At 51.3% G+C, this 130,455-nt stretch overlaps 2 protein-coding genes across 4 annotated transcripts; both read left to right on the top strand.

Moving 5' to 3' along the window:
- The first annotated feature begins 16,195 nt into the window (after positions 1-16,195).
- Positions 16,196-75,885, top strand: Rfx8 (regulatory factor X8). 2 transcript variants are annotated; one of them, XM_021655526.2, is made up of 15 exons: positions 16,196-16,436; positions 18,790-18,913; positions 24,463-24,524; positions 25,608-25,694; positions 42,881-42,941; positions 48,257-48,367; positions 50,113-50,190; positions 51,791-51,904; positions 53,392-53,542; positions 54,398-54,456; positions 55,290-55,446; positions 57,451-57,545; positions 62,818-62,932; positions 69,566-69,885; positions 75,604-75,885. In XM_021655526.2, the coding sequence occupies exons 1-15, from the start codon at positions 16,372-16,374 to the stop codon at positions 75,796-75,798; spliced, it is 1,794 nt and encodes a 597-aa protein (XP_021511201.1). In that variant the 5' UTR covers positions 16,196-16,371; the 3' UTR covers positions 75,799-75,885. The 2 variants fall into 2 exon arrangements, with proteins under 2 accessions (XP_021511201.1, XP_021511202.1); XM_021655527.2 differs by lacking the exon at positions 50,113-50,190.
- A 9,298-nt stretch (positions 75,886-85,183) lies between these two features.
- Positions 85,184-118,198, top strand: Creg2 (cellular repressor of E1A stimulated genes 2). 2 transcript variants are annotated; one of them, XM_060369917.1, is made up of 4 exons: positions 85,184-85,932; positions 88,230-88,399; positions 111,787-111,915; positions 113,239-118,198. In XM_060369917.1, the coding sequence occupies exons 1-4, from the start codon at positions 85,510-85,512 to the stop codon at positions 113,384-113,386; spliced, it is 870 nt and encodes a 289-aa protein (XP_060225900.1). In that variant the 5' UTR covers positions 85,184-85,509; the 3' UTR covers positions 113,387-118,198. The 2 variants fall into 2 exon arrangements, with proteins under 2 accessions (XP_060225900.1, XP_021511203.1); XM_021655528.2 differs by having other exon boundaries at positions 85,192-85,932; positions 111,802-111,915.
- Positions 118,199-130,455: the final 12,257 nt, after the last annotated feature.

Raw genomic sequence — 130,455 nt, 5'->3', positions numbered from 1 at the left:
ATAGGAAAAGAGTTAACAAATATAATCAGCTCACGAAAGAGCGTGTAAGAGCCAAGCGACAGAGCCGGGAGGAATGGCGCACACCTACGGCCCCAGCATGGGAAGCCAGGGGCGGGCCGACAAGGCGAGATGCTATCTGAAACACAGAAGTGAAAGCTGAGCCCCTGGTGAATGGAGTAACAGCTGAGAGGTTACCGGTTAGTGACAGCCAAGGTGTTAAGGCCAAACCCAAACCGCCCGCCGTCAGTGCGATGCTGTGGGTGGGGTGCTCCGAAGCGGGCATCTGTGGTGTGTGGCATAGAAACCAGTGCCTTTCACCGCAGCGATCTGACACGCACTGAAATTTAAACGTGAGGCTGAGAGATGGCTCAGCATCTGTTAGCATCTGTTAGCTCAGTTAGGAACCGTGCTGATCTCCAGAGCCCTGGGTTCTGTTCCCGCGGAGAGTGGCTCACAATCTCCTGTAACTCCAGATCCAGGGCATCCAACTGCTTCCCCTAACCCCCCTGGATGCTTGCACTCACAACCAATACACTCACACAGGCACGTGCACATAAGAATAATAATAAAGAATAAATTAAGAATTTCAACATGCATGCTCCTTAACCCAGCGGCTCCTTTTCCAGGAGGATATCCTAGCGACCCATGCACGGTGTAGCTGGCTCTGACTTTTGTCGGTCACTTCTTGGCTTATTGTTCTGGGGGGTCAGGAGAAGGGGGGCAGGAGGGCCACACACTGCTGCTTTGCTGAGCAGTGACTAGAAGTTGCCTCTAGAGCAGCATCAGGAGGCCCAGCTCTACGGAAGGCAGAACTGACGTGATTGAAATGTCCCCAAACTGAATGGTAAGACACTTCCTCTTTAGAAACCACAGAGGAAAACCTTACCTCAGGGCTGTGCAGGCGATTGAGCAAAGAAGGTCTCAGCCGGCATAGCCTCATTGGGGAGGGCAGGTTCAGAGCGCTCCACCGTCCTAAGAGGTGGAACCGTTACTAACCGACACGTAAGTGTGAAAAGAACTCTCGCTAAAGTAAACAAGCAGCAAGTATTTATGGAAAAATAAAGTGTGTTTCTTAACACTGTCTTTAACACAATGCAGTGTTCAGTTCGAAACTAAGTTAACAAATGAATGTGTAGAGTTATAGTGATTTTTAAAAATATTTCATTTACTTGTTTAGTTAGTGTGCATGTGTGCGCATATGCATGTGTGCATGTGTGTGCGCGAGTGCACTGGATCCCCTGTAATGGAAGTGGAGTTACAGACGGCTGTGAGCTGCCAGGCGTGTGCTAGCAACAAGTGATCTCTCAGTCCATGACTTTTTAGTCTACAACTAAGTTGAGCCCATCAACAGCACAGCTCTGAGTTCGTAAACAGATTCTGCAGATCTAATATGGGGGGGGTGGGGCACCCTGACTCTCAAGGCTGTGCAGTGTGGACTGAGTGTTCCTGGGCTTCCCAGCCTCTGGCACCATCCTTCCTGTGTGTTTACCATTCTGTTGCTCACTACTTATTGCTAGAGGGTGAATGGTGGGTGTGTCCCAGAATTCAGAAGTTAAAGCCTTGATCCCAGTTTCTCGGAATGCGTTTGGAACTGGGGCCTTTCAGAGCTGATCAACTTCAAATCAAGTCACTGGGTGGCCCCTAACCCAGTATGACTGTTGTCCTCATTAAAAAGACCAAATCAGGGCCCAGACAAGTGCAGAAGGACCACGGGGACAGGAGAGGGGCGGGGACGGCGGTCTATAGACCAAGCAAGGGGACCTGCGAAGGCGTCAGCCTTGCCAACCCCCAGATCTCACACTGTGCGAAGCACATTTCTGATGTGTGTTCTGCACGTGGCATTTTATGGCTTCCCTGGAAAACTGATACTCCAAGCCTTTCCTGGCTGATGAAACTTTTCGTGTTTTTGCAGTGTTGAGATGGGCCCATGCTTGCACGTTCTCCAGCCCTTGAATAAATTCTTGACTTCTTTGTCCAAGAGAAGCTTTCCTGGTGTGTTAAATAAGTCGGTGTTGTTTTTACCCTGTGATGGCTGTGGTCTGACATGGCTCGCACCCACACTGACCTGTGTACTTTCAGGGCGGACCATTCGGCATTGGACAGCCGATCTGCGCTCTCCCTGGAGGAGACTCTTTCTCCTGCTGCAGCGTGCCTTAGTTGCCTGGGATTCTCTGTGGAGGCCTTCAGGGATTTCCTCCATCTGATCTGGCGTAGCTATTGGTGTCCGCTTTGCCTGGTTCATGCTTAGGTATTCACGCTGGTGAGACTTCATGGGTTTGGCTTCACGGGAGACGGCATCACACAGCACCCTCCCTGGTCCTCTGGCTCTTAGGTTCACGACCTTTTTGCCCCTCTGCTGAAATATACCCAGAGCCTTAGGTGCCTCATTGTTTTGCAAATGTGTCAGAGCTCCACCACTCTGCATTTCGACGAATTGTGCATTTCTGTAATAGTTCCATCCGCAGCAAAGAGGCGCTTCCTTGGCAAGGGGCGAGGACTGCATTTATCTGAAGGCATAAGGACAAGTGTTAGAATGTAGTCAGGGATTATGTCCCTTCAGGAAAGTGAAGTTTATAGGTTCTCCTCCACTGACTTCACTAGCACTGGGTGATCGGCTAGGTTTCCTGTGATGACTTCCTGAATGTCCAGCCCTGAAACATACATACAAGCAACATTATAGAGACTAAACAGATTGTATTTATGTATTTAGGAGGATATATGTACACACACACGATAGTAAACTATCAGGACAGGACTGCATTGCCTTTATTCCCACTACCTGGTAGGCTGAGGCAGGAGAATCAAGAGTTTAAGGCTAGCCTAATGAGTCCCTACTTCCTCCTCTCAAAAGAGAAAACAAGGAGGGGGTGGCAGAAAAGAAAAACAAAAATGTGACCCAGTGACACACTCTCCCTGCCGCCTTCCGTTTGGCCTTGTGTCTTCTGTACTAATTTCTGAATGGGCTGCTGCTGACCCCTCATTGTCTCAGCAGCTTTTTCTTTGGCTCTAAGGCTCCCAGTGGGCCCTGAGCTAGCCTGCTGCCTGGCCAGTCTTCCTGCAATTCATGCAAGAGTTCTTGATCCCAGGTCAAGCAGACCTGAGAGGTTTCCAGCACTCAGGGCCCAGGCACGGGAAAACTTTCAGATCAAATGAAGCCAGGCCCCAGGGAGTGCCAGGGGAGGTGGAGGCGTGTCCATGCTGAAGAAGCTGTGTGTTATGTCACTGGGGCTCCAGAGGAGCGTGATGTGGAGTGCTCTGTGTTAGAATGTCTCCGTGATGCCAGCAGACTTGACACCTGACGTGAGCCCTCTGCAGCTCACCTGGGACAAATTTCCTCACCACTCACACTAGTCATGCCAAGGCCTCCCACACATGTGCGGAGAAAACCGATGCTCACTCAGACAGCTTACATTTTTCACGTTTCCAAGTATAAAGAACAGGCCCTGTCTCCACAGTGAGAGGGAAGGTAGCCCCTTTTGTTTAGAGATCTAGTGTTAGAAAAACCCAGGGTTGTCTGGGGCCATGCCTGGCCGTGCCTGATCTTTCGTGAAGCTTAGCAGTGCCAGGCTGGTCAGTACTTGGGTGGGAGGGAAAGAAGGATTTGCTTCTTCACAGCAAAGGCGCCAACATGAAGCGCTGAGCCCAATGCAGAAATTTAATGGCATAAGGGCATTTGCAATAACTATGAAATAATTAAATAAATTTAAAGGAAGCCATTAATTAAGATAATTAATTAACAACTGGCAGACACTGACTTGGAGGCTGAGTTCAAGCTGCCTTGGAAAGAGATGAAGGAAAAGGGGAGATAGCAGGACAATAGAAACCCCCCTGGGCAGGGCTTGGGACAGAAGCAGAAAAATGACCACGGTTACTCTCCTTAGTTCCCAAGAGGGAATGAGCAACATGTATGTTTCAAATGCCTGTGTTTGGAAGCTGTGTGAGCTACACGCTCCCTGGGTCAGAGCAACACACCTGTCACTGGTGAGCAGAGGAGGACACGAACTCGGAGCTGAGATTTCCGTCCAGTCAGCTAATGCCTGCCCTGCACAGTGCAGGCCTGCTGTCAGGTCACACCAGCACTCAGCCTCTCGTGAGGGTCACCGGAGGAGCACTGTGTAGGAGAATCTCCCAAGTAACACACTAATAACAGTCACACAGAACTTTCAAACATTTAGTTAATTTTAAATTAGTATGTTGGGGTCTGGCATGTCCGCACGAGTGCACATGCGGGCTGAAGGCTGAGGGCGTCCCTGGAGCTGGAGTTACAGGCAGTTGTGGGCCTTCATGTGCAGGCTGGGAAGTGAACTTGGATTCTTGGGCAAAAGCAGTAAGAGCTGCCAACCACTGAGCCACCTCCACAGCCCCCTGATTACGTAATGTCTTTGAAAAGAAAAAAAAAAATAACAAAATCCCACTTGTTGTGGCCAACAAGCAGCTCCGTAGGTAAAGAAGTTTGCAACCTAAGCCTTGAGACCTGAGTTCGGTCCTCAGAATCCACCTGAAGGTACAAGGAGGGAACTCGTTCAACCAAGTTGTATAACTCTGACCCTAATTCACAATCCACGGCACGTGCATCCCCAACACACACCACGCGCGCGCGCACGCGCGCACACACACACACACACACACACACACACACACTCAAAGTGCAAGAGCACACTCACGTACACCGCGCCATGCATGCACATACAATGATAAAATGTTCAAATACTACAAAATAGAATGATTAGGAAAATAAAGAGGCAAAAAAGTCTAGGAAAGATAAAGATTAGTTCCCCCAAAATATAAGATAATTTTTAAAGAATGGAAAATAAAAGATTAATAAAAAACAATAAATAAGATAAGATAAAAAGATAATTCATTGAGAAATTAATGAAATTAATGTGCATGTGTCAAGAGCTACTGAGGAAAAAAAAGACACAGACTATGACTACAAGAGAGACAAAGCATGTCATTGCAGGTCCTAGGATGACAAGAGAATATCGGCAACAACCTCCTATTTAAAAAACCTCCCAGGAAAGCTCAGTTTGCCAAATTGGTACCAAGGGGAAAAATGAAAAAGAAACTTCACTGATCCTGTAGGTGTTTTATTGTTGGAACCACGATTATAGCCCTTCAGAGAATGCCGGAAGACTTGGGTGATTTCTCCCGAGTGAGTGCCAGTATTGTACACTGTCTCAGAGAGGGTGTCTCCTGTGGCTTCTCACACACAGCTAATCTCCCCTTGCACTAGGCGCTTTTCCTGCTGCTGTGATGAAGTTCCCCAGCAAAGGCAGAGGAGAGGGAAGAAACGTGTGTTTTGGCTCACAGTTTGAGGGGTTCCGTGGGAAAGCCATGGTGGCAGGAGCTCGGAGCAGCTGGTCCTGTGGCCTCTGCAGTCAGGAAGCAGCGAGCTATGAACGCTTGCTCTGTCAGCTTTCTCCTGTTTATTCCGTCCAGGACTCTAGGCTACAGACTGGGCCACCCACATTCCAGTCTCCATTAGCCTGGTCTGCAAAGTCCCCGGCAGGCATGCTCAGACATGTCTGCGGTGATTCTAAATTCTGTCAAGCTGACAGCCTAGATTAACTGTTACATGTCACCTTAAAATGTTACCTTACTGAGGATTCCGTTTCAGCATTCAGATGTGGGTGGGAGAAAAACACGGTCTACAGCAGCAAAAGTTCAAACAAATTTATTAATGGCATGATGAATCAGATCAAGTTGGGCTTATTCCAAAAAATGGCAACTAATATGATTTGCTGTATCTTAGTTACTTTTCCACTGCTGTGATAAATCACCAGAACCAAGACAACTCTATACTAAAGACGTTTATCTGGGTTTACAGTTACAGAGGGCTGAAAGCTCGTCACCGACCCGGTGGGGGGGCATGCTGAGAGCCTGTATCTCCAGCCCCATGCCGGAAGCCAAGAGCTGGGAATGGTGCCAGTCTTTTGAAACCTCAAAGCTCAGCCACACATCCTGAGCTTCCTCTAGCAGTACCACCAGCTAGGGCCCAGGCCCTCAAACGGCAGGGACCTGTGCGGGACGCCTCATTCTACTACCACAAAATGCTGCCCAGTTTAAGTGAGAAACAGCATGGGGTTTTCTCAGTAAATGCAGAGAAATAGTATTCTGTACTGAAAGTCAATAAAAACTAGCACATGAAATGTTTTTTAAATTATATTAAAGCACTACAGAACTGACAAGAGAGTAAGGGATTACCAAGCCAAAATTCTAAGCGGGCAGGTGGAATTCTAACACCATCAAAAATCTGGCCTCCCAGGAGAGCAGATAAAAACCAACACTGGATGTGATCAGAGTGGCCTTGGTCTCACGGGACCCTCCTTTCATAAAGCTAAAATCAACAATGTTTAAGTCAATCCTTAAGTAAACTTCCATCAGAAAGAATTTAAGGAACATTCAGTCAATACCAAGCAAGGAAAGTCAGGCTTTCCCTACAGAGTCGCCCCCAAGAGCGAGCCAACCTCCGTGTGGACTGGCAGGCCGTTACCGTATTTTCTGGGTGGTCTGAAAATTTCACGTTTTGAAGTTAAATGTCATAAAGTCCTAAGACATAAAGGAGACAAGCAGACTCTCTCCAGAAAAAAAAGGCATGCCTTCCGTCTTCTGAGACAGATAAAAATCCCAGAGATGAATCGTCAGGCAGCCGTCCACAGCCCGATCACATTCCTATGGGAGGTACCAGCCGCTGTGCAGCACCGGAGAGATGGGAACTAGAGAAACCCAACTGCCAATGCCCCTGTGTTCATCTCTCTTGACAGAATCTAAGACAATATGTGCTGCAGTTCTAAACACAGCCTAGAAAAGGCATATTTTCAGAAAATAAAGAACAGATTTTTCCTGGCTATCCTCTAACTCCAAACCCTCCCATCTCAGCCTCTTGAGTGCTAGAATTACAGGTGAATGGCTTGTGACACAGCAGACTTGAACAATGACCAAACAGAATGCTTACCATTGAGAAAACAGGAACTGAAAATCTACGTGCTAAACAAAACAAGAGAAGATGTGCGAAAGGAGCTTTAGAGACATGGACGGCAGAAGCCACACTCCACTGTCACTCAGCAACAGCTCACAAAGGACAGCAGAGATGTTTAGAGACAGGCTGAGAGTCCTCACAGCTGACTGGAGACTCCAGGTCCTCACAACTGACTGGAGACTCTAAGCTATAAGGCTGAAGAAATGTAACCATTTCAAACGAGATGGGGCTTAAGAAATGAGCCCCAAGTCCTGCTAATGTGGGACTGAGAGTGATGCAGGCAGACCACAGCATTAGAAGGACGGGGTGGGGGTGTACAACAATGAAAACAGTTACTGTAAACAGATGCCAGGCTTCCGTGGACCATGGGAGACAGAAGATGGAGGAGCGGACATCCGTGTGCTGGAGGCAGCAAACGCCATCCAAGGAGCCTTAAACCAGTGTAAACACTCCTCAAGAAAGTGGGTGAAATAAGACATACTTAGAAACAAAAACTAAGCTTTCCAAGAATGGATTGCCAATTAGGATGTCGAAAGAGTGAGTTTTAGGGAGTAGGAGAGCAATCGTAGATAGAGAAAAAGAGAAACCACAAAGGAAAATAGATGAGACCATAGATTTATCATCAACTCTGGGGCTGGGGAAGGATGGAAATAGATGGGGTCTCAGCCTTGGCAGGTGGAAAGGCAAATGGAATGTTTGTGCGTTTCCACTGTCAGTGAGAGGCTGTTGTACTGATTTACACTTCAAGAGGGTCATGGTTTATGCTGTTGATTTCAGCAATAATTAGTAACAGCAGAGAAGGTTATTACCACCATTCAACCCAAAAACTTTTTCAAACTGAAGTGATAAAAATATTAACTGAATCCAGAAGGAGGTAAGAAAGGAGAGGAAGGTTCTTAAGGCTTTGTTATGAAATCAGGATGGTTAACAGACTGCAGCAGACACATCAGATGGTCCAATAGGCGGGCTTGAGGCTGGGTCCCCAACAGACACTCCTTACTGACTGTTGCAGAGAGAGAGGTGAGGCAGATGTTCATCTCACTGACTGCGGGGTCCCCAGGGGCTCTGGCTTCCTCCTCAACATTTGATGACTTCACAAAGTTTCAAACGCGTGTACTAGCCAGAGAGGTGGTAATTCAGAGTTGCCCTCCAGTGGCCACTCAAAATGGCTCTGTTCCCCCGGGGAGCCTCACAGCCTTCCTTCCTTGACTGGCCTGTGAGTTCTCGGAGCCACGGGATCTTCCACCTCCACCTCAGCGTCTCCCAGCTGCTGGCAAGGATGCTTCTCGGAAAGGAGAGTGGCCTTTGCTGGATCTGAAGTACCCTCATCCTCGGCTGAGACAGCTTTCCAAAGCAAGGGGGTTTGGGGGCCATTGTGTAAGCTTTCCTGTGCTGAGTCCCGAGATAAATCCAGACTTTTGTTTTGTTTTGTTTTTCTTCCTTACAGAGGAAATCAAATGCAGAGGCCTCTGTGCGCCTAGCAGAGCCAACAAAGTCAGGAAATTCAAGTGACAATGTCAGCTCCTGGTTGCTCCAAACAAAAGCACCACTCCCACCCCAAGAAACAGAAGCCATGATGGTACAGCAACACACACACACATACACACATACACACACACACACACACACACACACACACACACACAGCGTGTCTTGAAGAAACACAGCTTCTGGTTCTCCCACCTCTGAATAGAAGACTTGTCTTCTTCAGCCATGCAATAAACACTATTTGGCACATGCAGATATCTGCTAGCACCACGCTAGCCCTTGGCACTGACAAGCAGGACAGGGAAACACAGGTGTGCGCTAGAGTCCAGCCTGGGCGATGCTGTGACTCACGTGAGACACAGGCAAGGAGAAAGGGAGACAGGGAGCCCCTGAAGAGAAGCCATGCCAGGCAGCAAGGGCAGTTCATGCAAAGCAAGCAAGTGTGTAGCCTGAAGCTTCGGGGAAGATGGCAGGGGTGAGTGAGAGGAGGCCAGAGGAGCAAGTGTTCAAATCTGAGCAACTTCAGTGAGAATATTTGGCATTTTGAAGAGGCAAAAACAAACAAACAAACAAAAACAACCGAAACCAAAACAACAATGACAAAAAAGGCCCTAGGATGTGGAATCGAGTCGCTGTCATTACTTTTGGAAAGCTGAGGGTCTAGAGGTGACAGAAATGTGAATGATGGCACAGACTTAGCTACGCTAGAAAGGATGAAATGATACATCTTGTACAAACTGCGTACATGCTCAAGGATCCTGTTTATAAAGCAATGGATGCATCCAGACCCGGGCACGGGCGTGCGAGCCTGTAATCCTCACGCTGACAGGCTAGGGGAGGAGGACCTTGAGTTTGAGGCCAGCCTGTGCTACCTAGTGAGACCCTGTCCAAAAATAAGATAAATAAAATTCCTATGCCATGGGTTAGTAGACATGAAATAGTGAATTTTTCTTTGTTTTGGTGTTAAGGATGGAACCGGGTCACCATGCTAAGCATGCGCCCTGCAGAGGAGCTGGCCACGTGCTGAGCATGCGCCCTGCAGAGGAGCTGGCCACGTGCTGAGCATGTGCCGTGTAGTGGCTCTGCATCCCAGCCGTGGTGTTCTGAGGGACTGTGACAGGGAGGCGGCGACATCACGGAGCGTTCACATTATTTTTGCTCGGATCTTTACCATCCCGCGCCTGGCAATGGTGAGAGATGGAAAGAGGGATGGAGAAGAGGGGGCACCAGAGGGGGCAGGGGGAGACAGGAGAGTGCGCGGAGAACTCGGCCTGCAGAGCCTCTGCAGAGAGCAGGCGTGGAGAGTGAGGAGGGCTGAGGAGCAGGGTCGGGCCTGGCGCCTGGAAGAGAGTGCCCGCCGCAGCCACACAGGGTGAGGGTCTGTGTGGGCCCCGCCTGCCACACAGGAGAGGGCAGATGCAACCCGCACTCTCCCGAAGGCGCCTTCGGTGGCAGCACCCGCCTCGGCCTCCCATCGAGGCTGCCTCCTTTGAGACACGGCCCTCCCCGGTGGGAAAGGGGAAAGAGATAGGACGGATGGTGTGACGCGGCACGTTTTGGTATGATGCGGTAAGGTATGGTGTAGTGTGGTGCGGCACAGTGAGCACAGCACGGCTGGGCGTAAGCACAACACCAGCCGGTAGACAGCAGACAGCGCAGCAGAAGAGAAGTGTCCCCCCCCCCACCGGGTGAGCTCCTGGACCCCACGGCCCCTCTTCCTGCCGCCGCTTGCAGAGCTCCCTCGCTGAGCCTGACTCAGAGAGCCCACTTCCTTTCCTTCCCTCTCCCTTCTCCAACTGAGGAGTCCACTGCCTGCCCTGTGCTTCCTCTTCCCGCTGTCTGACCCCTAGACGCCTCTGTGTGTCTTAAGTTCTTTCACCTGCAGGACCAAGAACCCCAGAGGGACTCCAGATCCCACAGCGGCAGTGGCAGAGCACTGCATGTGCAAAGCATTGGTAAACAAGGCAGCTCTAACCTTGCCTGTCACACGCCCGGCCCAGGGGCCAGAAATGCTTCTGTAGCCAGAGATGCCCCTCCAGGGGGGACGTCCTGGGTTGATTTTCTCCTCCTTAGTTGTGGCAAGTTAGGACAGAAGCAGAGGAGAGTAAGGAGCAGAGAGTAAGGGACAGGACAGTTTTTGTTTGTTTGTTTGTTTGTAATCTTTTTTTGGAGACAGGGTTTCTCTGTGTAGCCCTGGCTGTCCTGTATTCAATTTGTAGACCAGGCTGGCTTCGAACTCATAGAGATCTGCCTGCTTATGTGCACATAAGCAAAGCTGCACATTATTAAGCTGCTAATGTTCACGAGGTAGGATAATGACTGCCCGGAGGCCACACTTCTCGATTACCCATCACGAGCAGTAAGTTTCAAAACCAAGTTTGGGAAAGGCACATTAAGACCAGAGCATGTGTTATGGTTTGAAAGAAAAATGTGCCCCAGGCTATTGGGGGAAAGGTTCCCTTGGGCTCATGTGTTTGAACACTAAGTCCTCTCTGGACGTGCTGTTTGTGGGGTTCATGAGGTTTGGGGGACTGTGCTCTATTTGCTGAAGGCCCCTGAAGGTGATAACCACTTCTGCCTGTAGCCCACACATTCCGAATCCTTTCTACTGATATTTGAGATCAGTTATCTGTTTCCTTCCCCTAAGTGTTCTTACCGTGTTGACTAGATCTGCATGGGTGATGGGCAGTTGTAACTCACAGATGAAGTCACAAAACCCTCGGAGTGGGAGAGACGCAGGAAGAACTGGAGGGAGATGACGGGCGTTCACAGTCACTGTCCTGGGCCGGTTCTGCCTATCTGGATCCCTTCCAAAGCTTGGCCGTCTTCACCAACCCCTGTTCTCCTGGGTGATACTTGCTCTAGGGCATCTACGGCCATACACGTATGACTGGCCATGGCTGGCCCTTGGGCCCGCCTTCTCATCTCAGATAATCCCTGCTCCTTCCGTGGCATCGTGGGATCCCTGTGGTCCTGGGCTCCGTGACTGCTGGCTGTTACCTAACACCGTCTACTCTGGAGGCATGTTGGGGGTAGCCATATTTTTTTCTCTGTGGAAGATGGCAGTTACCATGGCTACCATAAACACACACCCTGCTTCCTACCTTTACTGGGTCTCCCAGCCCCAGCTGTGCACACGAGTTTCCTGGATATCTGGTGTGTGAGCGAATGACAGACACTGGCCCCTGCTCTGCATCCAGGGCCGGTGTGAGAGGACCCCAGAACCTTCCCTTTACAGGAGAAATGGCAGATATTAGAAATTCACCCATCTGAAAGGAAAGCAAGCTTGCTCAAGGGGAGTATCAGGCTGCCAGGAACGCCAAGAAACCAAGTGGTCTTGGTTTCTGCAGGGCAGGAAAGGCGCTGGCCTGGCTGCAGGTGTGGGCATTAATGTGCAGCAGCAGCAGCCCCCTGAAGCAGCACAGTGGCCTCATGTGGGTCCCGCTCCCTGGGCCTCTATTTTCAGCTTCTAGGCCCCCCAAGCCCCTGGGCTGGGGGCGGGACATAGCCTCATCCACAGAGGGGCTTTTCCCAGGCCAACTCCCCTACCCAGGTCCCACCCCAGCCCATTCCAGTTATCCTGAACCCCTTGGGGGAAGGAGGTGTTTTTTGGTTTGTTATTTCCAGGCTTGATCTGCTGCTCCAAAGCCCTCAAGGGCGGGGAAGGGCGGTGGCGTGGGGGGAGGGGCGTGCCGGGGGGGCCCCCCATCGGGAAGCTGCTCGGGGAAGCTGCTCGGGGAAGCTGCCCCTCACTTTAGGGGGGCATACGGGCCACACAGACAGAGCACTCTCTGGTGTCTGGCTTTCCTGGTCTCCCTCTTACCCTGGCTTTCGTGCACAGAGTATTGAGAACTGTGAGCATGATGCGTGGTAGGGCAGGGCAAGCAGAGGCAGGAGGACCAGTGTGTGGACACAGCAAGGAGCGTCGTCAGGAGCCCGGCACAGCTAGAACATGAGACAACTGTTCAAAAAGTTGACCTTGGCAATACAAGTGGAGCACACGAATCCAAACGTCAGAAATCCGAAACGGGCCACAAGCCAGATCTTTCTGAGCCGTGATACAGTGCTGTGGGCGGACACCTTCCACGCAGCAGCGCACACCACTTACAATCAACCCCAGACTGTGTGGATGTGGTGTGTGTGCAGCATAAGCAAAATATAAGTAAATTCCTTGCTTGGACTCAACTCCTGTCCCCACGGTATTCCACTATGTATCTGCAAACGTTCCAGATCTAATAAACAGTCCTGAGGTCAGAAGCTCCTCTGGTCCCACCATTCTCTTGAGAGACTCAGCCTGTGTTTACGTCGTGGGCTGGCTTGGCGGGGTCTTATCGCTGGCAGGTTTATGGAGGCAGGTTTATGAAGCACTTTACTGCAACCATCTGCCGGCATCCGCTGGGATGGATTTGCCTTTGTTTTCCGGCAGAGCTCAGGCAGATGCCCCGGTAAATAATGCTTCCTTCCGGCTTCCTTCTGCCGGGGAATCCCAGTTCCCAAAGGGTAGTTAGCGGGAGCGTCCCAGACCAACAGGAAGCTATCTCGAACACGTGTGGTTTGAAGCTGCTTTAGTAAAATTCATTTCACGGTGGGTGAGGTCAGTGTGGGGAAATGACTCCATGCGAAATGACGGGAGCCAGCAGCTGTGGGCCTGTGGCCCAGAGCGTGGTCTGGATCACAGCAGTGCTGCCTGCAGACCCTCAAAACCTGTAAGATAACGTTCACGCTCATCTGAAGTAACAACTCAGTGTGTGTCCACCCATCCTATTAAGAATTACTTAAAAGAAGAGACCAGGGCTTCCACTTTTTCGGGCAGTGACGATCTGAAAGGGCACCTACCTGCCTCCCTTATTTGACGGATCTCATGCAACACGCTTCCGCCAGCCCCGTGAGGAAAAGGAAGCTGCTTCTCACGTTGCCTGATTTTCTCACAGCCTCCCAGAGAAGTCCCTCATCAGTGTTCTGGAGTTCAGCTACTGCACTCTGATCCGCAATGTGCTCTGCTTTCTGTGACAGATGAGGTCAGATTCTTCCCCGGGTTTCTCCGAAGATAACGCTGTCGGTTACGCCACACGTAGCCAGCTTTCTGTGTGGCCTCAGGGACCAGGACAAAGAACAGAGACCTCAATGACAAGTGGGTATCTCTGTAGTGTCCCAAGTAAGACTCGGTGAAAGCCAGCCACCCACTTGGACAGTCCTAGCTACTTAGGAGACTGAGGCAGAGCTCACTTGAGCCCAGAGGTTCTAGGCCAGCCTGGGCAGCACAGTGAGATCCCATGTGCAGGAGGGGAGATTGTGAGATTTTCAGTGTTCCTCTTGGTTTCAGCTGGGACCACACCCAGAAGGAAAGTGAAGACTAGTGAAAACTGTGATGTGTAGGAATGGCTCTTGTCCTCTCCAGTGTGGGTTTTACTTCGATATAACTTGAATGTCTGTAGCCTGCTGGTTGAAATAGTGTCTTACAGGCCCAGGGGACAGTGCAAGCTGGCTGCTCTCCGCCACGGCCCTTTGTGTAACTGGCTGCTGTGGTGTGAAGGTCTGGCCCAGTGCATTCCCTGTGCTCATTAGCTTTCCTTAAAAACCTGTCACTGGGGCTGGAGAGATGGCTCAGAGGGAAAGAGCAACAGCCAAAGGAGGAAAACGAGGCCCGTTTAGCTGGAAGAGAGGCACTCTGTCGGGGGCGGAATGGCGTTGTGTTCATGAAGACGCGGCCTAACGAACGGGAATTGTATGTGACAGGAACATCCCAGCTTACTGACGACGGCACCAGCAGTCGAGGGAAGATGCTGACCTGGGGTCACGCAGAGGCAGGGCTTTTCTAGAACGGGAGAGTTACAGGCATGGGTCAGGCTGTTCCTTCAGCTCCAAGACCAAGTTTCTGTCATGACAGTGACCGACTCGCCCTGTGAGATGACAGTGGTTTGTAGATCTACCTTTAGTTAGTGCCTGGGTAGCTTCGCGTCCGACCCATAAAATCCACAAATATCCAGCTGGTTAAAAAGGCACGTGCCTTCTGCACATTTAGTCCTTCAAGACGGCATGGGCTGCGGGAAGATCTTCTAAAAACGCCACTGAGTTAGCATGTAACTAATCATAGCGAATCTGTGGCGTGCCTGATCATGTGACTCAGGTGGCGGCTGAACTCAATAGGCCCTTGGGGTGTAGAAAGTGTGAAATGGCCTCATTTCCTGGGCTCTCTAATCAACAGGCCTCAATAGCTTTGGGCTGAAGGCGGTAATGTTTGTGTTTAATAGCATCTACCATCAGCGGTGACAACTGGCAGAAGCCAGTAAGTGTGGGGCCGGGAGCTCCTTGCTGATGATTACGGAGGCAGAGATCCAGTGGTAAGGAGACCTAGGATGACAAGCAGGCACTGGCCTTGGTGCTGCCTGGTCTCTGGGGATGGCAGCCACACTGCCTGAGCGGCAGGCGACTGAGGTGATGATGAAGCAGCTTCTGGGATGGGAGGAGCCGTAGCCTCTGTTTCCCTAAACCAGCAGCTGGAGCCTCCGGCCTCACTGCAGGAAGCCCCGGGACCTGAGCCCTCCAACACAGCCTGTCAGAGGAAGAAGGCTGACTGGAGCCCACAGCCTGCGGAGTCCTTCCCAGCCTCATCTCTGTTTCTCCTCTTGCTGCTAATTCTTCAAGGAGGCTGCCATTTTACCCCCTCCTCCCACTGTTTCTCCCCAGTGAGCTGAGAGCAGCCTGTTCCTTTCCTAAGCATACCCCCGCCCTCTTCTGCTCCAACAGAGGCTCTCTGGAGGCATGAGGGACCATCCCCTCACCCTCTTACCCTGATGGCTTTCCTGTGGACAGTGCTGCCGTGAACTCAGCTTGCTTTCACTTTCTTTGAGTGTGCATCTAGAGATGGATGCTAGCTGATCTCGTGATAATTTCACAGTTAAAGGACCAGCCCTACTGTTCCCATAGCAGCTGCTGCTCTTTACGGCCCCACCAGCAGGAAAGAAGGGTCCTAAACTTTCTCTACATCTTCATCAACATTTGTTCTTTTCTAGTTTTTGAAAACTGTATCGTTGCAGTGATACAGCCTGGGCCTGTATCTCCTTGATGTCTGAAGTCGAGACTCTCTTTATTTTAGGTACTTAAAGGACAGTTGTGTGTCTCTGCAGAAAAGGCCTGTTCAAGTCCGTCACTCGTGTTCAAGCTGAGCTTTGGTGCTGTATCTTTGTGACTGGCGAGATGCCTTTTCATTCAGACGGAGTCATCCTGAGGAGACTTGCAAGCAGTGGGCAGCCAGTGTCCCTGCCCGCGGCTGGGTCCTTGATGTGTGTGTGTAGCTCTAGGTTCAGCCGCCTGTTTCCCCATGAAGGATGCGAGCTCCAGAGGCAGCTGGCCCTCAGTGTCACAGAACAACCACGTGAACTCTCCTGGCTCTGCAGGGCAGAAAAGGCGCTGGCCTGGCTGCAGGTGTGGGGCATTAATGTGCAACAGCAGCCCCCTGAAGCAGCACAGTGGCCTCATGTGGGTCCCGCTCCCTGGGCCTCTATTTTCATCTTCTAGGCCCCCCAAGCCCTCGGGCTGGGGGCGGGGACATAGCCTCATCCACAGAGGGGCTTTTCCCAGGCCAACTCCCCTACCCAGGTCCCACCCCGGCCCAGTCCAGTTATCCTGAACCCCTTGGGGGAAGGAGGTGTTTTTTTGGTTTGTTGTTTCCAGGCTTGATCTGCTGCTCCAAAGCCCGCAAGGGCGGGGGAAGGGCGGCGGCGTGGGGGGAGGGGTGTGCCGGGCGGCATCGGGGAAGCTGCTCGGGTGCAGGGCCTGTGTCTAGCATCCTCCTCCCGGGTGCGCCCCGCGAGTCGAGTCCCCCGCGCGCCCCGCTCTAAAGTAAACACGGCCGAGAGGACCGGTGCCGCCTGCTCTCTGTCCGGCTGCAGCCGGCCCGAGCCATGGCGGAGGCGGTGCCGGTCTCCCCTGCGGGCGGCCGCGGCCTGCACCGGGGCATCATCCAGTGGTGAGCGGCGGGCCGCTGGGGGCCGGAGGCCGGGGAGCCGGAGGGGAGCACCCCGGGCCCGGAGGCCAGGGCTGCGGACGGGAGTCCCCGCCACACGCGGTCCCGTATCCGCACCGGCCGGGTTTTCCACCTGGCTGTTCCCCGTGGGGTCACACTCCCCGGGGGAAGCGATCGGCTGCCCCCGGCGGGGCCTGTCGGTAGGAGTGCTCGAACGCAGGCAGGCGTTGGCCAGGGGAGGAAACGTTATTTTTTTTCCCTCCTGGCGTGAGCTCTAGAATGGATCTGTCCAACTTAAACCAACTTTCAGCTTCAGCGATGCATTCCATGGTGTTTGTGAGATTCATTTCTTGGCTATTTAAATACAGAAAGGGGGAGGGGAGAGTAGAAAGAAAAATACCCTCGGCCCTGGGACTGAACTCAAGGCTTTGCCACTCTTTAAAAATAGGAAAATAATTGAAGTCAGTCTTCAGACCTGACTTTATAAGGTGACTGTTATAGATCAGCCTACATTTTTCTTCTTGTAAGTTTTAAGTCATTTATTTCTCAGGGGAAACTCCTTTTAAAGAGTCACCCGAGTAAGAACTATTAAAAAATGTTTATGATTATAAATTATACTTTCTTCCAAAAGAAAATTTATGATCTTTCTTGTCTTGAATGAGATTAAAAATAATAATAGGTAATCAGACCCCCTTGCATGGCTTCTTAGCAGGAAGACTCGGTTGATGCCTTAAATTAACTACTTCAGCTCGCCCTGCAAATCTGGGTGTTGAACTTTGCCACAGAGAACTGGAAAGAATCACTATAAAACTTTAAATATTTGGGCATCCTCGTAGGTGGCTTGTAGGTGGGCGAGGCAGGTGCCCCAGGTCCGTTTGGCACATAACTGAGGGTGCAAGTCCAGCTCAAGTCCCAAGCCCAGAAGTTCTCATACCCAGAGTTCTCTTCCCCAGGGCCGGGCGGGAGGAACTTGAATTCGCCTAACACTGGCATTCAAAATACTGCCCCAGTGTCTAATATAGAGCCTTGGAAAGGAAGAGATCAGGCTAGCCAGAGGGAGGGACAGCGCTGCCCAAGCAAGAGCTGGATGAAGCCCTTGGAGGCAGCTGAAGAGAGAGGAGGGAGAGGCCACAGCCCTTGTCCTGTGAAGAAGGCCGTATCTGCACACTTCACCCTTTGTTTTCCAGTCAGCAGCCTGTTAGGTGGGACCAAGGCCTATTAGTCAGGCGGAGTCCTGTCTAGGCCAGCAGTACTACTGCCATCTGCACATGACAAATTATCCCTGGGGTGTTGGCTGGTCTAGGGGACTGGAACTGTGAGGTTCCATTTCAGAGACAGGAAGAGACCAGTCAGGCTGGGGAGCATGAGAATGGACACGATACCATGGACACAAACCCTTGGGGCCTGGTGGGGTGGGGCCTGGGCATCCAGCCTCTTCTGGTGGCACGCTAGCAGCCCCTTAGCCATGGTCACCTGTGGCAGTCCCCTGCCTCACACCCTCTCCTCAGAGCGGCATGCAGCAGAGGCCAGGCTTAGCACAGCAGGCGCTCCTTGGAGCTGTGTCTGCAGTGTTCTTACTTCTATTTGCCTTTTGATGGGAGAGATAAAAATGGCAGTCCCTGAAATAATCAGGTTAATAAAGAAAATAATTTTCCCTAAGGAATGGCTCCTCCTGAGGTTTCAGTCCCAGGTCACCTGGCCTCATTGTTTTGGTGTTCTGCAGCAGGATGGCAGGATGGAGCATCATGAAGATTATCTCCGAGAAGTGCTTCTAATGGCAGCCACAAAGCAGAGAGGAGGGGACCCGGGGCCCAATATCTCCACCAAAGGCACACCCTCAGTTAGCAAACTTACTTATACCAGTCCCACCTCCTAAAAGTTCCTCTGCCCCCATCTGGCTCCATAAAGCAGCGACCAGGCTGCTAGCCTGTGGGCCTCCTGGTCCAGTTAAGCCCCGCACCAAACTGCCTGCCTTGGTTCCTTGACTTTCCGCTGTGGTGGTATTTTGCATTTTCCTGGGTAAATAGTCCTCCACTCTGTAGTTACATAGATCTGAGCTGCAGCCTCTGCAGAGGCTCCTCAGACAGTATCTGCCTCTTTTTAGCACGCACCTCTCCTACAATAAAACCCCCAACCTTACCACATTGACAATGGAAAGCCCATAGCCTGTGTTCCCAACACTGGCCCCGGGGCAAAGGGGATGCTTTCGTTCACTGCCCGTGAGCTGTTGCAGTTCAGTGAGGTGATGCAGAGGGTCGTTTGCTTGGACGCACACGTGCACCTGGTCACTAGTTCCGTCAGAATGTCCTTGCCTGGGAAAACTGCCACTGATTTTCTGTCCCCCCTCTCTTTGCAGGCTGGTTGACAATTTCTGCATCTGCGAAGGGTTCAGCGTGCCTCGCTGTCTTATGTATGAGATTTATGTGGAGACCTGTGGGCAGAGCGCCCAGAACCAAGTCAATCCAGCGACATTTGGGAAGGTAAGTACGGCGACTCAACAAGGCTACGTTCACCGAGGCCCACTGTCGAACCTTGGGCGAGATCTCTCTGAGTTATTGCCTCTCTGAGTTACAGGGCTTCAGGATGGAGCTAGGTTAGGCTGAGCACAGACTGATGTAGCTACAGTGTTGCTGATGGCAAAGCCTTCTGGGACTGGCTGCCTCCGGGGAAAGCTTAGTGCATTTGGGTCTAGTGGGGCCTTAGCGGGGAGAGTTGGCTTTGCCCTCCGGAGGCAGCAGTCCACAGGAGGCAACAGCCACAGCCTTCGTTTGTATTAAAAATCTACTTTGCATTTCCACGCTTCACAGTGGTTTTGAGAAAGTTGAAAACCACTTTATGGCAACCCCAACACTCACTGCCCCCCTCCCCCCAAAGAGCTGGGTTTGCTAGGCCCTTACACTTACATAGAACTGCCAAGGCTCTCAGAACACTGCTCTGATCCACTCCGGTACACAGCAGTGGAGGTACCCAACCATCACTGAAGTTGGATTCTAGTTGTCCAGGCTGCCAGGCCTCGGCAGGTGTCATCAGTAGTGTTTCATAGTTAGCAAAGTAAAACGAGGAATTATTCAAACCAAGGGTCCCAGAGACGGCCACAGTGTGAGGCTGGCGGAGCCAACCTCCTGGAGCATGCAGAGTTCTTTTCTCTTGTTGATTCCACCAAAACCAAACCAAACCAAAACACCCTTGAGCACAGAGATAGCGGGTCACCTGGTCTGAGCGGTGCCAAGCATAGGAGCCTATGCGCGTCTTCCTCGGCTGTGGACCTCACACAGGAGCAGGGCGCTCTCGGGGCTCAGGCCTGACGCTAACTGAGGAACAGCACGTTTCTGCAAAGGAGAGGGTGGACAGACTGGTGAACATCACTCCCTCCTGCCCTGGGTCCTCAGCTAGGCCACAGCCTGTGCCACGCGCCCAAGTTCATCTGGAATGACTGGTGCCGAGACTCTAGCTAGCTCAGGCTTGGCGAGCACGGCCCTCGCAGGCCTTGCCCTTCTCCCCTTTTCCCCCCTGGCTTGCTAAAAACGGTTCTATTATAACCTAAAGCTCGCCACCAAGGTCTGTTCCTTTCTTCGGACACTTCCTCCTCCTGAGACTGAATGCACGGTCCAGCTCTCAGAGTCTGGAAGCCCAACATCAAAAGTCCCCTTTGGCTCGAATAATTAACTCGCCCAAACACCTCATCTTCACATGGGGTTCCACTTTACCTTTATAAACTACCGTTTTCCTGTAGGCCACGTCTGTCTCCTCTCTATCTAGAGACAGCCCTTCGTCCCATTCTGAAACAAATACCCCTGCCAGATATCCCTCGGCCTCTCCCCTTCTCCCTTGTGCTCTGTCTCCTGCCTTTGTCCCTTATCCCTGCCCCTGTCTCTCTGGGACAAATATTCTCCTTTGTGCCGAGAACTTGGTCTTGGGGTTCAGAGTTGGACCCATCTCTTACAACTAAGGTGACAAGGAGCCTGCTCCTAGGGTCATAAAGCTGTCAGTTCACACTCCCCGATCTTTGCAAGAGCTCCGATCCCCAGCACCATGCAGAAAGCTGGATGCGGTGGTTGCCTGTGACCCAGCGCTGAGGAGGCAGACGGAGGCTGAGGCCGGCTGGCGAACCTTTGTCACCTAGTCCTGTATGATGCGTTCGTTTGCTCTCTGTGTGATGCCCCACTTGGGTGGTCCTCCGCCATGGTGGGCACGAGAGCCGTTTCCTGAGGTTGCTGCTATAACTGAGCGTGTACCCATGGTCAGTGCATGTGAGGATCTTCTGTTAGGCTCGAACCTGAAGACTGACGAAGGGGAATCTCACTGCGTGGTCGTGAACGTGGGGACCAGACTGCTCTGACTGGCTTCTCCCTACCTCCCACTGCAGTCCTGGGGGTGCTGGGGTGCTTTCCCAAATGCTGAGTTGTTTGGCTCTGTTCTCCCAGCTCAGCCCTCACACCCGAAGCTTCACATCCTCACACCCAAAGCTTCCGTCACTCCTGGCCCGTTCTGTGCTTCTGAAATGTGGTTGAATCTTCTCGAGTGACAGCTGCTCACACAGGAAACGACGGCCACGTGGCTGTGCTCGGGTCACGACTACTCTTGGCTCCTCAAAGGCTACCTTCCTGCCCACCCATTTCATTCTGAGGACTTCGGTTTCTGGATATTCCTCTTAAAGCTGGCTTCACGGATGCAGCCCAGTGCCACCCGCTGCCTCCATGGCGTTCTCCGACTCAGGAGTGCTTTTTCTTTTGTTTGGTTCTTTGTTTTTATTTTCTTTGGGGCTTTTATCTGTCTTATCATTCTCTTAGTTTCACTTTAAATATGTTATCAACAAATATGAGGACTTTTTTTTTCCTCCACGTAAGTGAAAATTAAGCTAGGTCTCCCAAGACTGATTTATAAGCAGTAAATACTCCATTTAAATAAGCAGATTAAAACCAAAGAGGAAAACTACATTAAAGGTCTCTTTATCACTGCGTCTTATGGGGTGACTCAGAAAGGTTTTCCAACCTGCTGGGGATTCCAAGCTGTTATCCTGCAGCCCAAATGCCTGCCATTGCATCACTCAGAATTTTAGGAAATGTCATCAAAGGCTCTGTGGTGCCCTGGGTAGGCTGGCACGGCAGCCTTTTCTTAGCTGCCACGCACGAGTGTTCTCAGGGGAGGGTGTAAATGCAGGAGGGCACAGTCTCAATGGTGTCCTTGGAGGTAGTTCAGTTCTGGAAGAAAATTCTCTTCTGCCTCTTTTTAAGGCGTAGGGTCTGGGGATACATAGCTCAGTGGTAGCGCTTTTGCATTGCATGTGGAGCTCCTGTTTCCAGAAAAGAAAAGAAAAAAAATCTTGTTATGATGTTTCATTCTGCAGAGCTTTCCAAAGGAAAGAAATGAGAGTCCCCAGTGTCTGGCCTCTTCTGTAATTTCGAACTCTTTGTCTTAATGTTTCGATTCGAATCCACTCCCCAAGATGCCAAGGCTCTGACTCTAAGTCTGGTTGGCAAGTTGCCTAAAGAATAGGCCAGTGGCATGGGACCAACTGCTGTGACCGTATCCTGCTTGCCAGAGCTGTGGCTGAATGGACAAGGGAGGGGAAAGGGAAAGGGATATGAGCACAAAGCATGTTTACCGGAGAAGCAGCCAAATATCCCATTCTCACTTCCTCCCTCCGCCCCGGGAGCTGAGTCGGGTCCCAAGGGGCTCCCGCACGGACGATTGCGAGGGATGTGTGGTGTGCCAGCGACATCTTCCCCAGACTGGGGAGTTTCCGGGGGGGGGGGGCTTCCTCGGCTAACACAACATCACCCATGTTTTCCTGCTCAGAACAGGATTGTGTCTCCCCTGTGAGCAGTGTGGAAATGGAAAAGTGTTAAGAAGGGGGAATTGTGAGGCTGCCTGTGGCCTCACTATCAAAGGCCTAGCTCTGTGCGCAGTTCATCTGCACACGTGCATGCACGCTTGTATGAACAGCAGGAGCTGGGATAACCGCAGACCTCATTCTCAGGTCCCTGTGCTCTGCCATGCCCCTCTGCCCTGATGAGCTGCTCAGTGGGCAGCAGGCCTCCGAGGAACCCCTGGATGAGGCAAAGTTATCACCCCAGTCTGCTCGACCACATAAGCTTAATGCTTGAAATGCCCAGCTTCATAGAGAAAGGGGGGTGAGGTGGGGTTTCACTGTGTAGCAGAGACCAGGCTATCCTGGATTTGCTTTGTAGATCAGGCTAGCCTCAAAATCATAGAGATCAGCCTGCCTCTGCCTCATAAGGGCTGGGATTCGTGCTTAAACTCTGGTTTTTCAAGACAAGGTTTCTCTGTGCAGCCTTGGCTGTCCTGGACTGGATTTGTAGACCAGGCTGGCCCAGAACTCCCAGAGATCTTCTTGCCACTGCCTCCCTGAGTGCTGGGATCACAGCTTTCAGGTGGCATGGCGGCCGCTTCTCCTCCTGGTCTGTGACTTGTGGCAAAGCAGTGTGGTTCTTATTTCCTGCCTCATCTTCTCACCTGCTGCCAGGAGTGGGTTAAACCATCTTGGGAGGAATGGGGGAGAGAGGACGGTCAAGGAGGCTGTACTCTTTGGGACCAGCTGGCCCCTTTGGTGGTGGCTTCTTCGGTGCCTGCCTTGCCCTTGGCTTGTTGGTACACTTTCTGGTGGAGCCTCTTCTGGACCTTCTAGGACCACACAGGGCAAGCTTTTGCCCTCCCAACCCCAGTGCTCCCACACATTGCTGACTTCTGGCCTCAGAAGGCCCTTGGCCATTCTTGGCTTGACAGAGCCAGAGCCTTTCTCTCTGCTCAGCCAGCAAGGCCCTCCTTGTCCTACCCACATGAATTCTGGGTTGTCACAAGATGGCACCTGCAGCAGCCTCACAGGACATACTCTGAGTGACTGGAACACCCTTCCACACACCTCACCCCATACTAATGTGTGGGTGAGCTCAACACTTTTTCTTTTCTTTTTTTTTTTTTATAACTAAACGTCCATATTGTAACAAACGGCCACAGTTACCTGCCCCTAGGCTGTGCTGTCAAACAGCTCACTCTTCCATCGTCTGCTCCTTTCTGCTGTATAGACAGGCTAGATAGAGGCCTGTGGATGGTGGTGGCCTGATGGGTAGACAGAAGATAGATAGACGATCGGTACATAGGAAGGTAGACAGACGGCAGACAGATAGGGGTGAAGAAGGACAGTAAGTCAGGAAGAGGAAGGCCATGTCATTTCTCTCAAGTGCTGCTCCAGGGAGCGAACACAAAAAAGGAGGCTGTGGAGAGCCAGGCAGGGCGGAGGGCCGGGAAGAGCCAGAGTGACGTCCCCGGTGGTGCTGTGGCTTCTAAACGTCCCTACCCACAGCGTTTCTGCTTCGAGCGGGCACGAGCCTGGATACAGCACCTGTGGCTAAGCCTGTGCTGAGGCAGCCAGAGTGGGTCCTGCTCTAAGTGTCCCTGCACACAAAGCACATCAGGGGAACCCAGGCCACAGACGACCCTGAATCCAAGTGGATGTCATTCAACAATTCAGCACCATTCATTCACAAAAACCTCCGAGATTAGAAAATGAGGTGGACCATGACAACAGCTATGACACCAGAAAAAGAGGAAAGCAGCAGAAGAATAGCAGCCCACGGGCTAGACCGGAGCAGCTGCTGCTGATCTGACTTCCGGAGAATTGCTGCGATAATGTTGAGGGGAGCAGACCGCAAGGCCTGACACCCTGTGAGATGCCAGCCCTTCAATCCAAAAACATAAATGCTGGGACTTCAATGCTCTGTCTTAGGGCAGTGGATCTCACACCAGCACACACGCAGTGGTTGTGACCCCCGCTGAAAACGCACTCGGGGTCTGAGTCAGCCGGGACACCAGGGTTTATTTAAATGGCGTTTCCCCCTGTGTGATGTATTTTACTTAGCTGATGTGTTCTCCTAGTTTTATTTGCATATATACTCTTTATAATCAGCTATAATACTTTTTATAACTCCTTAGTAAATATAGATGAAGTGAGTTTGCTTTCAGTTTTCAAATTTCCTCCCCCTCCCTCCAATCTGGTTTGTTCCTGCAGCTCGTGCGCCTGGTTTTTCCTGATCTGGGCACCCGGAGGCTGGGCACCCGAGGAAGTGCCAGGTATGGCTAGAACCTCTGCTTTATTAAGTGGTGAAAATGAAGATGTGGACAAGTGAGCATAAATGATAAAGCAGGATAAACTGTGTGTGGCAGATGGCGCCGTGGCTCAGGCCGAGGCCGTGTCTGGGTCATTAGGCAGCACTACCCTCATTTGATGCAAACTCTCGTTAAGATTTGAAGATCATGACATGAAATGCGCCCAGTCATTAAAACGTTTAAATAATTACACACGTAGAATAATGCCAATTGCTTTAATTACTCTTTGAACGGAAACATCTTAAGCATTTGGCCAATTAGCCTATCAGTTATATTCAGGAGGCTGGGGCCGAAGGTGACAGTTTCAACGGGAAAGGAAATTCCAGTGCCATCAAGTGTGTCCTTATCACAGTTGCCACACAATTATCATTGTCATTTGCTGTTTGTTTTAAATCAAGACAGGAAGTCAGGGAGCAGGGACAGAAGCCAATTAGAGAGGAAGGGCCGGCTGCCTGTGAAGAAACTGAAGATGGCGCAGAGTTTGCCAAGCCTAGCCTTGGGCAGTAATTAAACTGAAGTAGCATGGTTGTATTGTTAGCCTGGGCGCATGCTGTAGTCTCCACAGAGGGGCTGGGGGGAGGGGTCTGGCTGTCTGCAGCCTGAGTCCTCAAAGGGGCGAAGGTGGCAGGACAGGAGGCTAGCCCCAGGACATCCCTCTGAGATGAGGAACTTTGATACCCAGAAAGCAGAACAAAGCATCTGACAGCACTTCTGTTGGCTATTCTCAGGAGAATGGTCTGATGGGCTGTGGTGGCTCAGAGGGGTGGTGTGGTCACCTAGCCCGCCTGCTGTCCTCACCGAGGAACGGACTGTGGAATAGGGCCGCGCTGCTGTCCAGGCTCCCAAGCACCGTCCTACGCATTACAGCCAGGGAAAAGCCCCAAATTCAAACTTCCACACATGATATACATATATTGCCATTGTATATGTGTGTTTGCATATGTGTGTATATCTGTCTGTAAGTATGTATGTATGTATGGCATCACAGAAAGTCAAGTGCTGTGACTGAACATATGGACGTGAGTTAAAAGAAACCCTGTTTTTCAGGTACCACTATGATGGCATCTATATCAAGAAAAGTTCCTTTTTCTACTCTCATTACTGCTACCTCCTGGGTAAAAAAAGCTGTCACAGGTTAGTGTCTTCCCTGGGCTCCCTGGGCATGGGACACAGCCTGCTTTCTATGAAAACCATTCCGATTTTACCTGGACCCAGCTAAACTGTGGGCTGCTCTGCCACAAGTCCCTGTGAAGAAGAACACAGGACTTGCGGCCCCTGCACCATGTCAGCCTCCGGCAGTGCTACTGGCCAGAGAAGCCCGTTTCCAGTTGGCTTCCATAGGCAGCTCATTGTAATCACCTTTCCAGTCACCTGAGCCATAGGTCAGGTCTTCCTGGAAATGTCATGACCCTCTGGACTCTGCTGTTCCCTCACAGGGCCGTGCTTTTCTTTAACCTCTTCCCTGTAGAGAATAGTTTTTTTTTTTTTAACTCTACTTTATTTGAGGTTCCTAAAGCCTCTAGCTCCCTTTCAGCCCCCCAACCCTAGGTAGAAGAGAAAGAAGGTTAGAAGGGACAGGGGACATAGACCTCTTTACTTCTTCTGGCTGGGTAGGGTTGTTGGGTTCTTTTGGGGCAACACCAATCCCAATAGTCAGGAAATCCAGCTGTCCAGGTAACCAGGAAACCCCCAAATGCAGCAAGCAAGCAGTCTTCTTCTTTCTTTGAAGGCTTCTCTCCATTCGTCTCTTCCAAGCCACCTCGTTCTCCCTCTGGGATCTTGTGTTTATACCCCTCAGAGTCCTCAGAATTTAAATAACTCCAGCTGGCAAAGACCATGCCCCTGAACGGGGCAGTTATCAGCTGTGGACAAACTAAAGTCCCACACCTGGGATTAGAACAGAAACCTGTTTATGTAACATAGCTGAGTTTTTAAAGAAACCAAGATCCCCAGTAAGTGCAGGCCATCATCTGGTCTGGCCAGGACCCTCTGACCTCCCACCTTTACCACTCCTTCCCTCCGCCAAGATGACCCCTGGGAACCTCACACCCCATGTGGAAACGTCAGACTAGAACCTCCCTGAAAAGTGCCTTCTCTTCTTGACTTCCTATTTGTGATGCTCACGCTAAGCCATGCCTGACTCCACTGGACCCCAAATCCTTGCTTACCTTCCCTATTTGGGGATACTGGCATTTCGCGCCCCCCCCATGTTAGGCCACGCAGAGAGCAGTTAAGTCTCCATCGCTACAGATCAAACCAAGCTGAGGGGACGCAAGCAAACCCAGGCCGTGCCCTTGGCAGGTAGGCCTAGGCATGCACAGGCACAGCTTCTCATGCCCGCCTCCCAAGCAGGCAGCACATGAGTTGCTTGCACAGCACGTAACACTTTCCAGGGTTAAGTGTCTGGAGATGGCCTAGAGCACACACGAGGAGTCAGTGGGGCTCCTTGCAGACACTCCTCTGTATGGGAGGGACCTGAGCCCTGGAGGAAGTCTGGATGGACCCCGTGGATGCTGAGGGACACCTGGGTTCCTGTGGACCTCGTGACCACCTTCTCAGCCTTTCCCTACTCTCTACACAACTGCTAGGCCCAGTTTCCTAAAATTCTGATTTGCTTGCCTCATCCCTTCCCAGAAGCACCTGGAGTAAAAGCTACCCATAAGGCACCACTGGCAGGCTTTGTGCCCTGCTTTGTATTTCTCCATGCTGGCAGCCATGCTGTCAGCCACGCTCACCTTCCTGGGACTGTGGAGCTCGTTTTCGTTCCCATCATCCTGGCCTTCCACAATCCCCTACCTCCTTCCCTGCTGGGGTCCTCCGGAAGCAACCATTCATGTTGACATCCCCCGAGGACAACAGGGGACCATCTCCAACAGTGCAGCTCCAGGGCAGCCTCTTCCCCCGCCCTTCCACATCACCCATGGCCTCTCTACCCAGACAGGCTTTCTGCTCTGTTTGTTAGCTGTCCACTGAGCCTTCACCTGGTGTGAATAGGTGATTGTGTGTCTGAGAAACCCAGGGAAATTTCCGTTTCACTTGTGGCATGATCAGTACCCTGTTCACTCTCAGAGTCATCTGATTTTGATGATAACAAGTTTGTATGAGGGGCCCTCTGTGAGTGTGGCTGCTGAGGCACAAAGGCAGGAGCCTGTCCAGTGGCTGAGACACGGCCCCTTCCCTTTGCTTGCTTAATGGGAGAGCTAAGGGTTGCATTTAATGTGGCACAAGGATAACATGGGTCAGAAATGAACAGGGTTCCCATGGGAAGGAGAACAGACACTCTGACATCAGGCCACGGTGAAATGTTTCAAGAAATAGCAAGTATAGATTTTTCAAAGACAGAAATAAACACAGCCCTGCTGTTGATACCAAGCAAACTCTTCTATGAACAGTGACCGTTATGCCATAGGTACTTTCTATGAAGCCTCCTGTTTGTTGAGTGCCTCTTAAAAATTAGATCTCAAGCTGAAAAGAAAGTTCAGCTTTGGAAAGCAATAGGACTGCTACAGCTCGCCCTCAATTCATTTAATCACTCAACCAACATCTGAGTCCCCACAGAAAATCAAGCCCACTGTCATGTCAGTAGTAAAAATACAGCTATGCCCTCTTCCTCCTACCATGTGGAGTCAGGGAGAAAGGAAATAGAGCAAGACAAGGTGTGGCCCGAAGACAGTAATGGAGTCACAAGCAGGTTCCCGAGGCAGTGTGGTCTGAGTGAAAGTTCAAACAAATGGTTCAGCTGAATTGAATTCTGGGACAGCATTCCAGCAGAGAAAAGAGCCCGTGCGAAGGGCCTGAGCTAGAGAGAACAGCAGCAGAGTCTGAGCACCGAGCTGGGGGGTGTGAAGGGAATGGGAGGGCAGGCCCCCGAGCAGGGAGGGTGGGCATGGAGAAGACAATCAGAAGACGTTTCCAGAACCCCACTGGGATGCTTTCTACTGAAACAGCTCACGTCACCCAGAGGCAGCTCAGCTGTGCGATGCTATGTCACTATACGGACAGAACGACACCAGCCGCCGGCACGTCAGCCGCTCTGCTGCTAAACTGTGTGCTCTTGGGACGCTCGCTCGACTTCTGTGTCCCAGTTTCCTCCTCGGCCGTGGATATCTGCTCGGTGGGGATGTTGTTAGGACCAGATGAGTGCAAGGGAAATGTTTAGGCCACCTGGGAGGCCGAGGGTGCCCTTGATCTCACGTGTTCTGTCCTTGTCCTTTCTTTTCTCATGCCTGCATGTTTCCGTGCTATCATATACGCTCTTTGTCCAGCTTTTCCATAGTTCCACCTCGTTCTCCTGTGTAACTTCTTCCCAGATCCTTGTCAAGGGACTCGTAGCAGCCCAGAGCTTTGTCTAACGGTGCCCCGCTGGACAGTGCATGTCTGTACTCGTCAGTTCTTGCTCCTCATCCAGCTTCTGGTACTTGGTTATGGTGAGGTTCTGTGTGGCCTGGGCATCTGGTATGGTCTGAGGAGACTCCTGATCGTGTTTGAATCATCTGTGTGGGAAATGAGCCCCCCTCCCCGCTGCCCACACTTTAGACTTGTAGGTTCCGACCTGCTTCTGTGAACTGTGGCCCCAATGACGGCTTAACTTCCTGAGTGCTGGCATGCGGCATCTGTGCACGGGTTCTGCAGACTTGGACCTGACTGGGGTGGTTAGAGAATGGGGAAAGACAGATACACAGACAGAAAGATGAGGTGCCTGGTCACAGAAGCTCAGCGTGTTTGTTATAAAGAGCCGGCCGTGGGGGCAGGGATAGTGCTCATGCTGAACAAGGTGGAGTGTCTGGCACACGGCTGGGTCAGGTATGGCACACGGCTGGGTCAGGTATGGCACACGGCTGGGTCAGGTATGGCACACGGCTGGGTCAGGTCTGGCACACGGCTGGGTCAGGTATGGCACACGGCTGGGTCAGGTATGGCACACGGCTGGGTCAGGTATGGCACACGGCTGGGTCAGGTGGACCAGTTGGCTAATCTTGGTAGGCGCAGGCTCTGTGAGGGCGGTCGCGGGGGCGGGAGACTGTGGCGGCTGTTCCTGTGCCCGCACACCTACAGGTGGACAGAGGGAGGCCCTGCCATTCGTCTGGGGTCCCGGACATGTCAGTGCTGATGTCAAGTGCATGTTTGCGCCGGACTTCACTCTCCCAGGGGCTGCTTCCAGTCCCTGCGCTTCATCTTTGCCATGTCCCTGGTCCCTGGTCCCTGCGCTGGCCCCCTCTCTGTGGGCTGTAGCTCCTGAGAAGCCTCTTTATACCCTGTGGAGCAGGGAGACGGGCCTGGGCCCTGCCAGCTCTCCTTGGCCCTGTGGGTGGCAGAACCGTCCCATTTGGTGTCTGAATCAGCCAGGGGGTCACCTCTGGATCGGGGTGGGGCCACAGCCAGCATGGGGAGACTGCTGCTGTGGGCTGCCAGGCCTCCAGCCTCTGTCCCGCTGCTGAGAGCATTCCCTCTCCTCTAGATCTCCTCCCCTGTGGCCTCGCTGTGCTTCGTGGTTCTCTGGTAAATAGGAGAACTTCCCATATCAGCAGCTCTGCAATCCCCAGCCGTCCCCTTCTTTCACAGACCTGGAGCTTTTCCACCATCCATCCAGCGTCTCCAGGTGTTCGGGTGTGTCAGGCAGAAGGGAGGCAGCATGAATCTGTATTTTGTGGAAGCTGTGTCCCCTTATCAGCCCAGGAAGCCACCTCAGACGATTCTAGAAAGCAGGCTGCCTCCAGCTTGCAAACCAGTGCCGATGGCTTAATTACCCAATTGTGCACAGTAAATGTAAACGCGCTTTTAAATATGGCTGTCGGGACCTCGGATGAAACAAGGGGCAGTTACAGTCCCTGGGGACAAGAGCGACCAGAGGGAGACGGCTGGAAAAGAGAGTTGGTTTGGGACCCCAGGGCGTGGGCCAGCACAGGAGCAGGGCACCTACAGGAGCAAGGCACCTACAGGAGCAAGGCACCTACAGGAGCAGGGCACCTTCAGTCCTCCGTCCTCACGCCAAGAAGCAGCACTTCCGAGGCCTCCCAGCAGGAGTGTATGATTTCAAGTTCTCTCTGACTCTGGGAGTTAAGAAGAACTCTCACCAAAAATCAGTCTATCCAGGCAGCACTTTCCTTTCTCCAGGAGCCTGAGAGACTTCTTTCCAACAAAAGAAACTAAGAACTGTGAGCTGGTCTGTACAGAGAGACCCAGCTTCAGTAAGCCTCCTGCTCTAGCAGCCCACTGGCCCCACAGCACAACTCTGTCATCCCCAGAGAGCTGGAGCAAGTCAGGAGGATGAGCACCTCCTCCTCCTCCTCCTCCTCCTCCTCCTCCTCCTCCTCCTCCTCTTCCTTCTCCACAGAATAGGCTGTGGAGAGAAATCCCCAATCCAGCCTGAGCAGCCCCTCCCCCCGACAGCACTAGCAGGAACCAGCCACTAAGCAGAATGGAATGGGGAACCTCTGAAAAGTAAGCCTTTGAAAACCAACCAACCAAACAGAAAACAGCAAGAAATCCTGAAGTCCATCCAGCTGGATGTGACCTGAAACAGATTCCAACGGCTCCTTTCTCATCCCTGCCAGAAGGAGACGGCCTGTAGTCCTCAAGAGTCGAAGGGAAGGAACTGTGACTCCAACCTCTGTGCCACTTGGGCTGGAGAGATGGCTCAGTGCGCAAGAGCATTGCTACTCTTGCAGAGGATTCAAGTTTGAGCCACAGAGTCCTCATTTGAAGGCTCACGCCTGCCTGAGCTCCAGGGATCCTGATATCTCTGGCCTTCTTGGACATCTGCATTCGTGTGTGTGTGTGTGTGTGTGTGTTTGTGTGCGTGCACACACACACACATACACAGAGAGAGAAACACTTTAAAATAAAGCTTTTCAAAAGTTTCCTTCAGGAGTGAAGAGAAAAGAAGGATGAAAAGGAAAAATAACTTGCCACTAGCCAACTCACTCAAAAAGATGAGCTAAAGGAAACCCTTCAGAGAGCGAGGGGGGACAGCAGAAGGAACCGGGGACATGGGCAAGAAGAAACACGGTGGGAGTGAAAGCACACAAGCGCAGCACAGGCTGCCTTCTTCCTCTGGAGCGGGCCAGGCCAGAGGTCGGTGGCTTGGCAAAGACCGGAACCCCAGGTGGTGACACGTTAAAGCGGGGAAGGCAAACGGCCTGAATGAAAAGGGATTCCCACAGTTGGTGCGAAGTGTGAAGCTGGGGGGCACCGGCTGTGGGGAAGATGGAATGCTGTGATTAATAGAGCAAACGCCAGGAGAGTGACTCTGACGTGTGCCAAAGCCGCTGGAATTAACGCAAGGTGGAATCTCGTGCTTAAAGGGGCTGTCAGAAAGGGCGAGAATGGAGAAACAGAACCCAGAACCCAAGGAAACAATTAGAAACAAGTCATGTAAAGGGAAAATTAAGAGCTGGCATACCAGCAATTACCTTAATTGTAATTATCTACAAACACCGATGGGAAGATAGAATTGCAGAGAGGAGTTAGAAAGAAGAAAATGACTCAGATTTATACGGCCAACCAGAAACATACATCAAATCTGATAACGTAAACAAGTTGATAGGGTTTTTTTAACCTAAAAAAATAAAAAAGGTAAATAATATAGCACAGGGCAGGAGCGATGACGCGGTGGGTAGCGGCACGTGCTGCTCCTCCACTAGAGGCCTAGTTCAGTTCCCAGCACCCGAGTCCCGCGGCTCGGGGCCCAGCATCTAGCTTCAGGGGCTCTGACACCTCTGCCTCTGCAGGCACCTGTATTTATGTGTGCGTGCACACACACAGAAACAGCAACAGTGGAGGGGACTCCTCTGACCTTGCCCTACCCCATCACCTCCTCAGCGAACAAAGGGAGCCGCCTACGTGAGTAATGGTTCTTACTTGGGGGAAGCACATCAGAGACTCAACAGTCAGAGATTTTATGGGGAGTGTGTCACTAGGGTCCCCTCCGCCCAGACAGGCACGTCTAAGTACGGGACACCCCCGAGGTAAGCAGGTGTTCCTCAAAAGCTCTGGTATTTGTGATCTGTACACGTGAGCCACTTGCCGGCAGCCTGCTACTGGGAATGCCCACAGGTGGAGTTCCCAGACTGCAGCCACGGGCCGACCCCGTGCCTTCCTAAAGCCGCTGTCCCGGGCCTGCACCACGGCCTTTAGTCTACACGGTGGTCAAGTCTGTGAACATACCAAGAAAGCGTTGACGCTCTCTCTTTAAATGGCTGAGTTGTGTCCCTTACTGAGGTTTTTTTTTTTTTTAATATCCCAGCAAGATTTTTCTCTTGACATATAAAAGCTTATTCAAAGGCCTCAACAAAGCGGAATAACAGAAGCACTCCATCTTGAGGTGTGCTCCCTGTGGCTGCGACAACCAAGGTCTTGGCTCTCAGTGGTGGCAGGGAGTGACTCTGGAAACAGACCCACCAAATACGATCGATGGACTTTTAGTTAAAAATATGTCATGCTGTTTGTTGTTATGTGTGCGTGCGTACGCGTACTATGTACCAGGCACATGAGTGGAAGGCGGAGGACAACGTGTGGGAAGGAGGCCTCCTTCCACTGTGTGGGCTCCAGGGGTCAGGCCTGGGCTCTCGGGGCTGGCAGTGGGCACCTTAACCCACTGAGCCATCAGAGGCCCACAGGTAGCTTAAGAGAAGAGGGGAGAGTTTCAATGGTTAGAGAGCCACATGCAAAAGAAAAAGGAACTTCAACAAATGCTTGGCAAGATAGATCCAAGGCTTAACCTTAAACTACAGGGACAAGGATGAAGCTGTGCCCGACATGATGGCACACACCTTTCATGCCAGTATGCAGGAGGCAGAGGCAGGCAGACGCCTGTGAGTTAGGAGCCAGCCTGGTTTTCTCTAGTGAGCTCTAGGACAGCCAAGGCACAGAGAGACCCACCTGAGCCTCTCCCCAGAAGAATGAAGCTGCACCCCCGGCTAGTCAGGAGGCTGCGGTTCCCAGGTTACACCACGTAATGCTAGCAAAATCTATCTCATCACAAAATCATTAACAACAGTAAGCCAAGCAAACAAAAAATAAGAATAACAGCTTTTTAAACTATAGTAAGACTGATGGGACCTATGGTTAGGCAGGAAGTTCCCAGGCCCCGTGCCAAATGCCTGAGCCATAGAAGGAACAGCTTAGTCAGACTTTTTCAGAAGTCCTGCAAAGGGGAAGGAAAAGACACAGACTTTTTGAAAGAAAATACGTGCAGTCCACAGTGGTCAGACAACCAGAATCTAGAAGGAGTCTGTAAAACCCAACAGGATGAAAACTCAGAACAATCCTAGAAAACGGACAGGAGACAAACAGCTCCCAAAGCGAGGCCTTTCTGCAGCGAGCAGAGCCTGTGTGCCTGTGAGATGGACGGGAGGAGGAAGACGGACCCCTCTGAGGGTGCTGCCAACCTGCACTAATGCCGCATCTCTGGGGGAATGTGGAACCATTGCCACCCTACAGAAGCGTTTGGCGGGTTTTGGTGACAAGTACCATCAAAACATCCGTGGCCTCCTAGACGTTTGTCCCTGAGAAATGGAAACTGATGTCGGCGTGTGCACACTCTAGCGGTCCACAGCACTCACAGTCAACCTGGAGGCAGCCCACCTATCGCTCGCACGTGGCTGTGCGAGCTGTGTATGTCCGTGCCCTAGAATGCTGCCCAGCAGAGAAGAGGAACAAAGAGCCGACAGACATCAGAACTCGGGGGGATCCCTGTGGGACTTTGCTACATGAGAACAGCCCCAACCCTAAGTTATTCCTCTCACAGAACATGTTCATGAAGGGAGGGGCAGACAGAGGCTGGCAGAACTGAGTGGCCGAGAGGTGAGGGAAGCCAGGCACAAGTGCAGTTGTGGAAGCGCCATCACTCTGCCTTCCTTGCTCCTCCACTTGATTTGTTTCTGTTTTAGGCATTATCCCTTTGTTGTTTGTGTGGTTTGCAGATATTTTCCTGAATTCTGTATCTTGTTTTTCCATTCTTATTCCATGGGTTTCCTAGAACAATGTCTCATCTGTAGTGAGAGATAAATGAATTGAAAAAAAATGTTTACACACACACACACATGAGTTTAAGTAAAACCGCAAATCTGAGTAAGATGGGTTAGTTGTATCCAGGCCATCTCTGGGCTGTGATGTCATTCAGCTGAGCCCTCTGAGGCTTCTCCGGCCTTACACTCAATCAACCAAGGGCGGGAATTATTTGGGGAAAAAAAATTGTCTGCAGTGGGCACACACCTGTGATCCCAGCGTTCTGGGAGGTAGAGGCAGGAAGATCTCTGTGAGTTCGAGGCCAGCCTGGTCTAAGAGCCAGTCCAGGACAGCTAGGGCTACACATAGAAACCCTGACTCAAAAACCAAAAAAACAAAACAAAACCCCCGAAACCAAAAATGTTTGCACTGAACATAGGAACTGGTGTTTCAACATTGTTTCCTAAACAACACAGTGTCACAACTCTTTGCTAGGATTGCCATTGTTCTGAGTGCTGTGAGCCAAGCAGAGCTGATTTTGGGTGTGCAGGCTGTGTGCATGCTCTCTCTGACCTGGCAGCCATGGAGCTGGGTTTCCTCAGGGCTCAGAGGGTTCTGGAATCAGGGCCCCATAGATCTGGAGGGACGATTGTACTATAGTTTCTGAACAGTGTTACCATGGGGTGGAACCGAGCTGAGCATAAAAGGGCTCTCTCCCTTAATTATTTCTTACAGCTACATATAAATCGATAATTACATCAGTAAAAAATTCACTTAAAAATAATAAAGCAGGCATAACTCCATAATCTGGGTGAAAAGGCAAGGTAGGCCCCTGAAGTCTCAGGGCAGCCAGAGGTCTCAGGACTTAGTAGAGCACCCCCATTCCAGTCCTTGCTCCCATTCAGTGCTCTCTTGCCCTTCTCCCCGGGTGAGAGGTGGGAGGGTGGTGCCCGAGACGTGTACTGCCTGTGTCTAACAGCTCTCGCTCACTCTCAGGGAGAGCAGCAAGGGGCACCTAGCCCTGCCCACCTGGAAGTCATCAGCAGAGGGAGCACAGCTGGGTCAGCTCACACTCGCCTGGGTCTGCTCACACTTGCCTCCCCAGGTTTAAAACCCAAGGGAGAGCCCCGGGCCAGGCTGCAGATGAGAGTTTGGGGCTCCTCCAGAGCTGCCTGCCTTGCCGAGGCCGAGGCTCCTTGTGAGCTGAGAGAATGGCTAATGTTGGACAGCTCTAGTGTCTACCCAGCGTGGGGCTGGGGAGGCAGGTCAGAAGGCCCCCTGGGAGGTAGGCTTGGCTGGCAGTGCAGCTCAGTGGTGGACACAAGGGAAGTCCAGGATTCCAGGCTCATGGCTAGAAGAGAGAGAAGCAGTTCTTACCAGAGCTATTTCAGACAGAGCACACAAGCTCTCTAACGCTGCTGGTTGAGGCCCTAACCTATGCCAACGCTGTTCAAGAATCTGGCTTAACACCCGTCCCCATGCACATGAAAGCATAAGCAGAGAGATTTGGCCAAGAAAAGGGACGTGGCTTTCGGCATTATGTCCCCAAACCCTCCACAGAGGCACAGGCCTAGCTCAGATACGTTCAGTGTCAAGGCAGGCCTGTTTGTCTGCTCCCGCCTGCTCACATAGAGCTAGCTCCTCAGTCTCCACACCCCTTCCTCCATATCCTGTCCCCAGACACAGCAGGAGGCCTGGTTCCATCCCAGGGACCAGGACCCAGATGTGTGCAGAGGTGACAAGGCCCAGAGCAGATAGTGTGGGCACTCTCCACCTCCCCCCAGGAGGGGTCCAGGTCTGAACAATCACTGGGTTTTTGTTTGCTTCTTAGTAAAAATGGCTGCAAGTGCGCACCAGCACGTGAGAAAGACCCCTCATGGCGCCCAGAGCCCCTCCTCCTCGCCACCTCCAGGCTAGTGTGACTTTGCAGGGAGCAGACCTCCCAGACCCCGCTTTCCTCAGGCAGCCACGTGCGCCTGCTGTAACGGCTGGCCTAGCTGCTCAGACTGAGGCAAGGGGCAAAACGCTTCCCCCTTTTGTGGGAGTGGACTGTGTGTGCTTGTGGACGTGTGGACACGTGTCTAATCCTACCCGAGGAAACAGCCCTGCTTAACTTAAATCCCAAGCAAATACATTTTAAAGAAAATTTCGGTCCTTTTCCATTCTATTCAGTACAAATTCCAAAAAGGAATTACACGTGATCCCGTGTTTCTCTTCAGGATGTAACAGAACTAATCTTTGCCCTTCTTCCTGCCGCCACATACACGCATGCCTGGGAGCGCACACGCACACACATACATATATATATATACACACGTACAAATACATACATACACAGACATACACACATGCACATGCATATACACAGAGACATACACATAATACAGACACACACACAGCCTTTCCACCTTAGCAAGCTAAAGGCCTTTGAAAGTGTCTAAGCTGCCCTTCAACCGCTGAGCCTTTGTTCTTCTGTTTCTTTGTTCTCCTGCCAGCTCATGAGCTCAGGGGGCTGCCTCGGGGTGGCCGCCCGAGCCTGTGGAATGCAGCTGGATCCAGGTACCAACAAAGCACATGGCGCAGAGCGGCGGTGCTCCAGCGCCCACCTCCCACCTGGGGGCACACCAGCTGCAGCCACCCGAGCGTGCCAGATCACAGCCAGGGGTCCCCGGCCCAGTGAGGGCCCCTCTGCCTCCTGGTCAGCCAGCCAGTGTGCAAGACGGGAGAAGATGAAACAGCCTTTGCGGCCAGGACCCCCCACAAGACGGCTGATGAGTCTCCCTGCTAATAAGCTGTCCAAGTTGCAACCAGCTTTTTGGCCCTGTCCACCCTATGGTTTCCAGAGCTGGTTGGAACTTGTTAAGGTTAAACATATGCATTATTCCGTTGTTCTCCACCTCCGTAAGGGGAGCCATGCCCCGGGTGACACCCTTGCTCCGCAAAGGCTCTGGAAGCAGATTTCACCGCTCAGCCCCCTGACAGCCGCAGGAACTCCTTATTTGCTCCGAGCACCACTCCCTGGCCCTGCTCTGTGGAAAGCCACCGGCAGCAAGGCCTGGTGATGTCTGCTCTCTCTGCCTGTGAATCTGACACCCCCCCACACTCACTCACACACACTCACACACACTCACACACACACACACTCACACACACACACTCACACATACACACACTCACACATACACACTCTCACACATACACACATACACACACACTGCAAGAGGCTGAAGTCTGCATCAGGAAAGTGAATGTGGACAGCTTATACTCTCACACTCACACACACACTCTCACACTCACACACACACATGCTGCCAGAGGCTGAAGTCTGCATCAGGAAAGTGAATGTGGACAGCTTACACTCTCACACTCACACACACACACTCACACTCACACACACACACACACACACACACACACACACACACACTGCCAGAGGCTGAAGTCTGCATCAGGAAAGTGAATGTGGACAGCTTACACTCTCAACACCTACAGAGGCTTTCCTGCAGGTTACTCCTTTGCAATTAAGTTGTTCATTAAATCTAATGGTCAGGAGACAGTTACAGAGTCGAGTGCCAACCTCCCCCTGTATGGAAAATGAGTAAGCTCCAGGGCTCAGCGTGCCAGCGTTGTTCCAGGAGCATAATTCGTGTACATTTTTAGTTTCAAAGCACTGTGTGTTGTGTGTGTGTGTGTACGAGTGTGTGCTGGGAGGGATGGGACCTTGAGCCCCAGGCACTGGGCATTACAACTCCGCTATCCCCTCAGCCCTGTGTAATGACTACCTTGTCCGGCACACATGAGAACAGGGTGATAGGTAATGGCTCTGAACTCAGATAAGGATCCTCTGAATTCTCCTCCTCTTGCCCAGTCTACAGAATGGGGTAACAGTCCGTAAGTGCCATCTCTGCTGGGTGGTCTAGGGATCAGGGTGAGTGAAGTACAGCGCCAAACGAGTGAGTGGGTGCGGAATGTTAAAGATGCCTGCAGTTACTGTAGCAAAACTGCACAGACTTATAGTCCGAATGTAATGGCATGTCCCTGTAGGCATGCATGTTTACATTTTAACTTCATTTCCAAAACTGTCTCTGAGGAGTCTCTTCCAGAGCCAGGTGACGGTCCACGTGTGGCGCCATGCGGAAGTGGACCCACCGTGACGGGGAGACGGCGCACTGCCCGAGCCCACGCTGGGCAAGCTTGGCCTGAGAGCTGGGTTCCTTACATCTTTATCCTCTACCTTTGTAATTGCTTTAAGTTGTTTTCCCTGCTGTTAGAGCAATGTGTAAGGCAGATCGGGGTGCCAGAGTGAGGTAATGGATGTCTGGATGCATGACAGTGATGTCAAGGCCCAAGAATGTGGAGGCAAACCAGAGCTGGGGCTAACGCCGTGCTTGGAAGGCTTGTGTGGATGCCTGCCTGCCTGTCTGTCACCTATCTATCTGTCTGTCTGTCCGTCCATCCTTCCATCCATCCAGTCTACTTATTTAGGATGCACTGTGTGTCCTAGAAGTCTATCTTGTTCTCTTTGGTGCCAAATGACTATGAAAACAGATTAGAGCCTCATATGACATGAAGCAAGCAGGCATTTGCTGGTCCCCAAAAAACAAGGGTCCCCTGGGTTTTCTCCATGGAAGACTCAGACAGAATCTCGCTGTAGCCGGCCTGGAAGGAAGTCTGAGTCCACGCATCACCAAACACTTAGAGCTCTGGACCTCAAGAGGCCTGAGAGTCACCTGACCCAGTGCCTTTCCTGACCCGGTCCCCAGAGCCCAAGTGCACCAAGTGTAGCCCCCTGCTGCTGCAGCAGGATGCGGCCTCTTTCCTCCCTGGTCTCGGCCTTCCCCTGGGCTGGCTGGCCTTGCCCTGGCCCCATTGCTTATTAAATAGCCTGGGTGAGGCTGCAGCGGCTGAGGGGGTAGCCCACAAGGACCCCACATCTTCACGGGACAGGCCAGCACAGCCCACTGCTGGGCCACAGGCGTGCTCTGTCCTGCTTTGGTGACTGGAAACTGCCACAGGCTGTAGACAGCCTTGGAGGACCTGGACCTTGTCCTTTGGCAAGGCTAGCTCTGAGTACTGTGTGTGGCTTCCCTGGGGCCATAGTATAGCAGTGACTGTGCCTTGGCCCAGGGCCTAATAAATGTGCCTGTGGTCTGAATCAGAACTGCACTGGGGAAATGACACAGGGGCAGTGAGTCCATAGCACAGGCCTCCTGCCGACACCCTGTGCTCCTCCCCTCTAGACCCCCTCTGACCTCATCCTCAAAGTGCTTGCTCCTGGGCAGCAGCAGACTCGAGTGCAGGAAGCGTGGAACTCGTGTCTGCCATAGCCTTACTCTTAGCCCAGCTTTCCAAGTTCAAGCACAGCCAATGTCTGCAGTGTTCTCTGCGTTCAGTCTGCCGGTCCTCACTACACCAGCACTTTTGACTGAGCCCTCCAAGCTCCCTCGCAAGTTCTCCAGTCATGTTCCTCAGCATTGTGGCCCAACTGTGTGTCTCCAGTTCAAGTCCTAACTCATGCTGAGTTCTTTATTTTTTAATTAGCATACGCTATTTTTTTTAATGGCCTTTAGCTGGGTAGTGGTGGCACACTCCTTTAATCCCAGCACTCGGGAGGAAGAGACAGATGAATCTCTGTGAGTTTGAGGCCAGCTTGGTCTATGGATTGAGTTCTAGAACAGCCAGGGCTACTCTGAGAAACCCTGTCTTGAAAAACAAAATAATAATAATAATGGCTTTTGTTATGTATTGATCACAACCATGCCTGACAAGAGCTAACAAAATGCCTGTCACTGGGAGATATTTAACATGCATAGGATGACTGAATGAGGAACAGGGAGACAGAGTCAGGTGGATGAATGGTGAGTGGGTGGGTGGGTGGATGGTTGAACAGAGTAGATAAATGGATGGACTGGAAGGTGACTAGATGAAGGGACAGTTGGATGCATGAATGCACTGACTATTTTCATACTATGTTCTTGCGTTCACTTTTACATAGAAAAGACACAAGGAAATCTTTGTCAGCACAATGTAGAAATCACAGAGAATTTTATGTCCTTCTTCATTGAAAAAAAAAAAAGCCGAGGGCCAGGCATGGTGGCATGCATTTTTACTCCCAACACCTGACAGGCGGAGCAGGCTGCTCTCAGTGAGTCTGAAGTCGGTCTACAGCGCGAGTTGCAGGCCATCCAGTACTGCATGAGACCTTTTGCGACCCTGTGTCAAAAAGAAAAAATGAAAAAGAAGAAAGTGTCATTAGCGACGCTCAGAATGTCTCCTAGTGCCGACTACCATGTTTTCCTGGCTCAGTTCTTTCTCCTTTGTTCAGTGAATGCTCACTTCAGATGTTTCCCTCTATCTTGCTTTATTCTAAGGATTAATTCATAGTTTGTGCATCTTTATTGTTACAATGTTCCATGCAGCCATGGCTAAGAAAGGCAAGACAGGGGAGAGGCTTTATTCTGGCTCACATTTCAGAGCAACACAGTCCGTCGCTGCGGGGAGGCGCAGCAGCAGGCAGCTTGTCTTTGGTGCTGGCCAGGAAGTAGGCAGAGGAAAAGCCTGATGCTCAGCTGACTTCTGCCCTCTCCCCCTTTATTCAGTCTGAGCCCCCACCCCAGGAGATGGTGCTCCAACATTCAGGGTGGCTCCCCCCTCCTCAGTCAGGGCTCTGGAAACACATTCATAGACACATCCAAGGTGAGCCTTATTCATGACCCAGGTGTCCCTAAGGCCAGTCAGGTTGACAATCCAGGTTCACCATCTTCAGCTGGATAACCAAGCAGATCATTTTAACCCCTAGAACTCCACCTTGGCCCCGTAGGCCCAGGGCTGCCTCATAACCCAAAGCACATGCATTCCAAATCTTCATAGTTTCAGCACTGTTCAAAAGGTTAGTCTTTTCCAAGACCTCAAGGCAATCTGTTACGTGAATGGTTAGAAAATAAAATGCAAGTAACAGCATAACTACACACACAAACATACACACACACACACACACACACACACACACACACACACACAGAGTTCTATCTGCAGTATAGCTACATTTGAGGCTAACCCTGCCATATATGAAGGTGCGCACACAGCTCAGCCCACAATACATGCCCAAAATGAAATTCCTAAAGCACTTCAAACTCTCCGTTTTCCAGCATTTGTGAGCCGCCTCATGTGTAGAATCTGTCTATCTGTATCTCTGGGTTATGTACCCCACATCTCATGAGCCGATGTTTTCACAACAGTTTACACTAACAGATGAATGGCGTGCCTCCCTGAAGGGCCTCTATCCAGCCTGTCAGTCTGTCCATTGCACTTGGGGAGAGAGCACTGTGTGGACGCATTATCAGATGCGCGTCCAATACTCTGCCCAGGTTTTCGTGCCTCAGATGGGAGGACAGAATGACACCATGACACAGCCCCTTAGAAGAAGCTCTTGGGGCTCCCGGGGACAGGAAAAGCCAGTGCTGGCCTACTGCCCCAGGGGCCCACCTGACTGTGGCCTTACCCTCTCCACAGGACGACTGTGGTGACCTGGGTGAATGAAGCTCCCCAGCCTGTCCCTCAGGTCAGCCATGGCCCTGGGGCAGATGACAGGGAGGAGGACACCCTCCTTGCACACACCCAGAGACCGCACACCTGGTGCAAGTGGGAGGCCCCGTGTCCCATTTTGCACACCACACCAGCAGAGCTAAGGCTGTTCTCTACTGAAGACGCCTCCCAAGCACAGCAACCCAACAAGCATGACAAAGGAAGGTGCAAGCTGTCAGCCCCAGCTGCCTCGCTCTGTGGCACTGCTCTGTCTGCAGCACCTAATGGCATTCTCGTGTCTGGGCTGCAAGTCAGAAAGTAATAAGATCCCATTTTCACCACGGTTTTTCTTTTCCCACTGGAGGGAAGTTGTAACCTTGATGGTACTGTGCCCTTGCTTCTGAAGGGAATAAAAACTTTAAAATTGAAGTATAAGATTGCCCCAGATACAGAAATAGATTTTTAAAATCCCAAGCATGTGACAATCACAGTGTGTGGTGGAAACTTGGAGGACAAGGTTTTGTTGTTTGGTTGGTTGTTGGTTGAATTTTTGGTTTGTTTGTTTTTTGATTTTTGAGTCAGGGTTTCTCTGTGTAGCCCTGGCTGTCCTGGACTCACTTTGTAGATCAGGCTGGCCTCGAACTCACAGCTTGATCCTCCTGCCTCTGCCTCTGCTGAGTGCTGGGATCAAAGGTGTGCACCACCATGCCCCCACCGGCAAGTTTTTGATAGTTATACCCCAGACAAATAAGCTTGCTGCAGAAAAAAAAAAAAAAAAAAAATTTTGTTCCTGTGTTCAGAGACGGGTGTCTTGGTCACATGACTCTCTGCTGTCTGTTCTTCCACAGTGGCAATGCCGTCGCCTTTGGAAAACCTCCTGACTGTAACAGCGTTACCCAGCAGGACACTGTGAGTATGGTGTGCAGTGGCGCGCTGTAACAGACCCACCTGTATCGGGGATTGCCGCCGTCTCCCGAGGACAGTGTTCTGGGCAGTCTGGGCTCGCTGTTGAATGTACAGCGTACATCCTGGTCAGCCAGGACAGACCGGCCCTGGCCTGGAGGACCACACTGCCCAGCTGCAGCACTGCCCAGCTGTGTTTCCTGAGGTATCATCCCGAAGGACCCGTAGGTGCCCCTGACTAATTTGCCTCAGTATGCCTCTGTGGTACTCTTTCAGCTCTTAGAGTCAGGATAGCAGAGCTGTTACCCGTTAATCGGCAATACTGTGAGTTGGCCGAGGCATGAGACAGGACTTTGATTCGATTTTAGCTCAGTTTGCTAAAGCAAATTACTCTGAACTGAGCAGTTTAATCACTGATTTCTTGTGGTTCTGGGTGGCTCTGGTAAGGGCACTTGCCGAGCTGTGGACAGCGGGCTGCTCCTCCTGATTGTGAGTGGCAGAGCCTTCTCTGGCCTCTTTTGTGTGCGTGGTCCCGTTCATGAGTGTCCCTCTCCTGAGCCAACGCCACCTCCCAGTGTCCCACTTCTGAAGTTCTTCACAGTTTGGTTACCATACCAGCATAGGGATTTTAAGGGACAAAACATTGTCCCTAGCAGATACAATCCCACAAGTGACGAGAATCCCTGTTTAAACATCTGTTTGTAACCAACACTGTTGAGGGCTGCAGGGTATATCCCAGCAGTCATAGAGACAAACTCTCAAGGCCGGGTTCTTGGGAAGCACTGTGTGCAGGCCTGGTGCTGGGGAGACCTGGGACAGTGCTGAAGGACAGCAGAGCCGTGGCCAGTCAGAATGGTTCCGAGCGCCCTCCTCCCGAATCCACGCCGATGGCGCTGCTAGTCCCGGACTTCACCCAGGACCAGGCAGACAGAGCAGGCCAACAAGGGGACACTCAGCTGCTGGCTGGGCAGCAGCCACGCTGAGAGCGAGCTGAGCCAAGGCAATGGCGAGCAGTTGGCATCTGGACTTGGGGTGCTCTTTCTCCCCAGGGAGATTGGGGCAGTGTCCTTCCAGGGAGATTGGGGCAGAAGCTTTCTTAGTTGCCAAACCACCCCACCCAAAATTCAGAGTGTCTGTCACAGTTAGAGGTCGGAATACATTTAAAAGTCTAACTACTCCAGCGTTGGAGAGACGGCCCAGCAATAAGAGCACTGGCTGCTCCTCTAGAGAACCCAGGTTCAGTTCCCAGCACTGGCAGCTCACAGCTGTGTAACTGCAGTTCCAGAGGACCCAGGGCACCAGGTGTGTGTGTGGTGCCCAAACCTGTGCCTGCAGACAGAATGCCCACACACAGAGAAGAAAGGAAATAACCCTTTATGTAACTATTCATACAACTGAGAGGCCAGTTCCGGGAAAGACAAGGCGCTCCGTGAAGCTCCTGCTGCATCTGTGACGAGGGTGGGAGTGGCTAGAGACTGCGGGACTTATTTCAACCGTGTCCTTGTTGAAAGATGTACTGTATTGGTTTCTTATGCCACTGCCTCCCGTCTCTACCCCTTCTCCCTCCCAGCCCCTCCCAACACCCCAACACTAGGCAGGCGAGGAAGAAGGTTAGAGTTGTGGGATTCTTCGGGGTATACCAATCTCAGTCCTCAGCTTATCTAGCATCCAGCAAACAGCAACAGCAAACACAGCAGAAGGATGAAATAGCCACAGCACAGGGAGCAGCAGCTTTCTTCTTTCTCGGAGCTTTTGGCTCTCTCCCAGCGCTGGTATTTATACCCTTTCCGAGTCCTCAGAATTCCACTAACTGCAGCTGGCAAAGACCACAGCTGTTTCCGAGCCACACGAGGCAATTATCAGCTGTGGATTAACTATAGCACCCCATATCCCATACTTGGGGTTAAAACAAAAACATATTTACATAACGTGAGTTTTTAAAGAAAGCAAAACTTCACTGCAGATCCTTGTCCTTCCTCTTCTCTGACCAGCTTGGCTTTGCCCACCCAGCTGCAAGCCTTTTTGTTTATCTTCCCTATAGTGTTCCCCTCCTGCCTGGGCACTTCAGCCCTGACATTAATTTTGGCTGTGAGAGATGGCTAGGGAGAACCTCACAAAGGAGATGGCTGCTAAAACAAATTAACACAAAGTCAGTGGCTTTGAACAACACAAAATGATTCTCTCCTGTTCTTACCAGTAAGGGCTGCTCTAACCGCAGGCTCTGGGGCAATCTTCCAGCTTCTAAAGTCTGCCTGTATTCCTTGGCATATAGCCCCACACACTGTCTCCAGAGCCAAGACAGGGGAAGCTAGTCCTTCTCTAAGCTGAGAGAGGGCACCTGTGTTCCACGGTCCCTCGTGCCTGGAAAGTAGCAGAGTCCCAGGATCTGGAGAGTTGAATGTGGGCATCTTAGGGCACCATAGTTCTGGTAAAACATGGCTAGTCTTAAAAAGGATTCCCAGAATCCTTGTCAGGAGAGTGCTCATCTTGGGGTGTAACTTGTAGCTCTTCTGGGAGGTGGTGTGAGCAGTGTGGAGGCAGCGAGGACTGGCCTTGTGCTTTGGGTGAGGAAGGTGGAGAGATGCTAAGCGTGAAGAGCTTGCTGGTGCCAGGCTGAGGGATTTGTAGCTGACTCAAGTCTGTGGCACACCATCAGACCTCTTCAAAAGGAGGACAGGGTATATTGGGGTGGGGGATGATGGAAGATGTAGAAAGGATGAAAGGCAAGCAAGAGAACTTTGCTGAGTGGTGTAACTCAGGAGAGGCGGAGGATGCCTGGGGGATGTGGCAGGAGAAAGATGGCTTCCTCACTGTATCCTCAGGGATGATACACAAGCACTGTATTAGTCAGCTCGCTGTTCCTATAACCAAATACCTGCTCCAGTCAGCTTAACTGAAAAGGCTTACCTTGGCTCACAGTTTTGGAAATTTCATAAGCCATTTTGGGTTTGCCGCACTGCTTTTGGGGCTGTGGTTAGCAGAATACCTTGGAATGGAGTGCGCCGAAGCAAAGCTATACACCTCATGGCTGTGACATGAAAAAGAGGGAGGAAGAGAAAAGACCCAGGCACTGTACATGTCAGGCACTCGTGAATTTTCCCTTTGATGTCTCATGACAATGCCCTTTTATATTCTTATGATCATTTGGACTTACACATAATTGATTCTTTGAGAATTTCCTACGTGCGCACTTTACATCACATCTGCCCCTTTCCGTCTCCTCAGCTCCATGCAGAAGGGCTCCGAACACGCCCCCTGCAAACCTCGGGTCCTCTTGAGTTCAGTGTGCTCTGTCCAAGCGCACACAGGTGTGGGGCATTCCCTGAAGCATGGGCACCTTGCCAGTGGCCACATGGCCCCTCCCCAAAGTGCCTCCTCCTCTAGCCAGTGCCTGGGGGCAGGGCCTTCTGAGGATCCCCCGGCCACCTTGGACTCTTGAGCAGCTTCATCCTGCATGGGTGTGTGCAGCTAACATCAGCTGCTGAGTTCCTGAGTGTGAGAGCCGCCGTGTTCTGTCAGGAGGACAGCACTCCACAGCCTGGCTCTGACCCTCTTCACACCCTCTTTGGAGGTGTTTCCCGAGCCCTGCAGGGGTGGGGGTGGGTAGACGCAGAAATCCAGTCTGGGGCTGAGAACCATTCAGTGTCCCGACACAAAGCCATAGCATGACTTCTAAGTGACAAAACACCGATTTGTCACATTTTAATAGAGAACCTCAGTGGTCTCAGGATGTAAGGAGAGAGGGAGGGAGGGAGCAAGGGAGAGAGAGGGAGGTTTGGAGGGAGGGAGGGAAAAGAAGGAGTCTGCAGGGCGGCTGGGGTGATGGCTGGGTGAGTAAGAGTGCTTGATGAGGGTGTGATCTTGAACCTACACACCCACAGAGACAGCCGGGCGCGGCTGCACATGCCTGTAAAACCAGAACTGAGGAGCGGAGACAGGTGGGTTGTCTGGCCGGGCAGCAAGCCTAGACAGAACATGGAGCTGCTGGTCACAGAGACCCCTCTCAAGAGGCTGGGCGGAAATAGAGGGAGGTGTCTGATGCGCTGCTCTCACCTCCACATGGGAGCTCGCTGTGCGCACACCCATGTACCTACGTGTGCATCGCACACACATCTAGATTACAGCCCCCCACAGGCCCGAGAGCAGTGCACACGGGCTGGACACAGGCAGCATCCATAGAGAGAAGCCTGAGTGTCTCACTTGGCCGTGCCTCCCTGCGTGTGTCTGGACACTGGCGTCCCGTCTTTCCAGAGTCCTCCAAGAGCCGTGCTGGTGCAGCACTCGGTGATGCTGACCTCACAGCGTGCCTCCCCCTAGTTCAGGGTCAGGAGCTTTCCAGGCTCAGGCCTCAGCACCGCTGGCCGAGAGCCGCTGTCCCCAGCTCCCCAGCCTGGGTGTGACAGGGGAGCACAGAGAAGGGGCAGCCCCAGGGGGGTGTGATATTGTGGGTGGCACGATGAGGGATGGTGGCTGAGCACCCCCCCCCCCCGCCTGAGGAAGGGTGGCCAGGAGTCAGAGGATCTGCTGACCCTCGGGAGCCAGCAGACAGCTGAGCGCAGCCGTGGGCACGTGGGCACGGAGGAAGCCGGGGCAGGGGTGTGGACTTCTGGCCTGGAAGCTGCCAGGTACTCGAGTGCTCTTAAGATGGAGAGAGAAGAGCCAACTTGGTGCAGTTAGTGCAATCAAAGTGCAATTAGTGGGGCTCGCGTCAACCCCTTCTCCTATAAGGAAACCATTCAAAGACCCCAAAGAATTCCCTTCAAATAAACATCGGTGCATTCCGGCCCGGAACAGGTCCGTCCCCTGCGACCCCGGGCAGCACGGTGAGCAGGGCCCAGCTGCTTGCTTTCTGCCGCACCCCTCTCCCCTTCCGCTCTAGGCCGAAGTGTCCTCTTCGGAAGGGAGGCCAGTGGCCCTCACTTTGCTGTCACCTGGGGTTCCTGGCTCAGCCCACTCTCCTCGCAGCTCAGCCTCCAGGAACCTGACAGCCTCCGTTTTATTTCGAGGAGCAGCAAATGTAGATGAAGGCTCTAGGCCTGCACACTGACGTCGGGCTGCTCCTAGATGTCATTTCTGTTGGACATGGCTGCAGCTCCCGACTGTACCACAGAACCCCAGGGAATGGCACGTGTGGGTGATGTGTTCAAGCCCCGACCCCTCCCTACTATCCATTGTCCTTGTAATGGAGCGTGAGGGCAAGGTGAGGAAACGCATCCAAGACTGTGGATAGAAAAGCTCAGCACAGCGTGTGCCGTGACGTGGTCTATGCCAGAGAAGGCATTTTATTTTAAAAATAATAACTGTGTCTAAATGACTTGTAGTGTGAAAATCACTCACCAATAAAGATGGACCCGATGGGCTCGACGGTGTCTCCGTTCCGAAGGTGCCCGTTCTGGGAGCAAGAGCTGGCAAACAAGTACTCCTGCAAGCTGGTAGGTTTGCGCCGGTGGGCATGCTTTCCACGTCAGTGCCTTCTTCTCTGCCTGTGCTGTGGTCCTCACCGGGACGCCGGCTCCTTCCCCACAGCCGAGAGGACCAGCATCCCCCCTGGCCTGAAAACTGAGGTCTGCCCCCGGAGCTGGCGCAAGGCCCCCTGGGACTGCTGCCATCCATCTTCTAAAGTGAGGGCCCCCATGGAAGAAGGGAGCTGGGCAGTAACGCAGGGTGCCAGTGTTAGGGAAAAGGCTCAGATGTTGGCGCATGCGCAGCATGCTCCGTCGGTAAAGAGCCGTACAGGCAAGCGTGCCGGAGCTCAGATTCCAACAGCGCCACGTGATCAGTGCCGCGAGATCAGTGCCAGGTGATAAGTGCTGGGGACCTGACGAGTTGGGGCGCACTGCAGCTCACTGGCCAGCTAGTCTAGCAGTCAGTGGCCCCAGCTTCAGTGGTAACCTGTCTCAAGGAATGAGGCAAAGTGACAGGGAGGCCCAGTGCACAGGTATAAAGCGTGCACACACACACCACCACCATCACCTCCACATCACCACCATCACCACCACCACAACCATTACCACCACCACCATTAATTACCACCACCATCACCACCACCACTATCACCACCACCACCATCACCACCACCACCATCACCACCACCATCACCACCACCACCATCACCACCTCCATCACCACCACCACCATCACCACCACCACCATCACCACCACCATCACCACCACCATCACCACCATCACCACCACCACCACCATCACCACACCACCATCACCACCACCACCATCACCACCACCACCATCACCACCATCACCACCACCATCACCACCACCATCACCACCATCACCACCACCATCACCACCACCATCACCACCACCACCATCACCACCACCATCACCACCACCACCATCACCACCATCACCATCACCACCACCATCACCACCATCACCACCACCATCACCACCACCACCATCACCACCACCACCATCACCACCACCACCACCATCACCACCACCATCACCACACCACCATCACCACCACCATCACCACCACCACCACCATCACCACACCACCATCACCACCATCACCACCACCATCACCAATACCATCACCACCAACAACAACAACAATAAACCTAAAAAACCAGAGCGGAGTCCTCAGGACTCAGCAGGTGGAGGCTCTTGCCACCAAACCTGATAACCTGGGTTCAAGCCCTAAGAGTCACACAGTGGAAGGAGGGAACCTCCTTTGACCTCACACACAGGCTGTGGCATGCACGTTTCCGCATGTACCCCGTGCTAGACTATGGCCTCACACTGCTGTGGCACGCCTATTCCCATGTACACGCACATGCGTGAATAAATGAACATGAAAATTCATTTAAACAGTGTAGATATCTAACATTACAGATGGAGACACTAGAGTCACCCCCTGGCCTCTACACACACATGTACATGCCTGCACACACTAATGTACACATGCATACAAAACATACAAAAGCAGCGCACACCTTGAGAAGCTGCGGTACACTGACCTGGGAACGTGCGCTGCCATGGCTGAGCTGAAGCTCGAGAGCCGTCGGCAAGCCGGCCTCACCTCACGCAAACAGCACAGGCGTGTGGAAAGCCCAGCTAGTGCCACGTCAGAGCGTGCCACAGAGGCCTCGGGCGGCACGCCCGTGCTCGGGTGGCTGGGTGTGAAGGGGCGAGCTCACACTCGGGGCCTCCCCAGGTGCTGTTTCTGGCGGATGAGTACTGCAACTACTGCCGGGACATTTTACAGAACGTGAGGAACCAGGAACTGGAGAAGGTAGGCCTCCATGTGTAACACACGTGCTGTGACCGGCTGTGACCACTCAGCTCCCCTCCCCTCCCCCCCCCCGGGCAGCCGGAGCTCCTCCACTGCCTCAGACACCTCAGCTCGGAGCTGCTGGCCGCGGTGGGTTCTGGAAGGTGGCCGGCTCTCAGCCTAGTCGTCTGTAGTCCCCGAGGCTCTGACACGGGCATCCCGGGCCTGAGGAACACAGTTGTGCCTGCATCGAGTTGAGCAGCAGCGGCAGCTACCTCTTCTCCAGCAGTGCCCACGCCACCCTGTCAGCACACGAAACAGCCAAAGAAACAGGCCATCGGGCATCCTAGAACCCGCTGTGTGGCGTTGGTGACACAGCCCAGCGACACACAAGCTCCCTATAGTGAGCAGCTCAAGGACGGGTGTAAACTTGCTGCGGAGAACACACTTTAAACGTGTAATCCAGTCGGTGTGAACATGACACAGCGTGAGGTCAGACGGCATTTTTAGGAGTCAGCTCGGCCCTGCCACCCTGTGGGACTCATGGACGGAAGGCCGGAGGGCCGGAGGGCACTGGCCGCACACGCGGAGCCACCGTTCTCACTCCTGGGTTTTACTTTTCTAAGGATGAGAGGAAAATCCAGGAAACAAGGGCCTGTCCAGCCGAGTTTCCCCAAGCAGTTCAGTTGTGACAAGTTGCTCAGCGCGAACACGCGTGCCGTGGGGCCGTGCAGAGCCTTACAGTGTGGCAGAGGCCGGCGTGCCCTGGTCAAGCGTTCACTTGCTCAGCACACACTGGCTCGGCACACACACACTGGCTCGGCACACACACACCGGCTCGGCACACACACACCGGCTTGGCACACACTTGCTGAAATCACGTCCTGTGACTGGCTCCGTTTCCGGGGCGAGGAAGGTGCTTTCCACAAGGCTTGAGAAGTGTGCATTTGGGTAAGGAAAGGAACAGTGTCACGCACCCTGAGGAGTCCTGGAGCCTTCGTCAGCCCCTCTCCCCGACTGATGCGTCGGTCAGTTAACTGCACCGACGCTCGGAGACGAGAGGCCGGGAGTGAAGGACACTCTGCTATTCTGTGCTGTGGAGATTGGGCCGTGTTTGGTGGGCGTGGGCGATCGCTTTGCGCCTGTGAGGAGCAGAAGGTGGAGGCGGGGGTGGGCGCAGAGCAGTGCTCCCAGCTGAGACTGGGAGGCCAGGCTCTCACTGTCCTCCTGAGGCTGGGCACAACCTTCGCCCTGTGGCACAACCTTCGTCCTGGTGTGATCCGCTGGTGCCCCCTGGTGGCCGGGACAGCTTCCACACGGGGCACCCTTGGAAACCGTGGCTGAGGCCTGCACGCTGCTGAAAAACAGTTTCCACTGGAGAGGGCCCAGGGCTCAGGGTGAGGGCTGCTCTCCCAGAGGACCCAGGTTCAATTCCCAGCACCCACATGGCTCCTCACCGCTACCTGTAACTCCAGGGGATCCAACACCTTCACACGTCCATGCCACGGCCCGTGTGTGTGTGTGTGTGTGTGTGTGTGTGTGTGTGTGTGTGTGATTGACTGTATGGGGCAGAGGCCTGCTCGGCACAACCTGGGTTTCTGACGATGTTCTGTCTCGTCAGGTGGAGGACCTGATCACAGCCTTCTGGAAGTCTCTACAGCAGGACACCGTCATGCTCATGTCCCTGCCCGACGTGCGCCAGCTCTTTGGGTGCTACGACATGCAGCTGTACAAGGTGGGCAGCCCTCGTTCCCCTGCCCCTTCCGGAGCCGGAGCAGGGTCAGGTTAGAACAGCACCCAGGACACCCAAGACACACCGGCCCCAAGCACCCCAATACACACCAGCCCAGAACAGCACACTCAGTACACACCAGCCCAGAACAGCACACTCAATACACACCAGCCCAGAACAGCACACTCAGTACACACCAGCCCAGAACAGCACACTCAGTACACACCGGCCCAGAACAGCACACTCAGTACACACCGGCCCAGAACAGCACACTCAGTACACACCGGCCCAGAACAGCACACTCAGTACACACCAGCCCAGAACAGCACACTCAGTACACACCAGCCCAGAACAGCACACTCAGTACACACCAGCCCAGAACAGCACACTTAGTTCCCACCGGGCCAGAACACACCCCGACACATACTAGCCCAGAATAGTGTTCCCAGCACACACAGAGCAGCACAGCCCTAACACAAACATCTGTGTGTGGTGGACAGGGGCCTTTTGCTCCTTTGAATTTCCTCACACAAAGAAAACAATGACCATGGTCAGAATGCAGCCAGTTTCTGTCTCTCTGGACATCCAATCAAAGATGTCTGTTGTTGTTTCTTGGAGACAGTATCCAGTCAAAGCTTTGAAGTTCCAATCCTCCTGCCTCAGTCTCTGGAGTACTGGGGTTATAGGTGGCCCCAGGCCAGTTTTTTTTTTTTTAAGGCACTTTGAGGGGGATAGAGCAATGACTCAGGCTTAGGAGCATCAGCTGCTCTCCCAGAGGGCCCAGGATGGACTCCCAGTGCCCCTTGCTGGTTCTCAACCTTCTGTAACTCCAGTTCCAGTGAACCCAGCGCCCTCTTGTGGTCTTCTCAGACAGTGCACACTGCAGTACACAGACATGCATTCAGGCAAACATTCACACGCATAAAACAAATAGCATTTCAGAAAAGGAAAGGTGGTTTTGAATGTAGAGCATGGTTACTCTGGCAGCCAGGCTTGCCTTGTCCCTGAGCTCCTCTCCGGGGCACACCCTGCAGCCTGAGGGTCACACAGGCCTTGTTTTTGTGTGGAAAGTGCCTTCCACCAATGCGACTGTTACTGTCAAGGTTATGGGGCCTAGGGCTTCTCCTTTCTCTCACGGAAGACTACAGGGAGCTGACTCGGCCCTTCAGCATTTGGCTTTGACATGCGTGGCACTTGCCAGGGTGGTGGTTTTGTTCCCTGAGGTTTTGTTTGCTTTAACTGAATCGGGCTAGGATGTTCCTCAGTGCCATAGCATTTGTGGGGCATGCACAAGGCCTCGGGTTCATCCGCAGAATCGGGGGATGGGGAAGATGCCATTATCAATATTTGAAATGAAGATTCCAGTCCTAGCACACCAGGCAGAGTGGCAGTGGCTGCCCCTGTCATTAGCGACTTACCCAGTCCCTGTGTCACTGGCTGACGCCCTGCACCAGCGGGCCACATCATTCTGCTCCATTCTTTGTCTGCAGGGCCTGGAGGACATGCTCCTTCCCGACTTCCTGGAGGATGTCAGTATCCAGTACCTGAAGTCTGTGCGGCTGTTCAGTAAGAGACTCAAACTGTGGCTTCTCAATGCTCTGGAAGGCTTCCCGGCCATCTTACAGCTCTCCAAACTCAAAGGTAGGACTACACGTGGAGCCCTGTGAGAGGCCACCCAGGCAGCTCCACCTGCAGTCAGTCAGGCACTGTCACCTGCCTGTGACAGTGACGCACTTTGCCCATCGCCCTCGAAACGGGGCAGAGCAGGTGGGCCTCGGTGGCACGTCAGAGCTTCTGGTGGGTTCTCGGCTGGGCCACACCAGCAGACAGTGCCTGAGTGTCCCTGTCAGCATCTGTCAGATGAATGGAGGAGGCTGAGGGGGAGCAGCTGGCCTCCTCTCCTGGCCTTAGAGAGATGAGAACGTTGGGGTCTTTGGAGCTCCTGAGTGAAAAGTTGACTCCTCGGAATCTAGACTAACCTACCCCGGTTAGCTCGGGTGGCTGTCGCCCACGGCTCCCTGGCAGCTCACAAGCAGCTGAGGCTCGTTCCTGGGGTGCTTGTGAGGAAGAGGTGCTGTGTGGCCGGGTGTCCAGCATGAGGGTAGGACTGGTCTAGTCAGGACACAGTCTGCCGGCTTTGCCTTCCTGTGGGGGAGTGGTGAGGAGGACTCCCTTCAGGAAAGTGCCTTGTTCACACAGGCTTGGCCTCTCAGTGCCATCACTGTGGTGTGATGCTTCTCCTTGTGAACAAGGGGTGATGGGAGGGGTAGGAGGAGGAGAGAGGTGAGATAGAGGGGTAATGGAGAGGGTGATGGGGAGGGAAAGGGAGATGGGGAGAGATGACGGGGAGGGGAGGTGGGAAGAGGCCAGCCTGAGGCAGTACAGCTTTCCTGTGCGGCCTTGGGTGCCTCCCTTCCTCTTTCCCCTCCCCTCCCCCCACACAGAGGCGCTCCAGTGGGCAGCTCCAGTAATGGCCCTGTGTGTTGTTCTTCACAGAAGTCACTGGATTTGTCAAGAGGCTCAGGAGAAAGACATACCTTTCCAACATGGCAAAGGTACGGTGCGGCTCCCTGTGTTCCTGGGGCACAAGCGACACTCCACGCCCAGCAGTCACCCCACCTAGGCAGAGGGCAGACAGGAGAGCCTGCTGGCCACAGCTGGGAGGCCCCAGGCCCCAGAGTGCAATGTGGGAAGTCATCCTGCCCCTTACAGGGAAAGGCTCCAGTTACCTCTGAGCTGTGCCAGGGAGACAGTGCCCGGCAGCATCTAATAGATGCAGGGGGTAGAGCGGTGCTCTGGGGCTGCTGGCCTGGGCTGCTTGGGGTCAGGTGTGACAAGGCATCACAGCCGACCCCTGACTGACAGGCCTCCGAAGGCCATATGCCTGGGCTCCCAGTCTCCTCGGTGCTGAGCATTTGGGGATCATGTAGCTGACATGCTAGACTCAGAGGTTATCAACCTGCGGGTGGAGACCCCTTGAGGTCACATGTCATCATCACAGTAGCTAAATCACAGCTTTGAAACATCGTGAGGCTGATTGTATGGTTGGGGTCACCACATGAGGAACTGTGGTCAAGGGCTGCAGTGTTGGGAGTTCAGATCCTCCTGGATCTGTGGGTTAAGAACGCCCGTACGGCCTTTGACAGCTACATCTGTCCTGAGTGTGGCAGACATGCCCTGTCATCGTTCCCTGGACACGCTGAGCAGCAGCCATGTGCACGCTCGATGTTCTCGGACGTACCCACAGCCACGTTTCCTCCCCCCAGTGACAACAGGAAGCTCTGGTGTCGGGGCGGGGGGACGCAATGGTGATATGACATGAGTTAGTCCAGGGGAGTAAGCAACGGCGACATGATGGGCGCTGACCATTCTCCCTCCACATCCTTAGACGATGAAAATGGTCCTGAAGAACAGCCGGAGAGTCGGCCTCTTGAAGTCGGACCTGCGCGCCATCATCAGCGAGGGCACTCTGGATATTTCCAAGAAGGTCCTGGCGGGGGACTCGGGCCGTGAAGAGGAGCTGGAAAGCCGCACAGAGATGAAATGTAACCCTCCCTCACGCTCACCGTTTGGGCAGCTTGGCCATCCTTAGGAAGGCCTCCCGCAGCACAGTAGGGCTTACGTAGTTGGGGGCACTACCCGGGTCCCCAGGCCAGGAGACCCCCACTGGCAGCGGGCCTCAGCCTCCTGAGCTGCCACCTTTCATCCTCATGCTGTGCTGACCCCGGCCTCAAAACTATTTCCTTTGCTTCTTCATAACTGTAATGTTGCTCCTGTTATGAACTGTAATGTGAATACCTGACGTGCAGGCTACCTGACCTGTGACCCCTGTGGAAGGGTCGCTCAGCCCACGAGGGCATCATGAGCCACAGCTCTCGGAGCCCTGTGATAGACACGCCGTAGCGATGGCAGCAGGGCCTTCCTGAGTCGGGCGGTGCCAGCGCCGGTGTGTTTGGCGCTGCTGCTGACAGCAGTTCTTTGCAGACAGCCCCTTAGGGGACCGAGGGGAGGCTGCTCCTGGCTCCTGAGTCTCTTCCCCTGTGTGACAGGGTGGCATTAGCTCCATGGTCACCAGGTTCCGCTGGCCCGCAGTCAGCCGCTCGGAGTTCTAACAGTGCAGGGGTGGAGCTGCCCGTGGTGGGGGTGCCCCCCAAACACCTGCCAGAGAGCACCAGCCAGCGGCTGCATCGCCTTGTAACCGACATGTAACCGACACTCCACAACTGTGGTCGTCTTCAGGGAAGGGAAATACCTCTATGTGAAGACGCCTGATTTCTGGCGACACAGTGGGTTTGAAGGACAGTGGGCGCAGGACAGACAGTGGTTCAAGGGCCTTCTCCAAGCACCTCCAGGAGGGGAGGGCCAGAAGGGGGCACTGGGTGCGGCTCCGCCCCTGCCGGATGCCCCAGGATGGTCCAGCCACTTCTCCCGCTAGCGCTGCTAGAGCAGAGGACGAGCCCCTGCAGTGCTCGTCTTGGGAGCCCACACCCACACGGCTGCTGCACGGAGCAGTGTCCACGACACACCAGGCACACGGGCGCAGTGACGTGACCATGTGTCCTGTGACGGTGAGGTAGACTTAGCCCCGCTGTGGCTGTTGGTCATTAGGTGACTGAATTACACCCTGGCTTTTGGTACTAGTGTCTGTCAATCCCCTTTCACTTGGCCCTTGTGTCCCCTGTCCCAAAGACCCTGGCTGTCCCCAGTCCAGACAGCCCCTGGGACGTTCCAGTTTCCTCAGCCAAGCAAGTTCCGGAGCTCTGGGAGTCCATCCCCAATAGCCTTGAAGGCTTCCTTCCAAGGGCATGGGCTTTCCTGGAAAGCCCAGGTGGGCGTGCACTCGCCATTCTGGGCCCCAGCCACCCTTCCCATAGAGCCCAGAGGCCCTCAGCCTTCCTCTTGGCCTGTGTAGAGCACACGTGTGCCCTCATCATCCCTGAGTGTCCCTCGAGGAGGGTGTTGAGTCCAGCCAGGACCCGCTGGCCACTGCAGGCCGGGTGTCAGGAAAGCCCAGGCCACAGGCCTGCCGTTTTCATAAACCGGCTTGCCGGGCAGCTGCCCAGGAGGGAAGGCTGTTCCTTGCTATTCTTCCTCCAGCACTGCTCCCTGGGACACCAGGCCTGACTTTACACCAGCCGGGGCTCCACCTGTGTGAGCACACAACCCCAGGCAAGGCACTCACTGCCTTTGAAGCCCCCATCATTTCAGTGACACTAATGAGCCGGCTCGTTTGTGAGCCCGTCAGGGATGGGTGAGGTCATGTCTGCCCAGCGCAGTGAGCTCACCTGAAGCCAGACTCCGGTAATTGCAAGGTGGAGCTCCTGTCTCAAACACGTCTTTCCATTGCCATGAGTGGCAGAGACAGGACTGTGATTTCCAAGAAGGTGGCCCAGAAGTGGCAGGTCCAGCCAGAGAGCTGGCCCTTTGTGTTCTGATGAATGTGGGTACTGGGAAGGCCCTCTGTGCTGGCCTTGGGGTCTGTCCCTTAGGGTTCTGACATGGGTGCCAAGTTCATGCCATCTGATTCATCCCGCTCTGTCTCCTTACAGGCTTGGGCTGTTTGATTTCTTTGCTGGAAACCTCAACAGACCTTGCTGAGCTCCTGAACTGTGTGTCTTCCAACCTCCAAGCACTTGTCTTCCAGGTACAGCACTGAATTTTCATAGGAGAGAAGTGGGTGTTGATCCTTCTAGCTAAATTACAGCCTCAGGGACCCACGCATGCCTGTGTGCCTCTGGCCTTGATGACCACAGAGGTAGTAAGCTCAGCTCAGAACCCACCCTCTATTCCCAAAGGGCACGGCCTCTGGAGAATCCCTCTGCAGGACTGCCTGTCCCTGGGGGCACGAGAAACTGCTTCTCTGCTGGCCACGAGTGTGCCAGGGTAGTGTGGGTGTTAGGACAGGAACATGGCCTACCACTTCTGACGAGGCACAAGATGGAGAGGTGGCTTATCACAGAGTGTGTGTGTGTGTGTGTGTGTGTGTTTGCGCACGCGCGCGCATGTGCGCGCATGCGTGTGTACTGTGAGTTTGTGTGATGTGGGTTGAGTTAGACTAGGGGATGTGTGTGCACACACAGGTGTGAGTGGGTCCACACAAGCATTTGAAGGGGAGTTAGAACGCGTGGCGAGGGTGTGTACCGACTGAACCGGGGAAAAGGAGGACATTCCACCTGGGGGAGCAGCCGTGTCCACTCAGGTTTTATAGACATGTCCAAACAGAGTGGCTTGAACAAACTCAAGGAGCAGGCGTGTGGAACAGTGCTTGGGAAGCAGAGACAGGAGGGTGTCTGTGAATCTGTCCTAGCTCCAGGACAGCTAGGATGACATAGAGAGACCCTATCTCAAAAAAGGGAAGGAGAAAGGGTATGGAGAGGGAGGAAGCGAGGGAGGGAGGGTGGGAGGAAGGGAGGGAGGGGGACAGAAAGAGGAAGGAAGGGAGGAAAGGAAGGAGGGAGGGAGGAAGATAGGAGGGGAAGGAGGAAGGGAGAGAAGGAGGGGGGACGGAGGGAGGGAGGGAGGAAGAGAGGAGTGAGGAAGGGGAAGGAAGAGAGGGAGGGAGGAAGGGAGGGAGGGAGGGAAAAGAGGAGGGAGGAAGGGGGAAGGGAGGGAGGGGAGGAAGGAGAAAGGGGAAGGGAGGAAGGGAGAGGGAGGGAGGAGGGAAGGTGGGCTGCAGCTGTGAACAGCATTTGCTTAGCATGTGTAAAGTTGAGGCTTCTACTCCTGGGATCACCAACAGGTAGATGGGGCTGCCCATGGCTGTGATTCGATTTCTTTCATGGTGGTGAGCCTCCAGGGGCTCCTTTCACTGGGGCCCTGGGCTTGACTTCCATCACCATCCAAGGGGGCAGCATGAAAAGCCAAGAATGCCATGGGAGACGCTCTGGGCCTGTGGTCCCTGTTGAGTGGGGACTAGAACTTAGGTGGAACCTCAGCGCCTTCACAGTGACAGAGAAGGCCTTGGGAAAGTGTGGGACATGTGAAAGGTAAATAGTGTTTAAGTCTTAGCGGAGAGAGGGACAAAGCTTTGAGGAAGAGAACGTGGCAGATATGAGCCTATCAAGAATGACGAAGAGAAGAGCAGGCCAGAACCAGGACCCTGAGAGCTGGAAAAGGGCTGTACATGCTGTCCTGTTCCCATGTCCTGCCACCGTGTCCCTGTCCCTCCCTGCCTAGCCTTTTGGTAGCCCTGACCAGGATCTCCAAGAGATGAGCCAGAAAAAGCCTAAGGAAAGAGCCCGGAGGCCTTTTCCAATTGTTCTTCCCATTCTTTGCTTCTTATAAGATAATCGCCCAAGCTAAGAGGAGGGTGCACACCCATGATTAAGAAGCTGAGGCAGGAGCATCATGAATTCAAGACTAGCCTGCAGCACTTAACCAGACCCCGTGTAAAACAAAAACGTAATAACAACAATTGTTCCAGATTCTGTACTGGGTGTTGGAGGCTGAGACCTTGTACCGGGTCAGTGATACAGCTTTCAGGGGTCTGTCCGTTTCCGCTGACTCACCCAGCGCCACCTTTAGCCAAATCTTTTGTGCCAGTCCCGCCTCTAAGCAGCCAGACTGACTCATTCACACTCCGAGCCTCATGACACCACGTGGCACCAGGTGCTGCTGGTCTCCGCCACCCTCTCTGCAGCCTTCACCAATGAGCCCTGCTAAGAAAAACAGGGCTGTTTTCTCTACGAAGGACACGCCTTGGGAGGGCTTGTTACTGCAGTAGCTCACTCACTTTGACAACTGCAGACGATTGTCCCTAGTCGGTGGAGCCCTGGCCTTGTCAGGGGTGACTAACAGCTTTGGTTGTTAGCATCCGGCAGGAGGCTGGCCGAGGAAGAAGGCCAACTCTGCTCCCCACTCATGCAGTTTGGGCCCGAGAATACTTTCTAAATGTAGAGGCAGGAGTGACGGTGGCGGTGGCAAATGGTCACCGGTGCTCATGGCCCCCAGAGTTCCTTCCGCTTGCCTTTAGGAAGCACCCCACTGTGGACGAGGCTGTGGCTCTGTTGGTACTTGCCTAGCATAGATGAGACCTGATCCCCAGCACCCCATAAAGCTACACCTAGTGTGATGTAGCACACCTGTAACATACTTGCAGCACACCTGCAATATACCTATATCACACTGTAGCACACCTGTAACATCTGTGGCACACCTGTAACACCTGTGGCACACCTGCAGCACACCTGTCACCCCGGCCTCCAGAGGTGGTGGGAAGACCAGAAATTCTTCACCAAGCTCAAGGCCAGTCAGGGTTACGTGAGACCCTCTTCAAAAGTAAACAAACAAACAACAGGTAGACGACAGACAGACAGATAACTGTACTGCTGTGCTTCTATAGTTACCCTGTTCCTCACCCTCACTCTCACTTCTCTCTTCACCACTCCTGGTCTCCAGTGGGAGCCCCCTCCCCTCAGAGGTGAGAAGTGTGGTAGGGAAGGCCTTTGTACGTGGGTTTTCTGTGGAAAGAGAAGACGTTTCACTGTTTGCAGCTGAGCTTTCCCTCAGAGGCTGGTAGTTGCCAGTCGAGCATGGGCTGAAGAGCACGTGACTAAGGCTTGGAAGGGACTCAGGGACGCTCGCTCACCCAGTGTGCACTTTTAAAATTCACAGCACTTCCTGGTGTGGTTCACACGTGACTCAGTGCCTCTCTCGGTGTACACAAACACCCCAGTTACACATGGCAGCACCCTCCTGCAGCCAGCTAGTGCCACCTAGGCCATCAGAGGGCCAAAGTTCTGCTGGGCACTGGGCAGGGGCTCACCAAGCCTGGACGTTCAGTGGTGTGAACACAGCCAGAGCTGAGTTTCCCGCACAGGCCCTGTCATGCCTCAGCGCTGTGGGTTCTGTCAGTCATGGCATCAGACAGTCTGCAGTCGCCGCCAGCAGGAGCTCTTCTCCAGGGCGCAGCAGTGAGGCTGTTCCAGATCTGCCGTGTGGTCCCGCTGAGGGAACACCTCAGGGAAATGAGCTCAACAAAGTCAGGTTAAGCAAAGAATGGTTCCCGAGTTAGGCAGCCTCAGAGCTGGAGGAGGCTCCCTCTTTCATGTCGGTACTGTGTGTAGACAGGCAAGGGCTGAGAAGATACGGGGATGAGGAGGCAGCGGCCATTAAAGGCTACGCAAAGCTGCATGGCTGGGAGTTACAGGCTGAGGACCTAGCTAGTGCCCCTCTCTCCCCCTCACCTCTTCCCACCTCTCTGTCTTGATTGTCAGGTCAGACAGAAGCCCGAGTTTCCTCTTGGTGACAGAGCTGTAGTGTGACTGAATCCGTAGGGTCTGTCGGGAGCAGAGCTCAGTTCCCATCCACACCCTGTCATGAAGTTTTCTTAATATTTGTCCCAGTGTGGGGACTGACAATAAATCAGGCCAGTTCCTACTGCCTGCTTCTCCCCACCCCTCCAAAGGGCTCTGCCCCACAACTGTCTCCACAGGCAATGGAGCAAGCTTGCCACCACACTGGTGGCTGGACCCCATTGATCCGAAAGGACCAGGTCTGGCCAGGCAGCCTGCAGAACAAATGCGGAAGGTGGGCCCCAGCGAGACCCTGGATGCTCCTCAGAGGACACGATCACTTCTCACACCCACGGGGCGACTCCACGCCTGTAACTCTTGCTCCAGTGAATCCAGTGCCCTCTGCCAGCACCTTGACCATGAGAGCATGCACTTGCTTGCACACGCTCACATGCATACACACGCGTACACACACCAAAAAGATGGGACCGGCCTCCTCAGCCCTGTTTTAGGATTACCAATTGTGTAGGGATTGTAGAGATTTTATAGGGATTATGGGGGGACAGAAGTAGATGGTGAAGGACGGGGAGCGTGGCTGCGAAGTGAACATAGGTGCTCAGCCTCAGTCAAGGCGTGGTCTGGCTGCGGTTAGTCCCGCATGGCATTGTCAGTCAGAAGAGAGTTGCTGCCATCTGTGGGAAGAGCGTGAGTTCTGTCTTCTCTCAAGACCCGTATCCACCTTACATCCTGAACGAGGCGAATCGGAGCAGAGATGGCAGGCTCCATGCTTGCTGTGGAGGCAGGGTGTCCACACGGGAGCACAGGTCAAAGGGCAACCTTGAACAGCGTGTGCCTCACACACTGTCCACCTCTTCTCTCTTGAGACAGTCTCCTCCCACCTCCCTGCAAACACTGTAAAAAGTATGGGCAGGGGCAGGGAGGCTGGTGTGCATGTGTGTACACGAGGCCTGTGTGTAGAGGTCAACATTTAGGAGTTGGTTCTCCTCTATCTTGCCATTCAGGCAGGGTCTCTCGTGTTTCTGCTGCCTGGCCCTGGCATCCCTGGCAGTTCTTTGAAACAGGGTCCCTCCCTGGCCTAGAACTCACGGTAGGCTGGGCTGGCTGGACTCTTTCTTCTCACGTGTTCTGGGACTGAACTCAGGTCCTCCTGCTTATGAGGCACTCTCTGTGCCAACAGCTGTGTGCTGAGCCCAGCTGTCACCCTGACCTTAGGACTCATCTGAAGTCTGTAGGTCCAAGGGAAGGGTCAGGACTAACAGCAAAAGCGGCTGCTTTGTCCTTCTCACAAGACTAGAAACAGCCCCTGCTGGCCTCTGCCTCATTTTTTTTTTAAATTGAAAATAGCTTCTCTCCCGCAGTACACCCCAAACAGAGTTTGCCTCCCTCCACTCCTTCTGCCTCCTCCTACCTCCTCCCACCTCCCCCGTGGGTCCACTCCCTTCATCTCCCTTCAGAAAAGAGCAGGCCTCCATGAGACACACAATAAAACAAAACACAGAAAGACAAGGCAAAGCCTCACAGCCGCTGTGTCGTCTGCCTCCTCCATTGCCTCATCTTTGTCCTTTTCCTTTGTAAAATGTCTGCTCCTGACAAATATGTGCATTTCCTTGATTTTATCTTAAACACCATTTCTTTTTTCTTCTTACACACAAAAAATAACAGCCAAGCAAGAGCAAAGAGGAGTTTATGAAGCTGGCGGCCAGCTTCCAACTAAAATGGAATTTCCTTCTCACGGCTGTGAGCAAAGCCATGACCCTGAGCCACCGAGACAGTTTTGGTAAGTCCCACACTGGGAGGCATGTCCAAGATGTTAATGTAGCACGAGGTAGGGGTGCATTCCACAGGGAACACTGCTTCGTGTGTGCAAGTCCTAACACAGATAAGCAAGCAAAGAAATTACAAAGCTGTAGATGAATGAATAATGAAAACGCTTCATTAGATAAATGGTAATAAATAGATAAGTAATTAGGTAAGTAAATAATAAGAATGTTACCACAGCACAGGCTGTCATGATTCTGTGTAGAATCTATTCATCTTTCTCTTAATGTTTTATATAACGTGCAACACAGACACAGAAAACTGGCTATCTGTTTATTAGTGGCAAGGTGATTGTCCACTGAATAAGAAGGCTGGGTGTCACTCTCATTCCCTCACAGCTGGGCGCACAGAAAGACTGTCCCTGCTTTTGGGTCACAAACTGTGACATTTTGAGGAAGGTGCCCAGAGACAGAGGGGAGGCGTGTTCTCTGAAGCAGTTTCTAACTGTTAGGAACAGCAGTTGCCAAAATCCCCACTATGTGCAAAAGACAGAAGAATGAAAACACTGCTGATTTCCTGCCAATGGCTGGCCCTCCTCTGTTGAGGACATCATGCCATTGATGAAGATAACGCATGGAGGGTTGTGGAGAGGGAACCCTTTCCCCCAGTTTCCTGGGATGAATCATTCAGGGAACAGGTATTGCTACCCTTACCCCCACCGCAGTGTCCCAGTGTTTTCATGGGCACTCGGCAGGCAGCACGTCAACTTTCCTGGATTTAGACTGTCATAAGAGTCTGGTGAGGCGCACCTCTAGGTGTCTGTGAAGGTATTTCCAGAGCAGATTACCTGAGGAAGCATGGGGGCACAACAGAATAAAAGAGAGAAGGCACTGTGTACCTATGACATGGACTGCTCTGCTCCCCTGCCTTCCCTGGCTCTGAGGACTGAACCCTCTGAAACTGTGAGAAACTCTCCCTCCCTCAGGCTGCTTCTGTCCAGTGATTAGTCCCAGTGACGCTAACTGATGCAGCAGAGGGAAGACAAAGCGTCCACTCCTACAGTCTACGCAGCAGGCAGGCTGAGTCAGCCTTGCCCCGCAAACTCTCCGGTGCCCTCACTGCACGTAGACAGAGCAGGGAGAAGGCAAGTCTTATTCTGGATCAGTTTGCAAACACCCTGTAGCCCTTTGGAGGACTGCTGCTAGAAATAGCCATGTGGGTGACACCCATTTTTAGTGAGGCACTCCCTTCTAACGAGGTCCAAACTTCATGCTAACACTCATCCCAGGCAAACAAGTAGAGCAAGGCCATGCATGACCACAGAAGAGCGTCCAGTTCTGAAGGTTTCGTTCCCTCTCCCTGTCTCCCCTCGATGCACATCACTCAGTCATTCACACCAGCACTTCTCCTCATCCTCTTCACAAGGTTTAGCAGGCTGGGTGTTGTTGACCACCTTTAGTCAGTCGGCTCTCTCACAGGCAGAGTCCATCACCCTGCATCCATCAAGGATCGGTGAACAGTGGATAGGGAAAATTGTGGGAGCTTTGAAACGAACAAAAACATCACTTGACAGAAGCTTTAAGAAGATGGAGTTCTGGGGCTGGAAAAAGGTTTTCCGAGCAGACGGACCCAAGAAGCAAGCTGGAGTAGTCATTCTAGTGTCTAATATCTAATAAAACAGACTTTCAACCAAAATTAATAAAAAGAGCTGAGGAAGGACACTTCATACTCATCAAAGGAAAATTCCACCAAGATCTCAATACTGAACATCTGTGCCCCAAATACAAAAGAACATTTGTAAAAGAAACATTACTAAAGCTTAAATCACACATTAATAGTGGGAGACTTTAACAACCTACTCTCACCAAAGGAAAGGTCAACAAAACAGAAAGTGAACAGAGAAATAATGACACTAACAGATGCCATGAATCAAATGGACCTAACGGACATCTACAGAACTTTTCACCCAAACACAAAAGAATATACCTCACAGAACCTTCTCCAAAATTGACCATATAGTTCAAAGCAAGCTTCAATACATACAAAAAAATTGAAACAATCCCTTGTATCTTATCAGACCACTATGAGCTAAAGCTGGACCTCAGTAACAACAGAAATCGCAAAAAGCCTACACATGCATGAAAACCGAACAATTCTCTAGTGAATGATAGCTGGGTCAGGGAAAAAATAACAAAAGAAATTAAAGACTCCTAAATTTAAAGGAAAATGAAGGCACAACATACCCAAACTTATGGGACATAGTGAAAGCAGTGCTAAGTGAAAAGCTCATAGTACTAAGTACCTTCATAAAGAGATTGGAGACATTTCATACAAGCAACTTAATGGCACACCTGAAAGCTCTTGAAAAAAGAAGAAGAAGAAGAAGAAGAAGAAGAAGAAGAAGAAGAAGAAGAAGAAGAAGAAGAAGAGGAGGAGGAAGACACACCCAATAATAATGAAATACAAGGCTGAAATCAATAAACTAGAAACAAAGAGAACAATTCAAAGAATCAATGAAACCAAGAGCAGGTTCTTTGAAAAAAAAAAAAAAAACAAAAGAAACCAAAAAAAAACCAAAATAGACAAACTCTTAGCCAAACTAACTAAAAGGCAGAAACTGTCCAAATTAACAAAATCACGAATGAAAAGGGAGATATAACGACAGACACTGAGGAAATCGAAAGAATAATTATGTCCTACTTCAAAAGTCTATATACCACAAAATTTGAAAATCTAAATGAAATGGACAATTTTCTTGATCAATTCCACTTACCAAAGTTGAATGAAGATCAGGTAAACAAATTAAATAGTCCTAAGGAAATAGAAGCAGTCATCAAAAGTCTCCTCAAAAAGCCCAAGACCAGACGGTTTCAGCACAAAATTCTACCAGACTTTCAAAGAAGAGCTAATACCAATACTCTTCAAACTATTCCACAAAATAGAAACAGAAGAAACATTACCAAACTCGTTCTGTGTGACCACAGTCATTTTGATACCTAAACCACACAAAGACACAACACAGAAAAAGATTTCAGACCAATTTATCTTACTAACATTGATATGAAAGTACTCAATAAAATTTCTGCAAACTAAATCTAAGAACACACCAAAAGTATCATCCACCATGACCAAGGCTATATCCCAGGTATGCAAGAGTGAGTCAATATATGGAAATCCATCGATAGAATCCATTATATAAACAAACTGAAAGAAAAAAAAAACCCAAATGACCATCTCCTTAGATGCTAAAAAAAGCATTTTATAAAATCCAACACCCATTCATGTTAAAAGTCCTGGAGAGATCAGGGATACAAGGCACATACCTAAAGATAGTAAGGGGAATATACAGCAAGCCTATAGCCAACAGCAAACTGAACAGAGAGAAACTTAAATCAATCCCACTGACAAGGCAAGGCTGCCCACTCTCTCCATATCTCCTCAACATAGTGCTTGATGTCCTAGCTAGAGCAATAAGACAACTAAAGGAGATCAAGGGGATACAAATTGGAAAGGAAGAAGTCAAAGTATCACTATTTGCAGATGATATGATAGTGTACGTGAGTGACCCCAAAAATTCTACCAGGGAACTCCTACAGCTGATAAACACTTTCAGGAAAGTGGCTGGATACAAAATTAACTAAATAAAATAAATATAAAACAAACAACAACAACAAAAAATCAGTAGCCCTCCTGTATACAAAAGACAAATGGGCTGAGATAGAAACTAGGGAAATAGCACCCTTCACAATAGCCACAAAACAAAACAAAACCCAAAAAACCTATAATGTATCTGGTTTTAACTCTAACCAACCAAATGAAAGATTTGTATTAAAAAAAAAATTTCAAGTCTCTGAAGACAGAAATTGAAGAAGATGTTAGAAGCTGGAAAGATCCCATGCTCATGGACCGGTAGGATTAACATAGTGAAAATGGTCATCTTACCAAAGCAATCTACAGATTCAATGCAATTCCCATCAAAATACCAACACAATTCTTTACAGACCTTGAAAGAATAATTCTCGATTTCATATGGAGAAACAAAAAACGCAGAAGAGCTAAAACAATCCTGTACAATAAAAGACCTTCTGGAGGAATCTCCACCCTAGATCTCAAGCTGTACTATAGAGCAGCAGTAATAAAAACTGCATGGTACTGGCGTAGAAACAGAATGGTGGAACAATGGAATCAAATGGAAGACCCAGAAATAAACCCACACAGTTATGGACACCTGATTTTTGACAAAGAAGCCAAAACCATACAGTGGAAAAAGAGCATCTTTAACAAATGGTGCTGGTCTAACTGGATCTCTACATGTAGAAAATGCAAATAGATCCATATTTTTCACCCAGTACAAAACTAAAGTCTAAGTGGATCAAAGACCTCAAAATAAAATCAGAAGAAAAAGTGGGGAAGAACATAGAACTCATTGTCACAGGAGACAACTTCCTGAACAGAACACCAACAGCTCAGGCTCTAGGATCAACAATCAATAAATGGGACCTCATGAAACTGAAAAGCTTCTGTAAAGCAAAAACATTGTCATCATAACAAAACAAAAGCCTACAGACTGGGAAAAGATATTCACCAACCCTATATCTGATAGAGGGCTAATATCTAAAATATGTAAAGAACTCAAGAAATTAAGCACCAACAAATCAAAGAATCCAGTTTTTTAAAATGTGCTACCGAGCTAAATTCTTCAAAGGCTGATAAGCACTTAAAGAAATGATCAGTGTCCTTAGTCATCAGGGAAATGCAAATCAAAATGACTCTGACAATCCATCTTACACTAATCAGAATGGCTAAGATCAAACATTCAAGTGATAGCATATGAGAAAGGGAAACCCTCTGCCATTGCTGGTGGGAGTGCGAACTTGTACAACCACTCTGGAAATCAGTCTGGCACTTTCTCAGAAAACTGAGAACAGCTCTACCTCAAGACCCAGCTACACTGCTGGGCATATACCTAAAAGATGCCCCACCATTCGACAAGGACATTTTCTCAGCTATGTTCATAGCAACTTTATCCGGAAGAGCCAGAAACTGGAAACAACCTAAATGTCCCTCAGCTGAAGAATGGATACAGAATGTGTGGTACATTTACACAATGGAATAGTACTCAGTTATTAAAAACAAGAACATCATGAAATTTGCAGGCAAATGGATGGATCTGAAAAAGATCATCCTGAGTGAGGTACTCCAGACACAGAAAGACACACATGGTATATACTCACTTAGAAGGGGATATTAACCATATTATACAGGATAACCATACTACAATCCACAGACCTAAAGAAGCTAAGTAACAAGGAGTACTCTACGGAGGATGCTTAATTCTCATTCAGAAGGGCAAATAGAGTAGACACTGGAAGTGGTTGAAGAGAGAGAGCAGCACCATAGATGTCCTCTGAAAGACTCCACCCAGCAGGGGATCAAAGCAGATGCTGAGACTCAGAGCCAAACTTTGGGCAGAGCACAGGGAGTCTTATGGAATAAAGGGTATATAGAAAGACCTGGAGGGGACAGGAGCCCCACAGGAAGACCAACATAGCCAACAAATCTGGGCCCACAGAGGACTGCAAAGAATGATGCATCAACCAAGGACCATGAATGGAGAGGACTTAGACCTCCTGCTCAGATGTAGCCCAAGGCAGCTCAGTCTCTGTGTGGGTTCCTAGTAAGGGGAGCAGGGGCTGTCTCTCGCATGGACTCTGTTGCCTCCTCTTCAATCACTTTGCCAGGACATAGAGGAAGAAGATGCAGCCAGTCCTGTGGAGACTTGATAGGCTGGGGTCAGATGGCAGGGAAGAAGGGCTTCCCTTTCTGAGGACTAGGGGAGGGGGAGAGAGAAGAAGAAGGAGAGAGGGAGAGTGGGACTGGGAGGAGGCAAGGGAGGCGCCTATGATGGGAATGTAAAGTGAATAAATTTAAAAATAAACTTAAATTTAAAAAAAGAAGATGGAGTCCACACTCGTGGAATATACTTCCATTATTTTACAAGTCTGTAAACTGCAGCCAACGGGAAACCCAAATACTTCCCTGCTCACACAAGCATACTTTGCTGGTGTCTTCATACAAAACTGACCGCTCACTGCCCAGAGGACAGATCATACCTGCATCTAGTGAAACGCCTGTTGCCAGGCCCCACTGCCGCCCTGTGCTTAGTGGTTCTCATTGTCCTCCATCCTTCAGCACCATCTCCCTCCCTACCCCCGCCACTGCCCTGTTAACAACTTAAATAAACCCCAGATGAGCCACAGCTCTGGCTTTGTTTAAGAAGCATCTTTAAAGATGGCACAGGCCAGTCTCCCGGTCTGCGTCTTGGGTAAACGTCAAGGGCAGCCCTCTCTGGAAGAGCAGAAGGGACAGCAGCCCTCCCCCATACCGTGTGCTTTTCTCTGTCTCACTTCTTCCTTATAGAGTCGGCTCGGCTCGGGCTTTGGCCCTATGCGAGGACAGGCCAGCAGGGTTCCCCAGTGTGGACCACTGCAAATGAGAAAAGTACCTCCCACCAATCCCCCAGCCATTCAGTCGATCCTCTGGAAGCAGGGAGTTAAGAGCCGTGTTTCCTAGAGACTGACTTATACCCGTCTGTCTGCTGCCTGTCTGCCCTCTGTCCTATGTGCTCATCTCTCATGTCGTTGAAATGCAGGCGCCTGGCATCTGTTCCACTTGCTACTGTTGGAGTATGTGATTCACATCCTGGAGTCATGCATAGAAGAAGAGGAGGAAGAGGAGGACCTGGGGAGTCTCCAGGACTTGCTGTCGGATGACCAGTTTCTCGCCCAGCCAGACCAGGCCCTTTTCCACCCTCTAGATTCTTTGCCAACATCGGAGTGTGCAAGCCGGAGTGTGGAGTCACCCCAGGTGACACTAAAACACATGAGCCAGAGCTGTAGTCCCATGGGGGCCGTGGGCAGCATGGTTCTCCAGGTGCTGGGCTTCCTGGTGGACACCGCCACAGGAAATAAGGTAGATGCACGCACACACATGCGCGTACACGCATACACAGACATACACTAAGAGACAGACAGATGCACAGAGCCACACAGTACCACACAGAGCCACACAGAGCCACACAGAGCCTCACAGTGCCACACAGAGCCACACAGAGCCACAGAGAGCCCGTTGTCAGTTCTCCATCTCACTGATAAAGGAATTCAAAACCAGGCAGATGGAAAATGGAGAAATGATTTGAGTTACAAGGATTAAGAGTGTTCTGAGTTTAATGGTACGGATAGGGCAGGAAGATCTAGATTAAAAACATATACTCCAACACTCAGGGAGACAGAGGCAGGTGGAACTCTGTGAGTTCGAAGCCAGCCTGGTTTAAAAAAGTGAGTCCAGGACAGCCAAGGCTGCACAGAAAAACCAAACTAACCAACCAAACAAACAAAACCCACATACTCAAAATAATAGTAGAAGAGCGGGAAGCAATACAGCTCACTGAGGCAGAGGAAGACCTGGGGCCCAGAGACTTTGCTCCTCCTGGTTTTACTGATGGGAAAGGGATTCCCCTCCTCCCAGGGAGGTATGAAGCTTGTGTTGTCCATTATTTATATTTATCATTGATTCATCTTTTAGTTAATGGTGGTTATTCCTAAACCAGCTGTATACCCAAGTGATCACACGGAGACTAGGATTTATTTAGTTAACCTGGAGCACAATGCTGGGCAGTGATTACTCCATCCTAAACCTCCAAGCCCGCATAGCTTCCTCCCATTCAGATCTCCCACATTATACTTGCTTTTAGTGGTATCGTAGGTCCAGTTCATCTCTCCTCATCGTTCTCTCCTGCCCATCTCTCGTCTCCCACTCCTCACACTCGCTTCCTTCTCCTGCCCTCTGGACCAGGATGTCCCACCCTATTCTCTCCGTTGCTCAGCATTGGCTGGTTGTTTTATTGACAATACAGGGAACAACTGGAGGCATGTTTACACAAACTTGAGACAGGTGATGCTTAGAATAAACCTCACAATGCAATGTCCAGACGGAAACCAGGTAGTGGGGTAGAGAAACCAGCATTTGAAGAAACAAGGGTAAATTGCATACATTCCACAGAAACAGTATAGCAACAGGCGTGGGTAGGAACAGAGAGTCCATCATTTGGACCAAACAAGGAGGAAGTATTTAACCTCAGTGTTATTTGGTTGTGTGGTCTAGAACCCAGGTGTGTCTAAGACAGGGTGAATAGTATCTAACTTTACCTTTCTGCTTTGGTTGCTCTGGGCTAGGAAGGAATCAGAGGCTCTGGCCATTGGCTCACTTTTAATGTTGCCCTTAGATACGGGCACTCTACATTGCATTGTCTGTACAGACAGGCTGGTGCTGGCTTCTTTTCATTTTATACCTTAAAAATGTAAACATGAGCGGTTCACTCTATGCCTGTTTTATACACTGGTTCAGTGCCTGTGCGCTCACCATGCTCATGCAGATGAGGACACTGAGGCTGGGAGAGACTTGGCGGTCCGCACGAAGTCACACAAATAAATGTCAGGAAATGGTGATGCTGAGATTGGAACACTGGTCTTCCTGACTTCAGTTCCTGTGTCAGCACACACCACTAGACTGGAGAACAGCCCATGCTCTAAGCCTGTGCTTCACAATCCCTGTGGGAGTTGCATGACCTCTTCATGGGGTCTCCTAGACTGTCAGAAGACAGAGATATTTGCATTATGATTCCTAACTGTGATAAAATTACAGCGATGAAGTCGGGGCTCACCACAGCATGAGGACCTGTATTAAAGGGTCGTTAGGAAGGTTGAGGACCACTGAGCTAAGCTAACACAGGTCGGATGGGTCAGAAGTAGAGATGTGGCCTTGAGCTGTGCAAAGAAGAGCCAACAGTGGAGAAAGTGCTCCCTGGGTCTATCTTTCTTTGTGTGTGTGTGTGTGCATGTGTGCCTGTGTGTGAATGTGTGTGTGTGTGTGTGTGTGTGTGTGTGTGTGTGTGTCTGTGTGTCTGTGTATCCATCTTGGTCTTTGAGACAGAGTCTCCCACTGGCCTGCATTTTAAGCGAGGTTGGCTGGTTAGCGAGTCATGGAGCCCCACTGTTTCTGTGTCCCCACCTGGCTTATCTCAGCCAGCTCCTGCACTTGCACTCATGTACCTGTGGCTGCAGGGCGGGCACTTTACAGAGGCATTTCCACAACCCTGATTTCTCATCTGATGCTTAGTCACTGTCCCTAGTCTTCCTCTGACATTCACAGGTCTCCCTCCAGCATGGCTGGGTTTCACTTACAGACCATTATAGAAGCAGGCACTGCCCATGATCCCGTCAGCAGTGGCTGTGGATATGGCTAGAGAAACCATTCACACCCAGTAATCCCCAGAATACAGCCTTCCAGGGAACCCTCTCTGCGAAACAAATCCGTAAGCAGTCCAGGGTGCAAACTGCTCAAAGGCAGCATGCTATACAAGTAATCATCTATGGGAGCCGGGAAATGTGTCCGTCAGGTGGCAGAGTCTGTCTCTGCTTAGACTTTTTCATCCTGGAATAGTAAGCTTTCCAGTCCAGGCGTATCTAATAGTCTGTGCCATTCCTGGAGTGAGGCGGGGGCTGATCACCCTCCAAATGGCCAACATTCAGGTGGACACTGACAGAAACCAGGCTCCTTCACGGTCCGGTGTCTTCAGAAGACAGGAGCTGAGGGCTCAGAGCTCTGTCCCAGAGGGACTAGAGTGCCAGGCTCTGCGGTCGGAGGGCAGAGTGGAGACGGCGGGAAGGCTGCACTCTAGCTCATCTTCACAGTCTGTCTGTTGCTTTCCCTTCTTGTCCGGAGTACTGTGAGGATCTCAGCCACCGCGGCCCGGCTTCTGAGCTTCTTTCAGAACAAATATCACTTTTCTTCACGTTAGACTCGCCAGTCTCCTGCTCTGTGTGAGCTGAAAATGAAAAACTAAAGATTGCGGGGTGTCGTCGTACATTCTCGAGTTTACCAGAAGCTCCGGCTTCTATAAATCTAAGGAAAGATTTAATACCTTCATTTAGGTGGGGCTTCTCTTTAGAAAATAGAGTGCCTGGAAAAGACAGGCTATGAAAGGACTCAGAAAGGAAGCAACGTGTGGAAGGATAAACAGTTATCCCCCCAAAGACAGCGCACAAGGAGCCATCCTGGTGCAGCGTTTCTCCCTGAAAGAGGCGTCTTCCCGGTGCGAGTGAATGTAGTCATTGAGTCAGGATGTAATGGACGTTGATCCTCAAGCCAAAGACCTGACTGCAAGAGGACAACGCTGGGCCTCCTTGGATGACGAAGAGCCACAGCCACTGTTCCAGGAGTGTTGACAGAAAGGAGCCCGGGCCCCTGGGAAGAAGGCGATGAAGAACGACTCTCTCCGGACAGTGGCCCTCTGGAAGATCTGCGCAGGCCCACCCGAGACTATTGTGGAATGTGCACCAGCATCAGTGCTGGGCTGTGGTGTTCAGTCAGAGCGTGGCCTGCAGCACGAGAATTGTTACAGAGCAAAAAGTAGCTGATGAAAACACTATGAGGAATACTTTCTTCAAGACCAGGGTGGCTACAAGGATCACTGAACAGGGTCTTGCTCCTGAAAACAGTGTACAAGGATGGAGGAGCAGTCAGTGAACGGAAATCACTGAGAGGGGGCATGAGGCGTCAGGATGGTCCTGGGTACGTCAGCCCACACGATTGTCCTGAAGGTAGACCAGGTGACCAGATCTCTCCCGGGGAACGGGGAAGGCTGCTGAACCGTGGGGCGTGACAGAGGTCCAGAGGTGGTGAGGCCTTCCCAAGTTACCTGAGATCCCTCCACGTGCACGTCGGTCCCAGAAGAGGCATCTGGGGTAAGTATGCCCAGGCAGAGGGTCTTGTCAGTTTGCCTGCGAGGTGAGGTGACGAGGTCAGCGAGGTGAGCAGTGACGCGTCACCTCCTGAGCCACAGTTGAACAAGATGGACAGTGCCACCAGCTCTGTGCTACAGTGACTAAGGTTTGCGGATGACAGAGGCTTCCCAGGGTCACCTCACCGACAGCGCAGGCTGACCTTCCCAGCATCCTCTCTTCACCGAAGGGATTAATTCTAAGCTCAGTAAGTGTGCAGTTCTTGCACAGATCCCAGAATTTCACTTCTTCCCGTGTTACCTGGGAACCCAGAGCAGCAGCTTGATTCCATCGGGCTAAGATAAGGGTTAAAGAAGCCAATTGCTGAAAATGCTTTAAAAACTCCTTAGAACAACGTCCAGCCAACCGTAGTCATGATTATTTCGCCCATCAGCGTCGTGCTCTGAGCACCTGCCCCTACTCCCCCACCCCGAAGATCCTGGAAGTTCATTACGATGGGGTTGACTTACGTTTAATTGGCGGAAACAATAGAGATGATATTAAAAACGTAATTGAACGTCGTACTACAGCAGCACATGCAGATGAGCGGCAGATAATCCGAGGTAATGGCATTAGAGATTAATTAAAGCCACTCTGCTTCTGTACGCCTGCTGAATTAGCTGTAATGGCCTAAACGAGCCAACACCGGAAAGCTGCACGCCCCTAATTTTCATTGCACTCATTATTCCGCATGTGCAGTCGTCACCAACAAAAAGCATCACCACCACCATCTGCTGAGAGTCAACGCCCGTGCACTGCTCACGTGTCAGCCTCGCCTCGTTCTCGGAACACCTCAGAACTGCCCCACACCGAGGACAACGGCCCAAGCCAGCATTCTGGATGGACACACCAGTCTAGTGCCCCGAGGCAACATGCCAGAGGGCCCACGATGCCAGGGCATGTGGAAGGAAGAAGTCGGAGGCAGCACCAAGCACAGAGAATCTTTTTAAAAAACAAGCTGTGCTTTTCACCTTCATTGTGTGAGAGAGACAGAGAGAGAACCGTGTGGATGCTGATGGTTGGTTGGATTGTTATATTTATTTTCCTGTGGCGGGGGGAAGTGAGCATGTGCAGACAACTTGTGGGAGTTGGCTCCCTCCTTCCAGCATGTCGATCTCTGGGATCAAACTCATCAGGCTTGATGGCAACCGTCTTTACTAGCTGAGCCATCTCACTAGCCCAATGACAGATTTTTGCAGTGTGTGTGTGGGGGGGGCCGGTATTGGCAGTTGGAGAGAGATTTGTTGTGAGCCTCGCATTTCTAACATTTCTCATGTGCACACCGTTACAAATACTCACTTCTGGGGATTTGTTGAGGAAATGAGGCCAGTGGGGAGCTACCTGTGTCCACTCTCAAGTCACGCTCAAAGCTTTGCAAGTCTTCTAAGTGCTCTGGGCTGAGAGGAACATGCGCCCCATTCCCTGTCCCCGGCTGCAGGCAGGTCCGCTGGAGAGAGTCCACAGCCATCTTGGAGCCCATGAGCCTCGGCAACCCTCTCCTGACAGTCTAGTGCCCGGTCAACCAGCGGGGGCAGCAGTTTTCCAGGCCCCTCCCCCAATCTATGTCTGTCTGACAAAGGGCAGAGGGGCCTTATGGGACGGTGTCCTCTCCAGGGTATTTCTCTAAAACTTCAGACCCTTACTCCTCCCTGAAGGCGCTTGGCATGAGCCGCTGGGGTTCCTCCCACAGAATCTCCAACAGATCTCGAAGATTCCCCTGAGAACTTAGGACCTCCCAGCAGGAGCAAAGTAAACACACTTTCCGTTAGGTGAGCGGGTGGCTTCTGCAAACAGGGCTAGTGTAACGGTGTCCTTTTATCTTTTCCTTTCAAACACTTTCCCCTTGCAGCTCATCCAGGTGCTGCTAGAAGACAAGGCCACGGAAAGCGCGATCAAACTCAGCCTTCCTGTGGGACAAGAGGCCCTCATAACCCTGAGCAACGGCCAGAGATTTGTGATTCACATATCAGATGTGCTCCAAAGCTCGGAAAATACTTACTGCAGGGAAAGCAGCGCGAATACGCCAGGTGGACTGTTGGAGTGAGGTCTGAGGAAACAGGCTTGAGTTCTTAAAATAGGTATTAAATCCTAAAACTTTTGTATTGATCTGAGATTTTATGTATATAATAGATGAAGCATTTTATGTTTGTACGTATTTTGAGTAATTGGTTTTAATCAAACTATAAACATTTTGAAAAATAATTCTTTTTGCCTCTTGCTTTTCTTTTGGATCTTTTTGGACAGTTCTTCTTGGGGAGAGAACACAAGACCAATTGAAGACATCTCATTAGGAGTAAGAAATGGTTAGGCTTCCAGGGAAAGATACAGCTTGAAGAATACAAACTTTCAGTTTCTCTTCTCCTTGCTTGTGACCCCATCAAAGCAAAGCTGGTAGAAAACCCCATCATCCTTGAAGAGCAGGAGGAAGCTCACTGAGTTCCCCTGTCACCCTCACTCCCTGGTGTGGCTGAATGCCCGATTCATTGTCCCAGTTTCAAGCATGAGGTAGAACTATAAATTCAAAACTGTCCATGCAGTAAGAGGTGCCGATGTTCCTCTGACGAAGCACAGTCACGAACACCGTTGAAACTTTGGTACCATTGCTGTATAGATACGTTTTCTGCAGCTGATTATGAGGTTTAAAATGAATTTAGAATTCGTGATTAACGTAATTTCTGGTGTAAATTAAACGGCTTGGGGAACGTTATTCGTCTCTTATTACGTGTGATGAACTAAATTTCATTTAGTTCCACATATGAAATGAATTAGATTTACCTACAAAATGAATTTAATTCCCTATACGCATAGAAGTTTTAAGAAGAAGGAACTGGGTCACACTAGAATTTCCCATCGTCAGGGCTGGAGAGATGGCCCAGCAGTTAGGAGTGCTTGCGGCTTCTTCAGAGGGCCCCAGGTCTGTTCCCAGCACCCATGTCAGGCGGCCTGCAGACACCGTAGCTCAGGTTCTGGGGGAGCCGATGCTTCCGTGTTCACTTTGCGCGCACAAGCCCGCGTTCCCGCAGTTTCCATCCTAATGGCTTTGAAGGTAATCATAGGTCTGACGCGTGGCAGTTACACCACGCCATTCTTACGCTCTCTGGAGGCTGAGGTTCCCAGACACTGACTCAAACGCTGACACTCTCCGGCCATCCCGAGGCTCGTCCTGTCTCCTTTGCTCACAAATAAACAGATTGGTGGCCGGGTCACGGGGGAAAGCTGCAACAGGGCTGGCGGGCCAGCGGTAAAGGCGCCTCAATCCCTGGGACCCGCATGGTGGGAGGAGACAAATGACTCCCGCGGGGGTTCTCCAACCACCCCCCACGCACAATTAACTAAGCAAATGTACGATGAAAAGTGTAACGAATAAAAATCAGAGAAACAGGGGCATTGGGGGTTGGCCAGCGATGTAGCACTTGGTTGGAGTGTACGAGATCGTGGGCCCCGCCTCCAGTTTGGGAAATTAATTGATCAATTACTAGGATGAATCTCCCCAAGGTGCCCGGAAGGATTCCAAGAGAACGTAAGCTGGGTTTGAAGCGCCGCAGGGGCGCGCATGTACCGCAGCGTGGACAGAAGGACCCCGCCCCAGGGAGTGGCGAGCTTTTGCCCCCAGCGCCCCTTTCTGTTGAGCCAGGCCAGGGCAGGAGGTAAGCTACCTCTGCTGGCCGCTGTCACTGTTTGTGGAGAAGGATGGGCTGGTGATTCTTTCTCCCCGCGGGACGCTTGTGGACTTGCTTGGTCACAAAAAAGGGAAACAAGAAACCTCCCCACCATTGCTCAAGTTTGGAGTTTACCCAGGGCCAGGGGTGATTTGCAGAGGCCCTGCAGCTCGTTTCCTGCCGACGCTGCTCTGCCGCTCCGCCTTCGCTTGAGTCCCCGCGGTCCACGCGGCGTGGGCGCGCTTGAGCCTCTGCTGTGGCGCGCAGACTTGCTGCGGCCCTGGCTGGGGTGAGTGAACCGCCCTCTGGGGAGCGTCTAGAAAGTTCTCCTTGCGGAGGGAGCTCAGGGGAAAGCCGAGGAGAAAAGGCACAAGCATGGCGCCTTTGTTTTATTCGTGAGCCACTGGCCCAAGCGGGTCACGTTGCTGAGCTCAGAGCAGGGAGGAAGCGACACCAGCAGACTGGGCGCCGGAGGCGGGGGGCAGCCTCTGCGGTCACTCCACCTCACACCTCTAACGTCTAGACAACTTTTCACAATTGCCTGGTTAGGCCAATTGCTCCGGGAGGATAACAGACAAGACCTTGGCCTTCTCAGACACCGTGCTCAGCCGGGACATTACCGAACATTTCTGGTGCAGCGAAAGCACAGGCCTCTCAGGAGTGGGCGCCAGTGCCTTCTGGAACAACAACTGGAGCCGGGAAGAACGATCAGACCCTCACAGACAGGAACCTTCCCACGTACCCACGGTTTGCCGGTGCGGAGCTTACACAGAGAAAAGCGTCTCACATCTCTCGCTGGGGTAATAATAGCTACACCCACAGACGTCTCGGAGCATAAATTTTCCCTCCTGATGATAAGTTAGAAACCCACTGGCAGCAGGCAGATTTCCCGGAAAGGGATATTTGATTTAAATTTTATAGCAATATGTTCCAAATTTCAGTGTTTGTCAGAGATTCATTCTTTTCCCAGGTGCCATGAATAATCAAGCAGGCAAGCCTCCGGCCCATGAAGCTTCTGTACCAGGTAGGGAGACGCAGACACTGACCCAGTGAATAGATTAAAGCAGACTATCTTCCCCGGGAGCAAGGGTTACAGTTAGAATGGCGCAAGGGCAGGCGGCTTCCTTTTCGGACTTTGGGGCAGAGCCCCTCTCACGGGGTATAATTTAAATCAGCTGTGAGGAGGGTAAAGGAAGGAAAGACTGGGCTCTAGAAGGACGGAAGAGTGTGATGAAGTCGGCAGCCATGACTTTGACGTGTGTAGGCATGAGGTTACTGTGTAAATCAAACGCTAACTTCTGTCCCCCGTATCTGGTTACAATCCTTGTTCTGAGAACCTCCTGTCCCAATGGAGTGTAAACTCTGCTCCCCTGATGTGCCAATAAAGCAGCTGACAGGCAATCGCTAAGCAGGGGAGAGAATAGGGCTGGACTTCCTGCCCTCCAGGGGAGGAGTTAGAGAGAGGAAGTAGGGGACTGAGCCTAGGGCAAAGGTCCAGGAGACGTGAGGAAGATTCGACAGAGCAGGAAAAGCCGTAAAGTGTAAGTATCTCTGGGGTTTGGGGGCAAAGAGAGGCAGACTGGCCTAGACGGTTCAGAATAGAATAATTACTGCTCAGTCGCTGTGCGCTAAAGCTTGTGGAACAAATACAATAGAGTCTCAATTATTTAGATTATAGCAGGGTTAAGAGAGAAACTGAGTCCGACACATTTTTATAAAAAGAACTTTAACAAAAATGATTTCTGGATTGCAAGTCAGTATTGATTTCCAAGGGAGAAGTTATGCACTGGTAGAGCACTTGTCCTGTATGCGGAAGAGCCTGCATCCGGGGCTCAAGTAGGGGAATTCATCAAAGCAACTGAAGGTGGGGCCGCTGCTTCCTTCAATCCAGGCAACCCCGAGTTTCGTTTTGATGACCCCAGGAAAAACGGGCAACTGTCCAAAGATCAGAACCAACGTGGGTGTAGAGTCTACAGCCTGCCTGCCTCAAGTCTGAACTCAGAGACAAGCAAAGCTACGCTGTCCTGAGAAGTCTTGACCAAAAGGCCTGCAACAGTGCAGGTTTTAAAGTTTTGAGACATAACATATGCTCAACAAAATTCTTCGACTGAACACGTATAATCAATGCACATGTAAAATAGGTTCGTTACCATCATGATATAATTTTAGGGCATTTTCATATCCCTCAAAAGAAACTCAAATGCATGGGCCATTATTTCTTTTTCCTGCTTCCAGCCTCCAAATGCACAATAGTCACAGACAGGTGTGTTCCACCGTCTGGATCTACCACTCTCTACGTATCCCTACATCACATGACGATCATTTCAGTAGCTTCTCGTTTGAGCTGTGACGAGCAACCTGTCTATGAACAACCGTGTGACAGTCTTGTCTTCATACACACTTAGCAGTGGAACTTACGGCTTCTTCCGTAACGTCTGTGTCTAACGTTTAGAGCAGCTGCTAAGCTGACTTCCTCTTGCTGTCACCATTTGAAGAGCCGTCAGCAATCCAGGGGGAATCAGTTCACCCGCAGGTTCCTCGCAGGCAAGCCCTGCTGTGTGACAGCAGCCACCCTAGGAAAGGAAAGTTCCAGCTTGCCTCTCCTGAGAAGGCTGAGCACCTTCTTCTGGACTTGGTGGCCATTTGCTTATCTCCTTGGGAAGATGGCTGCTTAAGTTCTTCTCCTACTTAGAACTGGATTCTTTGTTTTGTTTGTTTGTTTTAAGAAGATTTATTTATTATTTATACAGCATTTTGCCTGCAGGTGTGCCTACACAATAGAAGGCACTAGATCTCACTATAGATGGCTGGGAGCCACTGTGTGGTTGCTGGGAATTGAACTCAGGACCTTTGGAAGAACAGCCAGTGCTCTTAACCTCTGAACTATCTCTCCAGTCCTAGAATTGGGTTCTTTATTTCCTTGTTGTTGAGTTTTAAATGACCTTTGCATATCATGGATGTAAGTCTGATATCAGATATATAATATGCAATTATAACAGTGAATGTTTTAATATACGTATGTAACAGAATTTCTATCTAATAAAAACTCATAGAAGAAATAATGTTATCTAAAAAGCCTATAGCTATGAAGAGAAAAAAAGCAGAATGTTTAGAGATGAAATCATAGTACCGAGCAAACAAAATTCAACGGCGCAGTTCACCATCAGGCTTGATCAAGAAGCAGGAATAATAAGCAAAACTGAGGACAAGCAGGGGAAAGAGTGGGGCACTCTCTGCACACCATGGAGGCACCAAAACACACTCTGGGGGGACCCCAGAAAGAGAAGAACTGGTATACGCGGAGCTTACTTAGATGATAGCTGTGGCCTCCCCAGATCTGTGGACGGAAATGAGCATCGTGCTTTAAGGTGCCCCCTGGACTCCAACCCCGTGAACCTGGAGAAGCCCTCTCCAGAATGTGTCACTGCTCAACTGTCAAAAGAAAAAAGAATTGGAAGGACCAAAGGAATTGAATTAATTCAAAATGCCTCATCACATACTGGGGAAATTTGTGTAGAACAGTGGCAGCATTCTCAGGAAGCACCACAGGCCGGAAGGGAGAGGGACTCTGTGCAGAATGATAAGGGAGAAAACTGAAAAGGGAGATACCATATCTGGGAAACCGCCTTACAAAAATGAAGGGGGAAGAAGATTTTCCCAGATGAATGAGGCCAAAACCCAAAAGTGTTGTCTTTTGTAAGAGTTGCCGTGGTCATGGTGTCTCTTCACAGCTGTAGAATGGTGACTGGGGCATTAAGACGAACAGAACACACAGACAACTATGAACTTTGTCACTGTCACATCTGATGCAAGAAATGCTCCAGTGCCGTCTTTGAGTTCAGAGACACTGGAGAGATGGCTGTGGGAGATCAGACCAAAGTGCCGGGCTTGTCAGCCAGGTGAGCAGGAATGGCCCCAATGGGCTCACTGAACCCTCGGCCGTCAGGGAGAGGTTCTGCTTGTCAGGGTTAGGAGGTGTGGCCCTGTTGGAGGAAGTGTGTCACTGGGCGTGGGCTTTGGGGTTTCAAAACATCAAGCTAGGCCCAATCTCTGTCTCCCAACCTCTCTCTCTCCCAACCTCATTCTCCCATCCTCTCTCCTACCCCCTTCTTTCTCTCTCTCCCAACCTCTCTCTTTCCCATCCTGCCTCTTCCATCCTTTCTCTCCCATATTCCCTCTCCCTTCCTCCCCCTCTCTCTCTTCTTCCCTCTCTCGTCCTGTTGTCTTGGATCCAGATGTAGAACTCTCAGCTACTCTGCAGCACCATGTCTGCCTATGTGATGCCATACTCCCTGCTGTAACGATAATAGAGTAAACCTCTGAAACTCTAAGCCAGCCCTAAGTAAATGTTTTCTTGTATAAGAGTTGCCACGTTCATGCTGTCTCTTCACAGCAATAGAACAGTGATGGACACTAAGGTGAACACACAGACAACTGCCAATACTCTGAGACTGGTATAGTGCAAAAGCCACGCTCTTGGGGAAATGGCTCAGTTGTTAAGAACACTTGCAGGAAACCTGAGTTTGTCCCAGCACCCACAGCAAACACCTGCCACGTTCCTGTAACTGTGTGGCCGAGGGATCTGACACCCCTGTCTGGCCTCTTCAGACCCTGGGCACACGTGGTGCATGCAAACTTCCAAAGATAGAAGTAAGATAGCAACAAAACTTTTCATAAAGACATTAAAAGACAACAAATAAGCATAACTGGAAGAGCACATTACCGTCTACACAATACAAAAGACGGAGTGTGCGACACTGATGACGTAAGGTCAGAGGATGCAGAAGTATGAGATGTGTGTGAGCAATCAAAGCAAAAGTCATCATGCGTTTGAGGTGGACTGACCTACAAGAAAATGGAGAATAATGACTGTCAGGACTGAGGGCAAAGAAACTCGGTGAAATACAAGGCAGCAAGAGACGGTAAGAGGGACAGAAGCTCCGAGACAGGAAGCACCCAAATGGCGACCCAGGGCCTTCCCCACCGCTAACGCTTTAAATATTAATTGGCTTAATTACACTGCCCAGTGGAAGATATGGAGTGAGTGAAATACTGAAGGGGGAGGCCTGAGGAGACTGTTCACACAGGCACGCTTAGACTTCAGAACATGCACAGACGTGTAGAAAAATGGAGGATACCCTCGGCAAACGGTGACCCAGGGGACACACTGTGACCAGTTCGGGGATAAAATAGACCCTTTTGTTCCAGGCTGCTTTTGGCCGGTGTTCTATCACAGCAACAGAAAGCAAACTAGCATACCCCTCAAGTTGCTTTTGGTCAAAGTGTTTTATCACACTGACAGGAAGCAGACTAGGTCAGAATACATACAAAACACATAAGGGGCCCCTACAATTCAACAACAAAAATAAAGCCTGATTTTTTTTAAACGAGCAAAGAACCTAAACGAACTTTTCTACAGAGAAGACATATAGATGGCCAGAGCACATGAAAAGGCGCTAGCATCAGTAAGCACCAGAGAAGAATAAACAAATTGCAGTGATATGTCAAGCCACATTACTTAAAAGTGAACAGGAACAAAACCAGAAAATAACCGGTGCTAGAGATAACATGAGCAAGTTAAATTCTAAGACCCAGAGGACCAAGCGTGCTGTGTGACTGTCTCCTAGGACGACGCTTCGCCCACGACGCCACAACTGCCTGTCCATCTAAGCGGGACCCGGAGAAGCACATCAACAAAGAAGCCCATCAGCTAACAGGGATGTGTGAGCGTGGGCAGGGGATCCCACAGGGCCCCACCCATAGACAGAGAACTGCGGTCAACCGCTGGACAGGAGAGAACATGTCCTCGGGGAGGAGCCCCTAACAGTTACACGAAAGCAGCTGGTGAGCCCTGAGGTCACACACAGCAACACTAATTGGGCAGGTTGCACCTCTATGTTTACCTAAGTCCGAGAATCAAGACAATGAGGCCATGAACTAAGAGGGAGTGAGGGGAAGCCAGGGGGAGGGAATGGAGGGAGGTCAATGATGTAAATATATGTTAATTAATTATTTAATGTAAAAGGGGAGGAAGAAATTCAAACAGGGCTATGTAGAGAGATCCTGTGTCAAAGAAAAAACTTCAAAACCAAATCACCATAAGACCCACTGGTCATCAGGCTAAAGCAAGAAATTAACGAGTAACTGTCATTGCTTCTCTACTAATCTGACAATAATCCAATCAGACAAGAATGCAGAAAAATAGTAAGTCGTCCTCTGATAGTGTAATTGCTGTGTACGCTGGTTTGACATCGTCTATCAAAGTTACTCACACGGAGTTAACTAACAAAGTTAGGCACACTCCTGCCCATAGCTTTACCAACCAGATAGGCCTCTAACAGGCCCACAGAGCAGTCTGTGAGTCCAGATGAACACGCTGTGTCCAGCTTCCCATGACTAACCCCATTGGCCTGGACCCGACAGGCCTGGGAGAAACCTGAGAGGAATTATCTTTTTGAGTGACAGGCCTGGTAGATCCCTGGAGGCCAATGACACAATCTACTGCCACATACTGGATACCTGCCGGGTCCCAGCTGATGTTCTCAAATCTGCTTTGAGTCTGGGTCTATTTGGGGCAATGAAGTAAAGAGTCAGAGAGCACAAAGAGGGTAATAACAAAGATAACTGGGAAATGTCCACCAAGCAGGACTCCTGGAAGGTTCTATAGTTGAACTCACTCCTCAGTCACAGCTTAGGCAGAGCAGCTGCACAGCCTGCACAGCTGGCGGATGGGGCCTGCGCTGAAAAGCCAAGTAGGAGCTGAGGCCACCTGTGCGGGTCCCCTTCCCAGACTAGTGTATTAGATCAATCCCTTTTCCCTTTCCCTCCCATAAGCACTCCCCCAACACTAGACATCCAAAACCTGGCAAGGGAGAGGTGACAGTCCCCAATTTGCAGATGAGACAAAGGCAGAAGTGTCCGGAGACAGGCCACTATCCCACAGACAGGACACCACAGAGCAGGATCTGGATTATTTTTAATCCGGAAGGCATATTTTGGGGAGGAGAAGTTGTTGGTTTTTATGTCTCATCTTGAGATGGTATCTCGTGTAGGCTAGGCCGCTGGCAAATTTGCAAACTAGCTAAGGGTGACCTTGAACTTGTGACTCTCCCGCCTGCATCTCCCAAGTGCTGTGATAACAGGTGTGTGCTCTCATGTCTGCCTACAGAGGCTGGCATTGCAATGGCTAACCATCCAGCCTCTCAAGAAGACAGAATGCATGTTCCCCGGAAGGGAACGGGCGCGGGAGAGCCAGCTTAGGGAGAGAGCGGTGGCGGGAAACAAGATGTTTCCCCACATTGAAACATCAATGTTTCAAAGCAGACAGAGAGCAGGGTGGGAAAAGGAACAGCAGCCAGGGGCAGCCAGGGAAAGAAAAGAAGCCCCTCCCCCATGCAGAAGGGAGAGGCCGGCTGCTTCAATCTGGTAGGATGCTCTGGCAAGCAGGCATCCAGGCAGGATGGGGCGCGGGAGGTATCAGAGCACAGCCGGGTACACTAGGGACATGATGGAGGAAAAACTCAAATCCTGTAGCAAGGTATATTTCATGGGACCAGTTAGCGCGGGACTCCTGCAGCGTAGGAATGCAAGCTATAGAAAATGTTTTCTGGTGGGACAAAGTCCGGGTGTCATTAAGACGAGGTAAGAAATCATAATTAATTTCAAGTTAATTTGCCATCTATTAAACTCCTTACCGAAACAAGGTGCTTTTCAGTGCGCCCTTAGCCCGTGTTGCTGACGGCAGGCCGCCAAGCACTGGCGGGGTCGCACAGCTGTCCAGCGGAGGAGTGCGGCGAGCCTGAGTTGTGACCGCCCACCCTCTGGCTGCAAGCCTCGCCGTCCTGCAGAGACTGTGCCAACGCTGTGGCACAGATTCTGCGCCCGGCGGCGGCGGCAGTGAGCGCAGCCGGAAGCCTGGTCCTGCAGACCTCGCTCCTCACGGGAGAGTGGGGCGATAAGGGCACCGCCCGGCCCCCACGCGGGGGCTGCTCGCGAACCCCCACCTGGGAGAAGGGACTCGGGCGCGCGCTCGGCCCCCCGGGGGGGAGGGCGCCCCTGGTCGGCTCCCCGCCCCAGGGCGCGCGGCCTGCGGGAAGATGCCGCTGTCCGGCGGGGAGCGGGGCACACGCCTGTCGTGGCTGCTGTGCTGCAGCGCCCTGCTGGCCCCGGCCGCCGGCTACGTGATCGTGAGCTCCGTGTCCTGGGCGGTCACCAGCGAGGTGGACGAGGAGCTAGACAGCGCGTCCACCGAGGAGGCGCTGCCCGCGCTGCTGGAGGACTCGGGCAGCATCTGGCAGCAGAGCTTCCCGGCCTCGGCGCACAAGGAGGACACGCACCTGCGGCCTCGGGGCTCCGGCCGCGCCAGGCCCGCCCCGGCCCCGCGCGGCATGTTCTCCTACCGGCGGGAGGGCGGCCCGGCCGCGCCATCCCCCGGCCCCGGGGCGCGCGCCGCCACCGCCCGCTCGCTGGTGCACGCCAGCTCCTGGGGCTGCCTGGCCACCGCGTCCACCCACGAAAAGGTAGGCTGGGGGCGGGGGATGGCGCGCGCCTCGCCCTGGCCGGGCAGTTCCCGGGCTCTCCCGGGGCACAGGACTCGGGTTTCACACGCGTAGACTGTGGGTGCCTTGTCAATAACGGAGTGTGCGTGAGTCGGTTCACCCGGCCAAGCGCTTGCGAGCGGGGAGGGAGGCGAACGGTCTGGTGGACAGAGGCCGGATCCCTGTCTTAAGATGGCCAAAGAGATGCTCAGATAACCGGCGACAAGCCGGAGACCCGCAAAGCGCGGGTCTTCTTTGGCATAGCAGACGAGCCACCGCGTCCAGCCCCTGCGGTCTCCAGCAGCGTCCTGCAGGCCGCCTCCGGCACCGCCTCCACACCAAGTGGGCGTGGGAGAGAAGCACCGTCCGCACACTGGCAGGAATTCACGCTTAAAAAGAAAATGGGACTCGGGCTTTCAGAAAGCCGACTTAGGCTAACGGAACCTGCCTGAGGGAGCTGTCTGAGCTGCGGGTCCCCTCTTTGGGGCCACAGGGCTGCGTTGTGTGTTAACTGCTTCCTCCCAGCGTGGCGTGGAGTGGTCCTGAGGCTGCGTGTTCCAGAAGAATAGCCTCCAGGAGGCTTCTAGTCCTGACAGACAGACGTGATCTGAGATCCCGTTTAATTTGTGCAGGGAAGGGCTAACAGCTTTAGGTCATCTGTCGCACGCTGTGGGAGTCTGGTTCTCGCGTCTCACTAACCCAGCGTGGCCAAAGCACCCTGCTTTCCCATCTATAAAACTGAGCGATTCACTAGGCAGAGCCTAAGCCAGCTCTGCATTCCCAGCGCTCAAATCGTTTTTACGCTTCTGACATATACCTTAATCAAAAACGAGGTTTAAATATGACGTTAATCTTGACTTAAAACAAATCATTTCAGACAATTAAATATCTACTGCCTGAAGCTAGGGAAATGGCTCAGTAGCAGAATGCTTGAGGATCTGAGTTATTCAGCCTTCAGAACCCATGTTTAAAAAAACAACAACAAAATGGTGCCAAGTGTGGTGGCACTAATTTGTAATCACAGTGACGAGAAGGTTGAGCCAAGCGGCTCTTTGGGGCTTGCTGGCAGGCTAGCCTAGCCTGCTTGGGGGTTCCAGGCCAGCGGGAGACCCTGCCTAAAAGTCATAACAGTAATGGGCCCTGAGGAATGACCCCAGGAAGCCAGGACAATGATCTCTGGGCTCCACAGATACACACTGTGTGCGCGGGCACCACACGCTCAGGGACACCAGTCAGGCTTAGTGGCCCACCCCTGTAGCCCCAGCAGTAACCCAGCTAAGGCGAGAGAGTTGTGAATTCAAAGCCAGTTCTGGCTGTGTATAGGAGGTCCTGCCTCACCAACACAAACAAGCAAACAAGAGAAAGCATCCGCTGCCCTCAGATTGGAGACGCCTGACCTTTGGGGGCTCTTGTGTTAGCATCCCTAGGCTTTCCCCTGCCAACGCTGATTAGTAAAATCAGAAAACGTTTCTGTGCGAGGCTGGGCGCTTCATGACCGCCTGAAAATAGAATCTGCGGGTGATGTAATGTGACCATTTGGAGAACCTGTTAATCTTTTATATTTCTAAATGACTAACACCCTTCCTTTCAGAGTCTTCCCCACCATGTCAGGGGCGCAGAAAGCAATTGCGGCCTCACCGACAGGACAGTTCTTTGGAAGGGACAAGGCAGGTGTGGTGGAGTTGGGGAAAGCCAAGACTTCACATAAAGACGTCACGGGATGAACACAGGGAAAGATGGGCATGTCATGCTTCTCTGACCCCCACTTACGCTAGCAGGCGCCTCACATTTCATCTTCCCATAACTGTTCACTTGTGTCACTGAAAAGTTACTGATCACAGTGTAACATACAACTAATAATGAAATGTTGCTCTAACTGAAACAATATAAAATACTCTTGTCCTCCAAAGAGGACCAGGCAGCTTATTAAAATGAGCTGAACTCTATCCCTAAAGTTTAAAAAGAATGAAGAGCAAGACAGAGGCCTCAGGTATTTGAGAGGAGCCGGTGGGGGCCAGCACTGTCTTCTTCCTCACGCCCTTGCTGTCCTTCCCAGCATTATCCAGGATAATCCTTTATCTTCCTGACAGGATGCTCTTACCTGCATCCCCCCACAGAAGTTCTGAAGCCATCACTGGGTGAAGCGCTTAGACTGGGACCACTTAGCTCAGGTGCTTCCTGTCCAATCCATGGTGGCCCTCGTGCTGAACGCTGTTTGTCCCAGCTCCTGTTCCCCAGAGTTCTGCCACTGAAAACCCTTTCGCTGTTTCATTTGCTAGATCCCAGGGCTGCCGTTTGGGAGCTGCCTGGCCATCAGCGACGGCCCCTTACAGAACAGCACAGGGACGCCTTTCTTCTACGTGACAGCCAAGGACCCTGCAGTGGCTGACTTGGTGAAGAACCCCATCGCCTCGCTGATGCTGCCGGAACCTGAAGGAGAGTTCTGCAGGTAGAAGAGGGAGGGTTCGCGCTCACGTGCTTGGGCAGAGGTGGAAGGTGGGTTGTGTGGCCGCTGTCACAGACCCTCAGGTGTGAACTGACTCGCTTACTCTTAGACTTCTCCTGCAGACCAAGCCGTGGGATTGGAGCAAGATACCACACATTTGTTCATCTGTAAAATGGGGGGAGGGGCTTTACACACAGACTGTGACCTCCGCCGGGGCCACATGGCCACTGAACCTGTGGTGAATGGAAGCATCTGTCAGTTTGTGTGTGTGTGTGTGTGTGTGTGTGCGCGCTCGCGCCTACAGAACACCCCCGCTCAGCCTCGCGCACCCCAGCTTCCCTCCCAGCGCCGGCACACCTTAGGTGCACAGAGCCTTCTAACAGAAAGCCTGTCTTACCATAAAAGCTTGGCAGTGTGCTTTGTTGAATACTGTACTCACAGGGAGAACAGGCTTTCCTGGACCCACAGCCTGGGAAAAGAGCAGAATCCGTAGTGCGTAGTTTGTGGGATGTATGTCACTTTGAAAGCAGCGTGAAGATGAAAATTCATAAGCTGAGCAGTCACATGTTGGCATTCATAATCATTTCTACCCTACAGGAGGTTTGTGAACCTTAGAAACAGGTGCGGGGTACCTTCTGCGGGGCAGTTTTTTTCTTGAGATGGGGTCCTGTGTAGCCCAGGCTGGCCCTGAACCTGGTGAAAGCCAAGAATGCACCAGGCCTGGTTAATGCAGCACTGGAGATTGAACCTAGGGCCGGGTGCGTGCTAAATTATCACTCTGCCAGCCCGGGTGCCTCCCTGGACAGCACAGTGGGCAGGTGGAGCGCTGCTCCTGAAGAGGGCGGAGTCGTTGAGAGGTGAAAGGTGAGCCAGTAGTCTGTCTCCCTGGCACATGCAGGCTGAAGCTTATTGTTTTCTCAATTCATTGATAGCCCCTCTCTCCCCAGGGGGTGCGGGTCGCACATGCCAGCACCCTTTAATACCACTGTCTCAAAAATTCTCCAAAAGAAAAGCCTTCAAAGACACTTAAGCAAAAAACAGAGAATCCATGTAGATACCATCATCTAAATCCAAAATGCAAAGCCCCAAGTCATTTGCTGCCAGGGAGACACTGCACGGAGCTCCCGTGGAGGGCCTTTCCCACCCCGGGAGGTTGGCAATTGTTTCCCGGTGGCCGAGAGGGAAGAGCAGGGTAAGCCCTGGCACTGTGTGTGTGCGCATGCGTGCGTGTGTGCAAACATGGCGATGACTGAGAGCAGGAGTGTCCCTCCTCTGAAGCTCTGCTCTCCATGCACAGTGTAGAAATTAACCAGCATCCTGTTGTCTTGTGGAAACTAATTAGAGAAATAGTGGGGTATCGATGAAGCCTGGGAAAGGCCTGGCCATCCCCTCTCCCTCCATTTACCCTCAGCACCGACTGCTCGGACTGTGGGCCCTCCGCTGTTCCCCACCAGGCTGTGTGGATCCAGGGAAACAACATTCCTGTGACATGGATGGTCTCCGTGCTCTTAGTCAGCAAGCTCACTGCTACTCGAGGCCCATTCTCGGGAGAATTCCCTGGCCACGCTGGCCTCCCTCAGCCCAGTGTCCTAAGAGCAGTCAGGCTGGATACGCTGGCCTCCCTCAGCCCAGTGTCCGAAGAGCAGTCAGGCTGGACACGCTGGCCTCCCTCAGCCCAGGGTCCTAAGAGCAGTCAGGCTGGAAGGCGTCGATCCCAGAACCCAGAGCGCTCCTGCTGGAAGACACACAGATCCAGCTAAGGAGCAGTTCTGCACAGGGTTAGTTTGCCGGCAGGCCTCAACCAGACCTGCACAAGAACCGAAAACTGGACTGATGAGGATGCAATCTCCATAGAGGCAGGAGGAGGGCTGGGCCTTAGAGTGGCTTTCTGCAGACACCTGCCCTTACCTGCACACGTTAGGCTGTGCGCGTGCGCGTGCGTGTGCGTGTGCGTGTGTGTATGAGCACCACCTCCCTCTCCCATCACATGCCATGCTGAGTAAGAAAGGAGACAGCATCTGGCCCAACGTGCTGCTTCCAGGGTCAAGGGCACATCTGTATCCCTATGTGCAGAAAAGCCATACCCACTGATTCCATGTCCACAATCTTATGGAACTGGTTCCCAGAACTGCCGCTCCCTAGTGTTGCTTTAACTTCTGAAGCGCTGAAACATGGGATAGATGAAGTTTGCCTCGGCAAGGGTCACACTTCCAAGCTGGTGTTACGAAGTGAGACCGTACCTCCTGTCGAGTGACATAAGCCCAGAGGTGAGGGTCACATTTGGCACTGCGTTTGACGTTACTCCTGAAACCTGAAACATTAGTGCCATTGAGAACAGGGCTCAGTAAGCACAGCCTGCATCATAACGGTCAGACAAGTGCCAGAGCCCCCAGATAAGCGAGCTGAGCAGGGAGCCCCTGACCCACCCGGCCACAGAGCGGCATCCCAGACAAGCAGCTGGGTAGAGATTAGAAAGACCCACGAGCCAGCTCCTGCCTGTTCCCAGGGCCTGGAGAATCACTGCTGAGATCAGGGCTTACTGTCAAGAGCGTCACAGCAATTCTGGGGCCTGGGGAGGGGCTCAGAAACCTCTAGTTCTTTGTGTGTGTGTGTGTGTGTGTGTGTGTGTGTGTGTGTGTGTGTGTGTGTTTGTTATTTTCGTTTGGTTTGGGGCTTTCTGTTGTTGTTTTCCTTGTGGTTTTTTGAGTCAGGGTTTCTCTGTGCAGCCTCGGCTGTCCTGGACTCCCTTTGTAGAGCAGGCTGGCCTGGAACTCACAGAGATCTGCCTGCCTCTGCCTCCCTGAGTGCTGGGATCGCAGGCGTGCGCCGCTGTGCCCGGCTCCTCCTGTTGTTTTGATGGTGACGATACTGAAGTCGCCATTGCTCAGAGAGACAGCCTCGCCTTGCATGGCGAGGACATATCTGCGGGCTGAACCTTGCAGTCCCACTGTTATGGCCCCATTGGTTGCACTTTCTGCTCAGTGTCCTCTGCAGCTGTGTGTAGGGGGCAAGTGTAGATTTTCTGCAAGTGGAAGACCACACAGGACCTCAGCTGACACATCCCCCAGCCCACTCAGGCCTACAGGAGCCATTAGAAGAGGGACCACAGGCCAAGTTCAGAATGGAAGGGAAAGGCTGGCTTTGTAGCCATCTCCTGGGCCCCCTGGTATGCATCTCTTCAGCTGCTGGCCTACCTACGTCTTTATGGGGTGCACCCTGATTCCTACAGGCTCAGGGCTGGCACAGTCTGCTGAGCTCTGTCTCCACTGACAGGACATAAGCCAGGAGAGGTGGGTCATCAGCCAACAGCGCTGAGCACAAGGGGGATGGACGTTTGGGACCACCCCAAGAGCAGGCTGGACAGGTCTCTGCACTTTCGGAACTCTGCTTGGTGAAACTGCACAGATAAGGTACGTGACTGTTAGGAAAGTTAGCCAGCTTCGTGTTGCAGTCACAGCACACCTGCAGCTTGATGTTTTATGAAGAAAAGGAGTTTGTTCGCCTCACTGGTCTAGAGGCTCAGTTTGGTGCTGCCATGTCCTCGGCTCTGTGAGGGCCACCTGGCTACATCACACCAGGGCAACTGGGATTGTGGCAGGGGCATGTGCAGAGGAAAGACCACATAGCAAGGCAGGGAGCAAGAATGATCAGGCATGCTCTTTGGAGAGAGAGAGAGAGAGAGAGAAGGAAGGAAGGAAGGAAGGAAGGAAGGAAGGAAGGAAGGAAGGAAGGAAAGGAACAGTCCCAGTACAACCAGACCAGTAGCACTGGCTCTTTCTCGGGATGGTGTCCCAGACCTGGTGACCTTTCTCTGGGTCCACAGTCAAAGATTCTGCCCCCTCAGCACTGCTTCACTGGGGCCAAGCACATGAACCTTTGGGGACCTGTTCAAACCACACCCAACCTGGAACAAACCGGTGAATCTCTTCAGACTACATTCACTTCAGCCGACCATAGCTGGCCTCCAGCCGGCCACAACTGGCCTCCCTGCTTACCCATCACCACCTTGAACTAGTGCCTGCTCAGGTGCTGGCACCCCTCTGCCAAACTCTTTCATGAAGGAAATTAACAGAACCCTCCCGGGCCCTGCATGGCCAGGCATTCGCCTCTCGGAACAGAACGCTCTGCCTGCTGCTTCGCTTGCCATCTCTCTTAATATTTTATTTATATCCAGTTTTATCAAATTAAGAGCCTGACCCGAAGTCTCGCCATGATCAAAGCTAGCAGAGTGCTTTGGCAGGTAGCTGCAAAACACTTTCCACTTGGTAGCTACCCAGCCTGCCCCTCAAGAGGCATCTCGGTCTATTAGCTGTATGAAAAGGTTCGCTCTGGGCCGGAGAGATGGCTCAGCAGTCAGTGGCGCCTGCTCCTCTTGCACAAGACCCAAGTTTGGTTCCCGGTGCCTACGCTGGGTGTTCACAGCCATCCATAACTCCAGCCTTGGGGTTCCAACACCCACTTCCGGCCTCCATGGTCACCCGTGCACATACAGCATACACTCACACATGCAAATAAAAATCCAAGTGTAAGTGGGTGACGGAGACTGAGGCTCCAGGTTCCAGAGGCTCAGGAAACAAAACCATGAAGAAAATGCTGCTCCTGTGATCACTCTAATGAAAGGAGGAAGAACCTGGCAGCTGGGAATGGAGAAAAGAACACACACGCTCCTGCCTGTGAGGCAAATGTTTAGGAGCCCAGAAGGATTCTTGTTAGTGTGTGTGTGTGTGTGTGTGTGTGTGTGTGTGTGCAGGTGCACACGCCTAACCATGTAAGGCCAGAAGAGGGTGACGGAGGGTGAAGAGGGTGATCTCTCAGAGCTAGAGTTAGGGCACCTGTGGGACATCTCCATTCCCTGGGTGCTGCCGACACTCTTAGCTGCCGAGATCTCTCTCCATTCCGGCAAGGAGTTCTAAACGAGAGTGTAAGGTGAACCTGTGGAGTTCTAAATGAGTGTGTGAGATGAACCTGTATGTGTCTCCCCCTCTAGTCAGATATTTTCCTTTTTTTTTTTTATTGCTTTCTATGGTTTAATGGTTTAGTAATGTCACTACGGTTAGTTGGGTGAAACTGTCCTGGAAAGGGCATGTTGCCTTGAGAGTTTCACCCGGCCCTGCAAGCGGGACATTCAGGCTTGAGAAATGACTCGGAGGTTAAGAGTGCAGGCGGCTCCGGCACAGGACCCACGATCGGCTTTCACACCCACGATCGGCTTTCATGCCCATGACCGGCTTTCACACCCATGATTGGCTTTCCGCACCCATATGGCAACTCACAGGTGTGTCTAATTCCAGTTTGGGGGGTTCAGGTGACCTCTACTGGCCTCCTTGGGCACTGCACACACACACACACACACACACACACACACACACACACATACATACACACACCTGCAGGCAAAATTTCCCTTACACATAAAAATACATAAACATATTTAAGTGGACATTCAGTGCTAGAATAGTGCTAGATTGATCATTTTGATGCATCCTGTGGCTAAGAAAAGTTGCCACTGGAGCAGAGTTGAAGATGCTGCCTCGTCAGACTTCCTTTGGCGTGTAGCAGAACGTGGGGCTGAATCGGAGGGCCTTTGAGCCCGTGGTTGAATAGACATTGCGGTGCGAATCCTGGGTGAGAGCAGCCACCTTGGATGCTGTGTGTCATAGAGCAGCACTGCATTTCAGCGAGATTTTCACGAATAGGTTTAATCAGATGCAGAAAAAAATGTGTCTGTGCTGAACACACATGGGCATTTTCTGGCTGTCACCCCTGAACGCTGAACTACGCACTACCGAGATTCTCCGCGTCGGATTTCTGCCGATGAGGTATTATGAGGAACCCGGGACGGTTTAAAGTATGTGGGAGTGCAGGATGCTGCACAGATAGCATTTCTACTAAAATGCTTCCAGGGGCCAGGAGATGGCTTAGGAGAGGCAGAGGCCTGCAGCTCAGGCCTGTAGCCCAAGGCTGATCCCTGGGCGCCATGTGGCATCGGGTGAGAACTCAGTCCCCTAGGTTGTCTTCTTATGTGCACACATGTTCTGTGACATGCACACATGTGTGCATGCGCACAAACCACGTGAATAAGGTATAATGTAACACTTATACTTTATAGAGGGCCTTAGGCACCTGCAGATTTTGGCATCCAAGGAGCACCCCAAACGTAGTCCCCCAGGGGTCCCGAGGGATAACTGTGTGTGTCCTACAAAGGTTATACATTATGAAGTACAAGTTCCCAAAACTTGGGAGAAGAATGCCTTTCAGTCACAGAAGAGACTTAGTAATGACAGCCGTCTCCCTCCCTTAGTCCAAGGGCCTCAGGGAGTGTGAGCCTTACAGTCTGCGCGTGCTCCAGGGCGGGCCTGAGGCTCTGGAAGATGGAGACATTCATGAATCTAAAATCTATTTCTGAGGCTGCCCGTGAGTGACTGTACCTCGGCCCACATGATAGCTTGGATCCAGGAGTCTGAGGAAAAGAGGAAATGCTGTATGAGCTCGCATACGTGTGGAATCTAAGGAAGGTGAACTCACAGAAGCAAACGATAGACTGTGCAGAGAGAAATGGGACGCCCAACAGCACAGGCACTCTCTGCCCTAGATGGCCTGGGGCCAGCGTGCACATGCTAAGAGGACCCTCAGCCCTAGACGGCCTGGGGCCAGCGTGCACACGCTAAGAGGACCCTCAGCCCTAAGAGGCCTGGGGCCAGCGTGCACACGCTAAGTTAATCTCGGTAATGGTGAAGTGTGTGCACACAGTGAGCCAGAGCACTGCATGCCTTCAGCGTGTTCAGTCTGTATTCGACAGTTAAATACTCTAAATGAAGAAGATTCAGCCTGAGAAACAGCGCGAGGAGGGCTTCCCGCCTGCCAGCCACCACATCCTTTATTAATAACCATTCGTTTATTTCAACGGCTTGATTTAATTAGTCTGTTTACATTTGGGTGCTGCAGTTTCTTCGTTGAATTAACTAAATGAATTAGGGCCGGGACTCTCCTTCCCAGCCCAAGTTAAGATGGTCAAGTGGAAGAGACTGCGTCTTACAGAGACCCTGGCAACCATCAATCCTCCCTTCATTTCCCTTTCCAGTCAGCACAAACACGCACGTATCCGAATGGACGGGTGCCCAACCCCCGAGGGGCTTCACACTCAGACACTAGACTTGATGGTGACTGACAACGAAGGGGTCTCAGAAGCAAAGATCTGCTGCAGCACCCTTCCTGCAGTGAGCGGACTCGAACTGTCAGTGAGCAGGGCAGCGAGCCTCCGGACTGGAAAGGGCCCGTCAGGATAGTCAGTTTTCACCTTGATGATGGCACATCCACAGAACCAAAGGAGTTAATAAATGCTTCTCCTGAAGTCAAAGCACACTGAAGGGAGATGTGGACAAACGCCAGGAGAGCTCGCCATTTGATAGAAAGGGTGCCGCAGGCTGCCAGGGCTCGGAGGCCCACAGTCCTGACCGATGGAAGCCTCAGCCTGGCTGGTTACCAAGCACAGCTCTGAGGCTAACAGCTCAGGAAGGCCCGCTGTTCGCTCAGGAGCTCCCGGATGAGCTTCATCGGGTGAGCGAGCCGGCGGCAGCACGGTTGCCCGCAGCTGTAACGGCCCTTCGTCTGGAGGGTCCACTTTGCCAGGGACGTGACACCCATCTGGAGCAGAGCCCTGGTCAGACTCGGAGCTGAACCTGGCTTCCCTTGCCCAGTCCTCGGCCATGCCTCTTGAACGCAGTCCTGTAAAAAAGTCCTGTAAAAAAGCGACCCTCTGTGCAGGTCTCTGTCCCCTCCTCCCCTCCTTCGTACCTTCCCGTGTGGCTGGGAGCTAAGGTCGCCCCAGGGGCTTTCAGAAGGGGGCACAGGGACTCTGCGAAGAGAAGACTTGAGGAGAGGGTGCCCGGGTTTCTCCATCTTCTGCCCACTTCTGTGGTGCCAGTCCACCAGTGTCGCACCTCCTCCGTCAGCATGCTGCCCTTCCTTTCTGTCTCCTGACGACTCCTGCCCACCCTGTTCACAAATTCTGGCAGAGGTCCTCATCTGAAACGGGAGTGACTCAAATAGGACGCAAGGTCCGAACACCCATAAAAGCACCAAGCACCGCTAAGGTGGATGAAAATGTTTATCAAAGGGCCCCAAACCCGTACAATCATTCTATTCCTGTCTCTGTGGAATTACCTCTTCTGGACATTACATTAACTAATTTATTTATTCTGGATGTCATATAAATGGAAGTATATAATATGTGATAATGACTGATTTAAAAAAAACTATCTTTATGTTTTTCAAGGGTCATGATTTTATAGATTTTATCAATAATCCATTCAAAGTGGCCAAATAGCTTTCCATTGTTTGACTGTGTCATGCCTTTCTGTTTCTGACCATCTCTGGGTGGACATTTGATGGACATTGGTCCCCGTGCCACAGGTATCATGAATGATGTTGCCCAGTTTCTGGACAGACATACTTCAGGTCTCTTTGGCATGTGCCTCGGAGTAGAAATGCTAGACGTAAGCCGGTTTCATGGTCAAGTCTTTGAGAGCCTGCCAGCCTTTCTCCCTGCAAGGCCAGACCACTCCTCGTTCCCACCAGCAATGCTGGAGGGTTCTGGGCCCCCCGTACCTTCACCCTCACTGGTCACTGTTGCTTTGTGATTCGGTCTGCCCTGCTGCGGGGCTGACATGGCACAGTGGCCCTGAGTGCAGTTCCCCAGAGCTGTGGAGTTAGGTGTTTTTTTGTGGGTTGTTTGTCCGTCTGCACTCTTTCTGGGAGAACACTCAGATCCTTTACTCATTCTAAAAACTGGGTTATTGATTATTTTACTGTTTAATTCTAGGGTTTCTAGATAGATTCTAGATATGGCCCCTCTCAGACGTACGAAAAGTAAGCATATTTTTCTCCTCTGCTTGTATCCAGTTTTCTTTTCTTCAGTCATGGGAAGGAACACAAAATATGGAATACCAACATTCTATTTGTACATATTCTTGGTCAACGCCAATGTCCTTTCCTGCACATACTAGGCTCCCTGCTACTACACCATATCCCCAGCAATAAAAATAAAATCTTTTTTCTCTTTTCAGAGAGAGAGAGAGAGCGTGTGTGTGTGTGTGTGTGTGTGTGTGTGTGTGTGTGTGCCTGCTGCACTGGCATTCAGTTATCTTCACACGAGTCTCGGAAGTAGCTGACACTGTGGATTAGCACCACCACACATGGGGCTTCCCTGGGCCTTTCCCATCAAATTAGGAAACAGCCATTATTCCTAAGATAATGCAGGAGAATAAATTACCTAGAGTGTAGACATGGTAATAAAATGTCTGGGCAAGAAAACAGACTCTGCATGACAATGTGCGAGGCCCTAGGCTCAAAACCCAACAACACACAAGAGACAGATGGGGGGAGAAGGAGAGAGAGAAGAGAGAGAGGGAAAGAGAAGAGAGAGGGAGAGAAAAGAAGACGGAGAGTGAAAAGAAAGAGAGAGAGAGTACCCACACCCACAACCTTCTACAAAAACCAGATTTTAATTAATCAGATTCAAAATATTTTGTGAGGGAAAATTCTAACTCCAATAATATAAAAGCAGGTTGGAATAATGAAACTGAATTAAACCTTAATTGGTTTTATAATGTATTCAATTAAATGCCTATTAAATATATTGCATACAAAGCAACATTAGATATTATAATTGAAACAAGATATTTTTCCTTCAGACGATGGTTGTTGAGCACTTACTGTATGCTTGACACGCGTGAACAAGGCTTAAAGACACTGACTGTTCCCTGAGTGCTTGCTGCTGGTGAGTTGACTCAAGATGGCAAGCTCCGACACGTGCCCACGTGTGGAGCCTCCTAGTGTTGCAGAATGTTTGCACATGCTCTGAACCCCAAGACTGTGCTATTTGCTGGGAAAACCTGTCTCTACTTGTGGTGTGGCTCAGCCCTAGCACACACCTTCAATGCAAGAGCTTTCTGCTTGAGGTAGCCAGGACTCGGCAGCCAGACCTGCCTGCCCCCTCACAGGTTTGCCAGAACGGGCAAGAACCGGAGGGTGCCTCGGGAGTGTTATAGGGCAGGATCCAGCCAGGATCTGCACAGTCGGCAGCCAGGCCGGGAGGGAGGCTCTGGTCAGTGACTGGGGGTGAAGCATCAGTGTGGACCTGAAGGTGAGCACAGAGAGGCCCCAGCTCCAGTCCCACTGCCCAGCTAGACCAGCTGTAGAATCAGGATGGAGCCAGCCTCCCCGCAGTAGTGTCTTCTGGAACCTTCTTGCTGGGCCACAGCATAAACTGAGCTTAGACCAGCTGTTCCTTGTCGCACACAGAAAGGCCCACTTCTGCTTCACACAGTCTCTGAGGAGGCCTGAAGGCCCAGCTAGGGAACCGCGATTCACAGTTATGTTTGAGAATGGCTGCAGCAGACGTAAGGGGCTTCTGATTTGTGCTTGATTGACCTGTTTGGCCCTGGTGCTAAATCTGCCGATGTCTGCCTTGCTTTAAGTACCTCCACTTGTCTGGTTCTCATTTTCCTTTGCCCTGGACTAGGAGTAAGGTAGCTGTGGGGCTGCTGAGGGAATGAGCTGTCCCAGTGTGCGGCCCCTTGCTCCATGCTAACAAATGGTAGTGGTTGTCGTCACCAGCTGTTCCCTCCCTGCGGGACTGAAGGTGGCAGAGGAGGGAGAAATGAGTGCACAGAGCTCTGCTTGCTCTGCATAACTCTAAGTATCACATGACATAGAGGTGTCCTAAGCGACGGCCGTAAACACCAGTGTGGTCCTTACAGGATGCACATGGCAGAGCTGCTGCGGTGAGTTTTAACAAATGAGGAAACTGAGGCACCACTGTTTCACCACAAGTGAACTTGCACAGAGATCCACTTGTGACAGGACTGGCGCGCAGTCCGAGGCGCTGGCCTCTCCAGCCCACCTGGCAGGCCTCCCCGCAGCCTCCCTGCAGCCTGTCTTGGTTTCTTTTCCAGTTCCTAAGGTAAAGCACCCGACAAAAGCAACTTGAGAGAGAAGGGTTCGTTTGTGTCACGATTCCAGGCTGCACTCCATCCCCGTGGGGAGGCCACAGGAACTTGGAGGAACAATGAACAGGCACATGAGAGCCAGCCCTCAGCTTCACTGCCTCCTCCCGGGGCCTGGCCCCTGAATCGGCCCGCATTCAGGATGGGAATTCCTGCCTCAGTTAACACGATTAAGAAAATCCCTCCCAGCCTCGCTCATCTTCCGGTTAATTCTGCGGTTATCAAGCCAGCAATCAGCTCTCGCCATCACAAGCTGCAGCCTGGAATGGGGGTCAACAACCCACCTGTGTTTCCAAACCAACCAGCTCAGGCGCTGCAGTGTTTTGTCCCATGATTTAGGCTGTTTGAGTATTGTGTCCACTTTGTGGCTTGCACTGAAGTCGAGGTAACTCACGAGGCTTACTGTAAATACGCCCGGAGAGACACGCCGGCAGATTGTCCCAACATTGCTTGGAAATGGTTGGTCCTCTCTCATTCTGCATCTCTCCCCACTCAGTCCAAACAATGCCCTACACGTGCCTGTGACTTCTGAACTCCTCCTCCCAGCCAGTACCTCTTATCTGAGCTGTAGCCTGGGATCCATCTGCTTCCTGGACACCCCAAGGACACCTTGACCTCCGCCTGCTGGTAGAGCCCCTGAGCCCTCTTCCGCCTGTGTATTCTGAGACGCCTGTGTGACGCCCTGAGCTGCTTCTCTCTCCTGCAGCAGCAGCCGTTTAACCGTGCTCGCCTGTGAACTGCGCCCTGCCTCTCCGCACCGCCTCTCCGCCCCAAGACCCATCGTCACCTTCATCCTTTTTACCTGCTCTCGATTGGCCTCCCTGCATCCCCTGCGGCACCCTTTAAACTGCTTCTCCATCCTAACGTCAGAGGACGGCTTCAATATGCCCATCCCGTCATTCTACCGGCCTGCTTGGACTTGCTCAGGCCTCTCTCACTCGGGATAAAGCTTAAAACTCTTGGGCTAAGGAGATGAGTCGGCATTGCTGCTCTTCCAGAGGCTGTGAGTTCAGTTCCCAGCAGCCACATCAAGTGTCTGAGAGCTCAGACGCCTCTGGCCTCCGAGGGCACCTGTGCTCATGTGCACATACCCATAGCCAAACACACACACGCACACAAAATTTAAAAGAACAAATCTCTTAAGCAGGTGACACTCTTTAACAAGCCAGTCAGGTCCTCGGGGTCCACGTGTGTGTCTGACGTCAGTCTCCTCTGCCTCTCCTTGGTGTCTGTGACAGTGCCTGACCCTTTCAGCTGCTCTAAGGAAAGCCCGTCGACACAGCAGCTGCTCGCCGTGGCCCTTAAAAATAGGTGTTTGCCATGGACCAAATTAGCTTGTAACAGGCGTTTATTTCTCGAAGCTCTGGAGCCTGAGAAGCCGGGGTCAAGGCGTGTTTAGTAGTGTGCCGGTTCAACAGGTGGCGATGTCTCTGAGTCCATGAGTTACAGAGTGAGTGGAGGCTCTGTCATGGCACGTCTGTCTGCATGTCCCTCCTGTCCCCACCTCATCTAACGTGAATTCATTTCCCAGGATCCAGCGGTCCTCAGCCTCCAGGACACAAGCAGGACCTGTCATCAAGCAAGGGGGCCGCCATCACCTGTGAGCCCAGCTCAGCCGCCTTCGCACAAGGAGCACAGGGCTTCTAGCCTAAAGCGGATACGGTGATCGTTGGTGGGAGCTGTGGAATATTGAGGCGGGTACCGGAGAACGGAGCCTTCATTTTCTGTTGTTACCAACACAAAGTTTGGGGCTTGAAGCAGCAGGCTGATTCTAATCCAGAGTGCAGAAGCCTCGTGAGCCTTAGAAGTCTGCGATCAAGGAGTCCGTGGGTTCGCTCCCTCCTGAAGGCTCCCAAGAGAATTCACGTCCCTGGTTCTCTCAGCGTGGAGAGCACAGTCTTTGGCTCAGAGCCCCACACATTCATCACTGCAGCCTTCGCTTCTGTCCCCCAGATCCTACTGCCCACCTTAAGCTCTGCCCCCTTCTGTGAGGACAGGGCCATCATTCCCTCTCAAGATGTCTGACCTCATCGCTCCTGTGGAATAAGATGCAGTACACATCCTAGGGGTTGGGAAGGGAACGTCTCCTGGAGAGCTGTGAATTTAACCTATCACAGCTGCGTGTGCAAATGAGAGATGTGATAATTCATTCCGATGACTGCACTGCCTCCCTCTGATATTTTGGGGGTGTCACGATTGTGCCTACTTATAGTCTAAGTGTTTTAAAATACAGAAGTTGGACTGGGGAAATGGGTCGACGCATACCACTTAAGCAAGTGGACCCGTTTGGATGCCATGGGTAGGTCATGGCGGTTACCAGCTGGTAACCAGCTGGTATTTCCAGCTGCAGAAGGGGGAAACGGGCAGCTGGCGAGTGACACTAGCCCTGTTGGGCGAGCTCGGAGTTGGGTTGACAGAATAAAGATGGAGAGGGGTCAATTAAGGCTCCTGACGCAAGCCCAGAGCACCCAGGTACATGTGCCCACACGCGCATGTGACACACTGCACGGACAAAAGTGCACACACAGACACATGGTCTCCTCCACACACAATTAAACGGGCAGAGGGAAATGAAGGAATGAAAACGTGATGGACCTCAAGGTCGATCCAAGGGTGTTGGAATGAGAGAAGTGTGACAGTCCAACAGCAGACAGCTACAGAAGGAAGTATGTGACTCGCCCCCACAGGAGAGTGGCTTTACCCTCCCTCCGGCCCAAAGTGGTTCCCTTCCAGCTTCTCCTGTTGGGTCCTGTGTGCGGCTGCCCAGTGTCTGCTGGATCACAAGATTTGACAAGAAGTGAGAGAAGTTTCTAGCCCCAGACGAACGAGGAAACATGAGGAAGCACAGTTTCCTCTGAGTGTGTGTGCCGAGCTTCTGAGCCGCTCTGTTTCATGCTGAGAAACTCAAAGAATTCGCAGATAGGAACTGTGAACTGAGCTGTGGAAATACAGCAACAGCCTGAAGATAAATGGACGAAATGTTCACAGCTGAAGAAGCCAGAGGCTGGGAGGGGTCTGTGGTCCACAGAGTGACTTAAACAGTGACTCCGTGGCAGGCTGTTGAGCAGTTTACCACCCACAGGGGAGGACGTCACCTCAGAAGACCAGGCCTTCCTTCCATAGCTTCCCAGGGAGAGATGGCTCAGTGGTTGTTAAGAGTGCTGTCTGCTCTTCCAAAGGACCTAGGTTCAATTCCCAGTACCCACATGGCAGATCACAACTGTCTGTAGTACCAATTCCAAGGGATCTGACACCTCCACACTAAATGCACATAAAATAAAAATTAAATTAAAAAACCATTACTTTCTGGAGCTCCAGTGTTTTATAAATCAGCCTTTGCAAAGAGAAGATCTCATTTAAAAAATATTTTATTAATATATGTTAATTATATACAATAATGTATTTCATTATTACCGTCATGCATGTACAGAGTGTATTTTGATCACATTCTTCTCCATGCACTACCCTCTCCTACCCCTCCCACCTGTGCCTAGTACCTTACCTTCCCAGCAGGATCCCCTTCTGCATAAAAGAGCCTGGGGGAAGGGGCATTTACAGAAGCACAGACAACTTACCTGTGGTCACACCACGGAAGAAAATATCTGTCTCTGGTGTGACTCTGTCTGGGGAAGTGTGAACAAATGTCTGCTCAGCCCAGATAGGAAACTGACAACAGAGCGAAGTACAGATAGCACCTAAGTCCAAGTTGGAGAAGACCAAGAGAGCACACAGCTGGAATAGCAGGGTTATAAGGAGAAAGAACAGCTGCAGAGAGGGGAGCCATGAGCTGGAGACGGTTAGGGTAGGGGAGGAGGTGAGAAGAGCTAGGGTGTTACCATGGACTCTGAAGTGTGTAACAGATAGTTGTGGTGCTGCCGGAGCCGGAGCCTGGAGGCCAGCATGCACTTCGGTATGCTAATAATGAGCACCACAGACAGCCATTTACTCTTTCTGCCAGGAGAAGGGAAAGGGCCACTTGGGTGGAGGGGAACCAGGTTCACAAGTTCCTAGAAATGCTGGCTTTTGTCTGACCACCAGAACTGGGAGAAATGGACTTTCCTTGGCACCTGACACTAACTGGGACAGGATGAAGCCTTATGTGGGCATGCCCTAAAATAACAGTATGTTAAAGTAAAACAGCATACTCTCTAGCTTTGTTCCTAAGAGATTGGGGCAGAAGGGATGTGGGTGTGATACTCACCCTGAATTGTGTGCCCTTGGCTAGGATGTCAGAGTCAGTTCTGGGCTTTGTAACTGAGCAGGGTGTCACACATTAACGAAGAGCAGCCAGCCTGTGAAGACAGTCTGAGGAACCAGTCTGGGCTTTCTGCAGAGGCCTGCAGGGCCAGACCAGCAAAGACAAAGTAGGTCTGCCCCTAGGTTATCCCCAAGGGTAGAAAGCAAAGCGCAGAGCTAACAGTTTCCTGGTAACTCATATTTACCTTCAGCATCTCGTGTACCCATTCTACATCCCCCTCCGGAACATTCTCAGGCTCACTCCCGGGGCTACACCGCAGGCATGCTACCAAGTGCAGCCCATCCACACCCTCCATTCCTCGAAGCTTCCTGGGGTTCTGCCAATCTATCCAGAACCATCCCTGGAAGAGTGACCCTGTAAGGTGCTCACACTCCTGGAGCCTGCCAGTCTCCTGCCCACGTGATCAGCTCTGTCACCTAACTCCCCTTTCTCTTTGCCCAGGTTAGACCTTGTGATCTGTCTTTATTGTCACCCTGAAAAGCCTGGGACAGCTCCCACCCCTGTTCCTTCTGAAGTAGGGTCTGCTCTCCACCCTGTTTCCACTTCCTCTGCTCCTGCATTCAGATACGTGGCACAGCTGAGGCAGACTGGACAGACAGACTGGATAGGCGGTGCCTGCATCACCTCTCGGGGCAAAAACAGGACCCCCAGGCATCTCAGCACTGCTAGGAAATGGTATTCTCCTTCCCTAAAAGCTCCCTTTCTTGCCGTCACTTTCACACCTTCTCCCATTTTTAGACCAAATTTAACCACTCTACACCAGTGGTAGATGGCACTCACACTTCTATGACAAAGTACGAAGCCACACAAGACAGTGCACTCCTTTTCCCTGCTGTCTTCAGATTTATCTGTGACTGCACAAGTAGTTCTCAAGAGGCAGAAGGATCCCGACAAAGGGAAATCTTGCCTCACCTAGAAATAGTTTGCTTTTGTAACTTGGGTAAAAGGTAGGGGATGCTACCAACGTATTAACTGGTAGATTCTATAAGAACTGCCCAGTATTCTACAAACCGCAGACAACCCTAAACACCCCCCCATACACAGCCACACACACACAAATGCACACACACATACACCCATACATACACAAACAACAGCCCAAAATGTCAATTGTGTTGAGGTTAAAACAAACAAATAAACAACAACAACAAACCCTACCTTTCCTTTACGCCATTCTTCGCTCTGCCTGGCTGATGGGTCGAGCAAAAGCCTGCCTGCCCGCTTCAGTGGCTCATCGGCATTTTGCTGGGACACTTCAGGGTAGAACACAGGCCATCGCTGGTCTGTACCCACCCAGTGCAAACAGAGCCCTTCCCTGCCTTTGTGACACCAAAACCAGATCACGGCTTCTCAGCTGCCTCGTGTGGAGAACCCTCTGCAGTTGAAAACCACTGGGTAGAGACAGCGATTTCACCCAGCGTAAGATCAAGCCAGTCAATACTGCAGCATGGAGGGGGGCGGGGCTCGCAAGGCCCCAGCCCTGTCTAGGGCTTTGGCAGTTGGTAGCCAGTGAGGGAGGGAGAGTCAGTTTTCCTCAGCGTTATGACCCGTGGTAGGTTGCCCATGCGCCAAGGGACGTGGGTAGATGGAGTCCAGAGAGACTTGTAGGAGGCATGGAGGGACTTAGGATCTACATACCCTGCATTCACATCTGAAAATACCAAGGAAGAGTATTTTAAAAGAACCATGTGATGGTAAATACGTATTTTAATCTCTCTAATATGTTTGTATATACCGATAGAACTTGCCAAACCCTCAAAGATCATGACATATTCCTTCCTATAACACTTTTCCTTCATTTTTGTTTTTTGTTAACACAAACACACAGAAGCGGAACAGACCTTTAGGTATACTAACCTCTGGACCTAACGTTTGGGAAGGCTCGGCCTGTACTGATCAGGACAGCCGCGTCCCTGCCGAAGTGTGGTGGTGAGAATACAGTAGGAGACTGAGTCAGGGGAGAGAGGAGCAGATGATGAGCATGTCTGAGGTGAAAGGGGCAATCCTCCCCTTGCCCTGTTCATGACAGCAGCTGCTCCTGGGCTGCAGTGGCCCACTGGTGTCCAGTGGTAGCCAGTGTCCACCCTCCTCCCTGGTACTGCATTTGCTGGCCATTTCAGAGGCAGCAATCGCCAGCAACCACAGGGGCAACTGTAGCCAAAGTCCCGTGTATGATACATAAGTGCTGGCCTGTTGCTGCCAGCGAGCTGCCACAGCTCAGCAGGTTAGACAGCCAGAAGTTTTTTTAATATCATAGTGCTGGGATCAGGTCTTCTTGGACTTTAGTTGTTTGGGGGCGTTGTCCCTTTCTCGTGACTCTAGGCCACTCTCTTAACTTTCCTAGCTTCTGAGGCTTGTGTCTTCCATGTCTTATGCCCTCTGCCATACTTGAAGCCAGGAATGGTGGCTGAGTCTTTCTCACCTCCTCTCTCTTCAACACTTCCTCTTACCTCTTTCCCCTACCTGAAAACTGTAACCAACCATGCTGACTTATTTCTTTAATCCCAGCACTCAGGAAGCTGAGGCCAGAGAATTAGAACTTCAAGGCCAGCCTGGGTTAGGTAGTGAGATTCTACATCAATAAACCAATATGAGAGAGAGAACAAAGAGCCTGTGATTATCTTGGGCCTGGTCAGACAGCCCAGGAAAATCTCCCCTTTGGAAGTCAACCTTAGTTCTCTCTTGCCTCAGGGATGGTATTCACATGGTCCAGAGCTGAGACTGTTTACACCTTGGAGGGCTCACTAGCCAGCCTCTCACAGAGAAGGAAAGTGATACCAAGATAAGCTATGGCTTCCTGCTGTTCAAATGGAATGTTCAAAACTGTTCAAACTTACATTAAATGCTTAATGTAACCCACTTTTTTTATTCTGAATAAGCACCACCAGCAGAGAAACAATCCCTTTTTAAATAGAACATTTTATTATTCTGTGATAACTTACTTAAGAGGGCTAATCCCATTGCTCCATTCGAGAGATTTTGTTAAATAAATTGGCTTTAATTGTGAACAAACCTGATGACATTCTTGCCCAGACAAATTCTAATTACTTGCAATGCACACAAAGTTGTTTGTTGTTTGTTGATTGTATTTATTTTCTCACATGTGTCCCGGGGTTTGTTTGTTTCAACAAAGTGCTGAGTAGATCTCATTTTTCTTGTGATTGCGTTCTGCAATGCCTTTTTATCTTGCCCCACAAGAAAATATTCCCAGCTCAGCAGCTAGACTGCTGCGGTGCTGGAAACGCCAGGGACGGAAACACTTTTGGGTGGAACACAATGTTCTCTCGTGCAGCAATTTGCCTGAGTACGTGGGCATGGCCGTGGGTGCCCTCTCTTGTTAGCACTCAACAGCATGACAAGGAAAAGCCCCAGGCAGGTACAGACAAGTTCCTTAGTCTCAGATGAACACGAATGTGGCTTGATGAGCATCATTCTCAAGACTTCAGCATAACGCAGTGAATGAGCGGGGCTGAGTCACGCCTGACAGTCGTCTTGTGGCGCCATGAGCTGTCAGAACGTCACAGATCTTCTTGGTCGGGTATGTCAGAGTTGCTCCGGCTCCCCAGGCTCGAGGACTTATTAGAAAGGACTCGAAGGCTCGTGGACCACTGAACCAAATCTATACAGATTGGGATTCGCAAAGGCACAAGGTGTGTGCATTGAAGTCCAAGAGAAAGCAGCTGTAAGCTCCTCCTGCCGAGGAGCTGCATGGGGCAAATTCAGTTTTGTAAGCAATGATGCCTAGAAATGTGTGAGAAGTGTGGCCAACCAAGCCTCTGGACCTGGGTAATCTTGGTGTCAGCGTAACCTGGTCCTGTGCACACCATGGTGGCTGCATCTTAGACTTCAAATCTCCCAAGGGACCAAATGATGTGGCCAAGGCCCTCAGACATACAGAACCAGTCAGGGTAGTCAGAGGACTAGAGCAGTCACCCAGGGGCTGGCGAAGGGCCAGTCCTCCTGAAGATGGGCCGTTCTTAGGTTATGCTGGGTTTGAACAACCCAGACCCCCCACGTTACTGCTCTGCTGTCAGCACTTCTGCTGGTCTTGGTCCATTGCTACATCAGATGGATATAATAATCCACGAGAAGTACCTGGCTAACCAGCTGACTGACTAGGTTAGGAGGTTGGAACCAGTCCTCCTGTCCCACAAAATCCAGCCGTGGTCTGATGTGAGTGGAGTTGGCAGAGGCCCGCATCTCTGTTGTCATTTCCCTGGTGAGGAGACCCAGGACACCATGATTGAGCCTATTAACAACTGTAAAAATATAAAACCTATTTTCCCATGTGCCCCAGGGTGCCTGGAAGAAGCTTTGCAGCACAGCCAGTCTCCACTAAATCCAGGTTTTAATAAACCTACGCTTTCAATATTTTGCTTGGACTGACACCTGCTCACACTGTTGTCATTTATTTCCTCGTATTTCAGTCCCTACCACCACAACAACCTGAGGCCACCATAAGCAATGTAAGGGGGCATCTAAAACTTAGACTTTGGAGCTGGAGAGAGGGCTCAGCAGTTGGGAGCACTGACTGGCCCCTCTTCCAGAAGACCTGGTTTCTGATTCCTGGCCTCGGATGCTCCGTGTTCACAGTCACATAGGGCTGCCGTTCGCCCTCCAGTGACAACCCTGGCTGTATCTGGGCTAGTGTGGTGCCATTTTGGTGGAGTTTCTGTTTCTAAAATTACTGTCCCTGTACGGGCAGGAGCAAAACTCAAAGCTGGCACCTTTCACCCCTGTCTCCGTTCCCCATGGACTCCTGCTGCTGTGAGTATGGACAGGTCATCGGCCTCCTGTCTGCTCAGCCAAGTACAGTTAGGGTGCCGGGATGCCATCCGCTGCTTGTCGGCCATTATACAAGCCTCAGTCCTGGCTTACTGCAGTTGGTGAGACTTGCTAATGGCCGAAAGGTTAACTTTCAATGTGAGCTTCCTGCCAACCCACTGGCGTTCTTCTTTGCATGTTTTAATAGTTGAACCCAGTTAGAACTGACTTGTGTGCAGTATGAGTCATGCTTCATATGTGTGCATGAGCGCGGAGCCAGGAGATAACAACGTGGCAGGCGGTTCCTTGGGGGCCGTCTGCCAGAGTGAATACAAATGTAAAATCAGCTAGACCGTCAAGAGAATAGAAATTACACATCAAAATAGTTCACACAGACACAGACGTTCAAAATAAGTCGTTAGCAAGCTGCACCCACAATTCTTAGCTGCCCATCTGGCTTTGCAGAGCTGTGAGCGAGAAAAGGAAGTCTAGTCACATAGCTAACCACATGTTGTTATGACATCATAAACATTGGTATTGTGTGTTTTTATTTGCTTGATTTAGTTGTCACACCCTCAAAGGATGGATTTTTTTTTTTTTTTTTTTTTGAGACAGGGTCTCCCTGAGTAGCCCTGGATAGTTTGGATCTTCCTGAGTAGAGCAGGCTGGCCTTGAACTCACAGAGATCAGCTTGTACCTGTGTTCCAGGTACTTGCATTAAAGGAGTGCACACCACTGAAGCCTGAAGATTAGGTTTTTAAAGATTTAGTTGGGAGCCAGATGTGGTGGCAGATAGCTTTAACCCCAGCTTTGTTATGAGAAAAGTTTGTGTGGCATGTGTGTGTGTGTGTGTGTGTGTGTGTGTGTTATGCACGTGTGTGTGGTTGTAATATGTATCCTTGCGTGCTCACTTGGAGAGCAGAGGAGAACAAGGGTTGTCTTCCTCTGTGGCTCCCCCCCCGCCTTCTTTTGAGAGACATGATGCTGGGATACATGTAAATGTATAGATATATGGAGACCAGGCTGAAACTACGAGCAAAAGAAAATCTAATGGGCAGTAAACATGGAAGCATGCTCTATGTTTAACCTCATGTAGTCAAGGAGGTGCAACTAAAACGCTACTGAAACGTTCAGTTGGAAAAACGTTATTCTGTGACTAGATAGCCACAAGGTCCTTTTGTTTTTCTCAAAGATTTATTCATTATGTATGCAGTGTTCTGCCTGCATGTACACCTGTACACCAGAAGAGGGCACCAGATCTCACTATAGATGGTTGTGAGCCACCATGTGGGTGCTGGGAATTGAACTCAGGACCTCTGGAAGAGCAGCTAGTGCTCTTAACCTCCAAGCCACACAAGGCCCTTCTTGCTCAGAATATAAATTGCAAAAAAACACTCCTCAAAGCCAACAAGATCACGCCGACCACTGGCAGCTCTCAGATGTGAGCCCAGGGCGTCACACGCGGCAGAGACCACAGCCCAATCAGTTACGACCGAACCAGAACGGAAATGGGGCACCTAGAGTAGAATGAAAGAACACGTTCAATAAACGTTTTTAGCGTAGACTGCTACAGGCAAGGCAAGGATAACCGGGGGATCTGCCCGCCGTCAAGAGGAGTGAACCCTCAGCGTGAGTCGAGTAGGACACTTCAAGTCGCAGGGTTATCATCTGACAGATGCGCACTGGCTGAGGACACAGACAGCAAGGTGCTGCTGGTGCCGACGAGTAACAGCACACAAAACATGTCTGGATGTGAAACACCAGAGTAAAGGGAACACCGAAAGGCAGGGAGAGACCGGCATTGACGTTAACGTGTGGGGGCTTCATTGCTCGGCCATCCTTTAAAAGAAAAAATAGGAAAATAGGAAGAGGAGGGGGAGAGAAGGAAGAAGGGAGGGAAGGAGGGAGGGAGGGAGCAAGGAAGGAAGGAAGGAAGGAGTGAGGAAGGAAGGAAGGAAGGAAGGAAGGAAGGAAGGAAGGAAGGAAGGAAGGAAACGACAAAGATTATGAACCTTTACAATCTGACAAGATTGCACAGAATAACAGAGGGAGAGCAGTGAAGAGGAAGACAGACACACAGTGGGGAAGGGATGAATGTCACTTCCCTGAGCCTTAGAGATTTGCTCTGGACAGCCACACAGACACTGTCTGGAGCTGAATCTTCCCGGAGAAACACTGTTCTGGACTCTAACAATGCCTTTCGAGGCCTGAGAAATACCAGAGTGACAAGTTTTCCCTTCTAACCTGGACATTCTCAGTACCACTCTGATACGGACCAGCTTCCAAGCCCTGAACTTGAGAGCGGCTCAAGGCTCAAGCTCTGCTGCGGCTCTGTTTTATACACAAATAAAACCGGGTTTGCTTTCTTTAACCTCTTCATTCCTTGCTTGTGGGTATGTCAGGCTGATTTTTTCCTCCCTAAACAGGGTTTCTCTCTGTAGCCCTGGCTGTCCTGGAACTCACTCTGTAGACCAGGCTGGCTTCGAACTCAGAGACCCGTCTGCCTCTGCCTCCTGATGGTGGGATTAAAGGCATCGCCACCTCCTCCTAGGCCGCCGCCTGGCTTCAGGCTGGTCTTGTCCACACCTCCGCAAGGCTCAGGGCTGATGCCTACAACAGCAGACGCTGTAAGGGTAGGACAGCGTCGGGTAGGGCAGCGTCAGGGTAGGTCAGCGTCGGGTAGGGCAGCGTCAGGGTAGGACAGCGTCGGGTAGGACAGCGTCAGGGTAGGGCAGCGTCGGGTAGGGCAGCGTCGGGTAGGACAGCGTCAGGGTAGGGCAGCGTCGGGTAGGGCAGCGTCGGGTAGGACAGCGTCAGGGTAGGGCAGCGTCGGGTAGGGCAGCGTCGGGTAGGGCAGCGTCACGTGTGTTTATCCAGCTTTACGCGACCCAGCAGCCATTCGTGACTCAAAGGCCCGAGGTAAACTCTCCACGGTTGTGCACAGACAGCAGTTCAGGAATTTTCTGGTTGTGGGTTCCCTGAGACACGCCATGGGCTGTCAGCCAACGGTGAGAGGGAGCGCTGCCCTGTGACCTTAGGACCCCTCCTCATCTCTTCCTGCTGCCGTCATCTCCTGGTATCGCCGAGCTTCCTTAGCACGTAGGCCAAACCACCACAGGGACGGTGACAAATCGCTGTTCCCACAGCACGAGCCCCCAGCCTAGAGGACGTCAGCCGTCCTCTAGCTACCCTGGTGGCACCCAGTGTGAGCACGAACCCCACACTGCCCGTGACAAAACATCTGAGAGAGGTAACAGACAATGTAACAGTCGAGGGTTCACGGTCAACGCCGTGACTACCATAGTGTTTGAGGCAGTGGTGTCCCGGGCTCCCGGGCCAGCGCTGCCGTCACACACGAACAGTGTCCTTCTGTGCAGGAAAAACCTCGTTGACCCGGAGGACCCCCGCTGTGCCCGGTTGACGCTCACCGGCCGAATGATCACCGTGCCGCCAGGGGAGGTGGAGTTCGCCAAGCAGGCCATGTTCTCAAGGTATGAGGGTGCTTTAAAGTGGATCGCCCGGAGGCCAGGTGTGGCTGCTCAGGCCTAGAGCCCCAGCATCTATAAGGCTGAGACAGAAAGATTCAGAGTTGTGAAGCCAGCCTGGGCTACAGAGTGAATCCGAGGGTAGCCTAGGCTACGTAGCCAGACCTTATCACACAAAATCAAATGGTTTATCCCCAAAGTCGACATGAATAAATGGATGTCAGAGATCGTGGAGGGATGCCACCTACTGCTCTGCTCTTCTGGCTTGCTCGGTTTGCTCTCTTATACTCACACCTTAGGACCAAGCTACCTAGAAGCAGCCCTGTCCACAGTGGACTGGACCCTTCCACGTCATTAGTCAAGAGTTGTCCGTAGGCCAGTCTGAGGAGGTGTTCTCTCCATTGAGTTTTCCCTGTCCCCTGGCTTGTGTGAAGCCGACAGAGGCCAAGCAGCACACATGCTTTGCGACGAGAGCACCCGGGCTTTCCTAGCCCTATCTGGGCCGAGGACGTGCTCAGAGGTCTCTGCAGAGACCGAGATGGCATTTGTTTGGCTACAGAGCTTCTTCTAGTTTGCTGTGGGTCCTTGGCCTGTGTTTATAACATCTTTAGAGGTGGAGGAGATTTTTATCTTTATAAAATTTGACAAAACAGATCAACTGTAGCCCCAGCCTCCAAAGATATTCCAGTGTGTTTGGGAGGCAGGTGTCTAGCTGTCTGTCCCTGCTACCTGGCTTTCAGCTTCCCGAGGGACTCTAAATTTCCTCTTGAGGAGACACATTTCCCGGGCTCGCCATCTTGTTGCTGTTTGTGCAGAAACCCATGTGGTCCGTGGTCCTTCTTGGTGTCTCCCACTAGCAATCATACACAGGTGCCAAGCACTGGCTGGAACTGAATGGGGAGGAGCCAGTCAGAGGTGCCTCTGAACTCATCAGCAATGCAGGCCGGCTTCACACCTCAGAGCCTGGCCCCAGAACTCAGCTCTCAGCCGCTCTGCGTAGAGACAGCAGCGTCCTGCCTTTCTAAGGCAATCCGAGCCCTACCCCCAGCTCATCAGCTTCCCCCTCTGGCCGGGTTGAGCAACTCTCAGCTCAAAGTAGGCCTAGATGGGGAGGGGAGGTCTCCTGGGACTGGCTGAGGTGCGCCCACTGAGGACTGATGGGGGGTCCCCCAGGACTGGCTGAGGTGCGCCCACTGAGGACTGATGGGGGGTCACCCGGGACTGGCTGAGGTGCGCCCATGGAGGACTGATGGGGGGGTCCCCCGGGACTGGCTGAGGTGCGCCCACTGAGGACTGAAGGTTCACTGTGCTCCCGCCTTGCTCCCGCAGGCATCCCGGCATGAGGAAGTGGCCCCGCCAGTATGAATGGTTCTTCATGAAGATGTGGGTAGAGCACATCTGGCTTCAGAAATGGTATGGAGGCGTGTCCGACATCCTGCTCGAGGAATACTTCCAAGCGGCCCCCAGAAAGGCCTGACGGTCACATGGAAGTCCCGGGTTTGCACGAAAATGAAGTGAAGAAGCCACCAGTCTCTGCCTGACTGCCGTCTTTGAAGGGCGCCTTGTGCCCCATCCTCCTACAGCAGAACGAGAGAGGGTGAACAGGGAACCCTGGGCTAGCCTTCGGGTTCATCGGGGCGGTCCCTTTGCAGAGACACCGTCCACACAGGCGCTTCATGTAGAAAGTTTTTGTTTACACTATGCTCAGTGCAGACACACCCATTTGGAAGTCATGGTTGTCAAAATGGAAGCAGTGGTTGCTACTCTGTTCTTTTAAAAAAAAAAAAAAATGATGCCTGTACGTACCATACTGTCGCCTTGTATCGTGAGAATGTTGCGTTGCTTATGTCCACAAGCAGTGCCTTGGATGGAAGCCCGCTGCACGAAAAGAGGTGGCAGTGCATTGCACAGCATTGCTGGGGGTTCAGGGCAAGGTGGAAGGCTTCTTGTCTGGAGGTTATTCAGTATGTCACTGAATGGCAGGCGTGTTTTCTAGGATGTCCTGGTCACCTGGGCAGCCTCCTCCGTCCCCCGTAGTGTGGCAGGTGGAGTGCGAACATGCAGCTCTGTACACAGCCCCTTCTGTGTGAGCAGACTACAGCAGGACGTTAGCAAGAACGGAGCCGCTTTGGCATCGGGCCTCCCAGACTCCCCTCTACCATTCAGGAGATGGGGTGTTCAACATAAGAAGCACCGCCTTCCACGTGGCGTAGCAAACTGTGCAAGAGTGCAACAGGGAGAGCAAGGTGACATGCGAGAGACGGGGTTCTCATGGCCGGCCTGGGGCCCCACTCTCGACAGAAGTCACCTCACCTGAGCCCTACTCAGTGGCTTGCATGTCCTAGTGTCCCTGTCCTGACGGAAGCCTACAGCTCAGGGAGGGCTTGGAGTCCTGACTCACTGCAGGTGACGGATGGTGTGCTCCCTCCGAGGTTTCCAGTTTTAAAAATGAAAGAGTTACTGAAATGCACAGGTGGGCCTCAAGCGAGCACTGTGACTGAAGGAGAAGTGACCAGTTTGCCTGGAGGTCATCTGTCACTGCTGGGAGTGCCGGGTGCCAGGGCAGAGAGCATTGGCAAACCATTGACAAGAGTTGCTGGCATTTGGAAGACGCTGGACTGAAACTGTACACAGCTGAGGCTTGAGTGGACCAGAGCACCCACCACCAAGGCCAACTTTTCTATCTTTTCACGATGGGTAGAAGCTCTCTTCAGTGGACCAGGTACGTTGCATAACATAAAAACACATCACATGTAGAAAACATACACATTCTAAAATAGTTTTGCTTAACAGAGTAAGACACCAGCAGAATTTGTGTTGTCCGAACATATTTAAGTGCTTATTACCAGATATCTTGTTAGCTGCACCGTTTATTTTACTTGACATAGCCAACCAGAGTTCCCGACAATCATTATTTCTAATACACAGTTGAAGACCAGCTCTGCTAGAGGTAGTTCCTGTTTCTAGAGGTTAAAATAATTGCTACTCCTAATTCAGATGAAGGTGGGGGCTGGAAGAACAAGCCACCATTAAAGGTGCTCTGGAAGCCCACCTCAGACACCAGCCCTGATGCGTCACTGCCTCCTGGTGCATCTTATTGATTCTTTCGCTGTGTTACTCATTATTTAGCTCCTTAAGGGTCCCTGATGATTCAGAGGCTTTAAAGAGCAGGTTCCAATGAGAAGCACTAAAGATGCCTATCAGCTATTTAGCAAAATTACAAGAAATGAAATCTGAAAAGGCTGGACAGCAAGAACAATATAGAAAGCTAATGGGCTTCAGTCAGATGGACCCTGTTCAGGCAGACGTGTTTTAGCAAATCTCCAAGAATTTACATCGAAGTATAATTTGTAGGACTGAATTGGAAGTTTTAGACATAGCAATAAGACACGAAAAAGAAATGAAATGTGTACAAAATTGGAAGGAGAAACCTCAAAGTATCCTATTTACAATAACATGACTACACAGAAAATTACAAATTATCTACTTTTTTAAAGTCAGCAATGACCTTTAACAAGTGTGACGGGGCATGTAAACCCTAGGTTAATGACAGACCTTCCAGAAAAACTAAGTCAGAAGAGCTCATGTTTGTAAACACACCAATGTTGAACTATAATGCTACAGAGAGAACTAGAAACCCTTTGGAACAAGAGTCAGCAGGATGTTTTTGATGAATTAGACCTCATTAAAATGTAAACGTTTGCTTATGCAAAGGACTCTGTTAGGAGGAAAAGACACATGATGGTGACAGAATGTCTGCAGACAAGTCTGGCAAAGTTCCAGCGTCGGGAATGTATACAAATGACAGCAAGGGATGAAGGAGGCAGATAGTCACTGTGGCTGGGAGCTTAAAACAGAACAGCCACTGGAAAGCCACTTGGCTGTTTCCTAAAACACTATCCAGCTGCCTACCAACCAGAAACTAGACACTGGTCCCAGAAGAATGAACACTCATGCCCACATGTGATGGGGCCAGCAGACGGTTCATCCAGCTTGGTGGTGAAGGCACTACCAAGCAACCGTGACGACCTGAGTTCAGTTCCCAAAACCCACCTAAAGTGGTGGGAAGAGGGAACTGACTTCACAGAGCCCTGTGCTCCTTATGCACACTGCGGCATAACATGCACACGCACACACAATTAAAAACATGCAAACTATCCTCAGCATTAGAAAACTGGAATCAGCTGGGCATGTTGGAGACATCTTTAATCCAAAATCTCAGGAAGAAGCAGGCAGATCTCTGAAATCAAGGCCAGCCTGGTCTACCTAACAAGTTTCAGACAGCCAGGGCTACATAGAGAGACCCTGTCTCAAAACACACACACTCTCTCTCAGAACCAACTAGATGTCCTTTAATCTGGGGCTGGTAAGACAACTTGTGGTATATCTATGCCATAGAATACTACGCAGTAATGTAAAAGAGCTGTATTAACCCCAACAGCAGCTTGAGTGAAAATCATGCTAGATGATTAAGCAAGCCATAAGAGTGTTCACATTACATAATTCCACTCGTGGAGCCTTCTGAATGTAAAGTTTAAGTATGAAGACAGGATTGTGGGTTTTCAGGAAGGAGGCTGCAGAATGGGACAGGTGAACATAACTGTAAGAGGATAATGATGGATTCTTACGGTGACGATGGCACCAGTATCTTGACCTAAATCAATATTAAATTGGAAACTGGGTAAAACGAACACAGGCTCTCCTGCTACTCCTAAAATTGCATCTACAGCGGTCTCAGCATCTGCATTGCCGCAGAGGGAAGGGTTTAGTGGAAGGCTCACGTAGATAAGTCATTTATGCCGTCTTGCCCAACGAAATGAAGAACTGCACTATCTATCAAAAGTCCTTTCTTTTGTCAGTAACCAATACACACATCGGCAGAAGCCATGCAATGCTTGTTTTAAATGCTTTCTAAGTGTATTCAATTTAATGCTGAACACAAATGACTAAGAACCTGGCAGGGCCTGAGGGACAGCTCAGCAGGGCACCCCCTTAGCTCACGTGAAGCACTGGGCATGACCCCAGACTGGGGAAAAGAAACCTGATGGTTATGTGGGTACACTGTACAGATTTTCCGTGGGATGTTGAGAAGAGATGGAGGTCCTTGAGTATTCAAGTTTTGACATTTGCATGTTGAGTATAACTAACTGGGTCTGTAAATAAGGTCTTCTCACTGTCTTCCTGGTAATTGTCCTCTGAATATCAGGGGAGTCTTTGCTCTCTGCTAATGAGACGTGTAAAGTACACCCAGACCCCATGTATTTGTCACGGTCTCCCATGACCACAAAGCTGGCCCGCCGTGAGATCCTGCGGCCCCCGGTGTGCACCTGCCTTGGTGTATCTTGACTCCTAGTGACTGCTGTTTTAGGACTGAAGTGTTCCTGAAATTGTTCCCAGAAGCCCGTGTTTCATTTTCAGTGGCACAGCTGTGGCAGTGGTGTATCTGTTGATGGTAAACTTCTCCAGGATCACTGGTTCTCGTTTGGTTGTGACAGGATAGGAGGCTTAATTGTGGTTTGTCTGTCCCATGCGATACATGTGGAGGACAGAGTCCGTCCTCACACCAGGCGTGCCTGATTTGTCCGTTTCTTGTCCAGCTTCTGTGCTTGACTGCACATTCCCAACTGTAGTGGTTTGGGTCTGCGGCGCCCGTTTTTTGTGTGCTGTTGCGAATCAGCATTATTAGGTTCCTAAGAAAGCAGAGGCTACTACAACTCGCCTCGTGAAAAGCGTCCAATCGAAAGAGCGTGGCTTCTGAGGTTCTGCTGAGACTGGCCTTGCCGTCCTGCCCAGGCGGATCTTGGACCCTCGGGCTGCAGCGATCCTTCAGAGCGGCTGGAACTCACGAGGCTCGCCGTCCATCATGGCCGCCATGTCTTTGGGAGTCTCTGGGGTATATGGAATTTGCTTGATGACTTAGAAATGCTGCTGTCGTCGACTCCAGCCCATCTGCGGCAGGAACGGGATGGGCCCCGATGCTCCGAGGGCAGGTGACTGTGGAGGGAGAACCGCTCTTCTTGGGCCCATGGCCCCCGCTTGCACCCACAGCCGGGCATACACAGGCAGCATTAACCGGGGTTAGTGGGGTTTGTTTTAAATTAAGCAAGGAGACAAGAAGAGGGCATGAAATAAAGGTAGACATGAGGGTGGGAACCCCAGGGGAGACGAAGGGAAACTGGGCTGGGGGGATGGCGATATTTCTTTGTAAATGCACACTAAATTGTCAAAGAATAAAAATATATAAATAAAAAGAAAAACCGTTGTAGCCACACTTTTGGCTTTCCAGTCTTGAAGTAGCCACAGATTTTGTTGTTTTAAGTGTGTGTGTGTGTGTGTGTGTGTGTGTGTGTGTGCACATATGCAACACACAGCTGTGCATGCATGTGCGTGTTTGTGCGGGACTGAGGTCGAGCTCGGCTGTTCCCAAGTGCTCTCCACCTAAAGTTTTTAAATGTGTGTGTGTGCGCGCACAGAGGGGTCAAAGGAGACCATCACGTGCTCTTTCTGTCTTCCCCATGTTCCTCTGAGTCGTGGTCTCGGTGAAGCACAGCTAGACTGGCACCGAGTGATGTTTGGTCCTCTACAGAAACGGGGTTACAGGTGTGACGCCGAGCATAGCCGGCCCGGATTTTTACATGAGTGCGGGGGACTTGAACTCAGGTCATTATGTTTGCAGGACAAGTGCTTTTACAGGCTGAGCCATGACCCCAGCCCCCTCCATGACCCTCCTCCATGACCCCAGCCCCCTCTACTTTGTCTTCGAAGACGAGGTCTCTTGTGGGATTTGGCTGCACCAGTCGCCCACTGAGCCCCAGGAGGCTGCCTGTCTGTTTCCCAGTGCCGGGATTCCAGGCAGTATGCCGCCGTAGCCCGCTGTTAACAGGAGCCTGGAGGTCTGAATCCACACCCTCATGTTTGTGTGTGAAGCTCTACACAGACGGAGCCGTCTCTCAGTCGCTGTATTTACTGCTTTTTGTTTTGTTTCGTTTGTTTTTTTCAAGACAGGGTTTCTTCTGTGTCACCCTGGCTGTCCTGGGATTTACTCTGTAGACCAGGCTGGCCTCAAACTCACAGAGATCAGCTTGCCTCTGCCTCATGGAGTGCTGGAACTAAAGGTGTGTGGCACCGCGGCCACTAGCACCCGACATGTTTACAGTTCTTAATACCCCTACAGGCCAGGGCTAGGACAAGGTCCTGTTTCATGCGTGCCATGCCAGCATGCTGAAACCAGGGCACTAACGAATCCGGCTTCTGATTCAGGCTTCGAGCTGTGGCAGTTTTACAGGAAATGTCTCCCCAGGCTCTGGGGGGTGGGGGGGGGCTCCAGCTGTCGATGCAGTTTACCAAGGCACTGAAACTTAGGGGAGGGGCTGCATTCGTCCAGGCACTCGAGGGGCCTGTGACGGTCACCCCTGCCTGGCCCCCACTTCTCGCTCGGCTGGAATGAGAACAGCCTGGACTCCACACCCGGAGCAGACGGCTCCGCTGTGACTTCCCCACCATGAGCGGAAACTGTGAGCGACCACTGATCTTTCCTCCAGTGAGGTGTTCTCACCAGATGCTGTGGTCACAGCCACACAAAAGGAACTAACGCAGAAGAGGGATCGCAGGGACCAGTTTCACCTGGTGGGACACTACGTTTCCTTCTGTGTTGAGCTTTATACCCAGAATCGGTGAGGAAGCACTGTGGCCGTCAGTGTGTCTGTTACCTGTGTGGTCCGGACTGCACAGGCTGGAAGCGCTGTCTAGATCCACGCGCCTGTTTGTGCTTCCCCTGCGTGCTGTCCTCCGCCAAAACCTCCTCCTCTCAGCTCACTGGACCCGCTACCCTGGTCTGTAAAGCAGTGTCTCCCCCGGCCTAGAATGTGAAGGTGGGCCTGGAGATGGAGTTGACTTGGGCCCATGGCTTCCCCTCCTTCCAAGCGTGAGGGCTGAGTTCGGACCTCAGTCTCTTCCCACGTAGAGCAGAACTGGATTGTTCCCAAGCCCGCTTGGCTCCTCATGAGGGTTAAAGAACTGGCTGTGCCGTGGCGTCCCTCCCTTTCACATCCCACAGACGCAGACGCCATTTGTCTACTGTTGGATGGACAAGTGCAGGAAGTACTTGAGAATGGATGATTTCGCCTCTAGCTTTGACGGCCCTTTACCTGCTCCATCTCTTACAGTGGCTTCTTACTCTCCCGGTGGCTGCTTCGAAATAAACCTGGACTTCCCAACAAACTCGCAGGGGGTTCCAAACCTGGAGCTCTCCTAGGACGACAGAGGCAAAGTCTCGCTGCGCCACCTGGTGGCTGACGTGGGAACTTCACTCCCAGTGACTCGTCCTCGGTGGAGACACTCCAAGCTATCCCTTTAAATACATCCAGATGGAGGTTGTTCTGCACAGGGGGGACTTCCATGGCGACACTTCCTTTTCTTTCCTTTCTTTTTTTTTTTTTTTTTTTTTTTTTTTGAGAAAGCATCTTCCTGCCTAGCCTGGGCCTTCCTGGAATTCCATAGCCACTGCCCTCAACTTGTTGAAATGATATTTTTAAAACCATTTTTAGCAGCTCCTGTAACTGATTTCCTCCTACTCTGAGCTGTGGCTTTGCAAACGTCACTTTATTTGGTTTTCGTGTCTGCTCCGTGAGGAGGGAGATGCTTTCGTGTCCACTCGGAGTCCTGAGGTTCAGCGACGTCACAGTCCCCGTCTCCAGGCTGAGCAAATATTAAATTTCACATTGACACAACCCCTTTCCCTTGTGACCATGCTTTGGGGAGTCCAGAAAGGATGGAGGTGGGCCATGCTCTCTTCTCTTTGGGTTGCCCTTCTCTGACTTCATCTTCAGTGTCCTGGGCACAGCTACTGAAGACCCTGCCTGGCTGTCCCCGCTCAGAGCTGCTTCTAGAAGAGGATGAGGCCCACAGAGGAGGCTTCCTGAGCAGGCTTACCAGGCCGGCGTTAGATCGATGGAGTGATGGTAAGGGTTGACCAAAGCTGTGGGGGCATGAGGACCAGCCCCTGCAGAAGCAGGCTGCCTTTTCTCAGCACAGTGAAGAGCAGAGTCATCTCCTGGAGTGTGGAGACTGCTAAGGCATGAGGGCCTTGAACTTTTAGGGCAGAAAAGGGAGCTCTGTTCCCCGCAGTCTCCAGGCTGTAAATGCCAACGGAGGTGGTTCTTACCAACAGTTCACTGGATCCCAGCTTCCTGCAGAAGATGCTGTCTTTCTGTCAGCTTTCTCAGCCCACTGGCTTTGGGGTCATTAGGCCTTTAGCCCATGTCGGTACCAGCCGTTTTCAACTTCCACAGACACAGCGGTTATGGGTGCTTGCGCTGGCTTGCACTGGCTCCCAAAGGTGTGGCCCCAGACAGGGCTACTTCCAGCAGTCTGCGTTGGCTTTTCTCAGCAGCCATCGCCACCTACGTCAGAGAGAGCGGAGACTCTGGTGAGTCAGGCAAAGGAGACTATGCAGCTGACAGGCAACAGCTCCTACTCAGAAGCTGAGATGGAGCTCTTCATTTTTCTGAGAAATCAGGAGAGAGGGCTTAATGGCCAGATTTCCCAGACTGGTTTCAGTTGTGGTGAAACTTAACTGCTTTCTGCCTTCTGTCACGGGCCTCACACACACTGATCTTATCCTGTTGTCCTGTCTCCTGGCCCAGCCTTCCAAGGGGGATAACACTGTGCCCAAAGCCACTCGTTGCCTTCTTTCTGTTTCCTTCAGCCACATGCTCACTGTGTCTATATAAAATATCCTCCAGAGTGTGCAGGGAAAGGAGGCTGGGGATCATATGTGAGAAGGGCAGGGGAGGGAGGACAGAGGGCTTGTGGGGGCATTGCCTAGACAAGATGGAGACCTACTATAGGCTCCTGGGAAGATATGGGGGTGACTGTAGCTGAACTCCTAGTAGCAGGTGTCATGGAGACTGAAGAGGCCACCCTCTAACCAGACAAGACTCCCGGAAGAGGGAGGGGAACATTAACCCACCCACAAAAACTTCAACCCAAAATCTACCCTGCCTACAAGATGTGCAGGGATAAAGACAGAGACTGAGGGGATGTCCAGCCAACGCCTGGCCCAACCTGAGACCCACCCCATGGGAGACAGCCAACCCCTGACACTATTAATGACACTCTTCTATGCTTGCAAACAGGAGCCTAGCATAGCTGTCCTCTGAGAGGCTCCACCCAGCAGTGGATCAAAGCAGATGCTGAGACCCACAGCCAAACATTGGGTAGAGCACAGGGAGCCTTGTGGAAAAGGAGGGGGGAGGATAGAAGGACCCAGTGAGGACAGGAGCTCCAGAAGAACACCAACAGAGCCAACTAACCTGGGCCCAGGGGGGCTTGCAGAGACCAAAGCACCAACCAAGGACCATGCATGGCCTGGACCTAGGCCATGTACACATATGTACCCAATGGGCAGTCTTCATGTCTGTTCCCTAGTAAGGGGAGCAGGGGCTGTCTCCGACAAGGACTCTGCTGCCCACTTTTCAATCACTTCCCCCTGGTTGGGCTGCCTTGCCCAGCCACAGGGGAAGAGGATACAGTCAGTCCTGATGGTACTTGATGTGCTGGGGTGGGTGGGTAGATGGGTGGGGCTCCCCTTATCTGAGGGGTAGGGGAGGAGGGATAGGGAGACAAAGAAGGGAATGGGAGGAGAGGAGGGAGGGGGGCTACTATTGGGATATAAGTGAATAAATTAAATTTCTTAAAAGCATCCTCCAGTACTTGGTTCACTGAAAAACTTGCTGTAGTTTATAGAATTATGAGTTGTCAGATTCTGGAACACAAAGAGGCAACCTAGATCTCTAAACTAAAAGCAATGTTGTCTTCTGACCACTTTTAAGGCCAAATTCTAGGTCTTTTATTTTAAAAATTATTTTTAATGTATTTGTGTGCATGCAAGTGTGGGTTTGCACATGTAAGTGTGGCGCCCACAGAGGCCATGACTGGGCATAATCCAGTCCCCTGGAGCTGGGACTGCAGGCCATCACAAACAGCCCCAGAAGGGTGCTGGGAACAGAATTCTATCCACTGCAGAGCACTGTGTGCTCTTGACCTCTGCACCGCCTCTCCAGACCCTCTAGATTTTTATCTGTCTTACGCTAAGGTCATTTTTCATAAGGACTGGGAAAGGATCATGTAATTACCTTGAATGTTTTGTAGTTTTTGTTAGGCCTGGGACATATTAATCAATTTTATTGCATGTCCTTTGGTGTCCTGTATTCTACAAGGTACCTGGTGGTTATCACTTGTAGAGAGTATCTCTCTCCAGACACTTTCATTAAAAAAGTCATAATCAACTCAGAGTAAGAAAGGTTTGCCCTGCCAAGAATGAGGTCAGCATGTACGCAGCAGACAGCGCAAGCTGTGGGAGTGACTGAAATGATAAACCAAGGTCACTGCGCAGCTGTGCAAAGTCGTACGAAGGCCCCTTGGAGCCGGTTCGGATTTCTGGATTCAGGGGGATCTTCCTCCTCAAATCTGAGCACGTCAGGAACTTTTTGAACCACCTCGGTAAGAACGAAATGCCTCACCTTTGCCTGGAGTGTCTGAGTCTTTGATCCGCATGTTTTCCCACCGAGGTGCAGCGTCCAGAAGAGCTCCACCCTAATGCTGACAGACACGCGCTTCCTCCGTCCCACCTGACAGCCCTGCGTCCAGCTTGTAGGTTAGACTCTCACACAAGGCCTGTTTATCTTAAGGCGGAGGTCCTCAGCCTGTGGGTCGTGACCCCTTTGGCAAACTCTATCTCCAAAAGTATGTACATCACAGTTCGTGAAAGTTACAAGATTACTGTTATGAAATAGGAACAAAATAATTTTATGGTTGGGGGTCACCACAACACAAGGACATAAAGGGTGGCAGCATTAGGAAGGCTGAGAACCACTGCCATAAAGGTTTAATTTTTACCTACCCGGTGCTTTTCCTCAAAGAACACCCTAACCTATTTCTGGTAGTGTGCCCAGTGGTCCGTCTCATCCACACTCTTCGGACTTCCTTAGGCTCCAAGCAGACTGAAGGGCTGGGTGTGGTGGTGCCTTTAATCCCAGCAATCAGGAAGCAGACACAGGTGGATCTCTCTGAGTTTGAGAGCAGCCTGGGCTACAGAGTGAGGCTTTGTCTCAAGAAGGAAAAGAAGGAGGAGGAGGAGGGGGTGGCTAGAAGAGGTTGTTTACCTAAATTCAGAAATAGACAAATGGACAAAGTATTTTCCAGCAGAGAATGCAGCCAAGTTACTCATAACCCAGGCTGGGTGGTGTTTTTCCCCTCAGGAGGCCTCGGTGTCTAATCACCAGTGGAGCTGCCGTTCCTGGCCCTCGTGGCCAGCGGTGAGACGTTCTTCAGTGATGTGACATACTGATTTAACTGGAACCATCAAAAGTCTGGGGATTCCCTACCATGACGAATTCTCTGCTTCCTCACTAGACCTGATTTCATTGCTTTACTTACCCACCACTCTGGAACCGGTTCCCATACCCCCAATTTCTCTGCTCTAAGCAACACACATAAGCGCGATACGGCAGTGCACAACCGTAGTCCTGGCTCTTGGAAGGCAGAGGCAGGAGAATGGCCTGCATGAGCTACGAAATGAAAGACTGTCTCAAGTGACCAAGAACAAACAAACAAAAACCCACCTTTACCTCACAGAACCTCAGAGGCTGGGAACGTTACTTATGCAGTTTTTCCTGAAACTGAATAGTCAAATCTAGATCTCGCTCGCTTTGGACTCCTTCTCCAGAAGATTCAAAACCCTCTTCTGGCTTCCTCAGGCACTGCACGCATGTGCACCCCCCCACACACACACACATATAGATACAGAGACAGGGAGATATAGATATAATAATTATATATATTAGAGCCAGATATAATGGCATATGCCTGCAATTTCAGCTCCTTGGGAAACTGAGGCAGGGAAATCACTTGAACCCAGGAATCTGAGATCAGTCTGGACAGCATAGTGTGATCTAGCTCTTAAAAAGAAATGAATAGGAACTGTGAGTGTAGCTCAACAGATGAGAAAGCGCTTAACATGCACAAGGCCCTGGGTATGATCCCAACACAAAGAATAAAAAGTAGAACTGCAGGATACAAAACCATCGATAGCTTTTCTATACCCAGCAGCAAACTCTTTGAAAAGAAACCAAGAAAAGGAGCCTGTTAACAATAGTTACAAAACTAAAATAAACTAAAATAAAACATCCAATTTAACTAAAGCTAAAATACATGCACTGGAAACTATCAGACACTGGCAAAGGAAACTGAGAGGCATGCAACAAACGGAAAAGCACCCTATGTTTATGGAAGGAATGAATAAATATGATTTAAATGTTCATCTACCCATGGGAAGAATAAATATTGTTTTAATGTCCATCTACCCACGGGAAGAATAAATATTGTTTTAGTGTCCATCTACCCAAAGCAATCTACAGAGTCGATGACGTTCCTATTAAAATGTCAAAAGTAGAGATGTTTTAAGTGATGTGAAATTACTGTGGAGACACCTACAGTAGACTCCGCTCATTGTCGTTGTGGCCAAAGGAAAACTGTCACCAAGGAAAACTGTATTTGTATTGGCATGTGACAGAAATGCGGAAGACCTCAGAGTCAAAATAGAACTACTTGTGCCAAGCGTAGCAACAACAAAGAAGGCAAACAAAGTGAGGAGGGTGTGAAGGAAGGGTTTGTACGCGTGTGTTACCTGAGAGGAACCGCCTCGGAAGGCTGAGCCAGCACCGCAGCTCGCACAAACCACAACCTTCTGTGAGGACGTGTGCACACACACGCCCTCCAACCTCAGACCCGCACCACAGCACTCTCACTAATCATTGTTGTGGGCAAAGATGACTGATTCAAAACACCAGATGGAACCCTTTTAAAACCTGCCTTTGCCTCAGCCCCTCGGCTAACAGTGAGTGGCCCAGCACCAACCCCAGCCCTTCACCCCCCACTCCTGCAGACTGCTGTTCCTCTCAGGCAGGAGGTGTAATCAGTCTCTCTGATCACAGTAGCACACACACACACCTAAGCATGTTTGTGTCAAGTGTCCTCTAAGTCCACTTGTCTGGAGAAGAGATCCCCACATCCATCTATCCATCCATTCATCCATCTGTCCACCCACCCATCCATCCATCCATCCATCCATCACTCATCCATCCATCCATCACTCACTCACTCATCCATCCATCCATTACTCATCCATCCATCCATCACTCATCCCTGCCATCTTTAACTCTGTGATGGGCAGAGGACAACAACACAGCCCCAGAGTAAAAACATTGTGCCCTTGGGAACAGCTCGAAGGTGAACTGGTTCCAAGAGACACTCGACTGTTTTTTTATCTTGTGCTGTAAGAATAACTACAGTGAGATAGAGAAGCTCAGATATGGGGAACAGCCTCAGTGTGACTGCCAGCTGGCTGCCCAGCCTCCTCAGTATGTCTGAATGTTGTGAGCACGGGATGTGATGTTATCTCTGTTGATACTCGTTTAGTGTTTTAGAAGTTCTACCTGAGGGGATAGTTGGTGCTGCGAGGGACTCTCAGTTGGGAACTCCAGCTGGCTGCCTAAAAGGGGATTTCCACAATATCTGACAGTTGTTTTGAGCACTCAGATGTGGTGGTGTGCTATCTCTCTCCCTACCTAACCTGCTCGCCAGCCTCTTGCTATTCATTCTTGTGCTTGCCTTGCTATCTACTCAATAAGCTCATGGGTTCAAAACTAAGAAGAGGGCCAGGGCCACTGTAGATGACTCCCCAGACCATACTGGACGTCTGGTTCCAAGAACAGGCAGCTGTGAACCAAAGAACACAGGTGCTTTCGCAGGTCCAGAAAAGACCTAGAGAAGAAGTCTGAAGCTCCTATGGAAACCCCACAGCTCTGCCTACACCTCAATTTTAACTCATCCGGAATCTGTTTACAAGTCTGTCACTGCTGCTCCCACCCCCCACATCTTTAAGACAATAAATGTGCAAGCTTGTGGTGTTTTGTCCTACGAGAGGAAACTGGTACAGTAAACACATTTGTTCACGTGACAGATAAGTAAAGGCTGAAGTCAGGGGTATGAAGTTGATTTTACACAGCCCCTTGGAGCTCCTTTGTGGGAGCTGCTGCGGCCAGACTCACGGCTCTTCTTGCCCTCTCCTCTCCTTCCTGGCACCACGAGGGAAGCGGCTTGGCTCCCTCAAGTGTTCACAGCATGCTGGGCCTCACCACAGGCCCAGGAGCCACATGATCACAGACTGAAACCCTGAGCCCAAAGGGACTTTTCCTTCTCTCAGGTCAGCAAGTGTTTTGTCACAGCAAGGGAAACCTCTCTAACGCAGATCCCAATTTAAAACAAACCTCAGTTTGTATGCGTGAGCTGCATCTTGCTCAATTCAATTGAATGAGGTGACTAGAAGATTTTTTTAAGATAATACATATAATTGAATAATAAATATAATTGATTAATACATATGTGTTCTTTATGCCAAAGACCTCAGTAGTATAAATGGAGCAAAATGAATTGAAATACGCAGAAAGAAAGCCCCCTTACCAACATATAACTTTTCTCGCCACAAAGTTACTATTAAGGAATTAAGACTTAGGAAAAGGATTAGAATATTTGAAGCTTAAAATTGAGACTAAAGATAAGCTATGATTATATTCTACCAATACACATCCAATTGGACGTCCAAACAAACTTAAAATGGTTGTCATCATAACCGTAAGCATCACAGAATGTTCATCAGGAGGGCAGGGGACGCATCGATGGAGGGCATGCCTGAAGAGGCCCTGGCTCCAACCCGCAGCTCTGCAAAACAAACAAACAAACAAAAACTTTTAGGACAGAAAATACATTTTAAACTTTGTGCTGGTTATTCATTATTTCTAGGAGGAGGGCATGTTCATGCCACCATGCTTGTGGGGTCAAAAGACAACTTTCTGGAGGTGGCTGTGTCCTTCCACGCTGTAGGTCCCAGGACCAAACTTCACCAGTGAAGCCATGTTGCCAGCCCCCCGAAATCCTCAATAGCATCTGAAGAAGATGGGTATTTGGTGGCCAGGCGTGCTTTCCCTCATTTTGAAAGGAAGATACAGACGCCAGCATTACGAACAGGATTGTGAGCAGGATCCAGAGCTGTTTGTACTCGCATCACAGAATCGCGGGGAAACTATCAGCCAATTGCTGCCTGCTAGGGACTTCATGAAAATTTAAAACTGGTCACTTTTTTTTTTTTTTTAAGTTCTCAGAAGAAAGCATCTTGAGACGCCTGTGTGTTTTTTACAGTTGGGTGTTTTCATTCTTTTGATGTAGTTAATAGCTAGTGGGAGTCGCTCCTGGCTCGTTTTAAAATTCATGAACTTCACTGAACATGAAAACTGCCTAAGATCTGAGAGCTCTTTTAACTGGCTCCCAGCATAAAGATAAGCTGGAACAGGCCGTGAGCACTCCTGTAGATGTCCTTGATGAGGTGAAATCATGGCCACGTGTCCAAACAAAATGCAGCTCACCCCGCAGGGAGCAAGGGATAGTTTATTCTGGAGCCAAATACAAATGGCCGTACCCTGGTTCCCCAGGTTACCCCAGGTACCGTGTGCTAACATGCAAAAGGCTTCCTGAAGTTTTTATAGTTACAGAACAAGGGGTCACGAGTAATGTGCTTTTCAGACACGCTTGTGAAAACAGCCGGTCAGAGCGCAGTGGGGGGGCTTAACCAGAAGTCTTGGATGTGGTCTGGTGGTTGGTAATCTCAGCGTTGGAGTTGATGGAAGCCAGCGATCTGCTCAGACCTTTCCAAAGCATTTCCCTGAGTGTCGGGGGGTTAGGGAAGACAGAGGTGGGCAGGGAATAAATACGAACAGAGCCAAAGGCAGCCTAAAATAATTTAGGTCAGGATCTACAGCATTCCAAACCTCCACAACCCCAAAGTTCTAATCAGCGTCCTTGTAGAGTCTTAATGTAGCTGCGGCTCTTTTTCTAGGAACTTTAGTTCATCCTCATTGTAAAACAAGGATACTTGGTTTTGTTTTGAATTGAAGCAAAATTGCCGCAACAGAGAATTAACCGTGTTAAAATTAAAACCAAGTCAGTAGCATTTCATGTATTCATCTGTATCGTACAGGCAAAACAAATTGAAATTTCATCTTCACAGATGTGTAAGTACAGTTAGTCACCAAATATTAATAATACATGGACTTATAAAAACTGTAATTGTTTCAGTTAAAAGAGGCCAAATATCAAAAAGATATCCGTCCCAATTCCTTGTCTTCTCTGATGCCAACAGAGACTCCCAAATCCTGCCAGTGGAAGGCAGCTAAGATCAAAGTCTCTCAGTGCGGCCTCAGAGGAAGGGCCGCTCTCCGCACATTTTAATAAACCGGGAATGCACAGAGACCTGCTGGGCTTCCCAGCAGACAGTTGTCGTCAGAACGCCCAGCCTGAGTCCGATCGGCAGCGACGACACCAGCCACACTGTTGACATACTGCCTCGTGTTTTTCAAGGCTGCGTGATTTACCCTGGTTAAGTTTTCAGTCAGTTAGTGACATCAAAAAAGGCGGGTGGTCTGTCTCAGCTCATTTGAGTTTAGCTTCCCCTGTTAAAGAGGTAACTGTCTCCTTTCTTGTTGAGTGTCTGACTCCAGCGCCTCGTTTGTTTGTTTGTTTGTTTGTTGTTTTGAGACTGGGTTTCTCTGTGTAGCCCTGGCTGTCCTGGAACTTGCGCTGTAGACCAGGCTGGCCTCAATCCACCTGCTTCTGCCTCCCGAGCGCTGGGACTAAAGGCGTGCATCACCACCATCTGGGAACCACCGCCTCCTACTAGCAAAAGAGGACATTGGCAGGCCAGAGAGACAGACTTCCTGAGACTCACACGGAAGCTGATTCTCAAGCTCGGCCTTACTCTGTCACATAGAAAAGAGCTACCATGGGTTAGAGAGACAGCTGGCTGCCCATGGGGACAGTCCAGGCCTTTGATGACTCTGCATCCGTACCCTTTAATAACTCAAGGCTCATGCTTCTCCCCCTAAAATGAAATTACACTTTTGGCAAGTGGCCAAACCTTCATTCTGTGAAATCTTTTTCCTTGGCAGTCTATTTTGCTTGGTCCTTGTAATCTTTTACTGTGTTCCACTAGAAGATATCCAAACTTCCTTTGTGTGGCAGAAGCCCTTTTCTCCTAGGTCATCAGGCACAGTCACCCCGTCTTTTAGTTCAAAGACCTGAAGACCCTGACTGTCAAATGACAGTAATAAAGCTGTCCACCAGGTAAATGGCAAGCTGGTCCTTCCGGAAATAGTGCCACACCGAGGGCTAAGCGTTGGCTTCTGGCTTTGCTTTTCTAAGCCATGCTAGTCGCAGTAGCTAATAAATAAGCCTTGTGAGAGGAGGTGCTGTGGACTCGAATCTCACCTACACCCTAGTCCATGGTGCAAAAGCAGAGGTGCTGAAAGTCCACAGCGCTGGATCTTCCGCTCACTCTCACTACAGCCCTCATCTACTGAAGTCGCTCTCTGGGGAATGCTACAGGACTGAAGTCACTCCACAGATGTCACCTGTCCCGGAGCCGCACTCACATGT

The sequence above is a fragment of the Meriones unguiculatus genome, chromosome 16 (genome assembly GCF_030254825.1).
Source record: "Meriones unguiculatus strain TT.TT164.6M chromosome 16, Bangor_MerUng_6.1, whole genome shotgun sequence".
In the NCBI taxonomy this organism is placed as follows: Eukaryota; Metazoa; Chordata; class Mammalia; order Rodentia; family Muridae; genus Meriones; species Meriones unguiculatus.
The sequence above is the reverse complement of the archived record's forward strand: the minus strand, read 5'-3'. Positions and strand labels throughout refer to the sequence as shown.

Bases quoted from the DNA above. Each gene is read 5' to 3' on its own strand.
- Creg2 (XM_060369917.1), top strand. From the start codon at position 85,510: ATGCCGCTGTCCGGCGGGGAGCGGGGCACACGCCTGTCGTGGCTGCTG. The intron at 85,933-88,229 runs GTAGGCTGGGGG...TTCATTTGCTAG, and splicing joins CCGCGTCCACCCACGAAAAG to ATCCCAGGGCTGCCGTTTGG. The intron at 111,916-113,238 runs GTATGAGGGTGC...TTGCTCCCGCAG, and splicing joins AAGCAGGCCATGTTCTCAAG to GCATCCCGGCATGAGGAAGT.
- Rfx8 (XM_021655526.2), top strand. From the start codon at position 16,372: ATGGCGGAGGCGGTGCCGGTCTCCCCTGCGGGCGGCCGCGGCCTGCAC. The intron at 18,914-24,462 runs GTAAGTACGGCG...TTGTTCCTGCAG, and splicing joins ATCCAGCGACATTTGGGAAG to CTCGTGCGCCTGGTTTTTCC. The intron at 42,942-48,256 runs GTGAGTATGGTG...AATGACTTGTAG, and splicing joins GCGTTACCCAGCAGGACACT to TGTGAAAATCACTCACCAAT.